We start from the raw sequence: 144,179 nt of genomic DNA, 5'->3' as shown, positions 1-144,179 counted from the left end.
CCGGGATCGGCTCTATGTTGATCAAATACCAACCCAAGATCTGGAGAACCTTTCAGATAACGAAGTATCCATTTAACGGCTTCCCAGTGTGCCTTGCCTGGATTATGCATGAACCTGCTAACAATGCTAACAGCATAAGCTAAATCAGGTCTAGTACATACCATAACATACATGAGACTTCCAATTGCATTTGAATACGGGACATGTGACATGCGTCTTTTGTCCTCGTCTGATTTTGGACACTGATCTGATGACAACTTGAAGTAGGCGGCAATTGGAGTATTAACAGCTTTGCAGTCTCGCATTCCAAATTTGTTAAGCATCTTAAGAACATACTTCTTTTGTGATAAAAAAAGTTTTCCAGCTTGACGATCTCTGTTGATCTCCATTCCCAAAATTTTCTTGGCAAGACCTAAGTCCTTCATATCAAATTCACTGCTAAGCTGAGCCTTTAACTTGTTAACTAAAAATTTATCTCTTGCAACAATCAACATTGTTGAGTCATCACTAGAGATAGCTTTAGAGTAATTCTTGGGTTCACCTTCTTCACCCATCTCTTGTGCAATAGTTAATGCATAAGCAATGTTGGCAGATTCTGCAATTAATCTTTGAGTCGGTTTTCTTGGTCTCTGTTGTGGAAGTTCTTGAGCCATAGACCACGGCTGTGGTAATCCTCGTCGTTTAGGTGGACCTTGCTCACGTGGACTCAAATGTTCATTTGTACCATCAATAGCAGTGACTTGATCATCTTGAGTACTGGAGGAATTAGGAACGTCTTCCTCATGAGCGGGTGTTTTAATCTCAAACACCACCTTCTCTCGAGCCTCTTCCTGGCCACTTGTATCAATTGAGGAAATGATAGTATCTTTTGCAGAAGAAAGCATAACATTTTCATTAAAGGTCACATTCCGACTGTGAATTATTTTGTGAAATTCTGGGTCATACAAACGATAACCTTTAACCCCTGAGCCATAACCCAAGAAAATGCACTTCTTAGCACGAGGTTCTAATTTTCCCTCGTTTACATGAGAATAAGCAGGGCAACCAAATATTTTAAGATTAGAATAATCAACAAGGTTACCTGACCAAACTTCTTCTGGAATGTTGCAATCAATTGATCTGTTAGGAGAGCGGTTTATCAGATAACATGTCGTTGAAGCCGCTTCAGCCCAAAAAGATTTGCTCAAACCAAAATGGGAGAACATGCAACGAACTCTCTCCAGGATAGTTCTATTCATTCTTTCTGCAACCCCGTTCTGTTGTGGAGTACTTGGGATGGTGAAGTGTCTGGAAATGCCTTCCTTCTTGCAGAAATTATTGAATTCATTCAAACAGAACTCAAGGCCATTGTCTGTCCTTAACCTCTTTATCTTCTTGCCAGTCTGATTCTCAATCAATAATTTGCACTCTTTAAAAGTGGAAAATGCTTCATTCTTATGTTTGAGAAAATACACCCATAGTTTTCGTGAGAAATCATCAATAATTGTCATTATATAACAACATTTACCTTTGGAGGGAACTTTTGACGGACCCCAAAGATCCGAGTGAATGTAATCCAAGGTACCTTTGGTTCTGTGTATGGCTTTAGAAAAACTAACCTTTTTCTGCTTACCAAAAATGCAATGTTCACAGAAATCAACCTTTCCGGTACAGTGGTTACCAAGGTGACCCTTCTTCTTGAGGATTAGAATTCCCTTCTCACTCATGTGGCCTAATCTCATATGCCACAACTTGGTGTTATCTTTGTTGGGTGAGACAACAGCTGCAGAACCTGTAACAGTTGAACCCTGCAGCACATACAAACTATCACATTGAATTGCCTTTAGTAACACAAGAGCTCCTTTAGAAACTTTTAAAACTCCACCTTCAGCTGAGTATCTACACCCAAGAGATTCAAGGGTGCCTAAGGAAATGAGATTTCGTTTCAACTCAGGGACATATCTGACACCTGTTAAAGTTCTAACAATTCCATCATGTGTCTTGATTTTGATTGTTCCTTCACCAACAACTTTGCATTGAGCATCGTTTCCCATCAAAACAAGACTATTATAAACTGGTTCATATGTGGTAAACCAATCTCTATTGTGAGACATGTGAAAAGTACAACCAGAATCAAGAATCCATTCATTTTTAGATCTTTGTTCAGTGTTGGAACCTACAAAACAATCCCCATCAGATTCAGTTTCAACAATACTAGCTTCGGCAAATTTTTCTGGTTGTTTACCATTTCCCTTATCTTCTCTATCTTGCTTATTTTTCAATTTATAACATTCAGAGATCTCGTGTCCCTTTTTCTTGCAATAACGACAATATTTGGAGTTCTTGCCTCTAGATTTTGACCTAGATTTATACTTATTGTTCTTACCTTTCTCTTGGTTTCTCCCTCTAACTATTAATCCTTCACCAGAACTTTCAGAATGAATTTGAGTATCAAATTTTTCTTTGGCTAGTAAATTAGTCTTGACATCATCAAAGCTTAAGGTAAGATAATTACCGTATAACATAATTTCTTTGAATTGTCGATGCGAGGGTGGTAGAGGAACAATAAGTAGAACGACTTTATCCTCATCATCAATTTTAACATCCAAATTTTCCAAATCAATTATGATGGAATTAAATTCATCAAGGTGAGATTGGATGGGATTACCTTCGGACATTCGGAGTGTAAAGAGTCGCTCCTTTAACCGGAGTTTGTTTGCAAGACTTTTGGTCATGTATAGAGACTCCAATTTACCCCATATGCCTGCTGTACTTTTCTCGTTGATGACCTCACGCAACACCTCACGGGACAAGCATAACTGGATTGCAGACAATGCCTTTTCATCCATCTCATCCCACTGCTCCTCCGTCATAGTGGTTGGTCTCATCATTTTACCTGCCAGAACTTTCTTTAAACCATTCTGGGTGAGAACAGCTAGCATCTGGACTCGCCAGATAGCAAAGATGATTTTACCATCAAATTTCTCAATATCCAATTTTGACATTATTGAACAATAGATCCTGGTTGAATTATCGAAAAGCTCTGATGCCAATTTGTAGGGATATCGTGTGCGGAAGCGTGATAATTTCAACCAAAGATTATGAGAAATTAAAGTAACAAGTAAAGTGAGAATGATACCAGAACTTTTAGGTGGAAAACCCCTTTAAATAGAGGTAAAAAACCACCGGCGAGAGAGCCAAAACTTTCACTATAATGATACTGGGAGTACAATGAATTCCTCTCAGACTAATAGATAAATAGCCCTAAAACAAATCCTCTCTATATGGGTTAAACACTTACACCCAATAACAGAAATAGAGTGTATATGAGAAGAGAGAGGAAGCAAGTGTGTGTTGCTTGTTTGTAGTGTGTTACATTGCTTGAAGGAAGCCACTATATATAGTGGTTATAGGAGACAACAATAATAAATACAATTAATGGTAATTAACCTCCCATTGATGACAATTGATTGTGGCAATTAACTTCCCATTGATTGCAATTGATTGCGGCAATTAATCTCCCATTGATTGCAATTGATTGCGACAATTAATCTCCCATTGATTGCAATTGATTGTGGCAATTAACTTCCCAATTATGACAAGAAAACGAAAAGGTGAGTCATAAACCCACAAGTTCATATCGATTTTCACATTTCTTATGAATAATATGTAGCAGAAATTTGATTAAATAATATATATAAATGTAAATGGGGTTGGGTATGTAAAAACTTTATAACAACATTAAAATCATGATCTCTAATTTAGTTATTATTGCAACTAATTATTTTGGTTTCTAAAAATTGATTTCTATTTCATGATTTTCTTGTAGTGTCTTCCGATTAAAATTGATATTTTGGTTATCAAAACAGCTTTTATTCTTAACTTGGTGACTAATATATATTTAGTCTTGTTTATTTTAAGAAATTTACTTGATCATAAATAGTAATATTAAAGAAGACTTTTGTATAGAGAAATTTTTATTTTCATGCTTTATTATTTTTATTTGTAATTTTTTAGGTTTCATTCTCACTATTTATTCATGATTTCTGGATATGATTTTTAACTTATTAGTTTATGTTGTCCCATATCATATATATCATGACATTAATAAGAGAATTTCCCAAGTGAAAAAGGCATTCCCGGCTAAAGTAAACGTGGGAAAGCAACTCTACTATGAAAGGACTTATTTGGTCTAATTTAGGGTGAAGAAAAAAAAAATCTTTTATGATATTGCTAAAAGATGATTTAATGTCTCCTCTTCCTTATCACATAAGGGATAGAGATTACTTATCAGAATTATGTCACGTCGCATAAGATTGATCTTAGAAGCAATTGTATAAATCAGTACCCTCTAAGCTGTAATTTGTGTCGAAGGTAGAGTCTTTACCTTCCAAAACTCTGCAAGAAAATTCTCATTACCACCTTGCTCAGCCCCCTTTAAATGATTATAAGTTGTCTTCACCATGTAAATTGTCGAATCTTTTTTTTTTCAGCAAAGAATTAATTAAATTAAATTAAATTGTAGAATCTATATCCCCCATCCTAGGATACAAACATTCACTAGGATACAGGTCACCCGCTATTGGGTCGTTATCGGACCACCCATAATATGTTATCCTACGCACGAGCTGTCATTCTCGGCGTGAGGGGGGTGTGTTGGAAATCCCACATCGACTAGGGGGGTGCAAACCTCACCTCATGAGCCGGTTTTATGAGGTTGAGTTAGGCTTAAAGTTCACTTCTTAATATTGTATCAGAGTCATTTCGAGCCTATCCTAGCGAATGTTTATTGGGCTTATCAGGACACCCGCTATCGGACCGTTATCGGACCACCCATAATATGTTATCCCATGCACGAGCGGTCACTCTCGGCGTGAGGGGGGTGTGTTGGAGATCCCGCATCGTCTAGAGATGAGGACAATTCATTGAATATAAGTGGGTGCAAACCTCACCTCATGAGCCGGTTTTATGGGGGTGTCAGCTTTACAAAAAAAGAGAATGTCATCGGCATACTGCAACATACTCACATTTGTCCGCCTTACTCCAACCTCAACGCCTCTCAAAACCATCTTCTCTTTTGTCTGTCTAACCAACCCTTTGTGATAAGAAAGAGAAAATGTGCTAAGGGATCCCCTTGTCTTAGTCCATTTTTTGGTTTAAATTCAACAGTTGGGCTACCATTTACTAGTACCGAAATTGAAGAAGATTTGAGGCAATTATTTATCCATACAACCTAGTTATCATAGAACCTCATTCTTCTTAACATATAAAATAAAAATTCCCAACTTATCGAATCATAGGTATTCTCATAATCTACCTTAAAAATCACATACTCTTTCTTTTTCTTCTTTACTTCCTCAAGGGTCTCATTGGCTACCAACACACTGTCCAACAACCCTCTTCCTTCAAGAAAGGCAAACTGTCTAAAATCAATAACTTTATCTAATACCCTTTTCAACCTTGCGAAAAGAATTTTAGACACAATTTTATACATACATCCCACAAGGGAAATCGATCTAAATTCATTTAGATGTAGTGGATTTGTAACCTTTGGAATTAATGTTATAAAAGAGGGGTTAGTTCCTTTACCACCCTCCACAAAGCTTTGTATCGCTCTCCAAATATCCTCCTTTATAATGTCCTAGCTAAATTTTACATACTCAAAGTTAAAGTCGTCTGGCCTAGGACTTTTAGAGCTATCACAATTCCACATTGCCGCCTTAACCTCAGCTTCAGATACAGTTCCTACCAACATTTCGTTATCCTCTCTTGTGACACCCTTAAAACTAACATTATCCAATCTAACTTGTAAGTCATCCCCCCTCAACCTTTCCTAAAAAAAATCCTTCACCCTTTCTTTTACTTCCACCAGGTCTTCACACCATAGATCTCCTACCTTTATTCCATTAAGCCCATTTTGCAACCTCCTCCACTTTATCTTATTATGATAAAATTTTGTATTCAAATCACCCTGTCTTAGCCAATTCATCCTCGTTTTATGTTGCATTATCACCTCCTGCTTAACTCTAACTTTTCCCAAATCTGCTAAGAGTCGTTTTCTTTCTTCTCTAACTTCCACATTTAGAACACCCTCATCGTCTCTTTCATCCAAACAGATAATTCTCTTTTCCAAATCACCAATTTTCCGATTAAAATCTCCATATACTATTTTGTTCCAACATTTCAATTCGAATTTTAGCCTCTTCAATTTCTCCTTCACAACGTACAAATCATTCCCCTTGATGTGATAGCTTTCCCACTTTGCCCTTATGAGATCCCTAAATCCAAGATCCTTTTGCCAAACATCTAGACATCTAAACAGTTTTGGGCCCCAGTCGGTATTTATATCTTTAAGTATCAAAGCACAATGATTTGAAACTAATCTACCAACCACATACTCTTTACATCCCGGCCACCTGTCTAACCATTCAGGTTTTTTTTTATCAGCAAAAAGAATTAAATAATTAAAGGAAACACTTCAGGGGTGTTTCAACCCTTGTACAATCCTAACCATCTTGCTACTAGAACCAGAAACATAATTAACAAAACCGAGCTTATGAAGCCTAATTTACTTCATAATTATGCAGCATAAAAGCACCCTACAATACCAAGCTTCATTTACATTGAATGTAGTCTCAACCCCTTCTTCGGAAAAAATCCCTTAGTAGGACTCCCATTTACGAGTATTGACATCGACGCTAATTCCAAACAAGCTTTAATCCAGTAAATCCACTTTTCGCAAAAGTCAAGCCTTCCTAGCATATACTATATAAAATCCCACTGATAAGTGTCTAATTTCAGTAATATTTCATATTAAAATATAGGCACTTATGAGGATTTATTGCTAATTTACATATAAAATAATCCCTAATTTATGAATTTATACCTTTTTACATTTTTTATGATCTTTATTTGAATAAGAGTATTTTATTCCCAAATTTGGTGTTAATTGCAGATTTCTAAGGAAGATTGGAGATTTGGATTAAAGATGAATGATTTGAGCTAAAAAGATAAAGATAGAAGGTCCCAGAATGGAAAAGATGCAAAGAAAGATTGGGCCTTTTTTTATGTTTTATCATTTAGCCCATTAGCGCGACACAATAAACAATCTAACCCTAGAAAACTAGGATAAATAGAGGGCTAGAGGCTCAACCTTAGGGTGCCAGATTGAGAGGAAAACACCATAGAGTGAATTGTAACCCAATTGGGAGAATGGAAGGTGATAGAAGTATGCGTGGCTAATTCTACCCTTTGGGATTGGGAGTAATCTGCTCAAACTCTTATGTATTGAGGTGATATTTTATATATTAATATTCAGTTCTTGATTGATTATTGGTATTGTTGTTTTACTTTTAATTCTCCGTGACAAATTGAGAATCTTAAATCTGACCGGGAGGTATTTTTAGGATTCGGACCTAAACAACAATACTTAACATATTTGAGTGCTAGGAATAGACTTGAAATGTTAATTGCTATTAAACGTCTGAGCTTCGTTCTAAGTTGTTCTTATAAGTATGCGAGGGATCGATAGTTAGGGAACATTCTTAAGGATTTTATATGCGAGGAATCGATATAAAGGATTTTTATACGGGCATCAATTTCAATTAAAGAACTTAATATTAACATGCTAATCAAAATACATGAGAGTGAGAGAGATGAAACTTAATCCCAATTTTTCCAATTGAAGCAACTAATTCTTTGTTTGTTTTCTTATTGATCAGTGCCAACATAATCACTTCACACTCTTTTTTATTGTTCTGTTGTTATATTTAGCGAATATTGTACTCAATGATTCACTGTTCTTTGTGGGATCGATATCCGTCCTTAGGGACAATTATTACTTCTGACAAACGCGGTGCACTTGCCGTAAAAAGTCATCAAGTTTTTGGCGCCGTTGCCGGGGACAGGTTTGATTTGTTGAGTATAATTTCCTAAATATTGTGAATATACTAACTATTTTATTTTTTTTCAGTGAATAATTTTTTTTTAGTTTTTATTTTTTTTTAATTTGAATATTTTTGTAAATATTTTGTTTTTCTTTTTAGATGTGAATAATTTTGTTTTTTTGTTTTCTAGATTTTTTTTATTATTTTGTAAAGATTTTGTTTTTTTCTCTAGTTTTGAATACGTACAAAGTTTTTTTTTAATGTGAATAGGTTTGTTTTTTTTTTTTTTAAAACTGTTATTTTTATGTTAATATTTTTTCTTTTAAGTTTTTTTTTTATTTTTTTACTTTATTTATTTTATTTGTATTTTGTTTTGTTATATTTTATTTTATTCTTCACTTTTTTGTTTTTATATTGTTTACGTAGTTTTTTTTTACTGTAATTATTTTATTTTGTTTTGATTTTTGTTTTTATTATATTTTTATTTTATTTTGATTTGGATTTTGTTTGATCATATTTTATTTTTACGTTTAGCTTAAGTTGTTTATTTAGAGTTTACGTTGTTTTTATTTATTTATTATTTATTACTATTAGTTTTTGTTTTATTTTTGTTTCATTTTTTTTAATAGTTATTTATTTTATTTTATTTTATTTTTATTTTTATTTTAGTTTTATTATTTTCTTTGATTTCATTCTTAGTTTTTATTTTACGCAAGTTGTTTTTCTATCTATATATTCTGTTTTAGTTTTCTTAGTTAGTTATTTAATTTTGTTTATTTTGTATATTTTTTGTTTTTATATATTATTCTTGTTTTTATTTATTTTATTTTTCTTTTCGTTAAAAATTATAGTTTTATTATTTTATTTATTTTTTATTTTTTATTTAAGTAAGTTTTTGTTTTTTTTGTTTTGTTTTTCATTTACTATTTATTTCTGTTTCTCTTGTTATTTTAAATTTTCTGTTTTCTTTATTTCATTTTTTTTAAAAAAGAAAAAAACTATTTACTTGTTATACTAATCTTTGCTTGAGTTGTCTTATGATATTAAGAAAACAAGTTTTTATACAATTGAGAAGACAACCCAGAAGAATAGAAGTTAAAAATAAAGAAAAAAGAAGCAAGGAGAGAAGTTAGAAAAGACTGAGAGATGATGATGACGGTACCTATCACCAGTTGAGGGAGAACATATGGTTTTAATAATGAAGTGGCTAGGAAATTCTGTCTAACCAATCACTTCTATCAAATAAGCCCAACTGGTAAACCATGGAGAATTTCAAGGGAAACCCAACATATGTTATGTATTTTGACCTGGGGACAGGTTTTATTATTTAGGGGACAGATCCAGCAAATGAAGCAAAGACTGTAGATAAAGATCTTAACAAAAAGCTGGATGATTTCTTAAGAGAGGATTGAGCAAAAATATGGTTTTATCTTTCTAATTCTCTTTTCTTTTCAGTTATTTGAATTTTGTCTTATTTTATCTATTTTATTTTTCGGTTATTTTGTTTTCTGTTTATTTTCTTATTTGTTTAGTTTGTTTATATTGCTTATTTTGAATAAATTTCTTATTAGTTTGGTAATTTTAAGTCTTGAATTATCTTTCTTGACTAAATTTCAGTTTTAATTTGTTTGTTTTCTAGTTTATTTTTTTTTTCAAATAAAAAAGAACTAGAATATTAATTTTGAATTGTGGAAAAAAGAATTTGTGTTTAAATATTAAATAGTGAGATGAATTAGACACAGGTTAGAAAAGAAAATATGATTGAATCCCTATTCAAATGTAGTTAAAATATGATACATGAAAAGTTAACAGGATGATTGATTATGACAGATAATGACAAGACAAAAAGGAATGAGACCATTTAAACCAAGTGAGTGTGTGAACCTGAAACAGTTTTTGAGAGTTTTACTGATGAATTGACAGTTGTGGTTGCTTAATTTTTATTTTTGTTGCATCATAAAAGAGCATGAAGATGATTGAGGCATTTGTTTGTGTTAATTAGGAGCCAGGGCCAAAAAGCCAACCTTTATATTAGAATTCCATTTTTTTTTATATCCCCTTTGGGCTAAGAAATTTTTTGTTAATATTGCACCTTAACCTTTATTGATATAATTTTCTACCCTTTAGCATGTCTAAGGAAGGAGAATATAAATGCAATACATATAGAAAAGGGAATGGTTGGTTCTGATTCAAAAAGTTGAAAATAGGAAGAATCTTTTCCTATTATTGAAAAAAAAAAAAGAGAAACAGAAGAAGAAAAAGAAATAAAAAAAAAAGAAAGATAGAATTTTTTTTTCATGAAAATCATGAAAAGAAAGAAAATGAGGAAAAATGTGACATCGAAAGAAAGTGGTAATTAGACAACATATATGTTCTCTATAATTGAATTGTAGATATGTTCTTCTTCTTTAAGATGTGCATTTTGTTATCTAAGAAAAACCAATATTTTTTGGAAGCCCAGCCTCATTACAACCCTGGAAAAGACCTCAAGATTCATGTTTCTAATATGTTTGTGATTGGAAGATGAAATGAAAAGCAACTGTGATTTGTTATGATTCAGTGAAAATATAGAGAAACACTTACCCGTGAGCATATGAGAAGATATTCCTTGATGAATTGTCATTTATTTGTCTTGATTTGATCCTGGAAATTGATTGTGTCTATAATTTTCTATATTTGAATTTGGAAGCATCATAAGTTTCTAATTTGATCTGTTGTTTAGTGAATTAAGCTGTTTGATATTTAAATTCAAATATATTCATTTACTTTGCTTGAGGACAAGCAAGATTCTAAGTTGGGGAGAGTGATAAGTGTCTAATTTCAGTAATATTTCATATTAAAATATAGGCACTTATGAGGATTTATTGCTAATTTACATATAAAATAATCCCTAATTTATGAATTTATACCTTTTTACATTTTTTATGATCTTTATTTGAATAAGAGTATTTTATTCCCAAATTTGGTGTTAATTGCAGATTTCTAAGGAAGATTGGAGATTTGGATTAAAGATGAATGATTTGAGCTAAAAAGATAAAGATAGAAGGTCCCAGAATGGAAAAGATGCAAAGAAAGTTTGGGCTTTTTTTTTATGTTTTATCATTTAGCCCATTAGCGCGACACAATAAACAATCTAACCCTAGAAAACTAGGATAAATAGAGGGCTAGAGGCTCAACCTTAGGGTGCCAGATTGAGAGGAAAACACCATAGAGTGAATTGTAACCCAATTGGGAGAATGGAAGGTGATAGAAGTATGCGTGGCTAATTCTACCCTTTGGGATTGGGAGTAATCTGCTCAAACTCTTATGTATTGAGGTGATATTTTATATATTAATATTCAGTTCTTGATTGATTATTGGTATTGTTGTTTTACTTTTAATTCTCCGTGACAAATTGAGAATCTTAAATCTGACCGGGAGGTATTTTTAGGATTCGGACCTAAACAACAATACTTAACATATTTGAGTGCTAGGAATAGACTTGAAATGTTAATTGCTATTAAACGTCTGAGCTTCGTTCTAAGTTGTTCTTATAAGTATGCGAGGGATCGATAGTTAGGGAACATTCTTAAGGATTTTATATGCGAGGAATCGATATAAAGGATTTTTATACGGGCATCAATTTCAATTAAAGAACTTAATATTAACATGCTAATCAAAATACATGAGAGTGAGAGAGATGAAACTTAATCCCAATTTTTCCAATTGAAGCAACTAATTCTTTGTTTGTTTTCTTATTGATCAGTGCCAACATAATCACTTCACACTCTTTTTTATTGTTCTGTTGTTATATTTAGCGAATATTGTACTCAATGATTCACTGTTCTTTGTGGGATCGATATCCGTCCTTAGGGACAATTATTACTTCTGACAAACGCGGTGCACTTGCCGTAAAAAGTCATCACCCACCTCACATAGTCGTAGGCCTTCTCATAATCCACTTTGAAAAGCACACAACTTTTCTTCTTCCTCTTCAACTCTTCTAAGGTTTCATTGGCTTACAAAATACTATCCAATAACCCCCTTCCTTCCAGAAAAACAGATTGCCTAACGTCGATAACTTTACTGATTACTCTTTTCAACCTAATAGACAAAATCTTCGAAACTGTTTTATACACACACCCAACCAACGAAATCGGTCTATAGTCAATACATTAATATTTAATACTTTTTATTTTAACTTTTTAATTTAAAATATTATTATATTATTATAAAGAGGAATAAACAAAGGATGTTATGATATATTAACCCTATATGTACCTTACATAGTAATATATTAATATTTAATACTTTTTATTTTAACTTTTTAATTTAAAATATTATTTTATTATTATAAAGAGGTGAGAAGTGTATGTTGTCAAGAAAAAGTTTTCCATATACAAATCGAGCATATAAATGATGCTTGTGTTTTATGTGTTGGCTTTCTGTGAAGTTAATTTGATATGGTTAGCTGATGGTAACAAAATATCAAAGGAAGCTAATTTTATATGGTTAGCTGATAGTAACAAAATATCAAAATAAATTTCTTCTTACTTTAATAAATTATATGAATTGTGATGGATTATATGGAATGTAGCAAATAGGACAAAATCTTAATAAATTATATGAATTGTGACGGATTATGGAATGGAATGTAGCAAATAGGACAAAACAAATGTGTGTACGAAGCAAGAGATCCTAACCATAACAAATGTGTTTAAGAACCAAGAGATCCTAACCATGTATAGGCTTAGGCCAAAACCAAACCTAAACCCCTAAACTTTGATGTATTACAAAATATTGTACAACTAGCTATAAAAAAGCTAGAAGTGCAAACCATAACGAAACAGAAGACTTTCACTTTCAAAAGGGTGCGTGCTAAGCTCGCAGTTTTGTGCAGATAGAAAACCATCACAACTCAATAGGTACTCACAAAACTACTTAAACTGCTGCATGGGCATCTTCGTGACTTGCATCGAACCATAACCGAACACTTACCGCATGCTACAACTTCACCTCACCCAAAAGACCAGCATTGACACAAACCTGCACTCTACGAATTTGAACAAGAAAACTGGTGGATTTCACAGCAAGACTGGGAGGCATCTGAATACGTCCCACCTCTGTGACCACACCAGCAGACTCGTGCCTTCCTTCAGACAACAATTGTATTAAAATAGGCTTTAAAACGAATAAAATTGATTTCCCGAGGCGTGAGTAATCACTGTCAGTAAGGACTTATCTGCAGTGTATTGTGCAAGTCCCTCAAGATACAACCAGATCTTTCCGGTAATTTTCGAGGATCAGAACTAGAAAGTTACTCTTAAAAAGAGTAATACAAAAATAGAACCCAGAATATTATAATAATAAAATAATGAGAGAGAAAGTGAAAAGTGGAGAGGAAAAAGATGGTCAACGGAGTGGGTTTGAAGAAGATGAAGAGGTGAGTGTTTTTTATGCGTTTTCTGAAGTGGGTGGAGCTCTCTTTATATAGGGAGAGGATCCAATAATCTATTGCCTCTTCACAACTATTATCGTGGCACGTTCCATTGACTGGTCGCCGGAAACGGAGCAACCGCAGAAAGATTGGGGAAGACCGCGGAGATGAAGGAACGCAGCGAGAGTGAAGGACGTGAACTTTCCCTAGACGTGCGACCACGATCCAGGATGTAGAGGGAAACGATTGATAAGTGCCTAATTTTAGTAATGTTTTATATTTAAATATAGGCACTTATGAGGATTTATTGCTAATTTACATATAAAATAATCCCTAATTTATGAATTTATACCTTTTTACATTTTTATGAGCTTTATTTGAATAAGAGCATTTTATTCCCAAATTTGGTGTTAATTGTAGATTTTTAGGGAAGATTGAAGATTTGAAATAAAGGAGAATAATTTGAGCTAAAAAGATAAAGCCGGGAGGTCCCAGAATGGAAAAAGATGCAACGAAAGATTGAGCCTTTTTTATGTTTTATCATTTAGCCCATTAGCACGACACAGGAAGCAACCTAACCCTAGAAAACTAGGATAAATAGAGGGCTAGAGGCTCAACCCTAGGGTGCCAGATTGAGAGGAAAACACCATAAAGTGAATTGTAACCCAATTGGGAGAATGGAAGGTGTTAGAAGTATGCGTAGCTAATTCTACCCTTTGGGATTGGGAGTAATATGCTCAAACTCTTATGTATTGAGGTGAAATCTTATATATTAATATTCAGTTCTTGATTGATTATTGGTATTGTTGTTTTACTTTTAACTTTCCGTGACAAATTGAGAATCTTAAATCTGACCGAGAGGTAATTTTAGGGTTTGGACCTAAACATCAATACTTAGCATATTTGAGTGATAGGGATAGACTTAAAATGTTAATTGTCATTATCGTTCTAAGTTGATTTTATAAATATGCGAGGGATCGATATTTAGGAAACATTCTTAAGGATTTTATATGCGAGAGATCGATATAAATGAATTTTCTACGGGCATCAATTTCAATCAAAGAACTCAATATTAACATGCTAATCAAAATACATGAGAGTGGGAGAGATGAAACCTAATCCCTATTTTTCTAATTGAAGCAACTAATTCTTTGTTTGTTTTCTTATTGATCAGTGCCAACACAATCACTTCTAAACTCTTTTTATTATTATGTTGTTATATTTAGCGAATATTGTACTTGATAATTTACTGTTCTTTGTGAGATCGATATTCCTACTTAGAGACAATTATTACTTCTGACAAACGCGGTGCACTTGCCTCTTCACAACTATTATCGTGGCACGTTCCATTAACTGGTCACCGGAAACGGAGCAACCACCGGAAGATTGGGGAAGACCGCAAAGATGAAGGAACACAGCGAGAGTGAAGGACGTGAACCTTCCCTAGACGTGCGACCACGATCTAGGATGTAGAGGGCAACGATGCGCATCAAACTTGGCATAGATCCAGTAACCGTTCTACTTCTGCGATCTACTCCAACGTCCCCGAAATTCGCTAGGGTTCTGCACACACACTTTGTTTTCTTTCGTTTTTGCACAGTCTCTGATTTGTTTAACATACTCTATTTTTTGTTTATTATTTTGCAATACTTGATTTTTTTTTACAACAATCCCCCACATATTTCAAAACATAAAACATAGAGATAAAGAAAAAAAGAAAATTTTTTGGGTTCATCTAAGATGTAATGCATCAGAGCTGGTATAGCAAACTATATGAACCAGTCTTAGATTGATGAATTTAACACATAGTGTAGTTGGTATAGCAAGCTATATGAACCAAGACACTTAGTATGTGTTAGAGGTTTATCAATCACAATACACCCCCACATTACATGTTGTTATCGCTGTGTTGCGCTACTAGGCCATGCGCGTGCCCGGTATTCATGAGTGTTGTAGAGATCTTGCCAAGACCTGATGCAAGCGGCCCCACTTGACACTCATATAGGTGATTTCATCAAGTGTATGCTGCAAATTATACACCACCCATAAGGGATATGAAAATCATTAAAAACTTTGTAAATTGTTAAAACTCTTTTACCTCAGAATTTTAACCACAAAGTTTATCCTCTCGATAACGCAGTATCTAGCACTTTCACACACACCATAGGAATGGACAAAATTGATTTTGAATCAATATTAGTGCTAGCATAACTAACAAGTGACTTGTTTTTACCCATATGAACCTTATTCATGGGATCTCAAATCACAAAGTTTGGGTTTCCATCACTTGTTTGTTTGCAAGTGGCTTAAGTCCCATTCCCCTCGATGTTTCTAAAATCATTTTTCTCCCTAGGGGTTTTGTCAGAGGATCTACCAGATTCCGTTCTAACTTGACATAGTCAATAGAAATCATTCCACTCTTTAATAACTGTTTCACCAAATTATGTCTCAATTGTATATGTCTATTCTTTCCATTGTAGCTTTTATTTTTAGCTATAGCTATTTCCGATTGGCAATCACAATGCATTGATACAGATGGGGTTGGTTTCATTCCTAAAGGAATGTTTGCTAAGAAGTTTTTCAACCACTCAGCTTCACTACCAGCCATTTCTAGAGCAACAAACTCAGATTCCATTGTTGATCTTGCAATAATAGTTTGCCTCGCTGACCTCCATGTAACTGCACCACCCCTAAGTGTAAATACATAACCACTAGTGAATTTTGTCTCACATGAATCAGAGATCCAGTTAGCATCACTGTATCCTTCTAACACAGCGGGAAATCCACTATATTCAATGGCATAATTCATTGAACCTCTCAAATATTTCATGAGTCTCGCAAGTGCATCCCAATGATCCTGACTAGGTTATTGAGTGTATCTACTCAATCTACTGATGACTTTGTACGGCAAGTGCACCGCATTTGTCAAAAGTAATAATTGTCCTTAAGGACGGATATCGAACCCACAAGGAACAGTGAATTATCGAGTACAATAATCGCTAAATATAAAAACAGAACAACAATTAAAAGAGTTTTGAATTAATTGCGGTGGCACAGATCAATAAGAAAAAATACAAATAATTAGTTGTTTCAATTGGAAAAATAAGGATTAGTTTCATCTCTCTCACTCTCAAGTATTTTGATTAGCATGTCAATATTAAGTTCTTTGATTGAAATTGATGCCCGTATAAAAATCATTTATATCGATTCCTCGCATATAAAATCCTTAAGAATGTCCCCTAACTATCGATCCCTCGCATAATTATAAGAACAACTTAGAACGAAGCTCAGATGTTTAATAGCAATTAACATTTCAAGTCTATTCCTAGCACTCAAATATGTTAAGTATTGTTGTTTAGGTCTGAACCCTAAAAATACCTCCCGGTCAGATTTAAGATTCTCAATTTGTCACGGAAAGTTAAAAGTAAAACAACAATACCAATAATCAACCAAGAATTGAATATTAATATATAAGATATCACCTCAATACATAAGAGTTTGAGCAGATTACTCCCAACCCCAAAGGGTAGAATTAGCCACGCATACTTCTAGCACCTTCCATTCTCCCAATTGGTTACAATTCACTCTATGGTGTTTTCTTCTCAATCTGGCACCCTAAGGTTGAGCCTCTAGCCCTCTATTTATCCTAGTTTTCTAAGGTTAGGTTGTTTATTGTGTCGCGCTAATGGGCTAAATGATAAAACATAAAAACACCCAATCTTTCTTTCTTTCTTTTTTTCTTTCATTCTGGGACCTTCTATCTTTATCTTTTTGGCTCAAATCATTCATCTTTAATCCAAATCTCCAATCTTCCTTAGAAATCTGCAATTAACACCAAATTTGGGAATAAAATACTCTTATTCAAATAAAGATCATAAAAAATGTAAAAAGGTATAAATTCATAAATTAGGGATTATTTTATATGTAAATTAGCAATAAATCCTCATAAGTGCCTATATTTTAATATGAAATATTACTGAAATTAGACACTTATCACTCTCCCCAACTTAGAATCTTGCTTGTCCTCAAGCAAAGTAAATGAATATATTTGAATTTAAATATCAAACAGCTTAATTCACTAAACAACAGATCAAATTAGAAACTTATGATGCTTCCAAATTCAAATATAGAAAATTATAGACACAATCAATTTCCATAATCAAATCAAAACAAATAAATGACAATTCATCAAGGAATATCTTCTCATATGCTCACGGGTAAGTGTTTGTTTCTCTCTATTTTCACTGAATCATAACAAATTACAGTTGCTTTTCATTTCATCTTCAAATCACAAACATATTAGAAACATGAATCTTGAGGTCTTTTCCAGGGTTGTAATGAGGTTGGGCTTCCAAAAAATATTGGTTTTTCTTAGATAACAAAATGCACATATTAAAGAAGAAGAACATATCTACAATTCAATTATAGAGAACATATATGTTATCTAATTACCATTTTCTTTCGATGTCACATTTTCCCTCATTTTCTTTCTGACTTTTCATGAAATTTTTCTATCTTTCTTTTCTATTTATTTTTCTTCTTCTGTTCCTTTTTTTTCTTTTCAATAATAGGAAAAGATTCTTCCTATTTTCAACTTTTTGACTTTCACAATCAGAACCAACCATTCCCTTTTCTATATGTATTGCATCTATGTTCTCCTTCCTTAAACATGCTAAACGGTAGGAAATTATATCAATAAAGGTTAAGGTGCAATATTAACAAAAAAATTCTTGGCCCAAAGGGGATAAAAAAAATGGAATTCTAATATAAAGGTTGGCTTTTTGGCCCTGGCTCCTAATTAACACAAACAAATGCCTCAATCATCTTTATGCTCTTTTATGATGCAACAAAAATAAAAATTAAGCAACCACAACTGTCAATTCATCAGTAAAACTCTCAAACTGTTTAAGGTTCAAACACTCACTTGGTTTAATTGGTCTAATTCCTGTTTGTCTTGTCATTATCTGTCCTAATCAATCATCCTGTTAAATTTATGTATCATACTTTTAACTACATTTGAATAAGGATTCAATCATATTTTCTTTTCTAACCTGTGTCTAATTCATCTCACTATTTAATATTTAAACACAAATTCTTTTTTTCCACGATTCAAAATTAATATTCTAGTTCTTTTTTATTTGAAAAAAATAAACTAGAAAACAAACAAATTAAAACTGAAGTTCATTCAAGAAAGATAATTCAAGACTTAAAACGAACAAACTAACAAAACATGAAATTTATTCAAAATAAGCAATATAAACAAACAAACTAAACAAATAAGCAAATAAACAGAAAACTAAATAACCGAAAAATAAAATAGATAAAATAAGACAAAATTCAAATAACTGAAAAGAAAAGAGAATTAGAAAGATAAAACCATATTTTTGCTCAATCCTCTCTTCTTAAGAAGTCATCCAGCTTTTTGTTAAAATCTTTATCGACAGTCTTTGCTTCATTTGTTGGATCTGCCCCTAAATAATAAAACCCGTCCCCAGGTCAAAATACATAACATAGGTTGGGTTTCCCTTGAAATTCTCCATGGTTTACCAGTTGGGCTTATTTGATAGGAGTGATTGGCTAGAAAGAATTTTCTAGCCACTTCATTATGAAAACCATATGTTCTCTCTCAACTGGTGATAGGTACCGTCATCATCATCTCTCAGTCTTTTCTAACTTCTCTCCTTGCTTTTTTTTTCTTTTTTTTTAACTTCTATTCTTCCGAGTTGTCTTCTCAATTGCTCAATCTATAAAAACTTGTTTTCTTAATATCATAAGACAACTCAAGCAAAGCTTATATAACAAGTAAATAGTTTTTTTTTTTTAAAAAAATGAAATAAAGAAAAAAAAAATGAAATAAAGAAAAAAAAATGAAATAAAGAAAAAAAAAGAAAATTTAAAATAATAAAAGAAAGAGAAATAAATAGTAAATGAAAAACAGAACAAAAAAATAAAAGAAAACAAACAAATACTTACTTAAATAAAAACTAAAAACTAAATAAAATAATAAAACTATAATTTTTAACAAAGAGAAAAATAAAATAAATAAAAACAAGAATAATATATAAAAACTAAAAATATACAAAATAAAATAAATAAAATAAAATAAAAATAACTAACTAACTAAGAAAACTAAACAGAATATATAGATAGAAAAAAAAACTTGCGTAAAATAAAAACTAAGAATGAAATCAAAGAAAATAATAAAACTAAAAATAAAAATAAAATAAAATAAAATAAAATAAATAACTATTAAAAAAATAAACAAAAATAAAACAGAAACTAATAGTAATAAATAATAAATAAATAAAAACTACGTAAACTCTAAATAAACAAATTAAGCTAAACGTAAAAATAAAATATGATAAAACAAAATCCAAATAAAAATATAATAAAATCAAAAATCAAAATAAAATAAAATAATTACAGTAAAAAAAACTACGTAAACAATATAAAAACAAAAAAGTAAAGAATAAAATAAAATATAACAAAACAAAATCAACACAAAATAAAATAATTACAGTAAAAAAACTACGTAAACAATATAAAAACAAAAAAAAAGTAAAAAATAAAATAAAATATAAAAAAACAAAATAAAAAAAAAGAAATAAAGTAAACAAATAAAAAAAAACTTAAAAGAAAAAATATTAACATAAAAATAACAGTTTTACAAAAAAAAAACAAACATATTCACATCTAAAAAAAAAACTTTTTACATATTCAAAATTAGAAAAAAAAAACAAAATCTTTACAAAATAATAAAAAAAATCTAGAAAACAAAAAAAAAAACAAAATTATTCACGTCTAAAAAGAAAAACAAAATCTTTACAAAAATATTCAAATTAAAAAAATAAAAACTAAAAAATTTATTCACATAAAAAAAATAGTTAGTGTATTCACAATATTTAGGAAATTATACTCAACAAATCAAACCCATTCCCCGACAACGGCGCCAAAAACTTGATGACTTTTTACAGCAAGTGCACCGCGTTTGTCAAAAGTAATAATTGTCCTTAAGGACGGATATCGATCCCACAAGGAACGGTGAATTATCGAGTACAATAATCGCTAAATATAAAAGCAGAACAACAATTAAAAGAGTTTTGAATTAATTGCGGTGGCACTGATCAATAAGAAAACAGACAAAGAATTAGTTGTTTCAATTGGAAAAATAAGGATTAGATTCATCTCTCTCACTCTCAAGTATTTTGATTAGCATGTCAATATTAAGTTCTTTGATTGAAATTGATGCCCGTATAAAAATCATTTATATCGATTCCTCGCATATAAAATCCTTAAGAATGTCCCCTAACTATCGATCCCTCGCATAATTATAAGAACAACTTAGAACGAAGCTCAGACATTTAATAACAATTAACATTTCAAGTCTATTCCTAGCACTCAAATATGTTAAGTATTGTTGTTTAGGTCTGAACCCTAAAAATACCTCCCGGTCAGATTTAAGATTCTCAATTTGTCACGGAAAGTTAAAAGTAAAACAACAATACCAATAATCAACCAAGAATTGAATATTAATATATAAGATATCACCTCAATACATAAGAGTTTGAGCAGATTACTCCCAACTCCAAAGGGTAGAATTAGCCACGCATACTTCTAGCACCTTCCATTCTCCCAATGTGTTTTCCTCTCAACCTGGCACCCTAAGGTTGATCCTCTAGCCCTCTATTTATCCTAGTTTTCTAGGGTTAGGTTGTTTATTGTGTCGCGCTAATGGGCTAAATGATAAAACATAAAAAGGCCCAATCTTTCTTTCTTTTTTTTTCTTTTTTTTTCATTTGGGACCTTTTATCTTTATCTTTTTGGCTCAAATCATTCATCTTTAATCCAAATCTCCAATCTTCCTTAGAAATCTGCAATTAACACCAAATTTGGGAATAAAATACTTTTATTCAAATAAAGATCATAAAAAATGTAAAAATGTATAAATTCATAAATTAGAGATTATTTTATCTGTAAATTAGCAATAAATCCTCATAAGTGCCTATATTTTAATATGAAATATTACTGAAATTAGACACTTATCATCTACCTACTGCATAAGCAATGTCTGGTCTAGAAAAGCTCATTAAATGCAATAAACTCCCAATTATCTGGGCATACTGAGTTTGAGAAATAGATTCTCCTATGTTCTTCTTTAATTTAGGGTTAACATCATAAGGGGTACTCACTGACTTAAAGTCATATTAACCAAACTTCTTAAGAAGTTTCTTAATGTATTTCTCTTGGGATAGTAATATACTATCTCCCTTCCTTATGAATTTAACTCCTAGAATCACACTTGTTTCCCCATGTCTTTCATCTCAAACTTAGATCCAAGAAACAATTTTGTTTTAAAAACTATATCATTGCATGTACCAAAAATTAGCATGTCATCCACATATAAACATATAATGACATATTCACCATTTTCAGATCTAGAATACACACATTTATCAGCATCATTGGTAGAAAAGCCTTCACAAAGTAAAACATTATCAAGTTTTTCATGCCATTTTTTTGGTGCTTATTTCAAATCATATAGAGATTTTAAGAGTTTGCATACCTTTTCCTTTTGTCCTGGAACTACACATCCTTCAGGTTGAGTCATATAAATTTCCTCTTCTAATTCACCATTTAGAAAAGCTGTTTTAACATCCATTTGGTGAATTACTAACTTATGGATAGATGCTAAGGCTAGCAACACACGGATAGAGGAAATCCTAGTAACATGTGCAAAAGTATCAAAGTAATCTATGTTATTTTTTTGAGTAAAACCATTAGCTACTAATCTTGCCTTATATTTCTCTATGGATCTATCAGGATGGTACTTCTTCTTAAAGATCCACTTACAACCAATGGGTTTTGCTCCTTTAGGCAGATCTACTAAGGTCCACGTATTATTTTTCTTAATTGAATCAAGTTCAGTTTTAATGACCTTATCCCAATTTTTAGCATCAGGAGCACTAGTAGCTTCTAAAAAACTTATTGGATCATTCTCAACTAGATAAGCATAAAAGTCATCTCCAAAAGATGTTTCCTTTCTCTGTCTTTTACTTCTCCTAACATCCTCACTCAAGGCATCACTAACACTATCTATAGGTTGTTCAGATGTACCACTACTCTTTAGAGGAAAGATGTGTTCAAAGAACTCAGCGTTTTTCGTCTCTACTATAGTGTTACGTTCAATTATATCACTATTAAGAACTATAAACCTATAGGCAACACTATGTTCTGCATATCCTAAGAACATACAATCAGATGTTTTAGAGCCTATTTTCCTTTTCTTAGGATCAGGTAACATCACTTTAGCTAAACACCCCCACACTCTTGGGTATTTCAGATTAGGTTGATAACCTTTCCATAACTCATAAGGTGTTTTACCAGTTTTCCTATGTGGTATCCTATTTTACAAAAAAACACGTAGTAAGCAGAGATTCACCCCATAAATTATCAGGAGCATTAGAACTAATAAGCATTGCATTCATCATTTCTTTAAGAGTCCTATTTTTCCTTTCAGCTACTCCATTAGACTCAGGTGAATATGATGGGGTTACTTCATGAATAATACCTTCTTTTACACAATAGTCATTGAATAAAACATATTCACCACCTCTATCTGATCTAATTCTTTTAATTTTCTTATTCAGTTGATTTTCTACTTCCACTTTATAAGTTAAAAACATGTCAAAAGCTTCATCCTTATGTTTAATTAAATACACTTTGGTGTATCTAGAAAAATCATCTATAAAAGTTACAAAATAACTTTTACCACCTCTAGACATGGTTTGTTTTAAATCAGCAAGGTCGGTATGAATTAAACCAAGAATTTCAGTTTGACGTTCTACAGAGTGACATGTTTTCTTCATTATTTTAGATTCTACGCATACATCACATTTACTATTTTGTTTGTCATGCATGTTGATTAATCCTAGTCGTTGCAATTTCATAACATACGAAGAATTCACATGTTCTAATCTAGCATGTCATATATCATACGAGTCAACAATATAAGCAGAAGATTCAGATTCATTCATAATTTCATAAATGTTTAATACAAAAAGGCCTTGATCACAATATCCATTCCCCACAAAAACATTGTTTTTTGTCATAACAATCTTGTCAAATTCAAATGACACTTTAACCCCAACTTTGCTTAGTAATGCCACAGAGATCAAATTAACTCTAATTGATGGCACATGTAGCACATCATTCAAAGCCAGAGTTTTACCAGATGTGGGCTTCAGAAGAACATTTCCTTTTCCTAGGATAGGAGTTGTTCTTCTCCATCCCCCACACTTGTGTAGGAGGTAAACACATTTTTGTTTGCCAAGATTTGTCTGGTAGCCCCAGAGTCTACCACCCATTTGCTCACATTTTTCACAACATTTACTTGTGAAACGACTGTCACAATAGTATCTTCCCCTTCGGCTAGATTTGCCTTAGGAGGATAGTCGTTTTTGGCCCTATGTCTACACTGAGGTGCATGATAACCTGGCTTTCCACAGACAAAGCAATTACCCTTTTTCTTGAAAGTGGGGTTAGTTCCGCGGGGACGAGAGAATTTATTATATTTCTTTTTATGATCAATTTTTTTCTCGTACCTTTTTGGAGCTGGTTTGTCTTCTACCACAAGATACAACGAGATCTTCCTAGTAATTTTCGAGGATCAGAACTAGCAAGTTACTCTTAAAAAGAGTAATACCAAAATAGAACCCAGAATATTATAATAATAAAATAATGAGGAGAGAGAGAATGAAAAGTTGAGAGGAAGAAGATGGTGAACGGAGTGGGTTTGAAGAAGATGAAGAAGTGAGTGTTTTTTATGCATTTTCTGAAGTGGATGGAGCTCTCTTTATATAGGGAGAGTATCCAAGAATCTGTTGCCTCTTCACAACTACTATCGTGGCACGTTCCATTGACTGGCCTCCGAAACGGAGCAACAGCCGGAAGATTGGGGAAGACCGCGGAGATGAAGGAACACAACGAGAGCGAAGGACATGAACCTTCCCTAGACGTGCAACCACGATCCAAGATGTAGAGGGCAACGGTGCGCATCAAACTTGGCATAGATCCAGTAACCGTTCTACTTCCACGATCTACTCCAACGTCCCTAAAATTTGCTAGGGTTCTGCACACACTCTATTTTCTTACGTTTTTGCACAATCTCTGATTTGTTTAACATACTCTGTTTTTTTTTTTTATTTTGCAATACTTGATTCTGTTTTACAACAACAACGGCTAACCAGAAAGGAGCTGCAAGACATTGCAATCTTCACGACCAAAGAATCCTTTAGAACAATCCATCTACCTCTGCATCATTAACATTGCACCCCCTCCTCTTAACTGCAAACAGACGCTATGCAGCAAGATATTATGCAGTAAAAACTGCATAAATACCAACAACTTTGCACTATCCTATCGTGTCATCCAAATCCATCTTCATCAAGCCTACTCCTCATACCATCTTGTACCCTTGCATCTCCTTTAGCCTGAGGTTTCCCACCATACCAGCATAAAAACCGAAGCTCCCACCTAATACTTTAGCTGGTAATTGGTGCATTCCGTGACATTGCATGATACCTTGGAGCTGTAATCCCCATACTAGGCTCACACATCTAAACAAAAAACTAAACAAATACTACTTTTGCACCCAAATCAGAAGCAGCATGATCCTCTGCACCTCCATCATCACATTTGAGAGTACCACCATCTTACTCCAAGTACCCAAAGACACAACAACACCCACAAGGATGGAAGGGGATCTGCTCCTCCCTGATGATATCCCTCTGCCTAGCTTTCCCATTATCTATAACTTTTCATGCACACGACAAGATTTAAATACCAATTCGAGAACGCGTATTCAAAGGAGCTTGACCTATGTTTCAACCACAACTAGATTTTGAGAATAAACATATAAAGAATTTTTTCCGCATCAGCTACTCCCTGATTAAAAACAACACAATTTCTTTGGTCCATATACATCTTACTACAGTCGCCCAATTCTTTTCCATATCAGATTTTGTTTGGCATTCACACGCATTAAGTGAAAACTTTCAAAGTGACAAATCAAGTCTTTATGTTGTACAAACAAAATGCTTATCCATCTGAAGCATAGGGACCACACTCTGTGAGCAACGATGCATTCAAGAAACAGATGTTGGACTGATGCACCCACACCTTGGCATAGTGCACATGTGGAGTTAGTAACCATCACCCCTCTCTTAATCAGGCTCAGTCTTGTTGGGGATTTTATCAAGCAAAACCCTCGATGCAGTAACCATCACATAGAGCATTGCCTTAATCTTCCAGAGTATCTTAAAACATCCAAGGACGTACTCAGTCATGTGGTTGGACAAGCACCCATAATCTGCTTTCACAGTAAAGACCCCTACTTCGTCACCTGATAAGTGCCTAATTTCAGTAATATTTCGTACTAAAATATAGGCACTTATGAGGATTTATTGTTAATTTACATATAAAATAATCCGTAATTTATGAATTTATACCTTTTTATATTTTTTTATGATCTTTATTTGAATAAGAGTATTTTATTCCCATATTTGGTGTTAATTGCATATTTCTAAGGAAGATTGGAGATTTGGATTAAAGATGAATGATTTGAGCTAAAAAGATATAAAGATAGAAGGTCGCAAAATGGAAAAAGATGCAAAGAAAGATTAAGACTTTTTAATGTTTTAGCATTTAGCCCATTAGAGCGACACAGGAAGCAACCTAATCCTAGAAAACTAGGATAAATAGAGTGTTAGAGGCTCAACTCTACGAGTGTTCCAGATTTAGAGGAAAACACCATAGAGTGGATTGTAACCCAATTGGAAGAATGGAAGATGCTAGAAGTGCGTGGCTAATTCTACCCTTTGGGATTGGGAGTAATATGCTCAAACTCTTATGTATTGAGGTGATATCTTATATATTAATATTCAGTTCTTGATTGATTATTGGTATTGTTGTTTTACTTTTAATTTTCCGTGACAAATTGAGAATCTTAAATCTGACCAGGAGGTATTTTTAGGGTTCGGACCTAAACAACAATACTTAACATATTTGAGTGCTAGGAATGGACTTGAAGTGTTAATTGTTATTAAACGTCTCAGCTTCGTTCTAAGTTGTTCTTATAATTATGCGAGGGATCGATAGTCAGGGGACATTCTTAAGGATTTTATATGTGAGGAATCGATATAAATGATTTTTATACGGGCAATAATTTCAATCAAAGAACTTAATATTGACATGCTAATCAAAATACATGAGAGTGAGAGAGATGAAACCTAATCCCTATTTTTCCAATTGAAACAACTAATTCTTTGTTTGTTTTCTTATTGATCATCGTCAACACAACCGCTTTCAATACACTTTTAAGTGTTTTGTTCTATATTTAGTGATTATTGTACTTGATAATTCATTGTTCCTTGTGGGATCGATATCCGTCCATAGGGACAATTATTACTTCTGACAAAGTGGTGCATTTGCCGTAAAAAGTCATCAACTTTTTTTGCGCCGTTGCCGGGGGAACAAGTTTGATTTGTTGAGTATAATTTCCTAAATATTGTGAATATTTTAATTGTTTTTATTTGTTTTAATTTTGTTTTAAATAGATTTTTTTTATTTTATCTTATTTTATTTAATTTGCTGATTTGCTATTATTATTTTAATTCTTATTTTGATTTTGAATAGGGGAGTCTTACATAAGGATATTCACGATCTTCTTGTTTTGGGAGGAGATCCCAAAGGTGTTTTCACTGTTAAATCGGCTTATGCTCTCTTAGATAGTCAATCCAATGGCACAATAGATGGTGATTTTAGCCTTTTATGGCAGGCAAAAGCTTTTCCTAAAGTTTTAATCCCTGCGTGGAGAATTTTACTTGCCAGATTACCTACCACTCATAACCTGATCAGGAGAGGAGTGGTGGTGAACTCTCTTTTATGTGTTCCGTGTAGCTAGTCAGAAGAATCTTCCCAACATCTGTTCCTTGATTGGGTATATGCACAACATGTTTGGTTTCTTTGTTTCAGGTGGATAGGCATCTTGATGGTACAAAACAAGGACTTGAGGAATCATTTTGAGAACTTTCATTTAGTTCACATGTCTGATAAGCAGAGTCAAGTTTTGAGAGGAATGTGGATAGCAATAGTTCGAAGTATTTGGGAGCAGAGGAATAAGGTTGTTTTCAAGCAAGGGGTCCATGATGTCTAAGAAATTTTCCAATTGACTCAACTCCTTTCTTGGCAATGGCTTAAAAACAGGGTGAGGTCTTTTTCGTATGTGTTTTCAGATTGGCATTTGAATCCTACTCAATGCCTTCTTGGTGTTTGATGAAAAGGAATTCTAGTAAGGGTGCAGGGGTTTAATTCTAGGTATGCCTTCCCACACATACAACAAATATTATTGGTCGTACAAATATCCCTTCTCACCAAATTCTCTTTAGACGCTATTTTGTCTTCCAAAACCCTCCATGTTATGAGATGAGATGATGATTATGCCTTTATCCTCCAGAAACCCTGAAACAAATCCCTCTCGTCTGCCTCAACATCTTCCTTAAGAATGTTGCATGCAGATTTGACCGTGTAAACGGTTGTCACGCCATCTTTCCAAACCCAATAATCTTCCTGATCCACCCTTGCCCTCTGCTCCCACAAAAGCTGCATCATCTGTTGTTCCCGATTCTTTTCCCAATCGAACAAATTTCTTCTCCATTCAATCTTCTAGGACCATTTTGAATTTATTGTAATCTCCCTTCCTTGCCAAATGGAAGATACCTTATTGACAGAAATGAAAAATAACCTACGAAAATTATCCTTAAGAGTCGATTTGATCTCTGTATTAAAGCTTTTTATTTTTGCTCTTCTTTTTCCCTTTTTTAACTCCATTTTTTCATTTCATTCCTGTTGAGTTTGTATTATGAGTTTTTATAACTCCATTTTTATATGTTATTGTTTGAAGATGTATTTTGGTTGCATTTGTTATTATGCTTTGTTTATCTCATCCTTGTTCACTTTTATTTTATTTTCACTCTTAAAGAGTTGCTTTGATCTATGTATTAAAGCTCTTTAACGCCATTCTTGCTTTTCTCTTTCTCATTTATAACGCCATTTTTTCTTATCTCATTTTTGTTGAGTTTGTATTCTAAGCTTTTAACTCCATTTTTGTATGTTATTGTTTGGAGATGTATTTTGGTTGCATCTCCTATTTTATTTTGGTTGCATATGTTATTGATCTTTGTTCATCTTATCATTGTTCATCTCATCGTTGTTCACTTTTTTTACACATTTTAATCGCCATTTTTGTGTACATTTTGTTCAGTTGATTTGTCCATTTTATTTTTTTTACAGTGTTTCAGTTTGAACTTTTGTTTTTGTTGAATTTATTATTGTTATTTGTTCATCTTATTTACCCTAATGCACATTAAGTTTGTGTGGAGGTAAATGGCTCATCATTTTCAATGTTGTAGTTAATTAACCAAATTTATATTTTATTCACAATCCTTCTATCATCCTTTCTTCTTTTCCTTTTTTTTGGTTTTAGTATTCTTTCTTCACTACTTAAGTAATTAACAAAATCATGTTAGATTTTTCTATTATATGACATATTTCGACTTGAAACCAAGGTGAGGTTCAACACTATTAACCTTTGCGATGATAATATTTCTAAACATTTTAAATTCTTAAATTATTCAAAATCCATATTATTTAATGTTTTACTTAAATAAAAATATGAAATAAATTAAATTCTTAAATTATTCAAAATCTTATATAAAATCAAATCCAAAATTATTTAGTGTTATACCTAAATAAAATTCTCAAATAAATAAAATTCCGAAATTATTTAAAATCATAAATAAATACAAATCTAAATTATTTAATGTTCTACTTAAATAAAAAGTTGAAAAAAATAAAATTATTTAAAATTATAAACAAATACAAATTCTAAATTATTGAATGTAATACTTAAATAAAAATTTGCAATAAATAAAATTTCTAAATTATTCAAAATCCTAAATAAACACAAATTTTAACTTATTTTATTTCCTACTTAAATAATAATCTAAAATAAATTCATACCCTAAATTATTTAATGTCACACGTAATAAAAATATAATATAAATAAAATTTTAAATTATTCAAAATTTTAAATTAATTCATATCTCAATCATTTAATGTCCTACTTAAATAAAAATTTATAATAAATAAAATTTTAAAATTTTCAAAATATTAAATAAATACAAGCTCTAAATTATTTAGTGTGCTAATTAAATAAAAAATTGGAATAAATAAAATTCCTAAAATTCAAAATAAAAAATAAATTCAAACCCTAAATTATGTAATCTCCTACTTAAATAAAAATCTGAAAAAAAAATTTCGTAGATTATTCAAAATTTTAAATAAATAAAAATCCTAAATTATTCAATATCATACAGAAATTAAAAGTTGAATTAAATAATTTTTTTAAATTATTCAAAATCCTAAATAAATATAAAGTTTAGTCACTATTTTTTCCCCAAATTATTTTTGAAAAAATGTAATTTCAATATGCAACAAACATTAAGGTAAATTTGTTATAATGATAATAATATAACTAAAGGGGAATTGCACTAAACTTTTTATATTTTTTAATTGTTTTATTGTATGGTGTGTTTTCTAATTATTATTATGATTATTATTACTACTCATTTATGAATTTGTGTTTAATTTTATTAAAAAAAAAACCGTATAGTGTTAAATAATGATTCGTTGAATTACCAAAAAGTTAAATATGTTTACTTTCTTTTAATATAGTTGAGATTCATTCTAACAAGGTTAAACAATGGTATAAATTTATGACATTATTTACTTTGTTTTATAGGTAAATGTTTTGTTCGATCTATTTCAAAGTCCAAATCAATAGTAGTCTTCATGTTAAGACTTGAAAATTTAAAATTCATTTTACGTTGTATGAGTCTTAAAAATCAAATTAAATATAATGATAGAAAAAACAAACATATTGATTAATGAAACCAAGCAACAAAATTATGATAATACATATTAATTTGTTTGAAAATTTTATTATTATAATTATTATTACTACTTATATTATATATTATTATTCTAAAATTATATAATAATAAATTTATATATATATATTATTTTATTTTTTATTATTTTAAATCCTTCTATATTTTATCAAACCTAATCTATATAATAATTAAATTAGTATATTTTTAAAATAAATCTCGTAAAATATCTTAGTATAATATATAAGTTTTTTTATTAGCAAGAAGCAATAAAATTAAATAGACTTACTTAAGGGGTGGACCAACCCTTATACAGAGTAAGAGAGTTCAAAGAGTACCTTTCCATATACATATCAAACCAAAAATATAACCTCTTATTGTCTACCCCAACACTTTTTTTGATCGCCAATAAACAATTAAATTAAATCGGATCACTTTTTCTTTTGATCAGCAATTAATTAATGAATAAAAAGGGACACTAAAGGGGTGTCTCAACCCTTATACAAATCTCAATTGCACAATTACAAACCAGAGGAATAAAAGCATAGAGAAGCTTTCTATTGCTCAACCAAAGACATAAGATTTGTTCCTAAGATAAAAAAAAACATGAAAAAGATAAAGTCCTACTCTTAATCTGCATGATTTTCCAGTGATGCTCTTCTCCAATTCCAAATCTTCATAGGTGATGCACCTCCCTATGAAGCAAATCCATAGCGTCCCAGCTGTTATAGAAACCTGCCTCACAATTTCCTCACGTCAACCAACACCTCACCATTATCAATTCCTAGGCTCATCAACGTCTTTGGATCCCTTAAAGAGACCTTTGCAGACCCCAGCAACCCCAATCAGCAAAACCAGAAAACAACATCTCCTCTTTCAAGTCCTACACCGCTAGCCTTTTGCTCCTTGTGGCCAAACCAACTTCAACATACAGCCCAAACTGACCTCTAAGGTTACCCAACCATTTCAACCCACAATCTGCTCTTGTTCCTCAAATGAATCAGTTCCCATGGACTTGAATTCATCTAGCTTAGAGCATATCACACAGCCCTTCCATCCCCACCTATATGAGCATTCTTCATCACAGTATAGCAAGTTCTCTTGACTGAAAAAAATGCCCCACAGAGGTAATTCAGGCCCGTACTACATAAGACAGATCAACTACATGGTTAGATGACCGAAACCCCTTCTCTAGTCCATCAACAACTCCTCAGATACTACAGCCACCCTACTCCAGCAACCCTTTGTTACCATGTACCTTAGGGGGCATAACTCTAATTCTACTTGCTCTCTACTCTGGCGAATCCACCATCAACACCACCATACCACCGTCCTTCCTACACCCTATTACACCTTAATCACAACATCCATCCGCTCCACCTCCTCCCTCCTTCACAGCTGGGATGATACCTACCAGCCCCAATTACTTAAGGCTTTTTATGTAGGGGATTGGATTCAAAATCCAATCTACTAAGGAGTAAGAAAAGGAAGTTGAGTGGCGCTTTAACCACAACCAGGATTTTAACTCTACCTTTTGGAAAATCTCCTCCACATCTACAACACTTTGCTTGAACACCACCGTATTCCTTTAGTCCCATATGTACCTAACAACTGTTGTCCACACCCCTTTCCAGACCAAATTTTGTTTATTACTAATCTGAAATAGGTGGAAATTCACAAAGTGGGTCTTTACATCATTGTGTTGAACAAACAAAATACCAACCCATCTTAAGCACATGAACCAAACACTCATCGCGTGTTTACACTCCAAGAACAGATGTTGACACGATTCAACAATATTCTGGCACAAAGCACATAAGGCATTATTCAACATCACCCATCTCCTACTCAGACATTCTCTTGTTGGTACACTGTTCGTCAGGATCCTCCACGTTGTAGTCACCACACTAGGGAAAGCTTTAGCCTTCCATAGATTTATGTATACCTCAGAGTGTGGACCTCTTCCTTGTTTTGTCAGGCAATCGTAAGCAGAATTCACAGAGAACTCCTTTCCTACATCATTCCCCCACACTTGGACGTCCTTTTGTTCTCTACTCAACATGATCGACGACAGGTGAATCTTCATTTCTTCTTCCAATTCAAATTCCCACACAAATTTGGGTCGCCTCCACCTTAAACACCACTGCCAAACCGAATCAGTCCACACACCCGCCTCTTCCACCTTTTGCCCCTGATTTAGAGACAAAGAGAAAAGCCTTGTATACATCGTTTTGAGATTAGAATTCCCGGTCCATATGTCTTCCCAAAACTTTACTTTGTCCCGACATCCTAATTTCCACCCAATCTCTTTACTGAACCAATCATCTCCTTTGTCCTCCCCACAGTCTTTGAACAAGTCTCTCCACCACCAGGATTGGAGTTTCACTGGTGAATGCAAACCATTAAAACTCGACCCATACTTCGAGGCCAACAGATCCTTCCACCTACCTTTCTCTTCCGCAAGAAGACGCCATCTCCATTTAGCCAGCAAAGCAAGATTAAAATTATGCACATCTCTCAGACCCAGACCACCCTCCTCTCTTGACTTACATAACATTTTCCAGCTTACCCATGATATCGTCTCCTTCTCCTTCCCCCACCCCCATAGAAACCTCATTTGAATTCTGGTGATACTTCTACAAACCATGACCGGTGCTCTGAATAGTGACAAATAATACAGCGGGACAGAAGTAAGAACGGATTTGATGAGGCATATTTTCCCTGCCATAGATAAGAATCTTCCTTTCCCACACGTTGACCCTTGCTTTAAGTTTGTTTAGCACAGGCTCCCAGAACTTCTTCTTTCTCGGATTACCTCCCACTTCAAGGCCCAAATATTTGAACGGAATACCCATCTGGATACAGTTCAAAGTCTTTGTGTAGCAATCAAGATTACTTCTATGAACATTGATACCTGTAAGTTTTGACTTGTGAAAATTGATCTTCAGCCCTGAAGCTAGCTCGTACCCCCTAAGGATGGATTTCAGCGTCACCACATTGGTGTAAGAGTCCTCACAAAAAAGCACAATGTCATCTGCAAACTATAGAATACTCATCACAACCTCCTTTCTCCCAATCTTTAGACCAGAAAGTAATCTAGCCTTTACCGTTTGCCTTACTAAACCAGCCAAACCTTCTGCTACCACTGTAAAGAGGAATGGAGCTAGAGGGTCGCCTTGCCTCAACCCTCTCGAGGGTTTGAATTCCTCCGTAGGGCTCCCATTAACAAGAACTGAGACTGTTGCACTTTCCATACAACCTCTAATCCAGCCAATCCACTTGCTGTGGAACCCTAACCTTTGGAGCATGTCATAAAGGAAGACCCAGCTAACCGAATCATACGCTTTTTCAAAATTCACCTTCAGACACAATCCACTCCTCTCACTCCTCTTAAGATCCTCCACTACTTCATTAGCCATAAGCACACTTTCAAGTATCCCTCTGTTCTTAATAAAAGCCGATTGGCTTTCATCAATAACAGAGGAAAGTACATTCTTCATTCTACCTGCTAGGACCTTGGAGATAATTTTGTATGTAGTCCCTACTAGAGAAATAGGACGATACTGCTCAAGCAGTACTAGGTCTCCAACTATAGGACGATGCTGCTAAGGTGGAGGGACTTCGAGCTAAGTTGGACGAGTCGGCTGCTAACTTGCAAACAAAACTGGCCGAGAATACTACGCTCTTGACTCAGAATGAAGTCCTAGAGGCCGAGGTGAAGAGATGGAAAGAGAAGTTCGAGTTGGCCGAGAGGACGCGGAAAGAGGTTGTCGAGAAGGCTGATGATGAGATAAAACGTTTGAAAGAAAGTCTTTCAGATATGGCCCTCACCAATCGTCGAGCTGAAGAGAGGGTAAAAAAGCTGTTAAAGAAGTTGGAGGTGGCCGAGGATAGCGTGATGGAGGAACATGAGGCCGACTACAAGAAGGCTCTCCAACAAGTGGCTTTCTTCTACAATATTCCCTTGGACGAAGGGAAGTTTGACGTTGACAAGGACTTCCATGAGGGCCAACTCTTGCCAATAAACCAAATTTCGAGTTTTACTCAAGTAATGGTCTCCACTCCCATGAAGGATTCTGAAGTCGAGCACATTGAGTCCGATAGCTAGGTCTGTTCTTATGTATGGGTCATATGTAATTGTTTTGTAAACATTTGACCCCCTTTTTTGTGTAGACCGAATCGGCTTGCCGGCTCTCTTGACTAATTGAATGACAAGTTATTTCTCCTTTCCATATTACTTGTGTCTTTTCTTTCTCTTGCTTTCTAGGTAGTGCATGTATTTTTACATTCATAAATCCCTATCAAAGGTGCTAGGTCCAAGAGGTTTTCTTTCGAACTTTCCCTTGGCCAAGAGGTTGTCTTCGAACTCTCTTGGCCGAGAGGTTTTTCTAACATACTATCGAAAGGGATTCACTTGGGTGAACTCTACCTTGGCCGAGAGGTTTTTCCGAACTCTCTTGGCCGAGAGGTTTTTCTAACGTGTTCTCGGCAGGAATTCACTTGGGTGAATTCTTCCTTGGCCGCGAGGTTTTTCTAACGTGTTCTCGGCAAGGATTCACTTGGGTGAATTCTAACTTGGTCGAGAGGTTTTTCTTTCGTACTCTCGACAGGGATTCACTTGGGTGAATTCTTCCTTGGCCGAGAGGTTTTTCTTTCGTACTCTCGACAGGGATTCACTTGGGTGAATTCTTCCTTGGGCGAGAGGTTTTCTTTCGAACTCTATTGGCCGAGAGGCCGAAAGGTTTTTCTTTCGTACTCTCGACAGGGATTCACTTGGGTGAATTCTTCATTGGTCGAGAGGTTTTTCTTTCGTACTCTCGGCAGGGATTCACTTGGGTGAATTCTTCATTGGTCGAGAGGTTTTTCTTTCGTACTCTCGGCAGGGATTCACTTGGGTGAATTCTTTCTTGGCCGAGAGGTTTTTCTTTCGTACTCTAGACAGGGATTCACTTGGGTGAATTCTTCCTTGGCCGAGAGGTTTTCTTTCGAAGGAATTTATACGTAGCTGGTATGTCTGATTTCATTAAATGTGGTGCCTCGTTAAAACCTTCTTCAATAAAAAAACCGTTGAGAAAAAAGATTGAAGGTAGGAAAGAGTACACCCTTAATACATATCAGCTATAATACATATCAGCTAAAATACATTTTCAAATGACTGGCGTTCCACGTCCTAGGAACTTCCCGGCCATTCAACTGTTCTAGGCAGTATGCGCCGTTTTGAAGATTTTATCTGACCTTAAAGGGTCCTTCCCAATTTGCATTGAACTTTCCTTGTGCTGGGACTTTGCGAGCTTCTCCTTTCATCCTCCAAACTAGGTCTCCATCTCGGCATTGAGGGCTTCTTCCATGAACTCGACCTTTCGATCGTCAGGGGGGTGTAACGGGTGAAACGCGGTCCTTTGGGGAAATCTCTAGGCTTCCCGAATTGTGTTGGTTTGCTCCTGTCACCCCTCCTCTCGAGTTCATCAGGTGCCTGAGCCTTGTTTCAGAATTCTTTCAATTCCTCCAGCTGCATGTATTTGGTGGCTCTTTGGCGCAACTCATCCAATGTCGTGGCCGGTTGCATGCATAAACTATCTGAAAACAGTCCTGGTTTTAGTGCGGTTACCATGTGGTGCATCGCCACTTCGGGACTTAGGTTCCGTATGTCCAAAGCCATCTTGCTAAATTTTTCCATAAAAGCTCTCAAGGACTCCGACTTTTCCTACCAGATATTCACCAAGGCGATCGAAGTGAGATGGTGTGCTCGACTGGTAGTGAACTGAGCTCCGAACTTAGTTGCAAGCGTGTCAAAACAATCTATGGACTGAGCCGGTAGCCGAGTGAACCAGCTTAAGGCTGCCCCCTTAAGATAGGTGGGAAATATTCGTCACCATAACGCGTCTTTTGTTGTATGCAAGCCAACCTGGGTCAGGTACGCGTTTACATGTTCATCTAGGTCTGTGGTTCCATCATACTTATCCAACGTGGGATTGTTCCAAGTTCCTGGCAAAGGAACTTCAAGGATGGTTTCGACAAAGGGGCTTCTTCGGGGAGTCGTGCCTAACGCGTTAGTTGAGGTCGGTCTGACATTTTCTTGATATGAACTTCCAACCTCATGTATATCCATGTTCGCGTTGTCATCCGAGGGGTATCATCCACGGCCTCCGGAATATCCGGCTTCTCAGCGAGCTTTTGTTTCATCCGGGCATTCTCCTTTCTCAAAGTTTTCATCTCCTCCTCACTCCTTCGCTTTATTCCTCTAATCTCTTCTTCGCTTTTCTTTTTCAACAACTCCATCTCCTTCTCCTTCTCCTTCTGTATCTTCAAGATTAATGCCATAGGATCTGGGTGACTGGTTTCCTCTTGCGCATTCCTATCGTTGCCCGTCATGTTCCTCGTAGTTACCATGTGGATATTTCGTGGGGTTTTCTTTCGGCCCCACGTTGGGTGCCAAAATGTTCCTACAAGACCTAAACCCTGCAGAACACTTCCTTTTGTTGCAATTTTCTCGTCTTTCCGGTCTTTCGGTTAGGCTTCTTTCGGTTGGATCTCCTTTTGGTCTGGACACGATGGGGGGAGTACTTGCGAAAACACTCCAACGATCAAGTCAGACCGAGAGCTAGGTACCAGAAGAGTAGGGAGTTAATGGTTACCTTGGGTGTTGTGCCTCTTCTGCTATTTATACTGCTCTAGATGGGCTATGGCTGTTGTGGGTCTGCTTTAGGGTCCAAACGAAGGCCCAATTGTGCTTTAACCGCGGTTATCACTTAAGTTGGCTTGTTTATACCTAATTACGTGTTTAGCTTTGCGTCTTGTCGTCTAGTCGGCTTTGTCGTTTGGTCGGCCTTTCGGCCACCCGGTAGTACAAATATGATAAGTTTGATATTTTGATTTGGATAGTTATAATTATAAGCAGTCATATTTTTTTATCTTTTATATTTTTATAACTTAAAATAATTTAATTATTATAATTAAATACTTTTTTCCATTTTTTTATTAAATTCCGTTGCTCTTAGAATGTTGTTAGTTAAAATTTTATAACTGTTATTAGTATATAAATTACTTCGATTAGTTTGACATAATTTTTTTTTGTTAACCTTAAGTCATTACATCTTACATACTAGTTTTAATCAACTCAGAAAAAGACCATGAGCGTTTAAAAACTCCTATCAAATATATCATTCGTAATACCATATAACAATTATTATGATATAAATATTAATATTTTATATACTTTTCCGTACTCATTTAGTTATTATATTATCAAGATTGTGAATTGTTTTTATATATACATAATTAAGTTTTAAATTTTTCGTATTGTTGAGTCTTGTTAATAAAATTATTAAATACTTTAAAATTTATATATTTATTGTACTGGTAGGCTAAAACCGAGAGGTTTAGGCCGAGAACATGTTGAGTAACCAAGGGGTGATAAGGCTAAAACCGAGAGGTTTAGACCGAGAGCGGAAAAGATATACGTTAAAGAATAAAATAAAATATAAATATTATTATAAAAATGAAACCCAATTAAGTTAAAAACCTGCATGGGGGGTGTGTAAATAATAAAAAGGTGTAAAAAGAAAGTCCAAAAGAAAAGGGGAAAAGCCCATTAAGGAAACCCTATAAATAGAAGTTCAGAGTAAGAAAAAGGTAAGAGTGAATATTGTCTGATGATACTTTGAAATCATATCTGACTTTGGCATCGGAGCGCCTTGCAGGTACCCCCGCCCCCCCAACCTGTGTGAAGGGAGAAACCGAGAGCACCTTGCTGAGGGAGAAGCCGAGAGCACCTTGCTGAGGGAGAAGCCGAGAGCACCTTGCCGAAGGGAGAAGCCGAGAGCACCTTGCCGAGAGAGAAGCCTAACACATTTGCCCAAGAGGGGTCCAGAACATGAACCCAAGAAGAAACTAAGAGAATCCGGCCCAAGAGTAGAGTATTTGTGTAAAATCTGGTCTTGTTAACCTAGTTTCAGTATTCTCGGTCTTTGTTGTAAGAACATTTTGGCGCCCACCGTGGGGCCGAGAGGTAACTGAAAAAAGGTTGAAGACAAGATGAGTTTAAGAGAAGAACAAGGTGGAGAGCATGCAGATAATGTTAATATGCCAATGGCAATGTTGGTACAACTACAAAAAGAATTTGAGACACTAAAAAAGAATAATGAAGAAGAGTTGAGTATGTTGAGAGCCGAAAACGCACACATGAGGAGAAAATTACAAGAGGAAACAGTTTTGAATTCATCTTTCGAAACTGTTCAGCCTGGGATACAAGTGAATGAAAGGCTATATCACAACGAAAGTTCCCAAACCAAAAGAAGATGGCTTGAAAACTCTGGGGTTTGTACAGGGACATCTTCTAGGAAACATCCGTTTTATGACGTTATAGTTGATACTCCGTTGCCCGACAATTGGAAGAACTTGACCATTGACAAATATGATGGAAGTACGGACCCTGATGAACATATTGCGATATATACTACTCAAATCAGCTTGTATACATGGAATGATGCTGTTATGTGCAGAGTATTTCCTACAACTCTGAAAGGGGCAGCAGTGAGCTGGTTCACACGCCTCCCACCTTTGAGTATAGATTGTTTTGATACGTTGGTGGAAAAGTTTGGCGCTCAGTTTGCAACTAGTCGCCCTCATCATTTAACGTCGATCGCCTTAGTAAACATAAGACAAGAGAAAGGATAGTCTTTAAGAATGTTCATGGAACGTTTTGAAAAGGTTGCCTTGGGAATTCGAAATCTTAGCCCAGAGGTTACCATGCATCACATGATAACGGCACTGAAACCGGGACCATTTGCCGATAGTCTTTGTAAAAAACCCGCGATCAATTTGGATGAACTAAGGCAACGAGCATCAAAATTTATGCAGATGGAAGAACTAAGGGAGTTTCGAAACCAAGTGAGGGTTGATGGAGGTGAGAAGAGGGTGATAGAAAGAGAAAACATACCTGTCGCAAGAAGAGCCCGAGAAGAGTTTAGAAGTCGAAAATTCCAGCAATACACACCTCTAAATACAAACAGAGCAAGAATTCTACAAGAAGCCATGGCAGCCGAAATAATACCATCACCAAGAAAAGCAAGAACACCGGAAAGAGCAGACCGCACCAAACATTGTGAATATCATAAAAATCATGGTCATCATACAGAAGAGTGCATTGGGTTGAAAGACAGAATATAGGAGTTGATTCATGCGGGACAATTAAAACGTTTTGTTCGAGGGGGAAATGCAAGAGTATGGTTGAGCCCTAAAAGAGATGTGAGAGGGAGAGAGCTGGGTGAAAGAAGGGTGGAAAGGTTTGAGAGGAGAGAAAATAAACGAGTGGAAAAAAGAGATGATAGAAGGATTGGAAGACCAGAAGAAAGAGGTGATAGAGTTTATCAAAACACCCAATCAGTAAGACGAAGCAGGGAGCGAAGTTTGGGAAGGCCGGTCAGGGGGTTTATAAATACGATCTCGGGAGGTTTCTCTGGGAAGGAATCCTTGTCAGCAAGAAAGCAATATTGGAGAAGTATCCAAGCTGTTAATCATGTTTTTAAAAGAAGAACTTTGCCACCAATGCTTTTCACAGACGAAGACTTTCAAGAAATTGATCCAGATCATGATGATCCTATGGTGATAACAGTGGAAATAGCCGAATATGTTGTCATGAAGACCTTTGTTGATCAAGGGAGTTCGGTTGATATCTTGTTTTGGGATACGTTTAAAAGGTTACATTTGAGAGAAGAAGACATAGTGCCTTTCCGAGAGCAAATCATTGGCTTTTCGGGCGAAAGAGTTAACACAAAAGGGTATGTTGATTTGATAACAACATTTGGAAGAGGTAGCAAAATTAAAAAAAATTAAAATCCGATATCTAGTGGTGGATGCATCCACTTCATACAATGTGTTGTTAGGACGGTCTTCCTTAAACAAGTTAGGAGCAATCGTATCAACACCGCATCTAGCCATGAAATTCCCAACAGAAAAAGGAGAGACAGCAACAATCTATATCAATCAAAAAGATGCTCGGGAGTGTTACGCGGCAGGTTTAAAGATGAATTTGAAGATGGATAGAGATACTGAAAAAATAGTAGCCATGGTGGATTTGGATCCCAGATTAAATGAGGAAAGGTTGGAGCCGAAAGAAGAAACAACAGCAGTGGTGTTAGGCCAAGACGACATACAATGCACTTACATAAGTGGAAGTATGCCTGATGAATTACTTAGCAAACTCATCACAGTGTTGCGTAACAATAAGGACTTATTTGCCTGGCAGCCGTCTGATATTCCTGGAATTGATCCAGAGGTAATGTGTCACAAGTTATCTGTTTGCCGAGAAGCAAGGCCGGTATCTCAAAAACGAAGAAAGTTAGGAGAAGAAAGACGAAAGGCAGCAATTGAAGAAACTGAAAAATTAATACAAGCTGGTTTTATCTGAGAAGCTAAGTATACTACGTGGCTGTCTAATGTGGTACTTGTCAAAAAACCGAATGGAAAATGGAGAATGTGTACAGATTACACCAATTTGAACAAAGCCTGCCCAAAAGACACATATCCATTGCCTAATATAGACCGATTAGTTGATGGGGCATCTGGCCAAGAGATGATGAGTTTTCTTGATGCTTATTCGGGGTATAATCAAATACAGATGTATGCACCTGATATCCCGAAAACAGCTTTCACCACTGATGTTGCAAACTATTGTTATAAAGTCATGCCTTTCGACTTGAAGAATGCTGGAGCAACATACCAAAGATTGATGGACAAAGTGTTTAAAGAACAGATTGGAAAAAACCTGGAAGTTTACGTTGATGACATGGTTGTTAAATCAAGTGAGATACAGAAACATCTGGAAGATCTTGAAGAAGTGTTTGCTCAAATAAGAAAGTACAATATTCGTCTTAATCCAGAAAAATGCGTTTTCGGCGTCAGAGGAGGAAAATTCTTGGGATTCATGTTGACAAACAGAGGAATCGAGGCCAATCCTGATAAATGTGAGGCAATAATGCAGATGGGAAGACCGAAAAACCTAAAAGAAGTACAAAGGCTAGTAGGAAAGCTGAATTCATTATCAAGATTTTTGCCAGTATTGGCCGAAAAAACCAAACCGATTATAAACTTGTTGAAAAAATCTGAAAACTTTGTGTGGAGTGAACAATGTGAGCAAGCTTTATCTCAAATCAAAAGCATGGTGGCTGAACCCCCAATCTTAGTAAAACCTGTGCCAACTCAACCCATCATAGTTTACTTAGCCACTTCAAATGAAGCAATAGGAGCTGCTTTGATCCAAGAAAACCCAGAGCAAAAACCAATATATTTTGTGAGTAGAACCCTACAAAATGCCGAAACCAGATATCCCAAGGTTGAGAGAATTGCCCTAACACTAGTGTATGCCGCGAGGCGTCTTCGACCATACTTTCAGAATCATCAGATAATTGTGAGGATAGATTTTCCAATATCTAAAATTTTAAAAAAACCAGAACTTGCAGGTCGAATGGTGACATGGTCAATGGAGCTTTCAGAGTATGGAATCAAGTACGAACCAAGAGGACCAATTAAAGCCCAATCTCTTGCAGATTTTATCATTCAGATGCCAACATCAGCACAACAGGACCAGTGGACTTTGTATGTAGATGGCGCGTCAAGCAAAAGAGGAAGTGGAGCAGGAATCGTACTTGAAGGACTAGATAATTTCCAAGTGGAGATGGCGTTAAGATTCGAGTTCAAAACATCCAACAACCAGGCCGAATATGAAGCTCTTGTTGCAGGGTTATTATTGGCCAGAGACATGGGAGTTGAAAATGTTGTTTGCAAAACTGATTCACAGCTGTCGGTAGGACAAGTGCAAGGGGAGTATCAGGTAAAAGACCCTTTATTAATGAAATATTATCATAAAGTCTTAAATATTATGCAATGTTTTAACAAAGCCGAGATGAAGTATATTCCAAGAGAATTAAATATGAAAGCAGATTCACTATCTAAGTTAGCAAGCCAACAACGGCAAGTGCAACACAATTCAGTCATACAACAAACCCTCAGTCATCCGACAGTTAGTCTGGACGAATGCTTCAATATTGTAACATCCAAAGACGACTGGATAAAAACATACATCGAAGTCATAAAGAACCAGGAGCAAGGTGCTGAGCCAGATGCAAAAACAGCGAAGAAAGTAACTACTTTCATTCTAATTGGTGACGAGTTATATAAAAGAGGATATTCTATGCCCCTGTTAAAATGTTTGACCAAAGAACAAGCAGAATATGTAGTCAAAGAACTTCATGAAGGAATTTGTGGACTACATTGCGGAGCTCGAACAATGACAACAAAGGTTTGCAGAGCTGGTTATTATTGGCCAACAATCCGAGAGGATTGTGAAATTTATGTTAAAACTTGTAAAAAATGTCAAGAGTTTGGGAGTTTAAATCATATACCAGCACAGGAGTTGCAAGAAATTATATCTCCATGGCCATTTGCAAAATGGGGAATTGATATACTTGGTCCATTCCCGCTTGGACGGGGCCAAACCAAATTCATGATAGTAGTTGTAGACTACTTTACAAAATGGATAGAAGCAGAAGCATTGACAAAGATAACGGCGCAGCAAGTCCAAACGTTTGTATGGAAAAATATAATATGTCGATTCGGAATCCCACACACTATTGTAAGTGAAAATGGCCGACAATTCATTGACAAAAAACTTATGGAATTTTATGCAGATTTGGGAATCAAGTCCACAACCACTTCAGTTGAACATCCGCAAACGAATGGACAGGCCGAAGCTGCAAACAAAGTTATTCTTGGACAATTAAAAAAGAGGTTGGGGACTGCTAAAGGATTATGGGCTGAGAAACTACCAGAGATCTTATGGGCATATCGTTGCACACCACAAACATCAACTGGAGAAACACCATTCAATCTCACTTACGGAACACATGCAATGTTACCAGTAGAAGTCAATGAACCAACATTAAGAAGACAAATGGAAGATTGGAATAACAACAATGAGTGTTTGAGGACCGATCTTGATCTTATTGAAGAACTTAGAGAAAAAGCAAAAATAAAGGAGACTGCAGTAAAACGAAGAGCAATGAAGAGATTTAATGCAAAAGTAAAATTTAGGACTTTTAAAGAAGGTGATCTAGTATGGAGAATGCGAACTGATGCTCGAAAGGATCCACGACATGGAAAGTTGGCATCCAATTGGGAAGGTCCTTTTAGGGTACTAGAAAACTTACAAAATGGAGCTTATAGATTAGAAACTTTGGAAGAGAAAGTGATACCGAGAACCTGGAATGCAAGTCATCTAAAATTCTATTTTAGTTAAAATAGATGTAAAAAGAAGACTTTTTGTGTAAATACTTATCATATAATGAAGAAGCAGTCCCAAGAAACAATTCATCTTGTTATCTTCTTTTGTGTACATATTCATTTTCTTTGTTTCTCGGCCTTGGATGCTTTCACTTCAGGTGAAATCCCTCCCGAAAACGTATTTACATAATTCTTTTGGGCTTAGATGCTTTCACTTCAAGTGAAATCCCTCCCGAAAAAACATTACACGATTCTTTCGGCCTTGGATGCTTTCACTTCAGGTGAAATCCCTCCCAAATAAACATAAATATACTTCTTTCGGTCCTGAAAGCTTTCAAACCAGATGAAATCCCTCCCGTCAGAATGTTCCTTTATAACTATCGATCTTAGACGTTTTCATCTCAAATGAAAACCGAAAGGTCAAAATCAACAGATGCACGATTTTTATACCTTAAAAACCGCCAGGTCCAAAGCAATAAGTTTACAATCCAAAAAACCGAAAGCTACTTATACATCAAAAACACTCTGTTAAATCGACAATTGCATATTCCAATCTGTCACGTATCAATTACAAGTCAACCTCAGTAAGTGAAAGGTTTCGGCTTAGTAACTTTATACTTAACAACTTAAATCAATATCATTTTTCCATAATAGTATTGATCTCATCATTATCAAAGAAGAAAAACATAACTTGAATTTATAATAGGTAGCAAAAAATAAATTCAAAGATAAAAACTGTTTTTGTGAGATAAAACCGAAAACAAATAACCCAATGCGCTAGTCACATGATGTCGTACTTTTTAAATCCCAATCGAAAGAACCCGGTACCAAGTTTATTAATAAAAGAATGTTTTAAATTCAAAATAAGTAACCAAAAGGTCAGCATTCGGTTAACACCGAGAGGTCTTTAATAATATTCGATTATAATAAAAAATATCACGCTTAAAAAACCGAAAGGTCCAGGTTACAACATAGTCAATATTTTCATGCTCTAGAAACCGAATGTTATGCTTAATCTAGTTTTTATGATCATTAAAACCGAGAGGTGAGTTCAAACATTTCTTATATGAAATAATAAGGAACTCTTTTAATCGAATATTAAAACCAAACGATGAATAAAAGGCCAACAATTATAATAACTATTAAAAAATCCATGATTGTAATAAAAAAATAATTATAATTGACAACTTTTGAAACCTAAAAAAATTCTTAAAGTTTTGAAGATAAAGAAAACTGAAAGCTAACAATTCTCACTATGATTATAACCGAAAGAAAATTTTGATCGGACAAGGTAATGTGAAGGATAAAATCATGATGTTAACCACAAAAGCTCAATATTTATATTAAGAAGTTCCAAAAAAGGAATTACATCACGAATGCAAACATTAAACAACCCAGCATTCCAAAACAATTGTTCTTCTCAGCAAGTAACCGAGAGTTAACCGAGAAGCTATAAACAGTTAAAACCCCATATCCACCTAATTCTCGATGTTAATATCTTCAGCATCATTATCCGGAATCTCATTAGCAGGAATTAGTTCACCATTATAAAAATCCTTCTTAACATCAAAGTTACCTTCATCAATAGGAATCTTATAAAAATATTTTGCTTGTTGAAGAGCCTTCTCAAAGCCAAGCTTGTGCTGTTCAAATATAAAACTTTCGGCTTCAAAAACATTAGTCCTCAGCTGATTAATCTCCTCATCCATAAGTTTGATGGTGTTTTTGTCAGATTCATTCGCAGAAGATAACGCCGATACCTTTTCGTTCAAAAGTTGATTTTCTTTAAACAGTTGAGCATTCTCTGTACTAGATTTCAGGTTTTCACTCTTCAAATCAGAAATTTCTTTTCCAAGACCTTCGTTTTCAACTTCTTGTTCCTTTTTCTGCTTTTTCATCTCTTCTAACTGTGAAGATAAAGAGCTCATTCTTTCCTTATACTCAGCAAGATCATTCTTCAATTTTTCAAACTCAGATAAAGACACACAGTTCCCATTCTTCTCTTTCATCATTTTTCCAATCAAAAGATTTCTACTTGACAATTTAATAACAGAATCCGCCAATGAAGCAGCATCCATATTTTTCAGCATGTTGTAAGATGATTCGCTAAAAGACGTTTGAATAAACTTTGCATATTTAGTTGTAGCACTAAATATCGTTTCAGAAAGAGGTTCAGATGAAACATTTTCACCACGGTGATGGCGCCGAGAAGACGAATGCGACCTCTTGCTACTCCTATCTCGTTTCTTTGATTTCTTCGAAGGACCGGCAACATCAACATTACTTGTCGGTTCCACCACGTCAACATTGGCAACAGGTTCCACGATTTCTACTTCCACCACAGGATTTACCACATTCTCACGTCGGGGAGTTACATCACCCACTTTGTTCAGCAATTTCGAAAAATAAGATCGAGCTTTCGGATTAGTGCTTGCCATCAGAGCTGAAAATCAGTAAAAAATTTAGCAAAGTTAAAAAAACTCATCCTAAAAAGCAAGAAAATGTGGAACAACCACCTACCAATAAGATCTTCTCGAGGATTTGATGAAGTATACAACTGTAGCAAGGCGCGAGTGGGAACTTGGTACGAGAGGCGACTAAAAACTTCGATAACATGACGATCGGCCACACCCATCGAATGAAAAGATTTCTACTTCCACCACAGGATTTACCACATTCTCACGTCGGGGAGTTACATCACCCACTTTGTTCAGCAATTTCGAAAAATAAGATCGAGCTTTCGGATTAGTGCTTGCCATCAGAGCTGAAAATCAGTAAAAAATTTAGCAAAGTTAAAAAAACTCATCCTAAAAAGCAAGAAAATGTGGAACAACCACCTACCAATAAGATCTTCTCGAGGATTTGATGAAGTATACAACTGTAGCAAGGCGCGAGTGGGAACTTTGTACGAGAGGCGACTAAAAACTTCGATAACATGACGATCGGCCACACCCATCGAATGAAAAGATATCGAGTTAAACTTCACGGGGTCTCTCGTCCAATACAGGGGAAATTTTGGAGAATCTCCATTAAAGAAGTACTCTCTTCCTACTGGCTCTATTAGAATTTTGAAAAAACTTCCCTTAAAATCCTTGTATGACGACGTAAAGGGCTTAAGAAAACACACGTTGGATTTGCTAATAAGGGATAGCCACCTCGGCCGTTTACCAGGCCGAGAACTATAATAGTATAGAAAAGTAGAGGGACTAGGAAAAAGTGACAATAATTTACACAAAATACTAAACGCTTGCATCGCAGCCCAACCATTAGGATGAAGCTGAGTAGGAGCAACATTAAGGAAATTAAGAACGCCCATTTGAAAATTATTCAAAGGCAATCGAATATGAAGATCTCTGAAAAAGCAAGCATAAAAATAAAAAAAATTCATAGCTATCACCTTCTCGGCCATGACACACATTATCAACATCTCCAACACGCCGAAATGAAATGATATCATTTTCAATATCAGAATAATAAATTTGAGAATGGGAAAGAAAACTCCGAAGTTCGTTAGCAGAACGATACTTCGAGAAAAATTCTCGGACTTTAGAATTAACCCACTGATAACCTGGACGAAAGTTTTTCTGGGGCTTAATAAATTCAAATTCTTGAGGAACATCAACAGTAGGAGCTCCATTTGAATCATTCATACCAGATGGAGTAGCAGATGAAGACTTCGAATCAGGATGAACTTCTTCTCGAACCACTCGGCCAGTTGATTCACCACCCGCGCTTGAACATTCATCAGTATAGAAGAACTTGAAAGAGACATTACCTTCGCAAGAACTGAATGCAGATCGACAATAAGCTTCCTTCTCAACAGCAACAAAGCTCACACGAAATCATAAAAGATTCAATGACAAACCTATTTATAGCCCAGAGTAAACCCTATAATTTCAAACGTTGCAAACAATATGAAACCATTCAAAAATATATCATCTAACGGTCAAAATAGCAAGTTCACGTCAAGTCATTTAAACTCAGCAAAATAAAGCACGGAAACCAAAGCGTTCCATATCAAATCAAATCAAATGTCAAAATTATTATATTATATTAAGACACAAATATCTGTTTAAACTTAAATAAAATATTTCTATCTCGGGGGCTAGTGTACTGGTAGGCTAAAACCGAGAGGTTTAGGCCGAGAACATCATGTTGAGTAACCAAGGGGTGATAAGGCTAAAACCGAGAGGTTTAGACCGAGAGCGGAAAAGATATACGTTAAAGAATAAAATAAAATATAAATATTATTATAAAAATGAAACCCAATTAAGTTAAAAACCTGCATGGGGGGTGTGTAAATAATAAAAAGGTGTAAAAAGAAAGTCCAAAAGAAAAGGGGAAAAGCCCATTAAGGAAACCCTATAAATAGAAGTTCAGAGTAAGAAAAAGGTAAGAGTGAATATTGTCTGATGATACTTTGAAATCATATCTGACTTTGGCATCGAAGCGCCTTGCAGGTACCCCCCCCCCCCAACCTGTGTGAAGGGAGAAGTCGAGAGCACCTTGCTGAGGGAGAAGCCGAGAGCACCTTGCTGAGGGAGAAGCCGAGAGCACCTTGCCGAAGGGAGAAGCCGAGAGCACCTTGCCGAGAGCACCTTGCCGAGAGAGAAGCCTAACACATTTGCCCAAGAGGGGTCCAGAACATGAACCCAAGAAGAAACTAAGAGAATCCGGCCCAAGAGTAGAGTATTTGTGTAAAATCTGGTCTTGTTAACCTAGTTTCAGTATTCTCGGTCTTTGTTGTAAGAACATTTATATTTATATTTATATATAAAGAGGATTCTTCTCGCTTTTTAGTGTACACATCTACTTTCTTATCTTATTCTTCTAGTAATATTTTATTTATTATTTTTAAAATATATAATAAAATATTTTTTGTCATTTTATTGTTATTTTGTACATTTTTATCATTTCCTTTTTTGATATTAATTCACTCTTATTTTTTTTTTAATTCTATAATATGAAGACTAAACGTAACTCTCTTAACCACTTTACACTTCCCTCCCTATAAAAAACTTCGCACTTTCCTCTCTCTTAATTGTCCTTAAACTGATTAGTTACAATATTAATGTATCTAAAGTCTCACTTCCTCCTCTGACATCACACTTCCGTTCTTACTTTTTTTTTTCCCTTTTCTCTTCTATGTAGTGATGTACTCTCATCCTCATTTTCTTTTTTATATTTTTTTTTGTTTTGTTCCAATTGTTCCATCTTCTTATACGAACATAATTCATCTAATTTCGATCCATTATATACTATGGAATGGTTAAGAGATTTTTCAATCAGTGTTCTATCTCACGCGTTTGCCAAGGGTCGAACACCCCCAGACTCAATACCAGAACGTATTATTGTCGAAGATAACATATAAAGTAACAACTAACTACTAAATAATATAAATTACATAATACATAAAAAGAACAAATTCAAAATATAATAAGTACTAATACTAAATAATATAAATTTTAAAAATACAAATTATAATACATAAAAAAACATACAAATTCAAAATATAATAAATACTAAATAATATAAAATTTAAAATATACAAATTATAATACATAAAAAAAATTCAAAAAATTTAAAAAAAAAATCAAAAAATATAAAGCAGCACACCAACCTTGTGTGTGAACCAACTTTGGTGGTGAAGAGTGACAGGGGAGCGCGAGCAACAACGACGGCAGCGGAAACGAAAACAATTTATAAAACGGACATTTGTGAAGATGGAGAGGAAGAGAGCGATTCAAAAACTTACAAACTTATAATGAAGAAAGAGATAAACTTCTTACGTCAGCACAAACGAAAGACAAACGTAAAAATGATGAACAATGCAAACGAGAGACAAGTGTTGATTATTAATTCTGATTTTATTATTATTAATTCTGATTTTATTACCCTTAAACTATTTTACCGTTATATTGCATTAATGGTCAATATACAGGCATGTATAGCTTAGATAAGTTTTGCAATTTTGTACAATTACATTCAATCAGTTGCTACAATCTTTTGTTTTCTCTTATTTCCTTCAATTAGTTCCTACAACAAGAACAAAAAGAAACTACAAAAATGAAAAATACTATAAAATTTAACTTAATCATTAACATTTCTATAAGCGGATACCGTGGAAACCTCGTCTCCACTGCTTCTTAGTTTTCCCTTTTTATCTTTTATGAGCCTTTCTTACTTTACTTAGATTCTAAATTTTATGAGAATTTTCCACTCCTTTTTAGTTTTCCTTCTTTTATCTTTTCTGAGTGTTTCTTTTCTGTGCCTTTCTTATATTATTTAAATTCTAAAATTTTAAATATCAATTTAAAAATTATTTAAAAATTAAAAAAAAATTAATTTTTAAAATTATCTATAATCAATATAATAATTAATTATTTTTTATCTTTAAAATAAATTTCTATTTAACAAAATTAGCTTCACAAAAGCCAAGACATAAAACACAAAAGTATCATTTATGCTCGATTTGTTTATGGAAAACTTTTTCTTGACAACACTTTTTCTTTGACAAAATAGACTTCTCACCTCTTTATAATAATACAATAATATTTTAAATTAAAAATATAAAATAAAAAGTATTAAATATTAATTTATTAGTATGTAAGGTGTATATGATGTTAATATACAGGTGAAACATTACAACCCCAATATTATTATTTTAATATTTTTATATTATTTAATTTTAAATTTATTTTTTATTATATATTTATATTTAAATTGATCCCATCATCAATTATATAGAACTTGGTTGTTATAGAACTTAATTGTAAAAGCGTCATTATCATCAATTATATAGAACTTAGTTGTTATAGAACATAATTGTAAAAACGTCATTTCCCTTAATATACCATAACATCCTTTGTTTATTCATAGAAGAAGGGAGCTGGAGGTCCGTTATTATACTGTTACATGGTCCGATACATATTTCCATGCTCTCCATGAGCTCTTACACCATACATGCATTTTAGTTCATACTTATTCAGTACACAAATGCACCCTTTCTTCCCTTTTGCTGGCAGGTGAAGAAGGTATAGTGAGGACTCATGTAGGTGGCATTGGATAGGTGCCACTATAAGGGAGGGAGGAAGCATGCGAAAAATTGTTGTGCCAGAAGCTAAGACCTTTTTATGCATAATTATTCATTTCTTTTTGTGTTGCATAGCTCTTTTGGGAGCAAGTGATGCAATTAGTGAGAAGGGACTACAAGTGGTCAAGCGAACGAATGGAGGATGCCTGCCAATCAAGAATTGCGCGGACTACCCTCCTGCCTTTGGGAATTTTCTACTGCCACAACCATAAGCTAAGCTCTGATTTCGCCGCACAAACTCTGGCGGTGGATGCTGTCGCCGCACGCGACGCTGCCCCACGCAAAGCTGGTCCACGCGACGTTGCCGCATGCGATGTTACGTCATCTTCGACTTGTCCCTTTGTCCCGCTGCTTATGTTCACCGGAGACAACGGAATTGCCGTGCATGAGGCCTCTTCACGGTCCGATTTTAACGTTGATGCAAGACCGGACGCGTTTGCCACCGCACGCGACGAAGCACTCCCCTCGGTCTGTCACCTTGTTGTGCCTGCTTCGCCTGTTTCACCGGTCGGAGTTGGAGGCTTGGTGGTGGCGAAAACTCCTCCAGAATGCGAAAGTGATACAACTTACCTCTTTGGTGGTCCGTAGGCCTTTGAGCGTCGTTGCAGGTCACCAGAAGAGCCTTACCGCGAGCCCTGTTGCGCTTGTCCGCTCTCAACACCATGCAACACCGCTTTCCGGTGTTGGACAAAGGGTGTTGGAGGTTGAGGAATGTAGCAGTAGCAACTCACAAGAGGTGGGGTACGCATGTCTCGACGAAACCACGAAAGTGTCTCGTAAGTCGGATGTAAGGTTAGTTTCTAATGTTATTGATATTACTGATTTTGATGCTAAAAATTACAATCATCTGGTTTGGTTAAAGAACAAGAAATTAGAAGCAGATAGAACTTGGATTGCAGGAAAGGAATTAGGGTTTTCTCGTTTTGGAAATGAGGAAGAAGTCTTGGTCAGTTTAAGAGGTTTGGAAAGAAAGGATAACGAGGAGGTTCTAAGTAGGGGTGGGATAATTGAGTTAGAAGATGAAATTGATTAGTATGAATATTAGGGGTTTGGGGGGAAGATAAAAAGGAAGTATATCAGCAATCTCATTAGAAAAGAACAAGTTGGATTTATCTGTCTTCTAGAAACAAAGTGTGAAAAAATTAGTAAGGAGAGGTGTTATCAAATTTGGGGGTCAAATGAAGTGGAGTGGATTGAGATCGGAGCAGTTAATAACGAGGGGAGGGATAATCACTATGTGGAAGAAAGATTGCTTTGAAATGAAAAGGTATAGAAACGAGAACTTTTTCTCAATCATTGAAGGAGTATGGAAGATAGGAACGCCAATAGAAATAACGGTAGTCAATGTTTACTGTGGTGGTATCTTAAGAGAAAAATAAGTCTGTGGGATGAGATAAGTGAGGTAAGAAAGGGTCACCCTATAAAACTGTGGTGCGCAGCTAGGGACTTTAATTCCATTAGGTCTGTGGGGGAGAGAAGAGGTCAAAGCTCTAATGTCAATTATAGTAGTGAAATACGAAGTTTTAATAATTTTATTGAAGACTCTAGGCTGATTGATATTCCATTGGTGGGAAGAAGTTTACTTGGTATAAACCTAATAGGACAGTTAAAAGCATAATAGATAGAATCCTAGTTTCCCTTGAATGGTTAAAGAAGTGGTCGGGAAGTAAACAATACACGGAAGGGAGATCGGTTTCAGATCATTGTGCTCTATTTTTGAAGGACATAAATATTGACTGGGGTCCAAAACCGTTTAGGTGTCTTGATGTATGGCAAAAAGACACTCGTTTTAAGGAGTTGGTAAGGACTAAATGGGAAAAATATATCATTAATGGAAATGGTTTATATGTTTTGAAGGAGAAATTGAAAAGATTAAAGTTTGACATAAGGTGTTGGAAAAAATCTGTATATGGAGATGTTAATAAACAAAAAGAGGAGTTGGAAAATAGAATCCAAGTTCTGCATGGAAAAGATGACGAGGGGGAGTTGAGTGTGGAAGAAAGAAAACAACTCTTAGCCGACTTAGGGCAAGTCAGAGTTAAACAAGAAGCTATCTTACAACAAAAAGCAAGGATGAGCTGGTTAAGTCAGGGTGATTTGAATACAAAGTTCTTTCACTCAAGTATTAAGTGGAGGAGGATGCAAAACGGGATTAGCGGTCTTAAGGTCGGTGACCTGTGGTGTGATGACCCGGTTGAGGTAAAAGCTAGAGTGCAGGAATTCTTTGTAGAAAGATTCAGCGGGGGGAAAGCACAACAGGTTAGATTGGACAATGTTCGGTTTAACGGTATCATTAGAGAGGATAACGAAGTGTTGGTTGGAACTATCTCTGAAGCTGAAGTTAAGAAGGCGGTTTGGAACTGTGATAGCTCTAAAAGTCCTGTCCCGGACGGGTTTAATTTTGGATTCATAAAATTTTGTTGGGATATTATAAAAGGAGACTTCTTGTGTGCGGTACAGAGTTTTGCAGAGGGAGTAAGTTGGTCAAAAGGTACTAATGCCTCATTTATTACTCTTGTCCCAAAGGTTGTAAATCCACAACTCTTGAATGACTTTAGACCGATTTCCTTGGTGGGATGTGTGTATAAAATTGTATCTAAAATTCTCTCCTCAAGGTTGAAAAGAGTGTTAGACAAAGTCATTGACCCTAGGCAGTCTGCTTTTCTGGAAGGATGGGGTTTGTTGGATAATGTATTAGTAGCTAATGAGACCCTTGAGGAGGTAAAGAGGAAAAAGAAAGAATGTGTGGTGTTTAAGGTGGACTACGAAAAGGCTTATGACTCAGTAAGTTGGGAGTTTATTTATTATATGCTAGGAAGATTGGGATTTTGTGGAAAGTGGATCGAATGGATAAAAAACTGCTTAGAATCTTCTACGATATCGGTGTTGGTAAACGGAAGTCCAACAACTGAGTTTAAACCAATGAAGGGCTTAAGACAAGGGGACCCATTAGCACCATTCCTGTTTCTTATTGTGGCTGAAGGACTAGCGGGGGTAATTAGGCAGGCGGAAGAAAGAAGGTTAGTAGAGGGTATTGAGGTCGGGGAAGGGCGAGTAAAGGTGAGTATGCTGCAATATGCAAACGATACTTTATTTTTCTGTAAAGCCTCAATTCAAAGTGTTTGGACTTTAAAAGTAATTCTGAAGTGTTTTGAACTTGCCTCTGGTCTTAAGGTTAATTATTCCAAGAGTAAGGTTGGGGGAGTGGATGTGAACTCTAATCAGACATTGGTTTTTGCCTATATTCTTAAATGTGATATTATGAAGGCCCCATTTAGTTATTTGGGGGTAACGGTTGGCGGGAATCATAAAAGGGGTGCTTTTTGGGAAGGGGTGCTCATTAAGCTACGAAGTAGGTTGAACTCTTGGAAAGGGAAATCCCTCTCTATGGCTGGCAGACTATGTCTTATTAAATCAGTGCTTACTTCTTTACCATTATTTTATGTATCCTTATTTCGTATGCCGGATAATGTGGTGAAGGAAGTGAAAATGATACAAAAGAGGTTTTTGTGGGATTGGGGCTCAGAGAATAGGAAAATTGCTTGGGTAGCGTGGGATAAGGTGTGCAAGTCGAAAGACAAAGGAGGGTTAGGGGTTATTGATATTAGAAAATTTAACTTGGCCCTATTGGGGAAATGGATCTGGAGACTTAAATCTGAAAAGGGAGGTGTTTGGAAGGATATTCTAGATTCTAAGTATGGTGGGTGGAGGGGGCTAAGATCCCAAATTCAGATAAGTAGGGAATTGCTATGGTGGAGGGACATTAGAAAAAAATGGAATTTAGAGGAGTGGGATAATGAATTTGAAGACAGAGGTTGGTGGGAAATAGGGGATGGAAAAGAAATTAGGTTCTGGGAGGATAAATGGGTGGACAATGTTTCTTTAAAACATAAATTCCCTAGACTTTTCTCGTTATCTTTGGATACTGGTCATCACAAGTTGGGACTTGGAATAATAATAATTGGTTGTGGAAGTTGAGCTGAAGAAGAAATCTTTTGTTGTGGGAATCTAGTCTGGCTGATATTTTATTGCAGGAATTGGAGAACAAAAGGTTAACAAGAGAAGGTGAAAGTACGACTGATAAATGGCTTTGGAGGGATACAGGTTGTACAAATTTTTGTGTGAAGGTTGCCTATAATATTCTCTTGGGGGAGGAATCTATAGTGGTTGGGGACCCATTTGTGGAGTTCTGGAAGTTAAAGATTTTACCATCGTCACAAGTTACGGCTTGGAGGATGTTATGTAATGTGATAGCTACTAAGGACAATCTCTTGAGATGTGGCATACCTATGGTGTGTTCTCGATGTCCCTTATGTGGTGTGGAGGAAGAGATGGTAAGGCATCTATTTTTGGAGTGTATGGTCTCTTGGAGAATTTGGGGAATGTGCCTCAAGTGGTTGGGGTATTCTTCGGTCCTACATGGTGATGCTCAATTGCACTTTAAGATGTTTAAACCTATAGGTGTGAAACATGCTATTGGTAGGTGTTGGGGGGGTATTTGGGTAGGCAGAGTAAGTGAAATTTGGAACCATAGGAATTAGGAACGGACGCGTAGACCTAGTGGAGGTTTTCTCCTTGACACAAAGGAAAACTTAGTCTTGGATCACGACAAAGGAAAGTGTGGTCAATTTTTCCTACTCAGACTGGTGTTTGAAACCTCAATGTTAGATGAGGTATTTGAAAGATTAATATTTGGTGTTTCTTGTGTAGTCTTATCCAGGTTTGGAAGGTATTGTGTGTTTGTGTAGATTGTCTTGGTCACCTCTATTTGGCAGGGTCGGACTGAAGTTGCTGTTCTGGACTGCGGTAAAGGAAGTGTACGTATGCTTATCGATTTGGTGTTGGACTCTTTATGGTGTTTGAGCTGTAGCAAACGGATATGTGGCGTTTTTGGTTACTGTTGTGTCCAGATTGGGAAGTTGTTATGTGCTTTTGGAAGGTCTTCTCTGGGTTATGTACCCTCCTCGTAGGATCTGTTTGTTGATGTTAGCACTTGGTTATTTGGTACAATTCAGCCTGCTACAAAGATATGGCTTAGTTGTTGGATGTTGAGTCTTGTATTGGTTTTTCGAGTTTGACATTTGGTTATGGTACTCCAGCCTGATGGCAAAGACCTCATTAGGTGATTGGATGTATGTCCTTGTTTGAAAGTGTGACCTCTTTGGTGGGTTGATGTAACTATGCTTGCTGAGTTTCTATATCTTGTATTGGGATTTTATCTTGATCTGTAGTGCAATGTTTGTTGGATCCTTAGTTGGTAGGGTGACAGAAAACTTGTTTTTGGGGTTTTGTATAAGGGTTGAGACACCCCTGAAGTGTCTCATTTTATTTTATTTATTCTTTGCTGATAAAAAAATAAAATAAAAGAAGCTAAGCACACGGTCAACCATTGCTCTACTGCTAAAAGGGTTATGTGTAGTGTTTTACTTCATAAATTATGCAGCAACCAAGACAACTCAAATTAAAAATTTTCCTTTGCTTGTTTTTTTGTTGTCTCTGACTTGACTTTCTTGTGGAAGTTGGTTCTTGTATAAGGATTGAGACACGCTTGTCCTTCTTAATTTAATTTTATTCTTTGCTGATAAAAAACAGAAAAAATTTCATATAGTGTTAAATAATAATTTGTTAAATTACCAAAAAGTCAAATATGTTCACTCTCTTTTAAATAATTGAGATTCGTTCCAGCAAGGCTAAACGATGGTATAGATTTATGACAATATTTACTTTTTTATAGATAAATGTTTTGTTCGATCTGTTTCAAACACAAGTCCAAATAGTAGACTTCATGTTAAGACTTGAAAATTTAAAATTCATTTTATGTTGTATGGGTCCTAAAACTCAACTTAAATATAATGATAGAAAAAACAAAGATATTGATTAATGAAACCAAACAACAAAATTATGATAATACATGTTACTTTGTTTGAAAACATTATTATAATTATTATTATTACTACTTATATTATATTTTATTATTTTAAATTATATAATAATAAATTTATATACATATATTATATGTTATTTATTACTATTTTAAATCCTTTTATATTTTATCAAACCAACTCTATATTTTTAAAATAAATCTAGTAAAAGATCTTAGTATAATATATACAAAAAATTTATCTGCAAGAAGCAATAAAATTAAATAGACCAACTTTAAGGATGGTTCAACCCTTATACAGAGTAAGAGAGTTCAAATAGTACCTTTTCATATACATATCAACTAAAGTATTAGAAAGATCATCGATCAAACCTTATAAAGACATTAAATAAGTGGGTAAGTATAATATATAAATGGGTAGTATAATATATAAATGGATGCAAACTTCTCTCTTTATAATTGTTATGTCTCCTTAACATCCTAGTATAATACATAGGTGGGTAATATATAATATATAAGTGGAGACAATCTTCTTCCTTTTGTAATACATCAAAGTTTAGGCGTTTAGGTTTATAGATGGTTAGGATTTCTTGATTCTTGTAAACATTTGTTTTGTACTATTTACTACATTCGATTTTTTTTATAAAAAACTTTTTCTTGACAACATATAAACCCTAAAACATAAAAAACAAGCATCATTTATATGCTCGTTCGTTTTCTGTATGGAAAACTTTTTCTTGACAACATACACTTCTCACCTCTTTATAATAATATAATAATATTTTAAATTAAAAAGTTAAAATATTTTTTGAAAAGTTAAAATAAAAAGTATTAAATATTAATGTATTACTATGTAAGATGCATATATCTTGACATCCTTTGTTTATTCCTCTTTATAATAATATTTTAAATTAAAAAGTTAAAATAAAAAGTATTAAATATTAATGTATTACTATGTAAGGTGCATATAGTGTTAATATATCATAACATCCTTTGTTTATTCATAGAAGAAGTGAGATGGAGCTCAGTTATTATAGTGTTACATGGTCCGATACATATTTCCATGCTCTCCATGAGCTCTTACACCATACATGCATTTTAGTTCATACTTATTCAGTACACAAATGCACCCTTTCTTCCCTTTTGCTGTTCCTGTTGGTGACTTCCCTTTTGCTGTTCCTGTTGGTGATGGTGTCCATCCACAAAGTACGATCCACTCTGCTTGTTGATCAGCTTCATAACTTCTTCACCAGACCCAGAGAACGTAAGCCCCAACACGTCTTTACCGTCCAGAGCTCTACCGATGCTGCTTATGACATTGTCCGTCTTACCTTCATATTTTCAATCACAATCACGCATTACCAATTATAAATAAAAAATCCCATCAACAACCCTATATTCAAATTCATGGTCATATATAATAAATATATATACCTGCAAGGAGGTTCCTATTGTTGTTATTAGCATTGATACCGAAACCAGTGAAATTCACGTTGGAGGTAGCCTTGATGGCAACTGGATATGCTGCTGGGATTACAAATACATCGTCTTTAGAAAGCTCAGCTCTGTAGCTCTCAAATTCCAAGGTTTCCTTATTTCCTTTTGGGCCAACAAGTTCAACATGTGCTTCTCCTTCATTAACCACTAGTATAACAATGGCCTTAGAATAGTAGTGTGGCACAAAAAGAGCTCCCTAAATTTGTTAACAAAAAAAACCATTATTTAATTATATTCTCAATACTAAGATTTTCTAACCAAGACGACAGTGAATAATAGAACTCAATTGCTAAGTTTGTCTATATGTTTTTTCTTTGTATTTACCTCTTTCATCTCTATAGAACTGATTAACACATTCAAGGAGTTATCGGTCCTCTCAGTCAGGTTTCCAAATTCGTTTCCAATTGTGTTATCTTGTTTGGAATGGGATTTCCTTGAACTAGATTTTGCATGTTTGCTCAGTTCCTCAATCTGTTCAGAATCAATGTTCACAATCACTCCCTCTTGCTGTCCCTCCTCTTGCTGTCCCTCCTCTTCAAACAGAACCCTGTTGATCTCCTCGAATTTGCTCTATAAAAATCATGCAAACATATATAATGATATCATTCAACAAATTCAACAAGTGTGACATTTAGACAAAGTACTAGCTAAATGGCAACGAAAATATGTAGTTAGATGACGCAAATATGTAGTTAGATGCTGTTTTCTTTCTTACATTGAAGGAGGCCTCTAGAATATGCTTGCTGAACTCTTGCAAGTAGGATTGTTGGGCTTCTGTGCTAGATAGGAAAAATTCCTACAGGACAAACATTTATCATCACATTTGGAGAGAAATTGCAAGTTAAAATAACAAAAAAATTAGTTTGGTATTACAAAAGGCAGTACATGAATCTGAGGGTTGTTAACGGGCATGGCGAGTTGGATTATTCTGAGATCCTCTTTGGGGTCAGGGTTAACCAAATAGAAAATGGTTCCTGCAGGGATTTTCTGGTTATCAGAGAATATCGGGTTATCGCCTTGCGTAAGGAAGAAGTACTCTCTGCGATCATCAGGTTTCACCAAGACGAGTATGGCGCTCCCTGAAATTATAAAAAAACTCATTACCATTATTTCTGCAAGAAGAAACAAGTGATACCAGTAGCAATTACTTACCACTACGGACAACTAGGAGTAACTCAGCATCAGCCTGCTGAGGAAGAAGGAGGGTTTCGGGTTTGGACCTGAACTCCACAAGACGGTAGTCTTCAAGATTCTGAAGTCGTTTGGATTGTTGGTCGAACCTCTGGAGGACACGAATGTGACCATATTGGTTTTTGAATAGAGTGTTCCAGGAGTTGTCAGAGTTGAAGTAGAAGGGGTTATCTTGGCTCTCTTCCTCCTCCCGGAGTGAAGTGGCAAATGAGGCAGAAAGTGATGCCAGGAAAAGAATTCCCAGCAACAGGAGTGGAACCCTTGCTCTCATCATAGTAGAGTAGTATTGAATATGAGTTGGGTTGGGGTATTATAGTAGTAGAGTAGTAGTACTCTGGATGGATGGATGATGAAAGAAGTGAGTGATATTAGAGGTATTTATAGGTATTATATAAGAGAGAAGGTGGTTGGAACATGCATGGAGATTTGGGCATGGGATGACACGCATATGCAGGTTGACGTGTGTTGAAGTGAAGAAATTGAGGTGGCGGAAGAGAATGAATATATACAGGTGGTTGTGGTGATGATGAAGAAAAAGGCAATGTGTTTGTGTGTGGGTTGAGATGGGTGAGCCATTTAAAGTGCATGTTAAGCACGTGTTGCTTTGCATGGCATTTAGACATACATGGACGCGGCGATCTTGATCAGCCAGTGACTAATTTGAGTTGGTTGTGTGATTGCGTTTTCTCTCTCTGTTTTGTCTTTTTTCTTTGTTCTATGTCTTTTTCTTGCGCAAGCATCCATGCACGAACCAAAAGACTACAGAGTGCCATGGCAACCCACAGTAATTCTGGTTACGGACTTACATACCAAGAAAGGTAAACCAACAACAAATATATTAAAATTAGTCCACCCTAAATCTTATAGTTTATGGTTTAGGGTAACACTATACATTACTTATATTTACTTTAAACTATTTATAAAACAATTTCAACAGTTAAACTTAAAGTTAAAAAAATAATTAAACTATTTATAAAACAATTTTAACAATTACAAGACACCAATCAGAAAAAGAGAAACATAACCTACGAACTTTGGACTTTACCCAAAATCAAATATTTGGTTTTGCCAAAGTAAAAATCTCATTATGATCTATCATGTCACCTCTAAAAATCCACTTATTCCTTGGTTTCCATAATTCTTCTACAACTGATATCCACACAACTCCAAATCTGATTAACACTATTATTGACTCCACTCACCTTGAAGCTAACAAAATGTTTTTTAGGCTGCCAATGACCTGTCGATGCCAACTCCGTCCAGTCATAGCACTTAAACTGCACAAGGCAAGCAAATCTACACGTACAAAAAAGATGAGACATATTTTTCTCTTCCTCCCCACACATACAACAAATATTATTGGTCGTACAAATACCCCTTCTCACCAAATTTGCTTTAGACGCTATTTTGTCTTCCAAAACCTTCCATGCTGTGAGATGAGATGTTGATTATGCCTTTATCCTCCAGAAACCCTGAAACAAATCCCTCTCGTCTGCCTCAACATCTTCCTTAAGAATGTTGCATGCAGATTTGACCGTGTAAACGGTCACAAAAGCTGCATCATCTGTTGTTCCCGATTCTTTTCCCAGTCGAACGAATTTCTTCTCCATTCAATATTCTAGGACCATTTTGAATTTTTTGTAATCTCCCCTCCTTGCCAAATGGAAGATACCTTATTGACAAAAATGAAGAACAACCTAAGAAAATTATCCTTAATAGTCGATTTGATCTCTGTATTAAAGCTTTTTATTGTTGCTCTTGATCTTTCCCTTTTTTAACTCCATTTTTTCATCTCATTCCTGTTGAGTTTGTATTATGAGTTTTTATAACTCCATTTTTATATGTTATTGTTTGAAGATGTATTTTGGTTGCATTTGTTATTATGCTTTGTTTATCTCATCCTTGTGAACTTTTTTTTTTTCACTCTTATAGAGTTGTTTTGACCTATGTATTAAAGCTCTTTAACACCATTCTTGCTTTTCTCTTTCTCATTTATAACGCCATTTTTTCTTATCTCATTTTTGTTGAGTTTGTATTATAAGCTTTTAACTCCATTTTTGTATGTTATTGTTTGGAGATGTATTTTGGTTGCATCTCTTATTGTATTTTGGTTGCATATGTTATTGTTCTTTGTTCATCTCATTGTTCACTTTTTTTACACATTTTAATCACCATTTTTGTGTACATTTTGTTCAGTTGATTTGTTCATTTCATATTTTTTTACACTATTTCAGTTTGAACTTTTGTTTTTGTTGGATTTATTATTCTTATTTGTTCGTCTTATTTACCCTAATGAACATTAGATTTGTGTGGAGGCAAATGGCTCATCATTTTCAATGTTGTCGTTAATTAACCAAATTTATATTTTATTCACAATCTTTCTATCATCCTTTCTTCTTTTCCTTTTTTTTCTTTTTTAGTATTCTTTCTTCACTACTTAAGTAATCAACAAAATAATTTATGATTTTCTATTATATGACATATTCGGATTGAAACCAAGCGGAGGTTCAGCACTATATATTAACCTTTGTGATGATAATATTTCTAAACATTTCAAATTCTTAAATTATTCAAAAATCCAAATTATTTAATGTTCTATTTAAATAAAAATATGAAATAAATTAAATTCTTAAATTATTCAAAATCTTATATAAAATCAAATCCAAAATTATTTAGTGTTATACCTAAATAAAATTCTCAAATAAATAAAATTCCGAAATTATTTAAAATATTAAATAAATACAAATCTAAATTATTTAATGTTCTACTTAAATAAAAATTTGAAAAAATAAATTTTTTAAAGTTATAAACATATACAAATTCTAAATTATTGAATATCATACTTAAATAAAAATTTGCAATAAATAAAATTTCTAAATTATTCAAAATCCTAAACAATTCTTAACTTATTTTATTTCCTACTTAAATAATAATCTAAAATAAATTCATATCCTAAATTATTTAATATCATACATAATAAAAATATAATATAAATAAAATTTTAAATTATATACTAATTTTAAATTAATTCAGATCTCAATTATTTAATGTCCTACTTAAATAAAAATTTACAATAAATAAAATTTTTAAATTATTCAAAATATTAAATAAATACATACCCTAAATTATTTAGTGTGCTACTTAAATAAAAATTTGGAATAAATAAAATTCTTAAAATTCAAATTCAAAAAAAAAATTCAAACCCTAAATTATGTAATGTCCTACTTAAATAAAAACATGAAAATAAAATAAAATTCATAAATTATTTTAAATTTTAAATAAATAGAAATCCTAAATTATAAAATATCATACTTAAATAAAAATTTGAATTAAATAAAATTTTTAAATTATTCAACATCCCAAATAAATACAAGGTTTAGTCACTATTTTTGGCCCAAATTATTTTTGAAAAAATGTAATTTCATTCCCACTTTTTTTAGAACAATAATTTGATCCCAAATTTTTTTAAAATGATTTATTTTTGTTACAACACATGTAATGCAATATGCAGTGACAACAAACATTATGGTGAATTTGTTATAATGATAATAATATAACAGAAGGAGAATTGCACTAAACTTTTTATATTTTTTAATTGTTTTATTGCATGGTGTGTTTTCTAATTATTATTATGATTATTATTACTAGTCATTTATGAATTTGTGCTTGATTTTGTTGAAAACAGAACAAATTTCGTATAGTGTTAAATAATGATTTGTTGAATTACACTCTTTTTTAATAGTTGAGATTCCTTCTAACAATGTTAAAGGATGGATTTATGACATTATTTACTTTTTTTTATAAGTAAATGTTTTGTTTGATATATTTCAAACATAAGTGCAAGTCAATTGTAGTCTTCATGTTAATACTTGAAAATTTAAAATTCCTTTTACGTTGTATGAGTCTTAAAAATAAAATTTAATATAATGATAGAAAAAACAAAGATATTGATTAATGAAACCAAACAACAAAATTATGATAATACATGTTAAGTGTATGCAAACCTCTCTCTTTATAATTCTCCTTAACAACCTAGTATAATACATAAGTGGCTAGTATATAATATATAAGTAGAGACAAACCACTTCCTTTATAATTTTTATGTCTTCTTAACATTTATGTATGTTAAGTTAGGTTTATTTAGAAAGTCATGGTTTCCTATAGTACACCTTTGTTTTGTACTATTTGCTACATTCCATAAGCCGTCACGATTCAGATAATTTATTAGAGTGATCAGATAATTTATTAGAGTAACAGGAAATTTACACTACAAGAAAATCATTAAATAGAAACTAATTTTAGAGACAAAAAATAATTAGATGCTATATTGACTAAATTACAGACTATTTTAGAGACTAAAAAATAATTTGGTTTCTAAATTAATTTTTATTATTGTTAAATAGTTTCTAAATTGGTATCTAATTAGCTATCAAGGTTTTAACTACGAATTATTTAGATTCTAAATTTGGTAGCAAACACCTTGGTAGCTAATTAGATACAAACCCTAAATCCTAAACTCGTTTCAAGTTTGAAAGTCAACTTCCATAAATCTAAGTTGGCAGGTATTTATGTTGACAGGTATCCCCTTAATACCTATGCAAAAACTTTAAATTGTAACACCATGCAAATGCCTTTCAAATACCTGGGGATCGAAGTTGGAGGTAATCCTAGGAAGAAACGGTTTTGGGAGCCTGTTGTCAACAAAATAAAAGCTAGACTTAGCTCTTGGAAGGGGAGATTTTTATCTAGGGCAGGAAGAATATGCCTACTTAAATTGGTCTTTACTTTCATACCTCTTTTCTATTTGTCTTTCTTTAAAGCTCCAACTTCTGTGTGCAATAGTATAATTAGTATGCAAAGGAAATTCTTTTGGGCTTGGGGCAAAGATAACGTGGCTATTCCTTGGGTAAGTTGGGAGAAATTTTGTAAGCCCCTTGAAGAAGGTGGGTTGGGGATAAAAGATATAAGAAAATTCAATTGCGCTCTTCTGGAAAAATGGAAATGGCAGTTGATGAGTGATGAAAAAGGGAAATGGAAAGACATCCTTATATTTAAATATGGCGCGGAAAGAGGTAGAAGTCTAGCTCGATTGAAATATTATCATGAGTCTTGGGTATGTTCTAGTTTGTGTTTGAGTTGTTTTGGCACTTTTAATTCAAGAACTTTACATTTTTGTTGTTACCTTTCTGTTTTAGGTTTATTTTTTAGTATTTCTTGTTGTTTTCTTGTTCTTATTACATTGTGTTTGTGTCATTTTGATTTTTGAATCCTTATAAGTTTTGTCAAAGTCATGTTTCTCCAAAAATGTTATCAATTCTATGTAGTCCTTTTGTTGATAATTTTTGTTTCTTGATTTTTTGTAGTACAGTTTTATCTGTTTGTTTTCTTGATCCTTTGGTGCTTTTTCTTTTTAGATTTGAGGTCTTACTTGTATTTTAGATCTATACAAGTTCTTGAAACATCAATTCTATTGTGTCTCTTGAAGTTTCTCAATTTTGTTTTTTCATTCCAGATTAGGCTTCCTCTGTTTTTCCTGAAACTGTGCTGACTGTTTTCGTTTATGCGAATTACAATTGTTGAAGAAAATTCTGAAACTCTGGATTTATGTAGTTTGAAGTGTTACAAAAGAGTAAAAAAAAAGTGTATCAAAATTCCAAATACCAAAAAAATGATAAATGAAATACGAACAGAGTGTAAAATTCTGACTCTTGAAAAACGGTGATGCGGTAGTGATTTTCGGAAATTTATCACAATTAATTGGTATACTGTTTTTGTGTGATTCCAGTGCCCAAAGTGAGATAACATCTTGAAGTTTCAGTGGTTTAAATTTCATATTCCAGTTTGAATTATAACGTTCCAGATAAATTTTTGAAGTTACGCACAGATTCCAGTTTTTACAATTCCAGTAGTTTTGTTTTTGTTTTCTTCATCTATTCTAGTGCTTTTCTTTAGGTTTCTTTTGTGTGTCATCCTTTAATTGAGTACCTTATTTTTCTTGATTGTCTTTTCTTCATTATTCTTTGAGTTTGTCATATATCTTGTATTCCTTTTGCTATAGCCTTTTCTTGTTTACACCTTTTCTTGATTGTCTTTTCTTGTTCTTTAAATTTTGTGGTGTTTTGGCTTTGAGAAAGAGTGCCTTTGCTTTGACATATTTCATTCGAGAGTTACAAGACCTCAAGAGCAGATTGGTTGAGGGAAGTATTCTTTCTTGGAGTGACTTTTAATTTTCAGTACATTTTTATAATTGTTTCATTTGCTAACCTTGTTTTTCTTAATATTGTTTGCTATTGTGTTTGCTGTTTTCTTTGTCCAATGAATACATATTCAAGTGTTGAATCTTCCAAACCACATTCTACTCATAAAGCTTATGTTCTTAATGAGTTAAAAGAGGCAAAACAAGCCCTTGCTCTCAAAGATGAAGCTATTCAAAAGTTGGAAGAAAGAGTAGCAATCAAAGATGATGTTATGCAAAAGTTGGAAGAAAGATTAGCAAAAGTTGAATTGAAGCAAGAAAGGTCCTCACATTCCATCCATGGAAGACATCATTCTCCTAGACATTCTTCCAAAGGTTCTTCCAATGCTCACAGCCAACATCATCATGGGCATGTTTTAAGGAGTTCCAACACCTATGGGAGCTTTGAAAAAAAGGAAGAATGGAAAATACATAAACTTGAAGATAGGCGCTAACATGTGGCATTGCCTTATTTTCAAAGTGTAAAAGTACCTAGCTTTAGTGGTGATAGTGATCCTAATGTGTATTTAGATTGGGAGGCTAAATGTGAACAAATTTTTAAAGCCTATGGGGTCTATGAAGACCAAAAGGTGAAAATAACCTCTTTAGAATTTTTATATTTTGCTAAGAAATGGTGATACATTACAAGAAAAACGCGAATTATATACGGATTATTACATACGAATCAAAATTCGTATGTAAAATCAACATTACATACGGATTAAATTCCGTATGTAACTTTTGGTGCCATGGAGCGGGAATTAAAATTCGTATGTAAACAGGTTTACATACGGATTTTTTCCGTATGTAATTACATACGGATATAATTACATACGGAAAAAATCTGTATGTAAATTTTGGCACCATAAAATAAAATTTTCAGTGAATGGGATTCAAAACCAGATTTCTTCAGTAACCAAAGAAATTTAACCACTACACCAAACAAATTCTTTAGTATTATTATGATTTTTATTATACTTATTATTATTATTATTAATATTAAAAATATTAACAATATTAACAATATTAAAAATATTAGCAATATTAAAAATATTAACAATATGAATATAATATTAATAATATAAATATAATATTAATAATATGAATATAATATTAATAATATAAATATAATATTAATAATATGAATATAATATTAATAATATTAATAAATATGAATAATATGAATATAATTTATTATTATTATTATTAATAGTATTAGTAATAATATTAATAATATGAATAAGATTAATAAATATTAATAATATGAATAATATTAATAAATATTAATAATGTGAATAATATTAATAAATATTAATAATGTGAATAATATTAATAAATATTAATAATGTGAATAATATTAATAAATATTAATAATATGAATAATATTAATAAAATGAATAATATTAATAATATGAATATAATTTGTTTTATTATTATTATTAATAATAATTATATTAATATGTATAAATTATATTAATAATAATAAGTATAATAAAAATGATAATATTACCAAAGAACTTGTTTGGTATAGTGGTTAATGCTTCCTTGGTCACTGAAAGGACTTGGGTTTGTGTCTTGGGACCTCCAAGGTGTTTTCCTTCCTTTTCTTTTTCATTACCAAAGGTTCTTACTTCACCACCATCTTGGTTAAAGAATGTTAGGAATGATTTTTTCATACCTCCTAATGGTTTTCACCATTTAAGAGAACTTTTTTCAAAAAATATAATCATTCCCAAACAATTTTTTTCAACTTGGTCTATCTATAGGACCTCCTTTTATGAAATCCCACTTCTTACAAATTCTAAGTCATGTTTGCCTTTCTCTTATTCAACTGTTAAATTTGATAGTAAACTGACTTTGTTATATGCAGAGATTCAGAATTCGTGGACGAATTCTGTCCAACTCGGGGAGCATGATGGAGATCAAGTAAGAGAGGATTTCACTAATGGAGGAAGAGGCCATCCACCCAAGCATTTAAAGTTCTTCCTTCTAGTCTTCTTAAAAATTAAAGAAGAATTAAATAAAGAGAGGACCAAGCCTAAAGCCAACAAGAAGACTTCAAGCATTCAAGAATGGGCTCCAATTAATATCTCTCTTTGTAGATTCTTTTGTATAAATTTGTAAATAATATAGAATAGCTTTAGGATGTGCTAAAGAGGGAAACTTTAAAGACACCTCCATTGTATAACACTTTAGGCGCTAGTTTTAGGAAAAATCTAGAAAGTTGTCTCTTCACACTCCTTTAGGTGCTAGAATAAAAGGAGTTAGAAGATGACCTTTCAAAAGCTTCTCTTGTACTTTGTGACCAGCCCTCTCTATTATAAAAGGGGTGCTTAGGTCTTTGAAATAATAAGATTGATTTTTGAGAGTAAAGAACCTCTACCAAATTGGTGAGTGAGTGAGAGAGACTTGTGTCTTCTTCTCTTCTAGTGTTATCTTGAGTGAATTCTTGGGCTTTCAAGTGGCGGCAACAACACTCATCTTGAAGCCAACCATCCTTCAAGTGGCGTGCACATTCCAAGAGCTTCATCCACATAACTCCATTTTCCCTTCATTCCAAATTACCCATTTTTGTTCTACTTGTTTGTTTTCATTTTCAATCGGTGCAATCTCTTCATAATGTCCTCTTTCATTTTCTGCACTTATATTCAATTTTAATCGGTGAAAATTGGTTGTTCTTGCTGTTTTGGTCACGTCCTCCATGGGTATAATTGCTATATGTTGTGTTCTTGAATTTCTATCCATGAGTTTGTTGTTCAAAATGGGTTTTTATGTAAGTTTGGCTTGGTTACTTGTGTTTTGGTGAGTTCTTGAATGTTAAGAACATTGATCCAATTCTTAAAAAGTGCCTAATCATATTCTAACTCTTGTTGAATCCATAACATGTTCATATCATATCTCCATCATGTTATTGGAATCATATCAGTGGTGGAGGGATTTAGCTCTAGTCTGTGAGGAGGGGGAGGAAGAAGGATGGTTTAAAAAGGTTGTTGCTTGGAAAGTAGGTAATGGGGATAAAGTCACATTCTGAGAGGACGTGTGGGCTCATAACATTAACCCTAAATCTTTGTTCCCTAGACTTTATTCTCTGTCTCTGGATCAAGGTATGAAGGTGGGTGAGGTAGGTTCTTGAGAGGGTTCTGGCGCCAATGGCGGTTAAACTGGAGGAGGACAAGGTTTTAGTAGGAATCGATTATGGAGGAAGACATGCTTTTGATTTTGAATAGGGGCGTCTTACATAAGGATATTCACGATCTTCTTGTTTGGGGAAGGGATCCCAAAGGTACTTTCTCTATTAAATAGGCTTATGCTCTCTTAGATTGTCAATCCAATGGCACAATGGATGGTGTTTTTAGTCTTTTATGGCAGGCAAAAGCTCTTCCTAAAGTTTTAATCCCTGTGTGGAGAATTTTACTTGACAGATTACCTACCACTCATAATCTGATCAAGAGAGGAGTGGTGGTGAACTCTCCTTTATGTGTTCTGTGTAACCAGTCAGAAGAATTTTCCCAACATTTGTTCCTTGATTGTGTATATGCACGACATGTTTGGTTTCTTTGTTTCACGTGGATAGACATCTTGATGGTACAAAACAAGGACTTGAGGAATCATTTTGAGAACTTTCATTTAGTTCACATGTCTGATAAGCATAATCAAGTTTGGAGAGGAATGTGGGTAGCAATAGTTCGAAGTATTTGGGAGCAGAGGAATAAGGTTGTTTTCAAGCAAGGGGTCCCTGATGTCAAAGAAATTTTCCAATTGACTGAACTTCTTTCTTGGCAATGGCTAAAACACAGGGTGAGGTCTTTTTCGTATGCGTTTTCAGATTGGCATCTGAATCCTACTCAATGCCTTCTTAGTGTTCGATGAAAAGGAATGCTAGTAAGGGTGTAGGGGGTTTAATTCTGGCTATGCAGGAGGGACTAGGAATGTCTCAGTTTTTCAAGAACCTTCTGGTGGACTTGTTAGTTTAGTGTTGATGTTGTAAAATAAACCATGGTGAAGCTTGACGTTGTCAAATGAATGCTAGAGGTGGCGATGTATGGTATGGTAGCCTACAATGAGTGGAGATTAGGATTAACAAGCACATGAGTTGTTCCTAAGGTTTTTTGATGCAGGGTGAGGTGAAATAGCATTGGGTGGTGTGCAGGAAAAAGGAAGCAGTTAGAAGGAACTTCGGTACTGGCTTAGACTATGGCTTCCATGGCTGTGGAGCTTGGAGTATTGTGATCCTTTACAGCCAAGCACCACTGGTTTATGTGTAAAGTGCATGAAGTTTTATGCAAATTTATGCTTTATAGTGCAACTTAAACTTGATGGTGGTCCTTCCGCTAGGATTTTCCTGGTTTAGTTGAAGCTGACACAAAAACTGGGTTCATAGGAACAACTAAGTCAACTAGTTAGAAGATATAAGGAAGTGAAGGGAGAAGAGTTTCAAGGAAGTGTAGAGTCACAGATGTTAGAGTGGCAGCAACAACAGTTTTCCCCTTGGCTTCAGATAAGTTGTAGACTCTGTAGTTGGTCTAGATATGCTGAAATGGGAAGGTATAATTTGACAGCAGTGCTTGAAGCTGAAATCATGGTGTTTTTTTGGCTTATCTCCATGGGCATAAGGGCTTTCGGTAGTAGTTGTTGCTACCGTTTTCAAGTTGTTACAGCATTGCTGCTACTATTTTTCTTGTTCTGTGTTGGTGTTGATTAGGGAAAACATTCTGCTCAATATGTCTAGTTGTTTTCTACAGGTTATGCACCTTAGTAGTAGGTGCTTCATCTGGTTTCTGTATGTTGTTGGGGCTCTGGTTTGGCCAACCTTTTGGCTTTCTCAATGATGTTTTTAGTAGGAATTCTATAGTTTTAGTGTTGGTTGCTTTATGCGTTACTTATACTTGTTTATTGGGATTGTAAATAAGTTGTTTTGGTTGCAAGAAGCTTTGTTAGTTTTGGTTCTCTGCTTGCAGTTGTAAGGGGTGTAGCTTTAAGGGAGTGTAGCCTTGTAAGTTTTTGTATACAATATCCTAAAATATTTCTTTCTTATTTAATTTATTCATTGTTAAAAAAAAATTTATTTAACAATAGTAAAAACAAAATTTAAAAATAAATAAAAAAATTTAGTCTATAAAGTAATCTCTATAATTAGTAAATAAAACAAATAATTATTTATTTTTTGTTTTGAAACCACCAGTTAACCATATCAAATATCAAATTAGCTTTGCAGAAAACTAAAACATAAAACACAAGCATCATTTATATGCTCTTCGTTTTCTGTATGGAAAACTTTTTCTTGACAACATACACTTCTCACCTCTTTATAATAATATAATAATATTTTAAATTAAAAAGTTAAAATATTTTTTGAAAAGTTAAAATAAAAAGTATTAAATATTAATGTATTACTATGTAAGATGCATATATCTTGACATCCTTTGTTTATTCCTCTTTATAATAATATTTTAAATTAAAAAGTTAAAATAAAAAGTATTAAATATTAATGTATTACTATGTAAGGTGCATATAGTGTTAATATATCATAACATCCTTTGTTTATTCATAGAAGAAGTGAGATGGAGCTCAGTTATTATAGTGTTACATGGTCCGATACATATTTCCATGCTCTCCATGAGCTCTTACACCATACATGCATTTTAGTTCATACTTATTCAGTACACAAATGCACCCTTTCTTCCCTTTTGCTGTTCCTGTTGGTGACTTCCCTTTTGCTGTTCCTGTTGGTGATGGTGTCCATCCACAAAGTACGATCCACTCTGCTTGTTGATCAGCTTCATAACTTCTTCACCAGACCCAGAGAACGTAAGCCCCAACACGTCTTTACCGTCCAGAGCTCTACCGATGCTGCTTATGACATTGTCCGTCTTACCTTCATATTTTCAATCACAATCACGCATTACCAATTATAAATAAAAAATCCCATCAACAACCCTATATTCAAATTCATGGTCATATATAATAAATATATATACCTGCAAGGAGGTTCCTATTGTTGTTATTAGCATTGATACCGAAACCAGTGAAATTCACGTTGGAGGTAGCCTTGATGGCAACTGGATATGCTGCTGGGATTACAAATACATCGTCTTTAGAAAGCTCAGCTCTGTAGCTCTCAAATTCCAAGGTTTCCTTATTTCCTTTTGGGCCAACAAGTTCAACATGTGCTTCTCCTTCATTAACCACTAGTATAACAATGGCCTTAGAATAGTAGTGTGGCACAAAAAGAGCTCCCTAAATTTGTTAACAAAAAAAACCATTATTTAATTATATTCTCAATACTAAGATTTTCTAACCAAGACGACAGTGAATAATAGAACTCAATTGCTAAGTTTGTCTATATGTTTTTTCTTTGTATTTACCTCTTTCATCTCTATAGAACTGATTAACACATTCAAGGAGTTATCGGTCCTCTCAGTCAGGTTTCCAAATTCGTTTCCAATTGTGTTATCTTGTTTGGAATGGGATTTCCTTGAACTAGATTTTGCATGTTTGCTCAGTTCCTCAATCTGTTCAGAATCAATGTTCACAATCACTCCCTCTTGCTGTCCCTCCTCTTGCTGTCCCTCCTCTTCAAACAGAACCCTGTTGATCTCCTCGAATTTGCTCTATAAAAATCATGCAAACATATATAATGATATCATTCAAAAAATTCAACAAGTGTGACATTTAGACAAAGTACTAGCTAAATGGCAACGCAAATATGTAGTTAGATGCTGTTTTCTTTCTTACATTGAAGGAGGCCTCTAGAATATGCTTGCTGAACTCTTGCAAGTAGGATTGTTGGGCTTCTGTGCTAGATAGGAAAAAGTCCTGCAGGACAAACATTTATCATCACATTTGGAGAGAAATTGCAAGTTAAAATAACAAAAAATTAGTTCAGTATTACAAAAGGCAGTACATGAATCTGAGGGTTGTTAACGGGCATGGCGAGTTGGATTATTCTGAGATCCTCTTTGGGATCAGGGTTAACCAAATAGAAAATGGTTCCTGCAGGGATTTTCTGGTGATCAGAGAATATCGGGTTATCGCTAGTAAGGAAGAAGTACTCTCTGCGATCATCAGGTTTCACCAAGACGAGTATGGCGCTCCCTGAAATTATAAAAAACTCATTACCATTATTTCTTCTGCAAGAAGAAACAAGTGATACCAGTAGCAATTACTTACCACTACGGACAACTAGGAGTAACTCAGCATCAGCCTGCTGAGGAAGAAGGAGGGTTTCGGGTTTGGACCTGAACTCCACAAGACGGTAGTCTTCAAGATTCTGAAGTCGTTTGGATTGTTGGTCGAACCTCTGGAGGACACGAATGTGACCATATTGGTTTTTGAATAGAGTGTTCCAGGAGTTGTCAGAGTTGAAGTAGAAGGGGTTATCTTGGCTCTCTTCCTCCTCCCGGAGTGAAGTGGCAAATGAGGCAGAAAGTGATGCCAGGAAAAGAATTCCCAGCAACAGGAGTGGAACCCTTGCTCTCATCATAGTAGAGTAGTATTGAATATGAGTTGGGTTGGGGTATTATAGTAGTAGAGTAGTAGTACTCTGGATGGATGGATGATGAAAGAAGTGAGTGATATTAGGGGTATTTATAGGTATTATATAAGAGAGAAGGTGGTTGGAACATGCATGGAGATTTGGGCATGGGATGACACGCATATGCAGGTTGACGTGTGTTGAAGTGAAGAAATTGAGGTGGCGGAAGAGAATGAATATATACAGGTGGTTGTGGTGATGATGAAGAAAAAGGCAATGTGTTTGTGTGTGGGTTGAGATGGTGAGCCATTTAAAGTGCATGTTAAGCACGTGTTGCTGTGCATGGCATTTAGACATACATGGACGCGGCGATCTCTCTGTTTTGTCTTTTTTCTTTGTCTTTTTCTTGCGTAAGCATCCATGCATGAACCAAACGACTACAGAGTGCCATGACAACCTGAACCAAATTTGTGTGATTGAAGAAGGGTGCGGTTGCATTTGTCTCTATTTTACGAAAAATCAACTTAATAGTATATGTTTTACCATTTTTTTTGTCAAATAAATTTTGAAAAATTTACTCTTAACATTATTCTTAAGAATTACATATATTCCATAAAATTTTAATAGAACAAAATATCCTATTATAATAAAACAATATAATAATTTTTTTAAGATGTTAAATGATTTTTTTTTAAGATGTTAAATGAATGTAATTGTATGTAAGAATTATGTCCCATGTGGGTTTTGAATGGCATTCGTTTGCAATTTTCCAAGTTTTGATGACAGTAATTTGTTCTTATCACTTGTGTATAGCGGATCTCTCCTCCGTTATCACCTTCACTTCCTTTTCTTTATCAACCAGCTGTTCAAGATCACAGAATCCATGTATATCCAAAAGACGTACTTACCAAAGTGTCCAACACCTCGTTAAAAGACTAGTCGACTCAGCTTACCACTCTTATATTCTTTCTTCTTTAGGACGGTGATGGTTTTCACACCACAATCAATAAAAAAAAAATCTATTTCACAAATCAATAAAATAATATTTTAATCATATTTAATTTATTTTTTAATTAAAAATATTATTATATTATTATAATATAGTGCTAAGTATATATGAATTTTTTCCTATTCTTTAATATGAATATAATGCTATTGTAATGAGATCTTCATCATTATTTATACAAAAATGATGGTTTAACAATCGGTCCTGCACTTGTTCACCATATAATCGCCTATGTGACAATCAAAATTATTTTATTGCAGTTGTGAGTTACGTGTTGAATAGATTTAACATTTTATTTTAGGGTCAGAATGTGAAGAAATTAGAGCTAAGAAATTGGGGCACCTCTTCACTTTTCTTCTTCACGTCCCTATTTCTTTTTTCCTGTGTTCTTACCATTCATTTTTTGTTCGTTCCGTTTTTGTTCCCTTTAATTCTCCATGGGTTATTGCAAGTGTGTGCGCATTCTTCTTTATTCTTCTTCATTTTTCTTCATGTTCTTGTTTGTGTCGTTCTCTTCCATCTTCTTCTCAAGGTTTCTCCTCCACCTTCTCTCTCACTGTGGGGTTAGGGATTGGTGACCAAAGGTAATACATTTTCTATTCATTTCTTTATTAAGTGAAACATTCATATTGTGCTTTGTATTGGGTGATCTGTGTTATTTGTCATGTGTTGACCCTTGTATGAGTTAAAGTCTGTGTTTAAATGTGATTTGGTTATAGTTATCTGAGTTTACTATTTAGTTTTTTATGGAGCATGACTTGTTTTTTTTTTTGGAATATATTGTTAAAAATATATATTTGCATTTACTTAGTTTGTGTAACTATGTATGCTTTTTTAGTATTTTTTTTTTCTCCAAAAAAAATACATTTTCTGAAGCTATTTTGGTTGGGTGGGGCATGATGTAGAGAGAAAGTGAGTTACATAAGGTTTTTATAGGCCAAGAGTGTAGGGCACTGTTAAGGAAGCAAAAAATTCATTGAACTTAAAGGGTGACAGTATATGGTGACCATAGTAGGAATATATGGTGACCCACATTAGACTTCCTGCACATACCCAGGGAAATTTTTTCTGAAATGTCAAGTGAGTGTCCGTGTTGGTTTTGGAGGGCATGAGGTGGGGAGAAAGTGGGTTAAATGAGGTCTTTATAGGGCCATGATAGTAGGCTAGTGTGAACTAACCATAAAATTCACTCAAGTTATAGAGTGGCGGTAAGTGGTGATCCTAGTAGGAATATGTGGTGATCAACATTACACTTCCTGCACAGACCAAGGGAATCTTTTCATGGAAATGTCAAGTGAGTGTTCATCTTGGTTGGGGAGGGGCATGAGGTGGGGAGAAAGTGGGGAGAAAGTGGGTTAAATGAGTTCTTTAGAGACCATGAGAGTAGGACAATGTGAAGTGAACACAAAAATTCACTTAACTTAGAGAGTGACAGTATGTAGTGACCCTAGTATGAATATATGGTGACCCACATTACACTTCCTACAGAGATCCAGGAAAAATTTTATGAAAATGGGAAGTGAGTGTTCGTGTTGGTTGGGATAGGCATGAGGTGGGGAGAAAGTGGGTTAAATGAGTTCTTTAGAGGCCATGAGAGTAGGACAGTGTGAAGTGAGCACAAAAATTCACTCAATTTAGAGGGAGACAGTATGTGGTGACCCTAGTAAGAATATGTTGTGACCCACATTACACCTCATCCTCCACTACAAACCTCTCTCACGCTTTCATATTCTATGAATACAAATATTACAATGTAAAAAGTTTATCAAAGAAGAGAAATAATTCTCATGTGTAAAAAGTTTATTCGGTTGGACGTCTTGTGTGGGTTGAGTGTTGGTTGTTTGTGAAGTTGGGTTAGGTGTTATGTATACACTATAAGAAAATCATGAAATAGAAACCATTTTTTAGAGACCAAAATAATTAGTTGCAATAATAACTAAATTAGAGACCATTTTAGAAACTAAAAACAATTTTGGTTTCTAAATTAGTTTCTATTATTGTTAAATATTTTCTAAATTGGTATATAATTAGCAACCAACATTTTAACTACTAATTATTTAGTTTCTAAATTTGGTAGCAAAAACATTGATTGCTAATTAGATACCAATTTAGAAACTATTTAACAATAATAGAAACTAATTTAGAAACCAAATTTTTTTTTAGTTTCTAAAATTGTCTCTAATTTAGTTACTATTGTAACTAATTATTTTGGTCTCTAAAAATTGGTTTCTATTTCATGATTTTCTTGTAGTGATAGGTGTTCTTTGTTTTGTTTGTTTGGGTTGTCAGCTATGATGATTTAAGTTGAGGCATTGTATCTAAGTGCTTTGGTTTCTTTTTTTAGGTAGTGATTTTTCTTTCTCTATTGGAGGTGGATTGCTAGGAGAGGTGTGCTTTATTTTCATGATTTGTATAAGAATTTGGTCATCCCTGAAGTGGTTCTATTTATTCATTCTTTCTTGCTGATAAAAAAAACTCTTAATTACTCAGTTTAGCTACTTTTCCTATATGATATATTTGATATAAAGAGTTTGACAACAAGTAGTGCTATGTCCATTCTTTAACACCCATCTAGAGTCGTTGATAGAGGTTCAGGGATATGTAACTACATCCACATAATGGTCCTCCTACCTCTCCTATTAGATTGTTACTTTCCAACTCTAGTGACTTTGCTATATTTCTCTTTTTCTGTACTTCCTAGGCTTTTAATCCCAAAATCTCAAAAAGAGACTTTTTAGTGACTTTTACCACATATAATAAGGGTTGGCAATGCAGATCACCATAAATCGTGTAGGCCGACCCATGGACTGTTATAAAAATTGAAGACAGACTCACTATTTTAACTTGTTGATCCGCTTAGGTCTATTTCACATAATTTGTAATGTGTGAGTTAAGGACACAAGCCTGCATAATAATAAAAAGGGTGTTTCTTCTCGAATTCTTAAATTTTTTTCCTACACCTCATCAATCTCAGAAATCAAATTTCGAAAGCCAAAATAGTTTTTCTAGATTCTAGAACGTAAAATAGTTGTTCTGGAAAGGTTATTTAAAAAAAAATCTCTTATAAATTTTCATTTCTAGAATTGACTTTTATGTTAAGGAAATTAAATTTTGAAATTGATGAGGTGCAGAGGTAAATTGTTATTAAGATTAAGGAAAAATCCAAGTTTTTTAAGTACAAGAGGAGATGCGCAACTTTTGTTGCTTTATAAAGTTTGTTGTGTTCCTTGGCATATTATTTCTTACAGATAAACCCTAAAATTATTTCTATCCAATGCTATTAGGCTAGACAATAATTTATATATTCTCTTACTAATTGAGTTAGACTCTTAATCAAATAATTGTTTCAAGATTTGGTATCAAGTCAAAGAAATTTTGCTTTGAAAATCATGTCAAATGTTTGAATTTATGATTTTAGAAATACTTTCTTCTACTAGCATCCTGTGAAATTCAAAGGTAATTGTACAACCAATGTTTTTTATGGGAGGACACAAACTAATGACAAAGTGGTCACTACAAACATGAAATCATACACATTGCATTTTTTATACAATAAATAGACAAATAGATTAGAACTTCCAATATCTTACGCTAAATTTAGAGCATTGAAGAAAGGCACAACTTATGCCATTGTTTGTTGCTAAAAAGAAGAAATGGTTCTAGTTTTTTTTTTCTTTGACCAAATTAGGTTTACAAAATAGATATTTTCTCAGTTCGACACGTGACAAATTGATTAATCATACTACAAACTGAAGTTGGACGACGAAAGGTGGAAGAAAGCAAGCTTTTTAAATTAATAACTAGTTCATTTCCATATTCTTCTCTTAAAGATATGATACTCTAACTAACAAGAATCCCAAATTTTAGGAATAGACATTGACTCTTTTTGTGGTTCATAAACCATTTACACAATTATATATATTCATCTATTTTCCAAAACTAAGGTAAGGGAAGGAGGAAAATAAAACCATCAACAACAGGAAAAAATAACTAAAATGGCAAACAAGTACGCTGCATTGTTGTTGGTGGTGTGCCTCATAGCTGCTACAATAGTTGATGCTCAAGAATCCCTAACTCCATGCTTGGACCATTGTGTCTCAGATTTCTGCGGAGAACACCCCTCAAACTTTTGCACGATCCTTTGTAATTTTGGTTGTACACTCAGGAATGGCAAAGAGTAAGTTAATTTATTTACATATCTATATATGTGCGATTATTGTTTTGTATGTTATGTGGAATATTGGAATAACAAAGTTTAATAAAGTCTCAATTGTTTTAATCAATCAACAATATTGAATATAAAGAAATTCATTTCTTCTTCATTTTTGGGTTTAGATTTCACTATCAACAAAAATTTTAAGGAAAATAAGACATTATATTATCCGTGACACTTTTTTTTTCCACTTCATTGGAATTATTTAAAAAGTTGCGATTATATCTTAAACGAAGATAGCAATACTACCTAGCGGGTTGATAATGTGATTCCTTTTATTTCTTTATTTATTATCAGTTTATTTTAGTGTATATTATATACAAGATAACAGTTTATTTTACATAATTAAAAAAAAAACTATTATCATTTAAAATAGTTATTGTAGTATATAGACGTGAAGAAGATTGATTATGTTTATGTGTATGTGAATTTTATAAATATTTATTATCCTTGAGTTTGTGATTTTAAACTGTACCATGCAACAAATATGATAGTAGCACATGCAGAAGCACCAGAATCATCTTGGGCAGAAGCACCACAATTCTCAAGGAAGGTTCAAGCACAGTTGGAGAAAGATTATAAAGCAGAAATGCAAAGTTTTCATTAAGGTATCAAAGCTTTGAAGCATAGGTTGGAAAAAATATCAATGAGGCTTTCTCATTAACAAGAGAACATGATATTGTTATTCATGTCCTTATCCTCCTTTCCTCCAATTATTAACTATCATTAAATTAAATATTATCCATCTTCATCTCACTTTCTTTTTTTCTTTTTCGACCAATTTCACTTATGTTAACTAACCATAAGTGTCAAAACCACCAATTTACTTAAAAAAGCATGATCAATGTTAGTAAAATATTTGAGTTACATGTTATAATAACATAAACAACTAGTTATACGGTTAGTTAGTTATAGAAGAAAATATAAAATGTTACAAAGCATAACTAACTATGACCAAATTATATGTCTATTATATATTATATTAAATGCTACAAAGCATAAACAATTAGCAACAAAGCATAACTTAAATGATATATATTAAACAAGCATCCAAAAATTTTAAAGTTCATGTCTTTCCATTTACTAAATAACATGAGGTTTGAGATATGGATGACAGTGCGGGTCAACCCACCTCATACTTGATCTGTCCTACATAAAATATGCCTATTAATTTTATTGGTCCGCCCAGCATGCGAGTTAGTCCACGGTCCTACGGGCCAATCCACATAAGATTTTTTTAAAAAAAAGATTAATACAAAATAATTTTTTAATAATTTTTGTTTATTAAGTTAATTTTTTTCTTATTTAGATGCATTAGGTAAATGGTCTCATAGTGTTATTTTCACGACAAGTGTAATAAGATATGGGTAAAAAAATTATAATAATATTTTGATTTTCAGTAAAATTTGAATTTCTATCGTACTAATAAATTAACTAATAAAATACTTCATTAAATATATATAAAAAAAAATTAAGGTAATACATGTAGATACATGATTACTATTATAATGAAAAATCATATAAATATATATATAATACTATATTTAAATTTTATTATAAAAAAAGACTAAGGTCTCATTACTACCTTTAGTATTTAATGAATATTGAAACCTAAACCATCTATGCATTTTAGAAAGACAAAAAAAATATTAAATATTTAAAAAAATATTACCAGAATATGGGTTACATAAAAAATTATGAAGATGCATAAAAAAAATTTAATTTTTAAAATAAGCAGATTATGCGGGTCAGCCTGCCCTGCACTTGGTTCGTACAGGCTACAAGTTATGTCGACGAATCAACAGGTTGAAATAAGTAGATTGTGGATCGGATTACCCCAATTTGTCATTCCTAATTTGACATCAATCTCAAGACAAATCATAAGATTTTCATTTTTAAATTTACTCCTTTTTTTTCAATAATAAAAAATATATAAATAAATAAATAAAATATTTAAAATACTCCAATTTATTATGAGTAATAAAAAAATATAAATAAATAAATAGAACATTTGAGTAGTCCAATTTATATATAAAAATATAATTTTTATACGAAGAAAACCTGCTCTGTTCCTTAACTAAGCATCTATCCAACCAATTTGTCATGAAAAATTCTCCAGTATAATTTATTTGACTATTCTCCTTTAAAGCTATTTCGAGGGGTGTTCAACCCCACATCATCCATCTACTGGAAAATCACCATAAGTCAGGACAGTAACCACGGACAAAAGAGATGGAATATAACACGTGTTACAATTCAAATGGAGTCACTGTTCGTCCAAAAAGAACTTTCCTTCACACTTCAAACAGATTCTCCACAATGTTGGAAGATTTCATAGCCTGTAAGCCTCAATCCTCAGATACTGATATATGGTGATCATTGTACTCTGTTTCCTACAATCTCTGCTGCAGCACAGAGACGGTACCTCCTCTATTTTTTTAGCCATTGATTCCATTTATAAACCTTACACGATCATCGTCTAAACTTAGTAAAACTTATTCACATGCTTTTTAAGGTTGCATATGAGATATTCAAAATATAATTTAAATATTTAAATCAAGTTTATACACAGATAAGTTTCCATTTAAAAGATAAAACTTAATCATTCGACTTTTTTTTATAGTATCATTTGGAACAACTCTCTCAACTCAATATACGTATTTTATGGTTACTAATACCTTTCATCCTAAAAAGAAAGACTTATAAAGTTTATATATAACACCTTCATTGTTAAAAGTATCATCTGAACTTATATTTATTTTTCTATATTAATTTATGTTATTATTGTTATTTTTTTATTTACTTGTGTGTAAAAAATTTTATAATAACGCATATTAAAAGATGAATATGAGAAAATATTATTGAGAAATAAACTATAAGTCTAACTCACTTCATAAAATTAGCTTATAAACTAAGGTACGTACCACTTATATATTATCAAATGTCATAATCTTTAATTGATGTGGGAACACACCTCCTTAGGTTGATAGTGAGAGCTCGTACGTGGAATAATATATTTATGGGTGGTCCGATAGCGTGTGACCTAATAAGTCTAACAAACTTTTGTTAAGATAAGATTTAAATGACTCCGATACCATATTGAGAAGTGAACTTTTAAGTTTAACTCAACTTCAAGATTTACACTTAGTTATAAACTATGAAATGTCCTAATCTTTAATTAATGCCTAATAAATATAAATATTTGCATTGCAAAAATGAATCCTACACATTACAAAAATGAAGCTCTGAACATAAATGCTAACACATTCGAAAAGGCTGTTGAAATAAATATAACTTTTTATTGAATTTTTTATAAAAAAAAATTATAATATTTATAATATTATTTATTCACTAAAATGTCCAAGGAGTCAAATTAAAACAATATAATTTTAAAAAAATAAAAGAATTTATAACATCACAGTCACATGGCCATGTTCACTAAAAAAAATAGTTAAAAATGGAAAAAAAAACACTAATGGAGAAACATGATTGTACTCTTAAAAAAATGTGAAATTCAAATTATACTATTGAAAATACTAAATTATATAATTAAGGTTACAAAAAATGAAATTAATTATAGCATGTCCATCCGTATTTTTCTCTTCTACTCAATTTTCACAATGATAGAAATTTAACATACATACACACATAAATAATTTTGGATGAGTCGAAATTGAAAAAAAAAATTTAATTAATCTCTTTTTTCTTATAAAAACTGTTTGTTAACATTAATTCAAAATAAAGCAGATTAAAAATATTGATTCATTAAATAACGACCCGATAGCAGGTGATCTCATAAGCCTAATAAACATTCGCTAGAATAGACTCAAAAATGGCTCTCATACCATATTACAAAGTGAAATTTAAGCCTAACTCAACCTCATAAAATTGGCTCATGGGGTGAGGTTTGCACCAAATTATATACAACGAATTATCCTCATCTCTAGTCGATGTGGGATCTCCATCATATTTACTTACTTTTTTAAGATTATGAACCTTAAAGAAATAAACGACTGAATGTTAAAATGTTCATATTCTCGTATAACAAAATGAATTCAAAAGTGTTTATTTTTATTTTTTAATTAGATCAGGAACGTTCAAGAAATAAATTAAATAAAAATAAAAAATGATAGTATTTTCTGGGGCTTGCACCTCCTAAAAGTAACGAAGTTTGAAAATCGTTGAAAATAACATAGGTTTGAAAACTGCTGAGAATAACGAGGGTTTCAAAATCACCGAAAAATAGTTATTTTTCAGTCGTAGAAACTGTCGGTAATCCGTTAGCAATGTTGGATCTTCCAAGGGAAAATCAAACCTCGGGTAATGTACTTAACGAGGGTTAAAACTGACGGAAACGCCAAATATAATCCCGTTAAAAATAATTTTTTTTGTAGTGAAATACTACTATAAAATAAGTATATACTTGCAACAAAATTAAGTAATTAAGATTTATGACTACCAACTGGAGATATTTGGAAGAGGGACAAATGAGAAATTTATTATGTGAAGTGAGCATATAATAGCATAAGGGTGGAGATAATCAATTTTTCAATTTAATAAGTGTGCTTCTTATCGAACAGGTGAAAGTATATTTAAAGCACAATTATATCAATTATAATAAATGGCAATTAAAACAGTTATGGAGACTCTCTGATAATCAGGGTCACATCCTATCAAATATGGGTAATGTCCCAAGAAATCAGCTAGCTAATACATATTAGATTCAGCCCATCGTTTAGATGGTCAATGACTCAATACTATAAATAAACACTATGTAATAAGAGACGTTTTTAATCAATTCTCACTATATACTTTCTCTATACAAAATACTTACTTGATCGTCAAAATACATTTTTCATGTCAACACCGATCAAGTGCTAAGGAATTGAGGAGAATGAGTTTTAACGTCTAAAAGAGAAGTATTAAAGAGCAAAGAAGCAATCGACACCGCGATTATAGATCAATCACATATAGTCTAAACTCACTTTATTTATACAAATACAATAAAAATTGTCTCTAGATGTATTTTTATATCAGACAGCAACGATATTTGCTGGTTTTACCTTTTTTTTTTTTCATAATCACAATTTGAATTAGTGACAGATAATGATGCAGGATAATGGCTATATGCATATGTAATACAACATATTAATTTTTTTATTTAAACGAATTAAAATACCGTTAATGTTTCCATTTTATTAATTTTTTTACTCATTAAAATAATAACCAACAAGAGTTATTTGTTAACAAATAATATTTTTCTCAACTAACACAAGTGGCCATAGTAGTCACATAGATGACACATTGTTCTTATGCTAGGTGTCTCTACATACTCGAATTCTCGCGTTTTATGTGTGTTAGTGTTACCAAAAACAGCTAGAGTTTGATTTTTCAGGATCTGAATTTCCTTTTGCTATTGTGATTTTTTTTAAGAAAAAAAAATGTATTTTTATTAAAATTATTTATTTATTTTAAAAACTAAAAATATAAGAAAAAAATTAAGAATTCAGTTTTTATAGTTTTATGTTTAATTAAAATCTTTATAACAAGAATAATAATTTATATATATATAGAATTTAGTAAAACATAAATTTAAGAAAAATAGAAAAATAAAATAATACTTTTTTGCTAAACATCAAACTTGTTTTAGTTTAAATCGATTTCAGTTTTTAATTTTTTTTAAATAAGGACATTTAATATCAATATTATTAAGATTAAGTATGACATAGCTGTTAGATTTCTAACAATTACATAAGGTTTCATGAATTACATGTAAGATAAAATATTAAGAGAGAAACCAAATAATTGAATTACAATGTATAACCCTAATTAACAAACCTAAAATTTAAAAAAAAACAACTCTAAAGTGAAAGTTGAGAATATAGTTTATTAGCATGAAAAATTTTGCTAAATATAAAATTAAAATGTTAGATTAGCTAAGTTTTTAAAAGCATAATGAAGAGAAGACGCTAGAAAATGCTAAAAGAATCTATTTTGAAAAGGGAAGCTTATGAGGAAGACATTGAAAACGAAGTTAAAAAGCTTGGGATTATATTTACATCTCAATCTTGGGACTTGGTGGAGGATGTGCAGCCTCATAAGCCTTGAAATTTTCTTCTGTTGGTATAGGGTACTTTTTTGATACATCACCGTCCACGCTGTCTTCTATATTTTTTATAGCGTTTTCTTCTGTATTTTTTTTTTCAGCAAACAACAAAATTAAATTAATTATGAGTCAATTGGGTTATATCACTATTAAAAAAAAAAGAAATAGGTGTTGTAATATTTTGCCTTTAGAAAATGTAAGAATATTCACTTACCCCATAATATTGGGTTTTGGCAGCGGGCACCGCACCACCATTTGCAGAATTTGGAGGGGAACATGCAAGCACGGTTACAATAATTGTTGCAGTCATCTCGTCTTTCTTCTAAGGTCATTGCCTCAACACATACACCCACCACAACCCACACCAACACCAATGCAACGTGTTTCTTCATTTTTTTCCTTTCTTTTTCAAATCTCTTACTGTGCTTTTTTCTTCCCTTCTTCCCTTTCCTGGTTTTGGAGGTATATATAGCTAGATACATTACTCCTCAACCACAGACAATTCATGGTTTCTTGCTATAATTTGGGATTCTTGCAACCATGTGTCCTAATTTTAATGCAAAAAAATTCCAAATTAACTATTTATTCATATATGAAAAAAATTACAATAAAAGAGTACAGACCCATGTAAAAACAAGAAACCAAATATCTTGTAAAGTGCAATATAGAATATTAGCTTCATATCTTCCAAGTTTCAAATTAACATATTGAACACAAAATAAACGGATAAAAAATGTTATTGAGACTATGCATTCCCTTTCTTAAAAATAGATAATAAAAAGAAAAGAAAAATAAATAATAAAATGAAAAAAAAATGCGGTGAGCGTGGATCGAACACGCGACCTTCAGATCTTCAGTCTGACGCTCTCCCAACTGAGCTATCCCCGCTGATATTTCTCTTTATTTGCACAGTTACTGTAGTCACCAAAGATGTTCACACAATATGTAAATTAAGTTTAGTAAATATGACTTAGTAAAAGTATAACTATTTATAAAGTTATATATATATATATTTATTTTTATTTATTTATTTATTTTTTTTTAAAAAAAAAACTCAAATAAAATGTAATCATTTATTCTATTAATCTTAACATTTTATAATATGCACACGTTAAGTAGAGGGACACAATTGAATAACACTAATTTCATAGCAAATTTATTTTAATAACTTTTTTTATTTTTTTATAATAAAAAATAATAGATGTGAACCACTTTAAGGATGATCTAACCCGTATACATAAAAATAACTCTAAGTCTCACTCATCAAAAAGACGCTCCCACAGGCAACTATAGAGAAAAAAAAACACACCTGACTGGATCCAGAAAAACCACCTAAAAACATACACTTAAAAACGAATATCAAAAGACCATCATCATACAAACCAGGTATTCAAGACATCAATAAAAAAAGAAAAAAATAGCAGAATATGTTTATTCTAGAATAGAAATATGGTAATATACAAGAGAGCATAATCCTATAAATTTAGAGATAATAATTAATCTATATAAATTTAAATATAGTTTTAATTTTGATTAAACTTAAAATTAGAGTAAGCATTATTTGTTGCATTACATGTAAAGTACTAATAATGTTTGTATATATGTTATTGAGGCAGTGATTTGGAGTAGCATATGGTTTAAAAAATGATTTTTTAAGTGATTTTAAAGTTAATTATTCAACCTATAAGCAGTAATAAAAAAAATTTAGGTATTTTACATATTATTTAATTTCACTATTTTAATTAATTTGTATGTTCTAAAATAGGTTTCTATCACGAGTCAATTAATGAAGGTTATATGATATATTATTTTTCACAAAACTATCACTATAGTAGATTTCATCACTCGTAATATGATTAATTTAATATATATTTTATATTATAATTTTAATGTTATTAATTATGATTATTTTTCTATATATTAGGTGATGAAGAAAGTGTTTATAAAAAAATATAAAATAATCAAGAATATAATTAAATAATGTTATTTAATGTTTCATTATCTAATTTGATGACTTAATACAAATGTATAATGTTAAAATAATTTAGGGTTTAGAGTTTTAAAATAGTTTAGTTGTAGTATTTGTTGTTTAAATTATTTTAAAATTGTATCCATTTCTGAATGTCATAAATGTCAAAATTTAAAAAATATTTGTCTTTTGTTTTATTTATTTATTTCATATTTTATGTGCATTAGAAAAAAAAATACTAAAAAAAGGGAATTAACGAGGGTTTGAAATCCCAATAAAATATATTGAAAAATTAATTATTAACATTAATTCCAGAAAAGTAACAATGGTACAAAAGTGACGAAGTTGAATCATTTTAACATTTATATATATATATATATATATATATATATATATATTAACTTACAACACTATTATTATTCTTCATAATTTCAAATTTTATTCTCAACAATAAATTTACGTACTCGTAGAAATAACTTGAATTAAACTTATATCATGTTCTTTAAAATATATTTCTACCACAAGTCATTTAAACGGAGGTTTTATGATGCCATTTTTTTTACAAAATTATTACAGTGAATTGTCTCGTGATTTATTGTGTTTGATGCACTATTCATAATATTTAAATTATGGTTAAATTAATATATATTTTATATTATAATTTCACTATTATTAATTATAATTATTTTTTATATATTAGATATATTACTAAACAAATATTTTTTTAAAACAAATAACTATAATAAGAATCATAATTGAATAATGTTATTTAATTTTTTATTAGGTTTAATTTTATAATTCAATACGAGTGATATTATAATATTACAATAGTTTTAAGTTGTAGAATTTTTTTTTACATTATTTTACTTTTGAGATTGTAGACTGTGTTGCTTTTATGAATCAATTGTAAATATTAAAATTTAAAAAAAAATTATCTTTTACCTTTTCATTTATTTCAAAATTTGTACGTATTAAAAGCAAAACAGTGTAGGCAATTTTAGTAGTAGAATGTAAAGTATAAGAAAGAGATGGTGGAAAAGGAAAGATGAGAATAATATGTAAAAGAATATGATAGTATTTTATGATGATTATGGGAAGAAGGGAGGGAAGGAGGAAAAGTGAAGTAAAATAGAATGGAGAAATTGATGAGAAAGCTTTGTGAGTAAATATGGCAATGTTCTTCATGGAAAAACCTTCATTTAGATATTGCTGGGGCTCTTAGGCGAGAGGGCGGTGACTCGTAAGTAATCTTCCTTAGTTGCGACGGGATACTTTACTTCATCTTCTAGGCTATATATGACAAAGGCATAAGCACTTTTTAGTATATAATTATATACAATGGACAAAAATTAGTTAATTAATAAGAGAAAAGAGAATGAAGTTACCCATATTGATTGGGTATTTGCAGGCTGCAGAACACCACCCATTACAGAATGATGTGGGGAAAAAGCAACCATGCCAGCAGTTACTGAAGCAATCCTTTTGCAAATCGGTGTATTCCTCCGCCTCAACAGCAACACCTACAGCCACAACAAGGCACACCAACAACAACACAATGTATTTGTTTCCCATTGTGTTGTTATTGGTTTTTTTTTTTCTCATTCCCTGTCTTTCTCTTCCACCTTCACAGCTATATATACCTCCTTAAGTGCCTCCTTCACCACAAATAATCCCACACTTTGACTCCTACAATTTTAGATTCTCCTACCAATTCCCCCTCCTAACCAAACAAATTATCATTTAATTAATTATATTCTTATATTCAGATAAATTAAAATATAGGATTTGCTATTCTTTCGTCTTTTTTTTTTATCCATTACTATATCTGATTGTTTTGTCACAAATGTCACACTCCTCCTCGGCATATAGTGTTTGTTTCCAAAGACCCGAAACACCTATTATACTAAACATTTTACATAACTAAGACACGGATCCATTGTGTTACAAACTATGTAGCACAGACACTAATACGATACGAACACGGATATATAAATACGTAAAATCTTTAAAATGTAGGATATGGGAACACGGATCTATTTATTATACAATTATGAATTATATAAATTGACAATAAAGATTTATGTGCACAAGTATGTTCCAGATTATTTTTTGAGCAGAAATATGTTTTTCATGACTAATTCACAAGAATTTGTTTTTTATTTTTATAATCATAATAACAATTTATACAATAAAGTTTGAATTTTTAGAAAATTAATGTATTTTTTCTTTTTAAAGTTGTGTTAGAACCGTACTAAAATTGTCATAAATCTAACAAATACTTTTTGAATTAGACACTTCACGGATACGTGTCCTACAAGTGTTATACGAGTGTCGGTGTCCGATACAAGTATAGGATACCGACACGCCATTTAAGAGTAGTGTCCAAGCTTCATAGCTTGTCAGATCCCCGAGACTAAAATCTTCATTCATATTATTACCTTAACAAAATTCTACCATCTCTACTGCATATGCTTCTTTGTTGTAAATTACCCAAATAGTTGCAAGCCACATCACTTTCCACTTCAAAACTTTTGTCCTTTCACAAATATTCTCACATCTTTGATTGCATGGCAGCCTAATTCCTCACTCTAAGCATGAAGTAATGTAAAAAAGTATGTGAAGTATACATATGTAAAAAAAGTTATCTAAAAAAAAAAAATTTGATTTGCAAGATTCCATTCATAATTATTTATTATTGACTAGTAACCACTCACTAAAAAAAAAAGTTTATTATCGTGGATAAAAAACGGACTCTAACTATGAAAAAACCTACGCAAAAGGGTCATTATCGTGGGCATAACGTTAATAGGAATTTCGAAGTTAATGTACTCGACGTACAAATATTGACAGGTATTTTTTGCGTAGGTCAAGCGTGGGCTTAGCCTACAAGGTGTTTAAAAATTTATAAAAAACTGTGGATTTTACCTGCGACTTGCCCACACAAAATTATATTAGCGGGGGCATAGCTTTCAAGTTGTCCACACATTTTTAAAGTAGTTTCTGTTGGCCACAAATAAGCGTAGGCTAAGCCTTCATGTTGCCCACAAATTAACGTGGGTTTAACCTTCAAAATATATTTTATATTATTTATTTGAAGAAGTGTAAGCTTAGCCTACAACACACAAAGAAAGTACTTTTGACTGTTACCAACTTTCAATGTGTTAAAGTTTTTTTTTTCATAACCTATTAAATTGAAAAAATTAAAATATCACAAAATAACTTATTAAAATATCATGTTATCAAATTTGTCATTAAATTAGTGTCATTTGATTATGTTCTTTTATATAGAGTGACCCATAAAAAGTTCGAGTTACCCATAAAAAAGTCTGAGTGTTATATATGTATAATTTTGTAAATAATTTCATTTTACCAAGTCATATTTACAAAACTTAATTGACATATTGTATAACCTTCTTTTGTAAAATCTTAGGTAACTACAGTAAAAATATATATATGCGGGGATAGCTCAGTTGGGAGAGCGTCAGACTGAAGATCTGAAGGTCGCGTGTTCGATCCACGCTCACCGCATTTTCTTTTACTAAATTTTCTAATTATTTTAAAAACGTAGTTTTTTCATGTTTTTAATTTTAATAAATATATTTATATTTTTTATTATGTTTTTACAATTTTTATTATTACGTGTTTATTGTTTTTAATTTTTATAAATATATTTATATTTTTTTGTTATTATGTGTTTATTGTTTTAATTTCTTCTTATGTATTTATTGTTTAGTTTTTTACTTTATGTGTTTACTGTTTTTAATTTTTATAAATATATATATATATAATATTTTTTTTTTCATTTTACATATTTTATTATTATGTGTTTACTGTTATTTTTTTTATTTTATGTGGTTATTGTTTTTAATTTTTATAAATATATTTATATTTTTTTATATTTTTTATTATTATGTGTTTATTATTTAGTTTTATTTTATGTGTTTATTATTATTTTTACTTTTTAAATATATTTATATTTTTTTTATTATCTCTTTACTGTTTTTAATTTTTTTATTATGTGTTTATTGTTTTTATTTTATTTTATGTGTTTAATGTTTTTAATTTTTATAAATATATTTATATATTTCTTTTACTATGTGTTTACTGTTTTTTCATTTATTATTATTATTATTATATGTTTATTTTTATTTTTTTCATTTTATGTGTTTTTGTTTTTTTAATTTTTATATAAATATATTTTTAATTTTTATTATTTTTAATTTCATGCCACGAACTTCAATGCTTACCTGTACCGCATGTTCAATCAACTGACCGTCCACGGGTAATACTCCATTTGCGTCCTCTCAGCCATCTGGTGACACATCGTCATCTAGGAAATCAAAGAGGAAAGACCCCATGATGGATGTAATTTAGATTTAGTTCACTATGTTGAATACGAACCTACAACATTGTGTCACCTCCATCAATTGTGGTAAAGATGTCACTTATGATGTCGTATTTATTGCTCGTGTACAAGTCACGTCATCACAAGAAATTGTTGCAAAAATCAAATGACAAAATGACTATTATGGTGAACACATACAAAATTACTATCATAAGAGTTCGTATCAATACTTATTGTCGAATATTTGATCCATGGTACTTGATCTAAATATTCAGGATGAAGTAGTCATGGACCAATGTTACGACTTTCTCTGTGAAAATCAAACTATAGCAATGCGAGTATTCGGTATGCCAAAAGAGTGAAAGATAGCAAAATTGTTTAACATCATGACTACACACCCGATAACTCTCTTCCAATCGCATACCTCCCTTTCCTTCCAGCCGCAAAACTGCTCTGATTGTAGTGTTTTAGAGAGCAATTCCATCATTTGAGCGTGCGTGAGAGAGTTAGCAAGAAGATTCATTATATTCGACATTCCCCGTGTGTAGATAATTGTTTTTTGAGTTTTGTACTCTATTTTTTGCATCACATTGATTTTTTTATTTAGGTTTCGTGGCTTCAAAAAAATAAATAAACAAACAAAAATATAGTCACCATGAGTCACCATAAACAATCACCACTACTTGAAAATGAAGAATAATGCATACACTCTCCATCATACACAAAAAGGGTATTGTTAAAATTAAAAATAAATGGAGATGCAGAGAGAATGTATGGAGATGGTGAAAAAATTTGCCTTAAAATAATTACAAAATGCATTTTATTTGTGTTGGTATACGTATTGTCGTTTTAATTGTTTTTTTTTTTATGTAATATACTTTTAGAATGGACTTGACCATACTCTATGCTTTTAAAATAATTAGAAAATTTAACTAATGCAATGATTTTTTTGTTTATTATTTATTAACCGTGTTTTTAGAATGGGTTGACCCACACTATTTTTTAAAATATTTAAAAATTTATTTTATAATTTCAACACCTTTTTTGTCAAACTTTTATTCAAATGAAATGTAAGTATTTATCTTTAAATCTAATTTAATTATGTTAAAAAATATGTAAAATACTTAGAGATTGATGTACCTTAATTTAAATAAAGGTTTTCTTTTTCCACCGTTAACATTTTGTACAAGAGATATAATGTTGACAAATATAAATATTTATATGTTAGTAGAATTTGATATAAACATGTAGCCCTATAAAATTTGTGAATAGATTTATGTAAAGTGCACTATAGAATATTAGGTTGATATTTTCGAAGTTTCAACTTAATATATGGGTCACAAATTAAAGGGATAAAAATTGTTATTGAGATGCATTGCCTTTATTATAAAAAAGGAAGGAGAGAATAATGACATTTTAGTAAGACACCAAAAATAAGTAAAAAAAAAGTTTATAATCAGATGTTAGGGAAAAAAAAATGCGGTGAGCGTGGATCGAACACGCGACCTTCAGATCTTCAGTCTGACGCTCTCCCAACTGAGCTATCCCCGCACATATACTTTTTTCTGTAGTTGCCGACATTTTCACTAGAGAACGTTACACAATATGTGAATTAAGTTTTGTAAATATGACTTGGTAAAATATAATTATTTAAAAAATTATACATATATAAATTTTATTTTAAAAATAAAATAATGAAATCATTTATTTTATTAATCGTAAATGTTTACAATATCAAAAAATTTTATGGGTAATTCTATATAAAGAACATAATCAAATGACACTAATTTAATGACAAATTTGATAACATGATATTTTAATAAGTTCTTTTGTGATATTTAAATTTTATCAATTCAATAGGTTATGAAAAAGAAATTGAAAGTTGGTAACAGTCAAAAGTGGTGGTTACTGGTCAGTAATAAATAATTATGAATGGAATCCTGCAAATCAATTTTTTGTAAGATTTAACTACTTATTTAATCTTTTTATTTCACATAACTTTTTTACATATATATACTTCACATACTTTTTTACATTACTCCATGCTTAGAGTGAGGAATTAGGCTGCCATGCAAGCAAAGATATGAGAATATTTGTGAAAGGACAAAAGTTTTGAAATGGAAAGTGATATGGCTTGCAACTATTTGGGTAATTTACAACAAAGAAGCATGATGCAGTAGAGATGATAGAATTTTGTTAAGGCAATAATATGAATGAAGATTTTAGTCTCTGAGAATGGACTCTTATAAGACACCGGAACCGTATCGTAGTTATGTAAATTGTTTACTATAATAGGTATTTGGGGTCTTTGGAAACAAACACTACAGGCCGAGGAGGAGTGTGACATTTGTGAATGGATAAAAAAAGACGAAAGAATAGAAAATCCTATATTTTAATTTATCTGAATATAACAATATAATTAGTTAAATGATAATTTGTTTGGTTAGGAGGGGGAATTGGTAGGAGAATCTAAAATTGTAGGAGTCAAAGTGTGAGATTATTTGTGGTGAAGGAGGCACTTAAGGAGGTATATATAGCAATGAAGGTGGAAGAGAAAGACAGGGAAGGAGGAAAAGGAAACCAATAACAACAAAATGGGAAAGAAATACATTGTGTTGTTGTTGGTGTGCCTTATTGTGGTTGCAGGTGTTGGTGTTGAGGCGGAGGAATACACCGATTTGCAAAAAGATTGCTTCACTCATTGTTGGCATGGTTGCTTTTTCCCCACATCATTCTGCAATGTGTGGTGTTCTGCAGCCTGCAAATACCCAATCAATATGGGTAACTTCATTTCTTTTTGGTCTTATTAATTACCTAATATTTATCCATGTGTACATAATTATATATTAAAAAGTGCTTATGCCTTTGTCACAGATAGCCTAAAAGATGAAGTAAAGTATCCCGTCCCAACTAAAGAAGACTACTTACGAGTCACCGCCCTATCAACCTAAGAGCCCCCAACAATATCTAAATGAAGGCTTTTCAATGAAGAACATTACCATATTTACTCACAAAGCTTTCTCATCAATTTCTCCATTCTGTTTTACTTCACTTTTCCTCCTTCCCTCCCTTCTTCTCATAATCATTATAAAATACTATCATATTCTTTTACACATTATTCTCATCTTTCCTTCTTCATCATCTCTTTCATATGCTTTACATTCTACTACTAAAATTGTCTACTGTGCTTTGCTTTCAATACGTTATCCAAGACAGGGACCTGAGATCATGGATCACTATCAACGATTTATTTAAAATACATGAAAGTAACTTTTCAGAATTCAAATATATAAACTTTGTTTCAGTATACCATTGAATATAATCTTACTAACTTCTTACAATTCAAATATCCTAAGAACTGAGATGAAAAAACACGATGTAACTTCAATAAAGTTTTATTGATCACAATGAAGTTTCAAATTATGAACAATGATAATAGTATTTTTTTTTAAATTAAACAAATTTATATATAAAAGTTAACATTATTTCATTCATTTCTTTAAAATTATTATTTTTTAAAATTTATAATTTTTTAACCATTTTTAACACCTAACTTAATTTGAATAAAATTTTGATTGGGTTAAGTTTTTTATTCTCTTTTATTTTCATGTTCTCCTTTCTCTTTTAATTACATGTGGTCCAAGGAGTTGTAAATTGTAGTTCGATTATTTGGTTTTTGACTTAATTTTTCATCCTACATGTAATTCATGACATGTTACGTGAATGTTAGAAATCTAAAAGCTATATATGTCATACTTAATCTTAATAACAATATTGGTATTAAATGTCCTTTTCAAAAAGAACTGAAAACTTAAATCAATTTAAACTAAAACAATTTTGGTGCTTAATAAGAAAATGATGACGGTATGTTTTAAATTAAAGGATTTATTTATGTTATGGCGCATTTTAAACTTGTATACGTTTTCTTGATATATGCACATATTTTTAAGGTAATCATTTGATGCTAGGATGCTCGGGTGTAAGAAACCTTTGGTGTAGCCGAAAATGACATAATTTTGGTGTTGGAAAATAATATGTTTTTTGGAGTTGTGTGGATTGCATACCGTTTATAATATATGTAGCTTTTATGGTATTTATATGTAGGGCAATTATAATGTTATGTGGAAACAATTGATATGATTCTTAGCCTAGGAAGGGGAAGGTTTTGCGTTTGGTGCAGGTATTGAAAGAAGAAAGTGCTTTCCTGTTTTTAGGAAGCTGGTAGCATTTGTAGAAGGGATGTGATGCATCAGTACTATTGGATGTTACATCAAGTTTCACATGATGGTAAGACTACTATTCTTGGAAAGTGGATAAAGCTAGGGTGGAGGAGGCACGTAAAGATTAATTGTTGCCACTTAAGTGGTTTTGTATGCATTTTGTTAAGGCATATATGTCTTGTTGTATTTGCATTAGTGCATACACACTAGTGTTGATGCTTCCTAAAATAACGCAGGTTTGTTGCAGTTGTTGTGTTGTAAGGAAGGTAGGTGCTGCACAAATTATATTGAATCCCTGAGTTTGCACTTCACCATAATAGATTAAGTTTTTATGTTCTATTTAAAACTAGGAGAAAATATTTTGTATAAGGGTCGGAATGTATCTCGTTATTTTATTTTATTTATTTTTTGAAAAAAAAATCATGACGCTGCTCATTAGAATGAAGGACACTGATTTTTGAAACCTTATGCTACCCTATATCACTGCCTCAATAATAAATATACAAACATTAGTACTTTACATGTAATGCAACAAATAATATTTAGTCTAATTTTTAAGTTTAACCAAAGTTAAAATCTACTATATTTAAATTTATATAGATTAATTATTATCTCTAAATTTATAGGATTATGCTCTCTTATAGATTACCATTTTTCTATCATAGAATAAACACATTATTTTTAGTGAGCTGAAAATAAATGTTTTCATTCTTTAGACATTAATATTGATAAACATAAGAAATAGATGTAGAACTACATAAAATAGTATGAACACCACACTAGTGCTTCAGTATACGTATATTATCAAATCTCAATATGTCAATAATATTTTTTATAACTTGTTAAATTGATAAAATTTTGAAATTCATAAAAGAAAGTTATTAAAATAGCATCCTATCAAATTTGCCATGGAATTAGTGTGATTCGATTGTGTCCCTCTACTTAACATTTGCATATTATAAAAAGTTAAGATTAATAAAATAAATGATTACATTTTATTTGAGTTTTTAAAATAAAAGATATATATAACTTTGTAAATATAGTTATATTTTTACTAAGTCATATTTACTTAATTCACGTAAAACATATTTATTGAATAAATAACATATGAAGACAAAAAAAAATATGTGCGGGGATAGCTCAGTTGGGAGAGCGTCAGACTGAAGATCTGAAGGTCACGTGTTCGATCCACGTTCACCGCATTTTACTTTACTTTTATTATCTACTTTTTAAGAAAGGGAAATGCATAATCTCAATAACATTTTTTCCTATTTCTTATTTTTTTTTTTTGCTGAAAAAAAATATAGAAGACAGCGTGGACGATATCGATGAATAAAAAAAGTACTAACAGAAGAAGATTTCAAGGCTTATGATGCTGCACATCCTCCATCAAGTCCCAAGACTGAGATGTAGATACCAAAACACGAGCATATCATCATTCATACAGTGCAATCCACCACACCATTATCCCAAGCTTTTTAACTTCGTTTTCAATGTCTACCACATAAGCTTCCCTTTTCAAAATAGATTCTTTTAGCATTTTCTAGCGTCTTCTCTTCATTAATCTTTAAGAAACTTAGCTAATCTAACATTTTAATTTTATACTTAGCAAATATTTTCATGCTAATCAACTATATTGTCAACTTTCACCTTTGAGTTGTTGTTTTTAACTTTTAAATTTTAAGTGTGTTAACTAGAGTTATAAATTGTAATTCAATTATTTGGTTTTTCACTTAATATTTATCTTACATGTAATTCATGAAATCTTATGTGACTGTTAGAAATCGAAAACCTATGTCATATTTAATCTTAGTAATATTGATATTAAATGTCTTTATTTAACAAAAAATTGAAAAAACGATTTAAACTAAAACAAGTTTGATGTTTAGCAAAAAATAATCAAAATATGTTTTAAATTAAAGGATTTATTTGTGTTTTGGAGCATTTAAACTCGTACACGTTTAGTTGATACATGCATATATAATTTAAGGAATCAATCATTTTATCACTCAAGCAAACAATTCGTTCGGAATTTGTTCAAGCATTCACATATTATAATGATATTATAATTTTTTAATAATCTTGGTTGACACAATGAAAATGTTATTTGTTGTTTGAATTATAATATTTATATATTACATTATATATCTTATATTATTTACATTAACTTATCCTTTATATGTTTTGCTTAATATACGATATAGATAAACACATTGTAGTAAGAAATAAATAATATGTTTAGATGAACCAACTTAGACATAATGTAATTAATATATATACACACTCACTTTATTTTATATGTTTTGAAATATTTCGTCATATATTTTGATTTTTTAAATTAAAAAAATAATTTTAACTAATATCAATGTTGGAGATCCCACCTCAACTAGAGATGAGGACAATTCATTGTATATAAGTGGGTGCAAACCTCACCTCATGAGTCAATTTTATGAGGTTGAATTAGGTTTAAAGTTCACTTTGTAATTGGTATAAGAGTCAGGTTGAGTCTATTCTAGCGAGTATTTGTTAGACTTATTCCAAACAATTCAACAATTCTGGTAGGTAGTCATAGATTTTAATTACTTAATTTTCTTGCAAGTATAAACTTTTTCTTATATTAATATTTTAAGATATTATAAAGTCGGTACTATAAGGTTGAGTTAAACTTAAAGTTCATTATTTTTAATATGATAATTAATAAAATTATTTAAAATTTATCTTAATGAGAATTTATTTCACATCTCATACATTTTCTAAACAATTTTTTCAAAACATTCACCAACCAAGTTGGGATAGGAAAACTCAACTTAACTTTTTTTAGTTATATTTGTAATCTAAGCCCAATCTTCCATTGTGCTAGACCAAAATTTTTATCCCCCTCCAATATTTCATTCCTAAAGCTACCTTTATTTCTATAGTTCCATATTTCTTTCACCACACCCACATTCCGTAATAGATTTTGTTTTGTGTTCAATCCTGAAAATTTAAATTGATGGAAGTGCCTAAACACAGAATTATGTCAAAGCTGTTGTAATTTTTATCACTTGAAGCATAAGCTTCATTGGCTCTGTAAATCACAAAGCCATGTACCAAGTTTAGAATGTAAATTAATTAGTAATTAAAATATTAATAATTAGTTAATTATAAATTTAGAGAATAATTTATAAATTTTATTAATAATAAAAATAACTTTAAATATTAATAATTTTTTAATTTCTAAAATAATATTTAATTTAATTATATTTTTATTTTTAAAATTAGTTTTTTTTTTTTTTTTTTTTTTTTGTATTGTCACCTTTATTAAAGATTGTTTATGGTAGTATTTTAAGATAAGATTAATGTGTTAAGATTATTATATTTTTTAAACCTTTATTTATAAAAACAATTTAATCCATTTTACATGCACAAATAATTAATATTTCTTTAATATAACTTTATGAAGTACGTTTTTATTTTTAATAAGGGTTTTTTAACGTGGTTATTTATTGAAAACCCTGGAAGTTTATGTAAGTAACAATGCTTTTTTAAATCCCAGTTACTTACCGACACTTATATTAAAGCCCCAGAAAATACAATTAGTTTTTTATTTATTTAATTTATTTCTTGAAGGTTCCTAATCTAATAAAAGAAGTATAAATAAACACTTTTGAAATTATTTTGTTATACGAGAATATGAACATTTTAACATTCAGTGGTTAATTTCTTCAAGATTCCTAATCTTAAAAAAGTACGTATGCAAAAAAAATAAAATTAATTGATTTTGTTATATGGGAGAATATGAAAATTTTAATATTGTATATGTTTTGATGTGTGTTTTTTACTATATGGATTGATTTTATGCATGTCTTGTATAATCTTATTCTATAAAGAAAGTATTTAATTTATATCAAATCATGTCATATTTTAATTTATAAATTAAAAATAATAATTTACCAATAAGTGAGAATTTTTGTTATTATAAAAAAATATGAATTATTAGATTATATTTAAGTTGTTAAAACTGAAAGAGTTAAAAATATTTTATTAATTCATAGTTCCTGAAGTTAATTATGGTCTTAAATAAACTGTGTTAATACTTTTTCATCTGCGGGGATAGCTCAGTTGGGAGAGCGTCAGACTGAAGATCTGAAGGTCGCGTGTTCGATCCACGTTCACCGCATTATCTTTTAAAAGCTTTATACTTATATATAAACTGATAAATATAATTTCAATTTTTAGATTTTTTTTTCTGAGTACAATCATGTTTTTCCTATTTGTAACTATTTATTTGTAGTGAACATGGCCATGTGACTGTGATGTTATAAATTATTTTATTTTTATAGAAATGTATTGTTTTAATTTGACTCCTTGGACTTTTAAGTAAATAATATTATAAGTATTATAATTTCTTTTTTATTAAAAAATTTCAATAAAAAGTTATATTTCTCTACAACAGCCTTTTTCCAATGTGTTACCATTTATGTTCATAGATTCATTTTTGTAATGCAAATTTTTATATTTTCTCATATTCATCTTTTAATATGCGTCGTTATAGGATTTTTTACACTCAAGTAAAGAAAATAACAATAATAACATAAATTAGGGTAGAAAAATAAATACAAGTTCAGATGATACTTTTAACAATGAAGGTGTATAATACAAACTTTATAAGTCTTTATTTTTAGGATAAAAGGTATTAGTAACCATAAAATAAGTAATTGAGAGAGTTGTTCCATATGATACTATAAAAAAAAATAGTTGAATGATTAAGTTTTATCGTTTAGATGGTAACTTATCTGTGTATAAATGAGATCAATGGCTCAAAAAATAGAGGAAGTCCTGTCTCTCTGCTGCTGCAGAGATTATAGGAAACAGGGTACAATGATCACCATATATCAATATATGAGGATTAAGGCTTAGACACTATGAAATCTTCGAACTTTGTGGAGAAGTGGAATGTAAAAAAATTTATGTGAATTAATTTTATAATATAATCTATATGAAATAAATATTGAACTTTCAACTTGAATGTAATTTAATAAAATAAAAGATATATTGGTTAAGTATGAAGTTATATATATATATATATATATATATATATTATATTACTTAATAAAAAATTAATCTGATGGAGATTGGAAAAGAATAGAAATAAGGTTTTGTGTCGGCAAAAAATGTCTTACTATTGGTCATCAATAAAGGATGTGATAACAAAATTTTAAGAGATAGATTGAGAAAAAAAAGATTAAAGAAACTGCTTACATAAGAATTCTAATGGATCATGGTAAATATCTATCTCTGTTATTATTGAATATGATTTGTGAGAATTATAGTTTGTAAAATCCTTAAGTTGATAATGATGTTCATTACTTTAGGGTTTGATTTTACACACATGAATTTGAACGTTACGAATTTACATGTGGTATCAGAGCATGGTTGTTCAAATTTATGATTCTCCATGAATGACATGAATGATGTTTTTCCAAATTTATAAACCCTAATTTTAAAATTATGAATATTGTAAAGAAAATAACATCTTTTGAAGATAAATTGTAATGTTACGAATTGATTTCAAATTAAAATAATGAAATCTCAAGTCTTGGATGCATCATAAAAGATCAATTGTAAATTTATCCCTTCATTTCTTTTGCATATGAATTGATTTCAAATTAAAATAATGAAATCTCAAGTCTTTCGCCGCATCATAAAAGATAAATTGCAAGGTTTAATTTATCCCTTTATTTTTGTTATGAATTGATTTCAAATTAAAATAGTGAAAAATTCAAAGTCTTCGACTGCATCATAAATCATGAATTCTTGTTTTATTTTAAATACAAGATGAAAAGATTATGATAAATAAGAGTAAGAGCATAAATATATATATATATATATATATATATATTTGTATATATTTTGGATGAATAATATTATTTCTGGAATTATCTGTATGATAGATTTGTAATCACCAAAGTGATCAAATTTTTATATTTTATTTAATTTCAAATTATTGATAAATTTTATTTCAATTAATTATATTATCTATGGAATTAGTTGCATGCTAGATTTTTAATCACAAGATCAAATTTTTATGTTTTATTTAATGTCAAATTACTGATGAATTTTATTTCAATTAATGATATTATTTTTTTGAATTAGTTGTATGATAGATTTGTAATCACCAAAGTCATAAAATCTTTATGTTTAATTTAATTCCAAATGACTGATGAATTTTATTTCAATTAATGATATTATTTATGTAATAATTTGTATGATAGATTTGTAATTATCAAATTGATCAAATCATTATGTTTTATTTAATTCCAAATTACTGGTGAACCCATGATGGACTTCTCATTATCAAGTTATATAAGGGAGAAATGATGATATAGTACTACATGGAAGGAAACATGTTGATGAAGTTGGTCTGCTGAAGTTACACAAGGTCAACATGATCGCCGGTCGATGAAACGGTGATCTCCATGTGTGTAGTCGGTGGTCGCCGTAGGTATGCAAAGGTCAACATGATCGCCGGTTGTGTGTAGTCGAAGGTTGCTGAAGTTATACAAGGTCAACATGATCGCCGGTCGATGAAACGACGATCTCCATGTGTGTAGTCGGTGGTCGCCGTAGGTATGCAAAGGTCAACATGATCGCCGGTTGATGAAGCGGCGTTCTGTCAACATGATCGCCGATCGATGAAACGACGTTCTCCATATGTGTAGTCGGTGGTCCCCGATGTTGGTTATTTTGTTGGGTATGGTTTTCTCACTTTAAGGTTGGTCTGCTCCAACCATAAAGGAGAGTTTCGTTTGTGGATGATATAGGAAGTCCACTTCTGGTTACTGTATATGGGTTGGGATACCCCTGAAGTATCCCCTTTAATTTTATTTATTCATTGCTGATAAAAAAAAAAGGAAACATGTTGATTAATTTTAACTCATATGAAAGTATTATGATTTATGTAATTATTAAATCATGAAAGTATTATAACTCATATGAGTCAAGTGGGAGAATGTTAGAAAATTATGTAAATTAATTTTATAATGTGACTCATATGAAATAGATGTTGGAGTTTTGGTCTGAATACAATTTAATAGAATAAAAGGCATATTGGTTAATGTGAGAAGTCACATGAAGGTTGTTTCACTGTTGGTCATCAATAAAGGGTGTGACAAGAACACAATTCCAAGAGATAGATTGAGAAAAGGAGATTAAAGAATGTATATGCAAAGAAGGTTGTTTCACGGTTGACCATCAATAAAGGGTGTGACAAGAACAAAATTCCAAGAGATAGATTGAAAAAAAAGAGATTAAAGAAACTGCTCACATAGGAACTATCATGGATCAAAGTAAGTGTTTATCTCTATTATAATTGAATATGATGTCTGAGAATAATAGTTTGTAAGATCCTTAAGTTGGTGATGTTCATTAACATAGGCTTTGTTTTTACATGAATTTGAACGTTATGAATTTACATTGAACTCCCCTCGAAATAGCTTTACCCAAATAAATTATACAAATGGAGATTTTTTCATGTCAAATTGGTAGGATAGATGCTTAAGGAATGTTGGAGATCCCACATCAATTAGAGACGAAGACATTTCATAGTATATAAGTGGGTGCAAACCTCACCTCATAAGTCGATTTTATGAGGTTGAGTTGAGCTAGACTTAAAGTCAACTTCTTAATATGGTATTAGAGTCATTTCAAGTCTATTCTATAGCGAGTGTTTGTTAGCCTTATCAGACCACCCGTTATTAAACCATTATCGAACCACTCATAATATATGTAACTCAAATTTTCTATTGACATTGATAATGTCTTTTTAAGTAAAGTGGTGGTTGTGACACATTTAGTTAAAATTGACAAGTGAAATTGGGAAAAAGAGAAAAGAAAAGAGTGAGAAGAAGAGGGATAATATTTAATTTAATGATAATTAATAATTGGAGGAAAGGAGGATAAGAACATGAATAACAATATTTATGTCCTTTTGTTAGTGAGAAAACCCCATATTAAGCCTCGGTATTTTGTCCAACCTATGTCACAAAACTCTGATGCCAAAGCCTTGCGTTTCTGCTTTATAGTTTCTCGAACTGCGCTTGAACCTTCCTTGATAATTGGGGTGCTTCTGCCCATGATGATTCTGGTGCTTCTGCCCATATTCCATGTACTTCTGCATGATATTTTAAAATCACAAACTCAAAAAATAATAAATATTTATAAAACTAATGTACACATAAACATATAATCAACCATCTTCTACAAACTAGAATAACTATTTTAAATGAGAATAGTTTTATTTATCTCTTTTCTTTTTAATTATGTAAAATAAACAATTATCTTATATATTATTATTTACACTAAAATACACATTGATAATAAATAAAGAAATAAATTGAATCACAATATCCAACACTATAATATTGTTATGGTAACTTTTTAAACAATTTCATTTGAAGTGGAAAAAAAACTGTCATCGATAATATAATGCTTTTTTATTTCTTAACGTTTTTGCTATAGGACATTGAAAGCCCTAAGATGAAGAAGAAATGATTTTTTTTTATATTCAATATTGTTATTGTTAAAATAGTCGAGACTTTATGAAATTTTGTTATTCCAATATTTCACGAAACATACAAAACAAAAATCACACGTATACGTAAATAAATTAACTTACCATTTTCCATCTCTGTGGATGCACAACGGAAATTACAAATGAACTTGCACCACAGTGAGGGGTTTTCGCCACAATCTTCTGCGACACAACTGTTAAAGCATTGAGTTCTGAGATCTAGTTGAGCATCAACACTTGCAGCGGCTACGAGGCACACCACCAACAACAACGCAAAGAATTTGTTTGCCATTTTAGTTACTTCTGCTGTTGCTGGTGGTTTTCTTTTCCTCCTTCCCTACCTTAGTTTTGGAAGATAGATGAGTATATATAGTTGGGTAAATTGTTTACGAACCACAAACAGAGTCAAGTCTGTTGCTAAAATTTGGGGTTCATGTTAGTTACAGTATCCTATCTTCAGCAAAAGAAATTAAAAATGAACTAATTAACCATTTAAAAAAGCTTGTTTTCTTCGTGGTCCACAAGTTTGCAGTGTGATTTATCTGTCACGTGCCAAAGTGAGAACATATTTATATAAAAAATAAGGTTCTCACCACCAAAAAACAATGATAAAAGTATATGTTTTCCGGCTTGTAGAACCACTTTGTCATTACGTTGTATCCTTCCCATATGCAAATACGTAACAATCACTGTACAATTACCACTGAACTTGACTTGATGTGAGTATCAGAAAATAATGGAAAAAACATGATTTTCGAAGCAAAATTTTGTTCTCTTGGATGCATACCATATCAACCTCCTCTTTTAAGATAGACTCAAATATGCTTGAGAACCATTCACAATTTTCTTCTATGGTCATCCCAGTGTTGTCATCTCCTTCACTTATCTTAAACATGACATTATCCCCATGTATCTTACACATGTGAAGTTTACACTATAAGAAAATTTGTTTACCTACAAATATTTAATTATGGATTTAGATATGTATGTGAATAATAATTTAACTAAGGATAAATACTTCATTTCTTTTAAAAATCAATACCTACTTGTCCTCATTTTCAGAAGGTAAACACCAGAAAACTGTATTATGAGTTCTAAAATAATTTTAGTGTTACCTTGTTTATGAAATTATTTCAAAGTTGTTTAATTGATCAAATGTAGTAAAATCTGCAACGAACTGTTAATAAACTCATCATTTTTATATTACTGTTTGGAACAAATTTTAAACTCGTATAATCCTTGTATTATGTTATAATCCATACAGTTAGTTAGACTACTTTGTAATTGAAGGCAATAAGTGAAGAATCATGTGTCATAAATCCACGAAATGTTATTGCCTGTGTCTCTGTTTATTATTCCTATGATATACCTAACTGTTATCCTTCACAACACCATAGTGAGGAAAACCAGCCATTGGGCAATGTCCTTCTCAGTTGTATCAAACTCAGTAAGAGCACAGAGAATGCACATTTTTTTGTTCAACTTAGTTCTGTGGTGGTATCCTCTGACCAGTGAATGGCAACAGTGAATGAAACTCTCGCAAGGGGGCCAGGCACCAATACAAGCCACCTTCCTCAAACCCGAGTCTAACGGGGGAAGACGTGTAACATAACACCCCAAAAGAGGATACTTCAAAATGTCTGCATCCTTTTACAAAGAACCAAAACTCACTACCTAATAGCAAACCCAAAACCACAAACAGAATTGAAAAGATGAGTCAATCATCTCATCTTTCTGGAACATAGCATCAATACCATTGACCTGAATTTCCATGATATGGACTTTCTTTCTGCTTCAACCCTTTTCATTTTCGTGATCTAGGTGTGAGCAAAAACACGAACAACGATGGCACACTTCTTCTTTGGTGAGTCTCAATGTTTTTCTTTCCGTCACTTTCATACTCATTTGAGTGCTTATGAATAATTGGGAGTACCATTTACACTTTTATTTTTTTTTTATTTTTTTTTATATTTTTTTATTTAACATCTTTTTGTTTTTATTTCTCAATCTAACACTCTTTTATTTTTATTTTCCTATTTAACACCATTTTAAAAATAAATAAATAAATAATAAATTAAAAAAAATGATAATTTTAATTTTAAATGCATTAAAAAATAATATTTTTAATGTTTAAAATAATTAGAAATATAATTAATGAATAAAGAAATGAGTTTTTACAAAATAAAAAAGTAATTAATTTAAAATGTTTAGTTTAATTTTTTTTTAAGAATGAAGAAAATAAAAAATTAAACTCTACAATTACAAGTTGAATATGTAAACATAGATTAATATTTATTTTTATTATTATTGATAATGTAATCATATTAATTTCAAGTAAAAAATACAGCACATAATAATAAAAAAATCAAGTTGAATAAGGACTAATATGGACATAAGAAAACAACATGATTGAACAAAAAAATGTTCATATTGTCAAACACCAGGACACACACATAAAGAACATGTCCCAACATTTCTGGATTGTACACTTCTCGTCATTAATTATGTTTCATTTCGCACAAACTATTTAATGTACCATTGAAGAAAATATTAAATGAATGATCATCTTTCATTTATTTTTCTTTTTATGAATAACATATACTTATTTAGTATCGTCTTATATCTCTTATATTTATCTTATTTGGATTTTTTTATATCTTTTATCTTTATCTTATTTTGTTTTGTCTTTATTTTATATCTTTTATGTTTAGTTATTAATTTTTTTCTGTCATTCTTTATTTATTTATGTTTTATTTTCTTGTTGTTGTTGTTTTTATTTTCTAGACTTATTTATTTTTGCATTTTTTTCTTCTCAATTTTAGGAATTAAGTGAAACATTTGCATTAGTTTTTTTTTAAAGATTTTGCATTTAAGGTAGACACTTCAATATTATTTGTGTGTCCACAATTAATTAATACTAATTGACTTTGGTTTTTTTATAATTATGTCCGGTATTTTTTACTTGAAATTAACATGATTACATCATCAATAATAATAATAAAAAATACTAATTTATATTTATAGATTCAACTTTTATGTTGTTGTAGGATTTAATTTTTTATTTTTTTCATTCTTAAAAAAAATAATTTTAAGCTAAACATTTTAAATTTATTACTTTTTTATTTTTATTTTGTAAAAAATAATTTCTTTATTTATTAATTATATTTCTAACTACTTTAAACATTAAAAAATATTCTTTTTAATACATTCAAAATTAAAATTATAAAAATAATAATTTATTATTTATTTATTTATTTTTGAAATGGTGTTAAATAGTGAAATTAAAAATGAAAAGATGCTATATAAAAAAATAAAAACAAAAGGATGTTAGATAGAAAAATAAAAACACAAAGATAAATGTTAGATAGAGAAATAAAAATATAATGGTGCTAAATAGAAATTTAGGCACATGCACCATTTCTTATGTACCTTTCACTTAGACCCTCAAAATACAATCTAGAAGTATTTCAACGGTTATATATATATAACATATGAATGTGTATGGGTATAATTATAAATACGTCTGTAAGTAGACGTGTATGTCAATGTGTATAATAATAATAATAATAGTGTTTTATTCAATTTAAATGAAATATAGATTGATAATGCAAATAGTTCACTGAAAAAATCAGTTATACGTAATAAAAAATTCTTAGATAATATATATCAATATTATTATTATTATTATTTTTTATTATTATTATTTATCATTATTAATTTTATAAATGTAATTAAGAATATGTTGCAAAAGTAAATCGTAGTCCACCTATAACTACTACATACTACATCAGACAAAAAAATAATTCATTAGATTACTATTATTAATAATACGATTATTATTATTATTATTATTATAATTATTATTATTATTGATAATATCAATATTGTTATTATAAAAAATTTAATTATTAATAATAATAATATTAATATTTTTATATTAATAATAATATTATTATTAGTAGTAATAATATTAACAATCATAATAATTTCAATAATAATAATAGTAATAAAATTAATAATAATATTATTAATAAAAATAATATTATCATTATTATTATTTTTATTAACAATAATAAATAATAATATTAATATTGATAATAATATTAACAATAATAATATTAATATAAATAATAATAATAATAATAATAAAATAATGTGACACTTATGTTTAGTTAATATTGATAAGTGGAATTGATAAAAGAAAAGAAAAGAAATGGATAATATTTAATTTAATGATAATTAATAATTGGAGGAAAGGAAGATAAGGACATGCATAACAATATTATGTCCTTTTGTTAATGAGAAAGCCTCAGTAACTCTGTTTTGCCCAACTTATGTTACAAAGTTCTGATGTGAAAGTTTTGCATTTCTTCTTTATAGTCTTTCCCCAACTAGGCTTGAATCTTCCTTGAAAATTGGGGTGCTTCTGCCCATGATGATGTTGGTGCTTCTGCCCTCACTCCATGTGCTTGTATCTTATTTTCTGCATGGTACATTTTAAAATCACAAACTCAAAAACAATAAATATTTATAAAATTCACATACACAAACAAAATCAATCTCTTCATGTCTACAAACTACAATAACTATTCTAAATGAAAATAGCTTTATTTATTTATTTTATTTTTAATCATGTAAAATAAATAATTCTCTTACATATTACTACATACACTAAAATACACTAATAATAAATAAAGAAATAAAATGAATCACAATATTAATACTCTATGTAATATTTATATCTTCATTCAAAATTTAATGACAACTTTTTAAATAATTCTACCTTAAGGAAAAAAAAATGTCATCCATAATATAATGCCTTTTTTCCCATAAATTTTTTGTTGTTGATACTGAAATCTAAACCATAAGATGAAGAAAAAATAAATTTCTTTATATTCAATATTGTTGATTGATTAAAACAACTTGAACTTTATTAAATTTTTTTATTCCAATATTCCACATAACATACAAAACAAAAATCACACATATACGTAAATAAATTAACTTACCGTTTGACAATCCTGCGGCTGAACAACCAAAATTACAAAGGATCACACAAAAGTATGAAGGGTGTACGCCGCAGTTATCTGCGATACAATGGTCCAAGCATGGAGTTAGAGATTCTTGAGCATCAACCGTTACAGTAGCTATGAGGCACACCACCAACAACAATGCAACGTATTTGTTTGCCATTTTAGTTATTTTTTTCTGTTGTTGTTGGTGGTTTTGTTTTCCTCCTTCCCTTACCTTAGTTTTGGAAGATAGATGAGTATATATAGTTGTGTAAATGGTTTATGAACCGCAAAGAGAGTCAACATCTGTTGCTAAAATTTGGGGTTGTTATTAGTTAGAATATTTGTAACTTTAAGAGAAGAATATGGAAAAGAACTGGTTATTAATTTAAAATACTTGTTTTCTTCCACCTTTCGTGGTCCAACTCCAGTTTGAAGTGTGATTAATCAATATGTCATGTGTCCAACTGAGAAGATATCTATTTTGTAAACCTAACTTTCTCAAAGAAAAAAACTAAAACATTTTCTCCTTTTTAGAAACAAACAATGACATAGGTTCTTCAGTGCTCTAAATTTAACAGAAGATATTGAAAGTTCTAATCTATTTTCTATTTCATATATAAAAAATGCAATGTGTATGTTTTCTTGCTTAGTGACCATTTTGTCATTACTTTGTGTCCTTCCCATACAGAACATTGGTTATACAATTACCTCTGAATTTGATAGGATGCTAGTAGAAGAAAGCATTGTTAAAATCATAGATTCAAACAACTAACATGAATTTCGAAGCAAATTTTTTTTGACTTATACCAAAGCTTGAAACAATTATGTAATTAAGGAGTCTAAGTCAATTAGTAAGAGAATAAATTAATTAATTTCAAGCTTAATAACATTGGATATAGATAATTTTATCTATAAGAAATAATATGCTGAAGAACATAACAAACTTTATAAAGCAACAAAAGTTGTGCACCTCCTTTTCTACTTGCAAGCCTTGGACATTTTCCTTTTTTTTCAGTAAATATTAAATTAATTAAAGGAAACACTTTAGGGGTGTCCCAACCTTTATACAATTATTAAAAAAACACAAGAAAACATCCAAAATCATCTCAACAACATGAAAACTTATAAGAACCAATGTTTTTCAGAGAGGCAACTCGGCATTTTCCAGCACTATAGAAAAAACAATATAAAATATATTATGCAACAAATATGCATAGTTCCAACACATTATACTTTAAACCGTTTTCCTCACAAATACACTCCCAAAAACAATCTCATAAAGACCTCTAGTGATGGTCAAATATCCCTTCAAAGTTGATAAGACAATCTGCATTACTTTCCCTTACATCGGCATCAACTATTTTGCTTCAAAAGGTATCTCATTCTACACTTGTTAGAAAAAGCTTTACTCTACTTTTGTCTTCTTGCTTCCATCATAAGTTGCAGATCCCATAGTCTTTCTATTCTCTCATACACCATCTTTGGCATCTTTTCGTTGCATCCTTTTTTAACCAAATGATATTTGTTTTCCACAACCGTGCCGCCATCACAGGAAGCTCTAACACACCCAATGATGCTACACCACAACCTGCACATAGAACAAAAACCTTCCACGCCTCTCAGCCATCACAAGAAAATGGAAAATAAACCCTTGGAATGCATAAAAACCTAGTAACGTATTTACGCCCGAGTTAATGCATTGAGACAACGAGCATACATTATAGCCATTCAGACACGCAAATACAAATGAGTAAATTTTATGCGAGCATATTTATTTAGTTGCCATGTTAATGCAAATTAAGGGAGACACCAACCAGTCAGAAAAAGAGAAAATGACCTTCCTTACTTTATGTTTCATCCAAGCCCGAGACTGGACTTGAGCCATGGAAAGAATTTCCTATGCTTCAACCTTTGCTTGATTAAAAATAGACCTATTTCTATGCTTCCAAATACTCCACATCACCGAGACCCAAAGACTTTTTCATAAACTATTACCCTAATTATTGAAAAATGAATAGTAGAATTGTTCAAAATGATTAATCAGGACATTGTGGTTCACTGAACTAATAATACCAAGTCAACTGTTGCACAAATTCCAAACTGCATTTGACACAATACATGTAATAAGACTGTGTGAAGTTGTCTCCTCCTCCCTCCCACATAAGGTACACAATGTGTCCCTCAAGATAATTCCCCTTTTTCAACAAATTCTTTTTGGTTGCTACCTTATTTGAAAAAGCCCTCCAAACAAAGAATTGTGCCGAGGGAGTAACCTTTAAGCTCCACAACACAAAAAATGATTTAGATGTACCCCTGCATCACGATTAGCTAACTTTGTATATGCAGACTTTACTGAAAAGCTATAAGATGGGGGGTCACTCCATAACCATTTATCTTCCTTATCTAAATGTAAAAATGATTGTGATATACAAACCATAAAATCTTCTAGCATAGGTCTTTCTCATTCAAATCAATCCTTTCTCCAACTGAAAGCCCAATTCCAACCTTCCCTAGACCAACTTCTGAATCTATCAATTGGTTTGCCTTTGATCAGAGAATTATTATAGATTCTAGGATACTCCTTTTTTAGCTGAGAATTGTGCAACCACTCGTCTTCCCAGAATTTAAATTTTGACCCATACCCCACTTGCCAAACCACATTTGAGTCAAACAAATTAGTTCCTTGATCGGTGTTACATACCTTACATAAATCAGTCCACCATCTATATTTGTACTTATTCTGATCTGGTGTTATTAGATTTACCCTCCTCCATGATCCATACTTTGATTCTAGAACATCCTTCCAAAGGCCAACCTTAGGGGACATCATTCTCCATTTTCATTTTGTCAGGAGTGCCTTATTAAACAAATTTATACTTCTAATGGCAAGGCCACCCTCCGCTTTCGATTTACATATGTTTTCCCAACTAATCCAAGCAATTTTCTTTCCTTCTTCCCCCACCCCCACAGAAAAATTCTTTGTAACTTTGTGATTTCCTTGCAAACACCAACCGGTGCCTTAAAAAATGATAGGTAGAACAAAGGTATGACATTAACTACAGATTTTATAAGGCACACTCGTCCCGTGAATGATAGATTTCTTCCTTCCCACACATATAACTTCTTTTTAATCTTTGATAATACGAGCTCCCAAAAGGAGCATCTACATGGATTACCTCCTATCGGCAGACCTAAGTAAGTGAAGGATAATTCCATTAAGTTGTAGTAGAAAATATTTGAATACATTCTTATCAAATTACCATCAACACCGACTGCACCAATTTTACTTTTGTGAAAGTTTACTCAAAGGCCATGACTTAATTCAAAATATTTTAGCATAGCCTTAATAGTAATTATATTTTGCATACTGGATTCATAGACAAAAAAAATGTCATCAACGAACTGGAGTAAATCCACATTTACATTATTGTTCTCGACTTTTATACCTGAAACCTAGTTCTTACTCTTTGTCTGATTTACTAACCCATACAGAGCTTGAGCCACAATTAAAAACAAGAAAGATGCAATCAAGTCCCCCTGCCTAAGGCCTTTAGAAAGTTTAAATTCTTTTGTTGGGCTACCATTAACTAGAACATGGATAATAGTAGATTCAAGGCGTGTTTTAATCCATTTTTCACAAAACCCTAATCTCTACAACATGTAGAACAAGAACTCCCAACTCACTGAATGATGTGCCTTTTCAAAGTCCAACTTAACAATCACCCCACTCTTTCTTTTTCTTTTCAATTCGTCCACTACCTCGATAACAACAAGGACACTGTCTAATAATCATCTATTTTCTAAAAAAGTCGATTGTGACCCATCAATCACCTTCTTCATAACTTTCTTAATCCTTATGGAGAGCACTTCAGCCAATGTTTTGTATAAACAACCTACAAGTGAGATGGGTTTATACTCTTCTAAGGATTGAGGATTCTTATATTTTGGGATCAATGTGATGGATGAAGCATTACACCCCTTTGGAATCATCCCTTCATTGTGGAAAGTTTTTATAGCTTCGAACACATCAATCTTTAAAATTTCTCAATGTTTCTTAATAAAGCTGAAAGAAACTCCATCAGGGCCCGGGCTCTTGCTGCTTTCGCATTCCCAAATAGCTTCCTTAATTTCAATATCCTCAAAAGGTGCAATCAACAACATATTATCTTGGGACAAAATTGTTTTAAAAAGTGACATTACCCAACCTAACACCAACACTCTCAACAACTAACATCTTATTTTTTAAGAATTCTTTGATAATTTCCTTCATGAGGTTAGGTTCTTCCACCCAAGTATCTAGATTGTGACTATACACTCCTTCAATCTCATTTTTCATCCTCCTCCATATAATAGACGCATGGAAGTATTCGGAGTTGGAGTCTCCCTGTTTAAACCACAATGCCCTTGATTTTTATTGTAAGAGAGATTCGTTTCTCATATTTATAACTTGTAATTGGCTCAAGAGCTCCCTTCGATCCCAGATCTTGTTCTTTTCAAGGTTATCAACATCATCCAACTGGTCTAACACCTGTATTTCATTTAACAATTCTAGCTTGAGCCTATCCGTGTATCCAAAAACCTCTTTGTTCCAAACTTTCAAATCCCCTGTAGCATTTTTAATTTATCCTTTAGCTTTTGTATGTTGTTTCCCAACGCTAGGAAGTTTTCCCATTTACTTTTAATAAGGTTACCAAAATCCTTATCTTCATGCCATATTTCAAGAAAATCTGAATGGTTTTGGCCTTGGACATTTCCATAATATTAATAACAACTTATTAATTTTGTATTTTCTGTAAGCAAAACAAATATATTAATTTGAAGGATAAATAGTCATTTTGTTCCCTCAAATTGTAAACATCTGACAATTGAGTCTTAAAAAGACAAAGAAATCTCACTAAATTCTTCACAATACGCATGAATAATAACTTTTAGACAATAATATTTTTATATAAAAATTAAAAATATTTTATGCCAAAATATATTAATTAGGTAAAGAATTTGAAAATAAATTATAATTCTAAAAATATAGAAGTATTTGATTGTATAAATTTATGGAATTTTATTTTATATTAAAAAGTGAGACTCGGAAATAGAATGGAGACATAATCTTGCGTAAAATGGATGAGGGAGTATACTAAGTATATGAGGCAAAATCTGTGTTTACGTGTGAAGATGTAATTATGACTAAGGATGTGTTTGCTTAAATGTGTGTATTGTATAAGAAGAAAGAAGAGAGTGGGTGAAAGTTGTTTAGATTAGAGTGATTGAGGGAAAGTGAGGGTGTGGAAGAGGGATGATCTTTTAAAATGGCTTTCTCTCTCATATGATGAAAACCATATAGATAACTGGATTTTATCTGACTGTCTTTGCTTTTTTGCAACTACCATTTGTAAACTGTTTTGTATGGGTGAGTATATATATTACTTTAACACTATAAATTTGTTTTTGTTAGCCTAAAATTTATTTACAAATAATAATATTAAAATAATTTTTAAAATTTATGATTATAAGTTTATATATATAATATTATTTTCTTTTGAATAAAAATTATATTGCTAAGTTTTTTTTAGCAAAGATTTAATTAAATTAAATTGAGGATACTTCAGGGGTGTCCCAACCCTTATACATTTTAACTCCCAAACTTAACAATACAAGTCTAGGCTTCCAAAAGAGAACAAACTCTTGAAGAATCAATGCTAACTCCCCTCAAACATATGCCCTCAAATCTCCCTTCAAGATGAATACAGTTGCCCAACATTTGCTTAAAATGCACTCCTTCTTCCTATGCCATCCAGCTTTAAATTCTCGTGAAAAAGGGATATTTTATACCCCAACTATGAAGCTTTTCTGCAAATTTCAAGGCTCACTACTCAAAGCCAAAAAGCTGCTTAAGAAGTTTGTCACTGAGCTACATCACCAAACTCAAAACTGCACACCAAAAAATCAGCATCCTATTATAAGCATCTTAAATTGGCTGCTACAATGCACACAGAAAGTCTAACGCTTCAAGTAGTCCAAACCCTCCTAAAGAATCAACATTTTGCCAGTACTAAAATGCCACAAAACCTTCAAAGCTTGCATATACGAATAACCTTTGTGATTCTACATCAGTAACATAATTATTATTCTTTTGAACTTCTACTTAAATCTGCATCCAGTTTTATCTGCAAAAACAATTCCACAAACATCCCACTAATTGAAGGCACTCTTTTACGCTGGATGCATAAAATCTTCCAGCCTCCTTCCACGATCTTTGTTCACTTCGTGCTTCTTTTACAGGATAGATTCCCTGCTCCCCACCATCTTAACCTGCACCAAGAAAACAACCTTCCCCACCAATCAAACTAATTCAAAGAGACAAAACAACCTATACCCTTGACCTTGAGTAATTGATGCCAATTTATTGCAATATCCAACCTTACTTACAGTATGTATAGAAGATTGTAATGACTCTTTTAAATTACTTTCATTAGATTATGAAAAAAACTTACAAACTTATGCACTTACCTTGTTACCATACTAACACAGGTTATAGGTGACAAAATCCAATCAGAAAAGGAGAATATAATGCCAATATATTGCTAAGTTTATCATGTTTCAGATAGATTAATATAATAAATACTTATATATTTTTTTATAAAAGTTTTCATATTAGACATCATTATGCAACTTGACATATCAGTTAGGTTGACACCTCAAGCAACAACAATCATATGTCATCACATGAAAAAAATAGTATTAAAAAAATACAAAAATATGAGGGGAATACACCAAAACTCATATGCTAACAAAAATTATACATAGGTAGACTATACCTATTTATAAAGTTCTAAGAACACACTAGATGAAAGTCTACTATACCAATGAAATGGTTATCTATGAATAAATCCTAAATTACTCAACTTATTAGCACATGCATTTCCTTCACGAAAAATGAGTAACCCTAAACCTGATTTTCCCACAGTAATTAAGACAAGTATTTCATCGATTACGAGCATCCACAGAACATTAGTCCTAACAATAAACACAACACAAACAAAGGCATAAGCACATTCAAGTTAGACATTAGTATGCCCCATCTTTTGAGTTTCTCATAACATGTATAACTCCATAAAACTCAGCAATCATAGTAGTCTGAACTTCAAGAAATGCAGAGAAAGATACAATAAACTCCCCCACACTCCCACGAAAAATACCCCCACAAGTAGCAAGACCAGGATACCCCTAATAGCCCCATCAATGTTAATTTTAACACATCCTGGTGAAAGAAACTTCCATCTGACAGGAAAAGGACAAATAACTTTACCACTACGAGTATTAATACCAAAATATTTAATCACGTTGAAATCCAACATATCATTCTTCATTGAAGCTTTAGACGAATTTTCCACTAGATAAGTTAAATCTTTAATTACCAAAATAGCCCTAGAAACCTCAATCTTATCCTGAAATCTAGCATAATTTCTCATACGTCATATCATCCAAATAGAAAAAGTTACGATAGCAAGTTTAATCCATTTAACCAAAGGACTATCATCACTCTTAATAAAAGAAAGAAGATCATCCTTATTAGAGAAATGAGAAGTAAGAAAAATCTGTCGAACACAACTTTAAATATGCAAAGCATTAGAACATTAAAAAATAAATATTAATCAAATTCTTCGTGCTTTTTAGAAAGCGTGCTCATAATATATAAGATCAATACTTTACGCTGTTAGTATAATTAATATATATATTATTAGTGTGGTAAAACTTATTTTCTTGATATTATTTTTAATAAAATATGTTAGATGAACTTCAATATAATTTAATCATTTTTTAAATAAAATATTTTATTAAAAAAACTGTAATTTATGATTATTTTTAATAATTTTTATACTATCAACATGATGTATGGTGTTTTTTTTAATGTAAAAATTATTTTTTACATCTAAATAACATTAATTATATTAAAATTATTTTCAATAAATTTTTCATAAGAACATTTGACTCCACTTATAATAAATTACAAGTATATATATATATATATAATCAATTATCCATATAGTTAATTATTTAAATATTATAATTTTTTTACTTGTTTCTAAAACACTGTTATACTAATAGCTTACTTTTTAAACACTATATTAATAAATATATTTTAAAATGACACAAGAGACAAAATAAGGAATTGTTACGGTATGAAATTTATTTTGTAAGTTTATAAAAATATATAATTAACTAAAATTTATACAAAAAAAATGTAACTTATTTTATTTTTTAATTATTTTTAAAAATTGTAAATGTTCATTTTTAACATTTTAAAAAATTAAAAACTCTCATCCATCACATCATTCACAGACTACAATAATTTTTCTCCACAAATTCACTCCATCATATCTCAATCCAAACAACATCATTTTCTTCACATTTTCCTCCCAAATACTCACACATTCACTCCCTCAAATTCTCACGCATCCCTTTCCTAATCCAAACACAACCTTAATGATATATAGTCATTACAGGAGGTGGGAGGAGGAAGGTGTACTCATAATAATAGTTAATGTTTACTCTCCAAGCAATTATAATGGCAAAAAGAAAGTATGAGATGAAATAATGAACATAAAAGGTTTATAAACAACAAATTCTAATGGATAGCATTCTAATGCGATAAGGAAACTAGATGAGAGAAAATGTTCCAAAAATGATAATACCAGTAGGAAGGAGATAGAATGTTTTACCAATTTTATTAAGATCATAGAAATGTTAGACACGCTACTAATAAGAAGGAAATATACCTCATATAGACTAAATGGCCCAACAAAAAGTATAATTGAAAAAAAAAATATTAGTATCAAGCAATATGCACTGAATATGATAGTTTTGTATTGTAGCCTAGTTAGATGGATTGGGGATCCAAACCATTTTGAAATTTGGATATTTGGAAATCAAATTCTAGACTTAAAGGCGTGTTCATAGGTCTTTGGAAGAGTTACAATGAAACATGTATATCTAATCTGAAAGACAAAATAAAATATTTGTGAAGGTATAGAATAAATAAGTGTTTGGAAATATTCATCAAACAAATCATAATATTATCATGGGAATCAATGAGCTAGATAAACTAGATGGGAGAATAGGCTAGATGAGAAAAATAAGATGAAAAGGAAAACAACTTTTCACTTGTCTAAAACAGAACAACTTCAAATAAGAATCCTTACGTTGGCAATAATCTAAAGCTAATTGAATAGCTATAGGAAATTTAAACACTTAGTATTTCCATTCAATTATAAGCTGGAAGAGAGCTGGAAATGGGATAAGTGGAGTCTACATACAAGGAATATGGTAAGAGGATGTGTCAATAGTAAAAAAAAAAAAAGGTTAATATAGATTTCCAATCACTAACACTAGAGGACAATATTAGTTGATAGAAAAAATTATAGATGCAAAGATTAAGGATGATATGTGGAGTTGTGATAGTAGTAAAACCCCAAGTCCAATGGTTCCAACTTTAGGTTCATAAAAAAGTTATAAAATATTTCAAGGGTTTAGTGAGGATAATTAACTCTTTTTAGCAATAATGGAAAAGTGGCCAAAAGGATGTATTGCATCATTGATTACACGTATACCTAAGACTATACCTAAGACGGATAACCCTTAAGGCCTAAATGAACGTTGTTAGGAAGTATGTACAAGATCATATCAAAAGTCCTAGCACATAAGCTAAAAGACTGGTACAAAAGGTCATTAGTAGTACATAGTCAAAGTTTATATAAGGTAGAGGGCTATATATGGTATGTTGGTAGCTAATAAAATTATGGAGGGGCCAGCCGCAAAAGGAAGAGTTATGTTATAATCAAAGCTGACTTCTGAAAAGCATATGATTTAGTTAGGTGGGAGTTTCTCTATTTTATGATGGAAAGACTAGGCTTCTATACAAGATGGATCAGCTGGCTTATGGAGTGCTTAGAGTCCTCCATGATTTCAATGATAAACAATGAGAACCCTACGAAGAAATTTAAACATTTTAAAGGCCTAAGATAAGGTGACTCCTTGTCACCTTTTATGTTCTTAATATGTTTGAATTCTTAGTAGGTGTAGTCAACCAAGCAATTAAGAAAAAAAATTTAGAAGGGTGAAAGTGGGTGTTAAAGAGATATAAGTATTTTGCAATTTGAAAATGATAATTTTCTTGTGTGAGGCAAAAACTAAAAATGTTCTTGATGTAAGAGGCATGCTCAATTGTCTTGAGATTACGTCGAGACTGAAAAGGTAAAGTTTGCCAAAAGAAAAATAGAGGGTGTGAGAGACAAATTCTAGATAGTTTTTGAGTTATGCTAAATTCTAATATGATGAATATACCATTTACATACTTGGGAATAAAAATTGAGGACAATCCTCAAAGTTATAAGTTATGGGAAGCAATAGTGGGAAAAATTAAGAAAAGGACTAGTAATATGGAAAGGAAGCAACTTAACCTTTGTAGGGAGAATATGTCTATAAAGTTTTTCCCTTTAATGTCTTCTTATTGTATTATTTTTCATTTTTCAAAATGCATGTGGAAATGAGAAAGGAACTGAGGAAAATATAAACAAAAGTAGGGAGAAGATGGTCTGAAAATTGCTTGGATAAATGAGAGAATATTTGTAAGCCAAAATAAAATAGTAGCCTAGGTGGGAAGGATTTGAATATGTTCAACTACGTCTTTTTAGCAAAATGGAAATAGAGGATTTAAATAGAAAGTCAAGGCATGTGGATAGATATTTTATAATGAAGTATGGATCAAATAAGGGCTTAAAGGCAACTACTATGTCAAAAATGACTCATGATGGTAGAAAAGGAAGAAGACAAGCTAGTATGAAGAAAATACCACATTGAAGCTCGGAAATGACATTATAAGATAATAATTTGGGACGATAGAAAGTTGGATGGAAAGGATTAATACATAGATAAATGAGATTATACAATAACTCTAAGTTAAAAATGCAAAGGTCGGAGAATTAGGAAGATGGAAAGTTAATTTATAAGAATGGTGCTTGGAGTGGAGAATAGTATGCTTCGAATGGGAACAACCATAGGGTTGAGATGTTGATGCAGGAGCTAACGAAGAACATGCCTATTAGAACTAGGAATGATATATGGCTATGGAAGGATGGGGAAACTCAGGTGTACATTGTTAAGTTGGCATATAATAAACTAAAAGAAGGATAATGGATAGGATGGCTTGTTTTATAGCCATTTTCGAAATATAAATAATATTTTATGCTCAAATTTTGGTATGGAGAGTGTTTTTGGATAGAGTGGACAGTAAGGATAATTTATGTCATAAGGGAGTTAGTATTGGCAATAAAAGGTGTGTTATGTGCGGTCTAACTGATTATACATTATCTCATTTGTTATTTTCTTGTAAGGTAGCAAATAGAATATAAAATAGGTGTAATAAAGGACACGTGTTAAAACAACACATCATGACTAACTAGTTCAGCATTTTCACCAATTCAATATTCCAAACCTGAAAAGGAAAGGTAATCATGTCTAGAAGTGCATGTGGGTAACCATTATCTAGAATATTTGGAAGCATATAAATGGAATAATATTTAGGAATGAAAGGACAAATGAAGAAGACGTTATTGGTAAAATAAAGGTAATTATTTGGGCTTGGATAACCAATGAATATCCTACAGTGTCCTTCTCATATTAAGATTGGTGTTTAGAGCCTTTGACATGTTTAGAATATATGAAGAACTAGGTCAATGTTGGAAAATCACAAATGAAGGGGGAAATAGGTAATGAGGTACATAGCCCTTTTATAAAACAAAAAATACTTGACAATACATAGTATCAATAGACAAATGAAAGGGTGGGAGGACTATAGGTATCTAACAACAATAGACCAGGGAAAAGGTCATCAAAAAGAGAAACAAATGGGTGATGAAACATCAAAATCAAGGTGAACAAGAGTAAGGTTGAATTTAGTGGATGTACTAAATAATACATGGTCCTAGAGTGTATATATAAACCTATATGAAACTAAAAGAGAAGGAGAACTATAGGTCCAACAAGCAGCAGGCAAGACAATACACCATTAAGAGAATATAATCATAGTGTATAGGATATGAAGGATAATTATAAAAGACAAGTGAAGCAATGAAAACAAACTAGAATGGCTTATGAATGAAGTGGACTCAATGGATGTGAAAGGATACATAGAAGATGTAACCGTGTCAAAATAGGAATATTAAGTCTGACATAGACATATTGAGATTTATGCAACTTTCAGTCAAACATGTTGGAAGGTTTATGGTTTGAGAAATTAAGGTGAAGATCTAAGATGAACATCAATCTACAAGTACATTCTCATTATCAAAGGTGAACATGCATACAAAGCAGAAAAAAGAAAACCAAAATGAATGTAAAAACGACAAAAAAATGAAATACGGAAGGAATGGCATGCAGAAGTAGCTAAAGTTGAACTATTTTTTTAAAAATAATAGTGCACAATCTCCTCTAGTTTGAGTTTCCTCCATGCAACCAGACACAAAGCATGAACAAAATTTAAGTTATGAAAGGGTATAGGTGCCACAATTAGCAATAACGAAGTAATGAGAAATATGCATGATGTCTAAGTCTAAGTAGTACTACACTTATTGGAAAGGCAACAAAGCAAAGCGGCAGGAGATATTCTTAACAATGAAATATTAAATGCAAGGAAGTTACATAAAAGAAGTTAGTCAATGGCCTAAGTATATGTGGTAGTTGTGTAGCTAATAATAATTGTCTTTATGAAGTCTGAAAGGGAATATACCATTATTGTGTAGGTTAGGCAAGAATTTGAGTGTGATAAGCTTATTTTTTTTAACATATTATCTTACACAATTTTTATATATGGGTCCAAGCACCTCAAGTATTGTTATTTATAAATAGATAACATTTTTGCTGGAAAAAAGGTAAGAGTTTCAAATGTTTATACTTTCTTGCCTTTCACGTGTACAATTTTTACTTCATACCTTTTCATGCACTTTGGTTAAATTGCTATTGTCTTGATTTGATTAGGTGTCACTAAATGATGTTGAAATGTCGGTAGCTTTGTCGAAATCGAGACATTGTTGTACCAGTCAAAGTAAGAGCTTTCACTCAACATTATTTTTTAATTAAGTGTTAACAAAAGGTTCTTTCAAGTCAAAATCAATTGTAATAACCATCGTTAGACTTTTTTTTTTTTTACTTATGAAAGCTATTGTTAATTTTCAACAAACATTAATTAACATCGATGGAATTTTTGTATTGATATCAAATAGATTATTTCGATTATAGTCAACTATAATTATTTCTACTTAATATTAATTAGAATCATTTTTCCTATTATAACATTAATTAGAATATTTTTCCTATAACATGTAATTCAACTCGTAATTGATTTATTTTCAATGTAACTATTTCTTAGTAACACTGATCATGTTTTTTTTTACGTAAATTGGTGCATAGTTGTGACATTTATACTTAGTTAATTTTGATAAATGGAATTGGTTGGAAAAGAAAAAAAGAGAGTGAGAAAAAGATTGATAATATTTAATTTAATGATAATTGAGGAAAGGAGGATAGGACATAAATAACAATATTATGTCCTTTTGTTAGTGAGAAAAAACCATGTTAAGCCCCATTAACTCTATTTTGCCAAACCTATGCTACAAAACTCCGATATCTTAATGAATGCTTTGCATTTCTTTTTTATAGTCTTTCTCTGATTGTGCTTGAACCTTTCTTGATAATTGAGGTGCTTCTGGTTGTGATGATTGTGTTGTTTTTGTCTTCTCTCCATTTGTTTTTATCTTATTTGCTGCATGGTACATTTTAAAATAAAAAACTCAAGAATAATAAATATTTATGAAATTCACATACACATAAACATAATCAATCTTCTTTCATGTCTATAAACTACAATAACTATTTTAAATGAGAATATTTTTATTTATTTCTTTAATTTTTAATTAAGTAAAAGAAACAATTATCTTGGATATTAATACACACTCAAATACACTAATAGTAAATAAAGAAATAAAATAAATTATAATATCAATACACTATGTCATATTTTTATCTTCATTCAAAATTTAATGAGAACATTTTAAACAATTCCAATTGAAGTGGAAATAAGAAGTTTCATCCATAATATAATGCCTATTTTCCTTAACAATTTTGTCTTATGATTTTGAAATCTAAACCCGAAGATGAAGAAGCATTGAATTTATTTATATTCAATATTGTTGATTTATTAAAACAATTAAGGTTTTATTAAAAAAAATTATTCCAATATTTCACAGAATATACAAAAATAATATTTATGTGTAAAAATATTAACTTACCATTTACCATTCCAGCACTTGAACAACCGAAACCACAAAGGAACTTGCAAAAGCTTGAGGGGTGTTCGCCGCATTTAATTGAGAGACAATCGTGAACGCATGGAGTTTGGTATTTTTCAGCTTCAACAGTTGCAACAACTGTGAGGCACACCACCAACAACAATGCAACGTATTTGTTTGCCATTTTAGTTATTTTTTTTTCTGTTGTTGTTGGTGGTTTTATTTTCCTCCTTCCCTTACCTTAGTTTTGGAAGATAGATGAGTATATATAGTTGTGTAAATGGTTTATGAACCACAAAAAGAGTCAACATCTATTGCTAAAATTTGGGGTTGTTATTAGTTAGAATATTTTTAACTTTAAGAGAAGATATGGAAAAGAACCGGTTATTAATTTAAAAGGCTTGTTTTCTTCCACCTTTCGTGGTCTAACTCCAGTTTGAAGTGTGATTAATCAATATGTCCTGTATCCAACTGAGAAGATATCTATTTTGTAAACCTAATTTTCTCAAAGAAAAAACTAAAACATTTTTTCCTTTTTAGAAACAAACAATGGCATAGGTTCTTCAATGCTCTAAATTTAACAAAAGATATTGAAAGTTCTAATCTATTTTCTATTTCATATATAAAAAATGCAATGTGTATGTTTTCTCGCTTAGTGACCATTTTGTCAGTCATTACTTTGTGTTCTTCCCATGCAGAACATTGGTTATACAATTACCTCTGAATTTGATAGGATGCTAGTAGAAGAAAGCATTGTTAAAATCATAGATTCAAACAACTAACATGAATTTCGAAGCAAATTTTTTTTTACTTATACCAAAGCTTGAAACAATTATGTAATTAAGGAGTCTAAGTCAATTAGTAAGAGAATAAATTAATTAATTTCAAGCTTAATAACATTGGATATAGATAATTTTATCTATAAGAAATAATATGCTGAAGAACATAACACACTTTATAAAGCAACAAAAGTTGTGCACCTCCTTTTCTACTTGCAAGACTTGGACATTTCCCCTTTTTTTCCAATAAAGATTAAATTAATTAAAGGGAACATTTCACGGGTGTCCCAACCTTTATACAATTATTAAAAAAAACACAAGAAAACATCCAAAATCATCTCAACCACCTGAAAACTTATAAGAACCAATGTTTTTCAGTGCAGCAACTCTGCATTTTCCAGCACTATAGAAAAAACAAAATAAAATATATTATGCAACAAATATGCATATTTCCAGCACAATATACTTTAAACCGCTCACAGATACACTCCCAAAAACTTTCTCATAAAAACCTCTAGTGATGGTCAAATATCCCTTCAAAGTTGATAAGACAATCTGCATTGCTTTCCCTTACACTAGCATCAACTATTTTGCTGCAAAAGGTATCTCATTCTACACTTGTCAGAAAAATCTTTACTCTAATTTTGTCTTCTTCCTTCCATCCTAAGTTACAGATCCCATAGTCCTTCTATTGTCTCATACACCATCTTTGGTCTCTTTTCGATGCATCCTTTTTCAACCAAATGATATTTGTTTTCCACAACCGTGTCGCCATCACAGGAAGCTCTAACACACCCAATAATGCTACAACACAACCTGCACATAGAACAAAAACCTTCCACGCCTCTCAGCCAGCGCAAGAAAATGGAAAATAAACCCTTGGAATGCATAAAAACCTAGTAACGTATTTACGCCTGAGTTAATGCATTGAGACAACGAGCGTACATTATAGCCATTCAGACACGCAAATACAAATGAGTAAATTTTATGCGAGCAAATTTATTTAGTCGCCATGTTAATGCAAATAAGGGAGACACCAACCAGTCAGAAAAAGAGAAAATGACCTTCCTTACTTTATGTTTCATCCAAGCCCAAGACTGGACTTGAGCCATGGAAAGAATTTCCTCTGCTTCAACCTTTGCTTGATTAAAAATAGACATATTTCTATGCTTCCAAATACTCCACATCACCGAGACGCAAAGACTTTTCCATAAACTATTACCCTAATTATTGAAACAGGAATAGTAGAATTGTTCAAAATGATTAATCAGGACATTGTGGTTCACTGAACTAATACCAAGTCAACTGTTGCACAAATTCCAAACTGCATTTGACACAATACATGTAATAAGACTGTGTGAAGTTGTCTCCTCCTCCCTCCCATATAGGGTACACAATGTGTCCCTCAAGATAATTCCCCTTTTTCAACAGATTCTTTTTGGTTGCTACCTTATTTGAAAAAGCCCTCTAAACAAATAATTGTGCAGAGGGAGTAACCTTTAAGCTCCACAACACAAAAAATGATTTAGAAGTACCCCTGCATCATGATTAGCTAACTTTGTATATGCAAACTTTACTGAAAAGCTATAAGATGGGGGTCACTCCATAACCATTTATCTTCCTTATCTGAATGTAAAAATGATTGTGATATACAAACCATAAAATCTTCTAGCATAGGTCTTTCTCATTCAAATCAATCCCTTCTCCAACTAAAAGCCCAATTCCAACCTTCCCTAGACCAACTTCTGAATCTATCAATTGGTTTGCCTTTGATCAGAGAATTATTATAGATTTTAGGGTACTCCTTTTTTAGCTGAGAATTGTGTAACCACTTGTCTTCCCCGAATTTTAATTATGACCCATACCCCACTTCCCAAACCACATTTGAGTCAAACAAATTAGTTCCTTGATCGGTGTTACATACCTTACATAAATCAGTCCACCATCTATATTTGTACTTATTCTGATCCGGTGTTATTAGATTTACCCTCCTCCATGATCCATACTTTGATTCTAGAACATCCTTCCAAAGGCCAACCTCATGGGACATCATTCTCCATTTTCATTTTGTCAGGAGTGCATTATTAAACAAATTTATACTTCTAATGGCAAGGCCACCCTCCGCTTTCGATTTACATATGTTTTCCCAACTAATCCAAGCAATTTTCTTTCCTTCTTCCCCCACCCCCACAAAAAAATTATCTGTAACTTTGTGATTTCCTTGCAAACACCAACCGGTGCTTTAAAAAATGATAGGTAGAACAAAGGTATGACATTAACTACAGATTTTATAAGGCACACTCGTCCCGTGAATGATAGATTTCTTCTTTTCCACACATATAACTTCTTTTTAATCTTTGATAATTCAGGCTCCCAAAAGGAGCATCTACATGGATTACCTCCTATCGGCAGACCTAAGTAAGTGAAGGATAATCCCATTAAGGAAGTATTTGGAGTTGGAGTCTCCCTGTTTGAACCACAATGCCCTTGATTTTTGTTGTAAGAGAGATTCGTTTCTCATATTTATAACTTGAAACTGGCTCAAGAGCTCCCTTCAATCCCAGATCTTGTTCTTTTCAAGGTTATCAACATCATCCAACTGCTCTAACACTTGTATTTCATTTAACAAATCTAGCTTGAGCCTATCCATGTATCCAAAAACCTCTTTGTTCCAAACTTTCAAATCCCCTCTAGCATTTTTAATTTATCCTTTAGCTTTTGTATGTTGTTTCCCAACACTAGGAAGTTTTCCCATTTACTTTTGATAAGGTTACCAAAATCATTATTGATAGTTGTCGTTTTTCTGTCAAATTAATATGATTCTAGCGTAGACTTGTCTAATACTAGAGAGATGATAATATAATTGTGGCCAGATGACCCCAAGTCGTCTCCCAACGAATTCAATAGTAAAATCAATTGATCAGGGTTTAAAATATATCTGCAAGCAATAAAAGTTAGCAATAACAATAAAGATAAAAAGGGGGTTTGAGATAGTTGTGCAGAAAATATAAAAGAGATTAAAATAGCAAATAAAAAGCGGTTGATCCCAAGTTCTTCCACCATTGAATTCTTCACAGGTTCTCTAAAGATTAATCTTTTCTCAATCCTCCAATAGAGTTAAACCAGATTGAACATGCACCAATCTAATTCAACTGAAACTCTCCAGTAAAACATGCGTCTACTGGTTTAATCAATACCCACTTTGTTTCGTGCATATACTCCATGGGAATGCTTACCTCCTCTCTCTCTTTAATCATGCGCCCAAGAAATTAATTAGAACGATGCAAACTAATTAAGAAACCAAAGTTTAAGACAAGGAAGACTCTCAATCATACGTTCAAGTACAACCTCTCACAAAAACTAGGTTTCCAGGAGATTAGACAATAAAAACAACTACTATAGAGACTTAAAAATCAAAACTTTTATTGAACAAAACCTCAGAATTCAATGGAAAATTACAAAAGGAATCAACCAAAAAGGTTTAGCCTTCCATGCGGAGGCAAAATAAAAGAATTACTAAGAAGAAAATAAACTAAGAAAACCCTATGAAGCTCTCCCTTTTCTCCTTGATGCTTGTGTCCTTTTATAGACTTTTCTGCTCTAAGGATCTTGAGAGAATATTGTAGTTTATATTTTGTTAACCGTTTCCAAGTTTCCATCTTTCTAGAATTCTTGTATTTTGCTGAAGATTTGCTTCCAATTCTATTTCTGAGATATTGTAGATTTTATTTTCTCTTTCTTCTCCTCAGAATTTGTTTCCTGTTTTGGTTCAAGAAGCAACTTGGACTTTTGCATATTTGGCCAATTCACAAAGGTAGATGCTTCCTCCGGATAATTTACTCTAAAAACACAAAATTAACAATAATAATAGTTAAGGCCCAAATAAACTCAATTATAAGAATAGTAATTAAAACAATGAATTTATTTATTATTATAGTCCAATAATCTATGAATAAGACTAGTGAGTGTGAATAAATATATGCTCATAATCCTTATCTTCATGCCATATTTCAAGAAAATCTAAATGGTTTTGGCCTTGGACATTTCCTTAATATTAATAACAACTTATTAATTTTGTATTTTCTGTAAGCAAAACAAATATATTAATTTGAAGGATAAATAGTCATTTTGTTCCCTCAAATTGTAAACATCTGACAATTGAGTCTTAAAAAGGACAAAGAAATCTCACTAAATTCCTCATAATACGCATGAATAATAACTTTTAGACAATAATATTTTTATATAAAGATTAAAATATTTTATGCCAAAATATATTAATTAGGTAAAAAATTTGAAAATAAATTATAATTCTAAAAATTTAGAAGTATTTGATTGTATAAATTTATGGAATTTTATTTTATATTAAAAAGTGAGACTCGGAAATAGAACGGAGACATAATCTTGCGTAAAATGGATGAGGGAGTATACTAAGTATATGAGGCAAAATCTGTGTTTACGTGTGAAGATGTAATTATGACTAAGGATGTGTGTATTGTGTAAGAACAAAGAAGAGAGTGGGTGAAAGTTGTTTAGATTAGAGTGATTGAGGGAGAGTGAGGGTGTGGAAGAGGGATGATCTTTCAAAATGGCTTTCTCTCTCATATGATGAAAACCATATAGACAACTGGATTTTATCTTACTGTCTTTGCTTTTTTGCAACTACCATTTGTTAACTGTTTTGTATGGGTGAGTATATATTACTTTAACACTATAAATTTGTTTTTGTTAGCTTAAAATTTATTTACAAATAATAATATTAAAATAATTTTTAAAATATAGGATTATGAGTTTATATATATATATATAATATTATATTCTTTTGAATAAAAATTATATTGCTAAGTTTTTTCTTTCAGCAAAAATTTAATTAAATTAAATTGGAGACACTTCAGGGATATCCCAACCCTTATACAAAAACTAAAAAATTGTACAGCTATTTTAACTCCCAGACTTAACAATACAAGCCTGGGCTTCCAAAAGAGAAATAACTCTTCAAGAATCAATGTTAACTCCCCCCAAACATATGCCCTCAAATCTCCCAACATTTGCTTAAAATGCACTCCTTCTTCCTATGCCATCCAGCTTTAAATTCTCGTGAAAAAATGATATTTTATACCCCAACTATGAAGCTTTTCTGCAGTTTTCAAGGCTCACTACTCAAAGCCAAAAAGCTGCTTAAGAAGTTTGTCATTGAGTTACATCACCAAACTCAAAACTGCACACCAAAAAATCAGCATCCTATTATAAGCATCTTAAATTGGCTGCTACAATGCACACAGAAAGTCTAACGCTTCTAGTAGTCCAAACCCTCCTAAAGAATCAACATTTTGCCATTACTGAAATGCCACAAAACCTTAAAAGCTTGCATATACGAATAACCTTTGTGATTCTACATCAGTAACAGAATTATTATTCTTTGAACTTCTACTTAAATTTGCATCCAGTATTATCTGCATAAACAATTCCACAAACATCCCACTAATTGAAGGCACTCTTTTACGCTGGATGCATAAAATCTTCAAGCCTCCTTCCACGATCTTTGTTCACTTCGTGCTTCTTTTACAGGATAGATTCCCTGCTCCCCACCATCTTAACCTGCACCAAGAAAACAACACTCCCCACCAATCAAACTAATTCAAAGAGACAAAACAACCTATACCCTTGACCTTGAGTAATTGATGCCAATTTATTGCAATATCCAACCTTACTTACAGTATGTATAGAAGATTGTAATGACTCTTTTAAATTACTTTCATTAGATTATGAAAAAAACTTACAAACTTATGCACTTACCTTGTTACCATACTAACACAGGTTATAGGTGACAAAATCCAATCAGAAAAGGAGAATATAATGCCAATATATTGCTAAGTTTATCATGTTTCAGATAGATTAATATGATAAATACTTATATATTTTTTTATAAAATTTTCATATTAGACATCATTAAACATTAGTCCTAGCAATAAACACAACACAGATAAAGGCAAAAGCACATTCAAGTTAGACATTAGTATGCCCAATCTTTTGAGTTTCTCATAACATGTATAACTCCATAAAACTCAGCAACCATAGCAGTCTGAACTTCAAGAAATGCAGAGAAAGCTCCAATAAACTCCCTCATACTCCCCAAAAAATACATCCACAAGTAGCAAGACCAGGATACCCCTAATAGCCCCATCAGTGTTAATTTTAACACATCCTGGTGAAAGAAACTTCCATCTGACAGGAAAAGGACAAATAACTTTACCACTACGAGTATTAATACCAAAAAATGTAATCACGTTGAAATCCAACATATCATTCTTCATTGAAGCTTTAGACGAATTTATTTAAGATGAACATCAATCTACAAGTACATTCTCATTATCAAAGGTGAACATGCATACAAAGCAGAAAAAAGAAAACCAAAATGAATGTAAAAACGACAAAAAAATGAAATACGGAAGGAATGGAATGCAGAAGTAGCTAAAGTTGAACTAGTTTTTTAAATATAATAGTGCACAACCTCCTCTAGTTTGAGTTTCCTCCATGCAACCAGACACAAAGCATGAACAAAATTTAAGTTATGAAAGGGTATAGGTGCCACAATTAGCAACAACGAAGTAATGAGAAATATGCATGATGTCTAAGTCTAAGTAGTACTGCACTTATTGGAAAGGCAACAAAGCAAAGCGGCAGGAGATATTCTTAACAATGAAATATTAAATGCAAGGGAGTTACATAAAAGAAGTTAGTCAATGGCCTAAGTATATGTGGTAGTTGTGTAGCTAATAATAATTGTCTTTATGAAGTCTGAAAGGGAATGTACCATTATTGTGTAGGTTAGGCAAGAATTTGAGTGTGATAAGCTTATTTTTTTTTAACATATTATCTTACACAATTTTTATATATGGGTCCAAGCACCTCAAGTATTGTTATTTATAAATAGATAACATTTTTGCTGGAAAAAATGTAAGAGTTTCAAATGTTTATACTTTCTTGCCTTTCACGTGTACAATTTTTACTTCATACCTTTTCATGCACTTTGGTTAAATTGCTATTGTCTTGATTTGGTTAGGTGTCACTAAATGATGTTGGAATGTCGATAACTTTGTCGAAGTCGAGACATTGTTGTACTAGTCAAAGTAAGAGCTTTCACTCAACATTATTTTTTAGATTAAGTGTTAACAAAAGATTCTTTTTAGGTCAAAATCAATTATAATAACCATCATTAGACTTTTTTTTTTTACTTATGAAAGCTAGTGTTAATTTTCAACAAACATTAATTAACATCAATGGAATTTCTGGATTGATATCAAATAGATTATTTCGATTATAGTCAACTATAATTATTTGTACTTAATGTTAATTAGAATTATTTTTCTATTATAACATGTAATTCAACTCATAATTGATTTTTTTTTCAATGTAACTATTTCTTAGTAACACTGATCATATTTTTTTTTTACGTAAATTGGTGCATAGTTATAGTTGTGGCATTTATACTTAGTTAATATTGATAAATGGAATTGGTCGGAAAAGAAAAAAAAGAGAGTGAGAAAAAGATGGATAATATTTAATTTAATGATAATTGAGGAAAGGAGGATAGGACAAAAATAACAATATTATGTCCTTTTGTTAATGAGAAAAAACCATGTTAAGCCCCATTAACTCTATTTTGCCAAACCTATGCTACAAAACTCTGATATCTTAATGAAGGCTTTGCATTTCTTTTTTATAGTCTTTCTCTGATTGTGCTTGAACCTTTCTTGATAACTGTGGTGCTTCTGGCTGTGATGATTGTGCTGTTTTTGTCTTCACTCCATTTGTTTTTATCTTATTTGCTGCATGGTACATTTTAAAATAAAAAACTCAAGAATAATAAATATTTATGAAATTCACATACACATAAACATAATCAATCTTCTTCATGTCTATAAACTACAATAACTATTTTAAATGAGAATAATTTTATTTCTTTCTTTTATTTTTAATTAAGTAAAAGAAACAATTATCTTGTATATTATTACACACTCAAATACACTGATAATAAATAAAGAAATAAAATAAATTATAATATCAATACACTATGTCATATTTTTATCTTCATTCAAAATTTAATGACAATATTTTAAACAATTCCAATTGAAGTGGAAATAAGAAGTTTCATCCATAAGATAATGCCTATTTTCCTTAACAATTTTGTCTTATGATTTTGAAATCTAAACCCGAAGATGAAAAAGCATTGAATTTATTTATATTAAATATTGTTGATTTATTAAAACAATTAAGGTTTTATTAAAAAAATTATTCCAATATTTCACAGAATATAAAAAAAAAATATTTATGTGTAAACAAATTAACTTACCATTTACCATTCCAGCACTTGAACAACCGAAACCACAAAGGAACTTGCAAAAGCTTGAGGGGTGTTCGCCGCATTTAACTGAGAGACAATCGTGAACGCATGGAGTTTGGTATTTTTCAGCTTCAACAGTTGCAACAACTGTGAGGCATACCAACAACAACAATGCAACATATTTGTTTGCCATTTTAGTTATTTTTTGTCCTGTTGTTGTTGTTGGTGATTTACTTTCCTCCTTCCCTTACCTTGGTTTGGGAAGGTACATGAATATATATAGTTGTGTAAATGGTTTATGAACCACAAACAAAGTCAACGTTTGCTAAAATTTGGGGCGTTTGTTAGTTAGAATATCCTAACTTAAAGAAAAGAATTCGGAAACAAATTGATTAATAATGGAAAAAGGCTTGCTTTCTTCCACCTTTCATGGTCCAATGCCAATTTTCTTTGTGATTGATCAATTTGTCATGTGTTGAATTGAGAAGATATCTATACTGTGAACCTAATTTGTTCAAAGAAAAAAAACACTACAACCTTTTCTCCTTTTCAGCAAGGAAAAATGACATAACGTTCTTTTTTTTATTGTTACTCGGATAACGTTCTTTTTTTTATTGTTACTCGGATACCTTATAATTGATCAAACTAGGTTGAAAAAATAATTATTTTGAGAAAATCAAACTTTCTTATCTATTTTTTGTCTCGATAAATATGTATTTCTAAAATCGCATTTACTAGTTCCAAGTTTTATATTAGACTCGTTTGTCATCTTTGTCTCCAATTATTTTATTTAATTGTTGAAATTTACCGTAACATATCATTCATATATAATACTAGGATGATAAAACATTCTCATCAAACTTATTATAATAGATACAAGTCTAAACTAAATATGTTGTAACCAAGACTAAGAATAAAGCAATCAAATATCTAGTGCTTGAGATTTGGTTAACCTACAAACCAAGTTATAAAGTTTTTTAGTTTATGCTCATTTTGCAGTTTATTTTCTACAAAAATTAAATCCCTTCTAACAACAACCTTGTGAGTTCACTAGTGTAGAAAGCTCATTTACATTACAATTTTGACGTTGAATGGCCTAAAAATAACGACAAAAAATATGTACAGTGACATTTTGGTAACTAAGTGAAGACGTAAAAAAAAATATCATTCATTTTTGCACTTAATGTAGAAATGAATTTTTACATTAGTTATGGTGAATCAATGTAAAAAGTTTGACTTCTTTTAAAACACCTTATTCATGACACTTTTCTTTTGTGCCATTACCCATTTGTCTTCTTCTTTGTTCATGATTCGTGTTGTCACTTTTGTGTTTATCCCTGAGCTTAATGTCACATCCCCCAATCTCTGTCATCCATGTGTCACCCACTCCCCCTACCTAGTCGACACACCAAATCGTTATTGCTCCCACCTTGTGTCTCTTCTTGTGTCTCATCTTGTGTTATGTTGTGTGACTGTTATTGTCCTAAACTGCCCCCCCAAAGTTGCATTAAGTCGTCCTGCATGTTGTTTTCTAGTTGTTGCACATTAAAAATATCTTTTTTATCATTTTAGTGTTACACATCGAGAAATTCTTCCCACCGCTCAAACATGTTTTATACATCATTTATTTTTTTTTTAGAGCCGACATAATGCTATAAGAAAATTCGTTATTACCTACTAAAAAAATCCGTAGATAATAAAAAAAATTTGATAAGTAAACAAAATTATCTACGAATTGTAAAAAAAAAAATTCATAAATAAATTAGACATAAATATCTACCAGGAGATTTAAAAATTTATAAGTAAATTCATATGTTGATATTCGTAAGTAATATCAGTATCTAATTATATAGATATTATTTATTGGATTTATCCGTATATAATTATTTATAAATTTATTTTTAAATTGTGCATTAGTTTACTTACAAATTAATTAAAAAATCAGTTATTGAAATATATTAAATTATATGTAAACATCAGAAGAGATCACGCATGGAATGCGTGTTTTGATTCCAAATCAAACTTTAAACATTATATAATAAAATATTGTTATTATTATTAAAATCCTTAATATTAATGTTAATAATCTTAATATGATTAATAATAATAATAATAATAATAATAATAAAAGTATTACTAAAAAATAATATTAATAATATTATATTTCAAGAAAAATATTAATTAATTTTAGAAATTAAAATAATTAGTTATTATATTTTAAATTATATATTATTTTATAAATTAAAAAAATTGATATTAAATTACTTTATATTATTAATAAAAAATTATAAAATAGTTTCTAAAATTGATATATACATTACTTACCAAAAATTTTAGCTACTAACATTGTTAGATACAAATTTATAAATTATTTTATAATTTTTATTAATAATATAAATAATTTATATAAAAATAATTTTTAATTTTTCAAATATTATCTAACTTAGTTAATATAGTGACTAATTATTTTTTGTCTCTAAATTTGATTGTTATTTAATAGTTTTTTTAATATTAATATTAATATAACACTACAAGTAAATCATTAAATAGAAACCAATTTTAGAAACAAAAAATAATTAGTTGCTATAGTGACTAAATTGGAGACCATTTTAAAGACTAAAAAAATTAGTGGTTTCTAAATTAGTTTCTATTATTGGCAAATAGTTTCTAAATTGGTATCTAATTAGTTATCAATGTTTTAACTACCAATTATTTAGATTTCAAAATTTGCGGGGAAGATGTTGATTTGTGAGGATTAGAGAAGATGTGTGAAGTTATTTGGATCGAATGATGATAGAGTAATTATGTGAGTATGGTTGATTGAATTTGTGATGATGTGATAGTTGGGAGGGAATTTAAAAAATATTTTAAAGGTGTAAAATGTAAGTTTACAAATTTATCATTATTATTAAAAGTATATATAAATAATGAATTATTTTTGTGTGTAGGTTTGAGTTAATTAAATTTTTCTAATATATAATATCTATAATTAATTTTATTTTTAATAAAAAATTAAAAAACATAATAAAAAATAATTTTGTGTTAAACTGAAATGAATTTATTAAATATATTAAAATTTATGAAAATAATATTTGTTATTATATATTTGTTATTTTATATAACTATATATGTTTTTTATATTATAATTTTATTTTATTATTTTCATCATTTATAAGTATATTCAGTACAAGAAAAAATAATTTTAACAAGGTTTAATTTTACATTACCAAGGATTAAAACTTCCGCTAAGTCATTTATCCAGGTTGTAATTTCCCCGGTTAAACCATCCCTAAGGAACATGTTCTCTAGGATTTTGGATTTTTTAAACTTCAGAAAACGTCTTTTAAAACCTCTTATACATATCATAAGTTTAAGAACCTTCGTAAAATACCGTGTATTTGAAAACCTCCGTAAAATATCATGGGTTCCAAAATCTTCGTAATTACCATGGGTTTCCAAACTCCCGAAAAATATCATGGATTTCAAAATCCTCGTAAAAGACCATGAGGTTTAGTACCTGTATAGAATACCATGAGTTTCAAAACCTATGTAAAATACCATAGGTTTCAAAAACCTCTATAAAATGCCATAGGTTTCGAGACCTCTGTAAAATACCATAGGTTTCGAGACCTCTGTAAAATACCATAGGTTTCAAAACTTTCATAAAATACCATAGGTTTCAAAACCTCCGTACAAATATCATAGGTTTCAAAACCTTCATAAAATATCATAGATTTCAAAATCCATATAAAATACCATAGGTTTGGAACTAAAAACATTTAATTTTACTCAAAAATTAAATAATTAACTAAAACATTTAAATTTTCATACAAAGAAATTTTTCATGATTAAATAATATATTCAATAAACATTGTCCAAAAAAGATAAATATAACGTTTAGTTGTATATTTAAATAAACTAACGAATTTACAACTTATAAAAAAAATTAAAAAAATGAAGTTTGGTGCATCTTGATGTCCTCTATATCTTTATTCTTCAATAAAGATAAATAGTTGAATAACTCAAAAAAATTGACTTAATTAATAAGAAACAAAGTTAGAATGTAAAACAGTTTCTTAATTATCTTTTTAGAGTATAATTTGTTAATCAGTATTGATAGATTACACCAACATCACCTATCTCAATAACTTTCTTCATGTCAAGTTCAGCCAAATCAAAGTCAATCAGCTACATATATGTTTGGACTCTTTTATAGAGGGTTTTCACGTTTGTACTCTCAAGGTCTAACACTTACCAATTCATGCCAAAAGTCATTAATTTTACATAAAAGGCTATGTTAATGGTTCCCAAGGTAGAAAGATAGAATGTACCTTGATAGACAATTTCTCTGCTTCTTTATAGTTTAAGTTCATATAAAATTATTAGTTAGTTCTAACATAATATTATATAAATACTTAAAAGAATTAACAAATTGGTGGGACAATTGGACATCGGAACATTAAATATTATCATAATAGTGATATTTCTTGTAGTACACACAAGCAATATACCAAATTATATTTTAAAAAAATATATATTTAAGCATAGAAACTATTGAATACAAATTAATATTACAGAAAGAGAAGGAACTTCAAGAAAAATTGTCTTAACAGCTTGGATATCCAATAGCATCTGCAGGACTCAGTTCAACAGTTTGTTAACATCTTAAATTGGGTTGAGGAGCTCCTTGGAAACATAGATTAATATAATTAGAAAAATTTAATGAAATATCAATAATACAGTTTAAAAACAACGGCAAGTCAGACTCACAGCCAAAAGAAGCAAGAGCAGCACGAAGAGCATTAATGAAAGTATCATTAACCATTGTATTATAAATGCTTTTAGTGGATATTCATATTTTAGAATTTAATAGCGTTAAAAAAAAGAAAAAAAAATGTAAATTCTATTAAATATGGTGAATGTAAGCAAATAAAATCCAATAGTTTGGAAGAATGTTAGAAAGGCACGTTCAAGCTACACCAGTAAGTCTTGAATCTCTTGTAACATGTTTCACTGGCTTCCTGAATATACCAACTCATCATTAAGTCACCTTTTTTTGACATATATTTGATGGTAGAATTAAACAAATAAAGAAAAAATCAAAATCAAAATATGATAAATTACTCTAAAAATCCCTTGAAACAATAGAGTAGTAACCATACTGTGGTGTAATATCATAAAAGTAGAGGATCGGAGCTGATGAGACCAGAGCACCAATGGCCATGTAAGGATATTTGAGCCTAAACCATGAAGTAAGCACTGCATATAATATAATAAACAATATCAGCTAACCACCAAAATTTGCTTTCTAAATTGAATTTAAACCATTATCCTAGCTTTTTCCATTTCAATTCATCAAAGGCACCATTCAACTATTCGCCAATGCAACAATTATCACTAGCTGCACTTCCAATTTTTTACGCCAGCGCTGAATCAGTTTTAGAACTTCTTAATTCAACCAACAAAGTACTTACAATGCTAATTTGACATGTCTCAAGTTGACTTCTGTAAACTGTTTTCACCTTTATCACTCACCAGCAGCGTTTGGGAAAATCTGCACCAAGACAAACCACTTGGACCTTCTAGAGTGCATCAACTCTTCTACTGGACCAGCAACACATCACCAATGAAGAAATGTTTAGGCTGCTAACGAACTCAACTTCCACCAATTCCAGCGCACCAATTTCATCGTGAATTTTCCAAATTACCAAATTATTACTTCGCCAATCTGCTTCCTTACAACAAAATTGAATCAACGAAGTTTAATTCCCAAAAACACTGAACCGCCAATTTCTCAATTTTTCAAATACAAACTTTTAATCACACTACTGCCCTTGTCAATTGAAATTTTAAAATTCTGCACCAACAATACAATTAAGCTAGAACCAATTGAATACAACTTCCACTTTGTAATTTTATCAAACACGTTTTCTGCAGTTTTTTCAAAGCTCAAAACAGATTCACAATTACATTTAATTTTTCACCAAATAACAAATTTAGAACAAGAAAAACAGTAGCTCTGCTTCACCAGAAACTCAGTCAAGGAATCAATTCACAACTTCTCCCCAACACTTCCACTGAATCACCAATGATTCACTCAAAAAATTTCAAGTATCGTTAATCAATTTTACCTGAGAAAAACAAGGAGATTATCTTGAGAAATCCACTTATCTGTTTTTCAAACTTCAAATTGCAGTTTCGAATCCAACTCCTACGTCGTTCGTAGTTGAAGACGAGATCGCATGCCCGAAACCTGAGTGTGCTCCACGAGAATCGCTTCAGCTCCGATTTTAGCTCCTACGAGAACTGCCGGAGTCCTCGTCCAATTACTGAATTTAATCAATTTTAAGTTTCCGGTCGTCTTCTCCGTTCAACTTTCTGATTACAGTCGCCGGAAGCTGCCACTCCTTTGTCACACCGTTTCAATGTTCTCCAATCAAACTCACTTACCTATTTAAGATGAAGAAAAACGCAAACCGTTCACCCACTTCGTTCACCGAAAATTCCGCTTCCGTTCACCGATTTAGGTTGTCGGAAATGCAAAAACATTCGTTCTTGACTATTCCAACACCACACCGCTTCAATTGGATATCGCACCGAACTGGCATTCATCACCGTTGTTTGCATCATTTGAAGGCGAACCACTGGCCACCTATTATCCGCCTCGTGCACCGATTTCATTCACATCGGAGTTGTTCCGATTCAAATTTCATGAACACTCAGAAGATGAAGAACAACGACGCAAAAAGTAGAGAAAAATTTTAGGAAAATCTGAAAACCTAAACCAAATCTGATATTCGCACCACTGGATATACTGTTCACACCACAGATCCAATGAGATTTCCAAACCGGAAAATTTTCAAGAATTTTCAAAAATGAATTTTGGAGAAAATAATAATGAAACCTAACTTTTAAAGAAAATTGCTAATGATCAAATAGCAAAATTTAAGAACTCAAAAGTGAAAAAAAAACATTCAAAAGCTCTAATCTATGAACAATTTTGAAATTTTGATAAAACATATATAAATTAAATAAATAGATAAAGCATATATTAATTATGTGTCACCATAAAATCATTACTCACATACTATTTTGATGAGGTTTTAGAATAAACCTTTAGAATTTAATGAAGGTTAAAAAAAATTGTTATTTTGTTGAGGTTGTAGAATAAACCTTTGAAATTTAGTGAAGGTTAAAAAAAAATCATTATTTTATTGAGGTTTTAGATTAAACCTTTGTAACTTGACGAAGGTTGAGACAACCTCAGTTATTTTGCTGAGGTTTTAGAATAAACTTTTATGAAGGTTAAAATAACCTCCGCTATTTTGTCGAGATTTTAGAATAAACTTTTAGAATTTAACTAACCTTAAAAAAAATCTTTGTTAATTAAATTAAGTCATAGGAATATATTAACCTATACTAAATAACTTTAGTTAAAACTTTTTTTTTCTTGTAGTGTATGTTGTTATTAATAATATAATTAATTATTTTTGAAATTTTTAAATAAAATTATGTATATTGTGTGTGTATATATATATTAGTAATTATAATAGTGATAAAATAATTAATATTATTAATATTTTGAATAATTTATATTATTAATAGTTTAAAAATGCTTGAAAAAGGGATTTGGATAAAATGCAAGAATTTTAGGTGGAATTTCTGCAAATCTCTTCATTTATGTGAATACAAAAAATGTTGTCATCCTCCCCCCCATCCGCTCTCCCACCCTCAAAACTACTTAAACAAATACAAGAAGCATTCGCCCATCCATCCCTCCTCATTGCACATATTTAGAAGTAAACATAATATAAAGGGTGTATTTGCTTCAAGGTGTGCATTGTAGAGGAGGAAAGAAAATAATGGGTGGAAATCGTTTCGATTAGGTTGTATTTGAATTGAGGAGGGGAAGTGTGTGGACTTAAGGAGTGGATGTGTGATGATTTGTAAGGAAAGTGTGAAGAAAGTGAGTGTGTTTAGATTAAGAAATGTTTTAATGAATTTGTAAGGAAAGTTTGTGAGTGATATGATGGTTATGAGGTATTTTAATTTTTTTAAAGATATAAAATATAATATTACAAATTTATCATTCTCTTTAAAAAACAAAATAATCAAATATTAGGTATTTTTGTGTATATTTTGGTAAATTAAAATTATGTAAGTTATTTTCTTTAAAAAACAAAATATAAGGTTATTTTGTGTATAAAATATAATATTACAAATTTATCATTCTCTTTAAAAAACAAAATAATCAAATATTAGGTATTTTTGTGTATATTTTGGTAAATTAAAATTATGTAAGTTATTTTCTATATCATTAAATAATTAATTTCAAAAAAAATATATGAGTTATTATGTAAAAATTATAAATTATTATACAGAAATAAATAATTTAAATATTTATAAATTTAAAAATTATAATTAAAAAAATAAATTTATATTAAATGTAAATAGTATTATTATATTTATAATAATTATTATTATATAATTTGTTTATTATAAATAACTAAATATTTTTTGTATTAAATTTTTTATTTTATTATTAATTATTATTATTACATTTAATTAAAATATTTGTGTTAGTTCAATTTATGTAATCATTAATATATGTAAAAATGATAAAATTGAAAAAACTACACTAGTGAGTTGATTTTTCATGACCTTCCCTTCATTACATAGGGAGAAGATATTTATTGTTCAGGAGTTTACACAAATCCCTAGATCCAAATGAAAGATAACCTCCTATTCTCTGCTGGTGAAGAGTAAGTTACTAGAAAGAAGCATGCCTCATGATGAGAAAGAGGATGAAAGCCACATAAATAAGTATGTATTAGTTTAACATTATAAATTTGTTTTTGTTTGCATAAAATTTATTTGTAAATAATAATATTAAAATAAATTTTAAAATTTATGATTATAAGTTAATATATATATATATAAATATTATTTCTTTTGAATAAAATTATATTGCTAAATTTATTATGTTTATGATAAATTAATCAGATAAATACTTACATTAATATATAACATCAATATTACGTTATTAATATATATATATATATATATATACTTTATTAGTGTTTAGTAAAAAAAAAATCTTGACATTATTTTTAATAAAATATGTTAGATGAACTGCAATATAATTTGATATTTTTTGAATAGATCATTTTATAAAAAAAATTGTAATTTATGATTGTTTTTAATAATTTTTATAATATTAACATCATGCATAATCATGCATGTTGTTTTTCTCATGTAAAAACTATTTTTTACATCCAAATAACATTAATTACATTAAAATTATTTTTAAAAAAATCATACCAACATTTGACACCACTTATAATAAATTAGAATATATATATATATATATATATATATACTCAATTATTCATATTGTTATTTATTTAAATATTATAAGTTTTCGTACTTGTTTCTAATACATTGTTATATTAATAGCTTATTTTTTAAACATTATATTAAAAAATATATTTTAAAATAAAACGAGAGACAAAAGCAAATAATTTGTAGGATATGAAATTTATTTTGTAAGTTTATAAAAATATATAATTAAATAAAATTTACACAAAAGATGTCTCTTATTTTATTTTTTAATTATTTTTAAAAATAAGGATAAATTTGTAAAGTTTCATTTTTAAAATTTAAAAAAAAAAGTTCTCTCACACCCTTCACATCATTCACAAACTACAATACATTTTTCTCACAAATTCACTCTATCATACTAAAATCCAAACAACATCGCTTTTTTCACATTTTCCTCAAATCCTCACACATTTCCTTTCCAATCCAAACACAACCTTAATGGACCCATAACAATAGTTAATGTTTACTCTCCATGCAATTATAACGAGTAAAAGAATATGATCATTGTGTATAGGATTTGGAGGAGAATTCCAAAGGAGAAGTCAAGTAATGAAAACAGACTGAAATGGCCTATGAAATAAGTGGACTCACAATGAAGGTGAAAGGAGATATAGAAGATGTAGTCGTGTCAAAATAGGAATATCAAGTCTGAGATAGGAAAATTGAGACTAATCCAACTCTCAGTGAAACATGGTGGAAGGTTGATGGTTTGAGGAATTAAGGTGAAGATCTGAGATGAAGAACAATCTACAAGTGCATTCTCATTATCAAAGGTTAAAATATATACACACAAAAAAATGAATATAGAAACAACAAAAAATGAAATATGAAAAAATGGCATGCAGAAGTAGCTAAAGTTTCACTATTTTTTAAAAAATATTAGTGCACGACCTCCTCTAGTTTGAGTTTCCTCAATGCAGCCAAACACAAAGTATGAAAAAAATTTAAGTTATGAAGAGGTAAAGGTGCTACAATTAACAATAACTAGCAACAACGAAGTAATGAGAAATAGGCATGATGTTTTAGTCTAAGTAGCAATACACTTGATGGAAAGGCAACAAAGCGAAGTGGCAGGAGATATTCTAAACAATAAAATATTAAAGGCCAGGAAGTAAAATAAAAGAAGTTAATAATGGCCTAAGTACATGAGGTAGTTGTGTAGCTAATAATAATTGTCTTTGTGAAGTTTGAAAGGGAATGTACCATTATTGTGTGATAAGCTAATTTTCTTAACATATAATCATACACAATTTTGTTTATATGGATTGGAGCATTTCAAAGGTTGTTATTTACAATAGATAACACTTTTGTTAGAAAAAAGAAAAAGAGAGTGAGAAGAAGATGGATAATATTTAATTTAGTGATAGTTAATAATTGGAGGAAAGGAGGATAAAGAGAATAATAATAATATTATGTTCTCATGTTAATGAGACAGCCACATATTAAGCCCCATTAATTGCATTTTGTTCAACCTATGCTACAAAGCTTAGTGAAAGCCTTGCTTATCTGCATTATAGTCTTTTTCCAACTATGCTTGAACCTTCCTTGAGAATTGTGGTGCTTCTGCCCATGATGATTTTGGTGCTTCTGCCTTCACTCCATTTGTATCTACCATATTTGCTGCATGGTACATTTTAAGATTGCAAACTTAAGAATAATAAATATTTATGAAATTCACATACACATAAACATAAACAATCATCTTCATGTCTATAAACTACAATAACTATTTTAAATGAACATAGTTTTATTTTTTTATTTTATTTTTAATGTATAATTACCTTATTATCCCTTACATTTAGGGTCAATATTCAATATAAACAGTTATCTTGTATATTATTACATACACTAAAATACACTGATAATAAATAAAGAAAATAGAATGAATCACAATATCAATTCAGTATGTAATATTTCTATCTTCATTCAAAATTTAGTGGCAACTTATTAAACAATTCTAATTGAAGGGGAAATAAAAAGTTTCGTCGAATATTTTCCTTAACTATTTTTCCTTATGGCATTGAAATCTAAACCCTAAGATGAAGAAGAATTGAATCTCTTTATATTCAATAATTTATTAAAACAAATGAGGCTTTATTAAAAATTTCATTCTAATATTTCACAAAACAAAGATCATGCATATATGTAAATGAATTAACTTACAGTTTGTCAATCCAGTGCCTGAACAACCGAAACCACAAAGGAACTTGCAAAAGGTTGAAGGTTGTTCACCACAATCAATTGAGACACAATCGTGAAAGCATGAAATTTGGGATTCTTGAGCTTCAACAGTTGTAGCAGCTATGAGGCACACCACCAACAACAATGCAACATATTTGTTTTCCATTTTAGTTATTTTTTCTTGTTGTTGGTGGTGGTTTATTTTCCTCCTTCCCTTACCTTAGTTTTGGAAGGTAAATTAGTATATATAGTTGTGTAAATGGTTTATGAACCACAAACAAAGTCAACGTCTATTGCTAAAATTTGGGGCGCTCGTTAGTTAAAATATCATAACTTTAAGAAAAAAATATTGAAACAAATTGATTAATAATTTAAAAAATTTGCTTTCTTCCACCTTTCATTGTCCAACGCCAATTTGCTTTGTGATTAATCAATTTGTCATGTGTCAAATTGAGAAGATATCAATATTGTGAACCTAATTTGCTCTAAGAAAAAAAAACACTACAAACCTTTTCTCCTTTTCAGCAAGGAAAAATGGCATAACGTTCTTATTTTCTTCATTGTTACTTGGATACCTTATAATTGATCAAACTAGGTAGAAAAAGTAATTATTTCGAGAAAATCAAACTTTCTTATATTTTTTTGTCTCGATAAATATGTATTCCTAAAATTTCATTTACTAGTTCCAAGTTTTTATATTAGACTCGTTTGTCATCTTTGTCTCCAATTCTTTTATTTAATTATTGGAATTTACCAGTAACATATCATTCATATATAATACTAAGATGATAAAA

At 31.5% G+C, this 144,179-nt stretch overlaps 4 protein-coding genes, 7 long non-coding RNA genes and 5 other non-coding genes across 16 annotated transcripts; 6 read left to right on the top strand and 10 right to left on the bottom strand.

The window, feature by feature from the left end:
• Positions 1-45,043: 45,043 nt before the first annotated feature.
• On the bottom strand, positions 45,044-47,853 carry LOC137828001 (nuclear matrix constituent protein 1a-like). Its single transcript, XM_068634391.1, has 3 exons — positions 47,848-47,853; positions 46,963-47,377; positions 45,044-46,008 (listed from the first exon to the last, which is right to left on the bottom strand). Exons 1-3 carry the CDS (start codon positions 47,851-47,853, stop codon positions 45,044-45,046), a joined length of 1,386 nt encoding a protein of 461 aa, XP_068490492.1.
• Positions 47,854-57,518: 9,665 nt separating this feature from the next.
• On the bottom strand, positions 57,519-59,586 carry LOC137827793 (phaseolin, alpha-type). The gene is made up of 6 exons (XM_068634114.1): positions 59,189-59,586; positions 58,922-59,115; positions 58,752-58,832; positions 58,361-58,606; positions 57,974-58,232; positions 57,519-57,870 (listed from the first exon to the last, which is right to left on the bottom strand). The coding sequence occupies exons 1-6, from the start codon at positions 59,499-59,501 to the stop codon at positions 57,653-57,655; spliced, it is 1,311 nt and encodes a 436-aa protein (XP_068490215.1). The 5' UTR covers positions 59,502-59,586; the 3' UTR covers positions 57,519-57,652.
• Positions 59,587-68,801: 9,215 nt separating this feature from the next.
• On the top strand, positions 68,802-69,332 carry LOC137828000 (uncharacterized). Its single transcript, XM_068634390.1, has one exon. The coding sequence runs from the start codon at positions 68,802-68,804 to the stop codon at positions 69,330-69,332; it is 531 nt and encodes a 176-aa protein (XP_068490491.1).
• Positions 69,333-70,985: 1,653 nt separating this feature from the next.
• LOC137827810 (phaseolin, alpha-type-like) lies at positions 70,986-73,220 on the bottom strand. The gene is made up of 6 exons (XM_068634145.1): positions 72,633-73,220; positions 72,367-72,557; positions 72,198-72,278; positions 71,828-72,073; positions 71,441-71,699; positions 70,986-71,337 (listed from the first exon to the last, which is right to left on the bottom strand). The coding sequence occupies exons 1-6, from the start codon at positions 72,943-72,945 to the stop codon at positions 71,120-71,122; spliced, it is 1,308 nt and encodes a 435-aa protein (XP_068490246.1). The 5' UTR covers positions 72,946-73,220; the 3' UTR covers positions 70,986-71,119.
• Positions 73,221-74,127: 907 nt separating this feature from the next.
• LOC137828216 (uncharacterized) lies at positions 74,128-78,911 on the top strand. The gene is made up of 3 exons (XR_011083838.1): positions 74,128-74,526; positions 78,044-78,119; positions 78,650-78,911. It is a non-coding gene; the product is annotated as an uncharacterized lncRNA (long non-coding RNA).
• A 6,165-nt stretch (positions 78,912-85,076) lies between these two features.
• TRNAF-GAA (transfer RNA phenylalanine (anticodon GAA)) lies at positions 85,077-85,149 on the bottom strand. Its single transcript has one exon. It is a non-coding gene; the product is annotated as a tRNA-Phe (tRNA).
• Positions 85,150-89,685: 4,536 nt separating this feature from the next.
• On the top strand, positions 89,686-89,758 carry TRNAF-GAA (transfer RNA phenylalanine (anticodon GAA)). Its single transcript has one exon. It is a non-coding gene; the product is annotated as a tRNA-Phe (tRNA).
• Positions 89,759-92,053: 2,295 nt separating this feature from the next.
• On the bottom strand, positions 92,054-92,126 carry TRNAF-GAA (transfer RNA phenylalanine (anticodon GAA)). The gene has a single exon. It is a non-coding gene; the product is annotated as a tRNA-Phe (tRNA).
• A 1,024-nt stretch (positions 92,127-93,150) lies between these two features.
• Positions 93,151-93,693, top strand: LOC137829610 (uncharacterized). The gene is made up of 2 exons (XR_011084043.1): positions 93,151-93,356; positions 93,450-93,693. It is a non-coding gene; the product is annotated as an uncharacterized lncRNA (long non-coding RNA).
• A 2,231-nt stretch (positions 93,694-95,924) lies between these two features.
• TRNAF-GAA (transfer RNA phenylalanine (anticodon GAA)) lies at positions 95,925-95,997 on the top strand. Its single transcript has one exon. It is a non-coding gene; the product is annotated as a tRNA-Phe (tRNA).
• A 2,884-nt stretch (positions 95,998-98,881) lies between these two features.
• Positions 98,882-98,954, top strand: TRNAF-GAA (transfer RNA phenylalanine (anticodon GAA)). Its single transcript has one exon. It is a non-coding gene; the product is annotated as a tRNA-Phe (tRNA).
• Positions 98,955-102,674: 3,720 nt separating this feature from the next.
• LOC137828699 (uncharacterized) lies at positions 102,675-103,685 on the bottom strand. Its single transcript, XR_011083950.1, has 2 exons — positions 103,452-103,685; positions 102,675-102,947 (listed from the first exon to the last, which is right to left on the bottom strand). It is a non-coding gene; the product is annotated as an uncharacterized lncRNA (long non-coding RNA).
• A 3,852-nt stretch (positions 103,686-107,537) lies between these two features.
• Positions 107,538-108,591, bottom strand: LOC137828668 (uncharacterized). The gene is made up of 2 exons (XR_011083941.1): positions 108,356-108,591; positions 107,538-107,829 (listed from the first exon to the last, which is right to left on the bottom strand). It is a non-coding gene; the product is annotated as an uncharacterized lncRNA (long non-coding RNA).
• A 22,428-nt stretch (positions 108,592-131,019) lies between these two features.
• On the bottom strand, positions 131,020-132,064 carry LOC137828694 (uncharacterized). Its single transcript, XR_011083949.1, has 2 exons — positions 131,833-132,064; positions 131,020-131,308 (listed from the first exon to the last, which is right to left on the bottom strand). It is a non-coding gene; the product is annotated as an uncharacterized lncRNA (long non-coding RNA).
• Positions 132,065-136,924: 4,860 nt separating this feature from the next.
• On the bottom strand, positions 136,925-137,525 carry LOC137828227 (uncharacterized). The gene is made up of 2 exons (XR_011083842.1): positions 137,298-137,525; positions 136,925-137,082 (listed from the first exon to the last, which is right to left on the bottom strand). It is a non-coding gene; the product is annotated as an uncharacterized lncRNA (long non-coding RNA).
• A 5,010-nt stretch (positions 137,526-142,535) lies between these two features.
• Positions 142,536-143,602, bottom strand: LOC137828767 (uncharacterized). The gene is made up of 2 exons (XR_011083964.1): positions 143,368-143,602; positions 142,536-142,824 (listed from the first exon to the last, which is right to left on the bottom strand). It is a non-coding gene; the product is annotated as an uncharacterized lncRNA (long non-coding RNA).
• Between the last annotated feature and the right edge of the window lie 577 nt (positions 143,603-144,179).

This window comes from Phaseolus vulgaris, chromosome 7 (genome assembly GCF_000499845.2).
Source record: "Phaseolus vulgaris cultivar G19833 chromosome 7, P. vulgaris v2.0, whole genome shotgun sequence".
In the NCBI taxonomy this organism is placed as follows: domain Eukaryota; kingdom Viridiplantae; phylum Streptophyta; class Magnoliopsida; order Fabales; family Fabaceae; genus Phaseolus; species Phaseolus vulgaris.
Note: the sequence above shows the minus strand (reverse complement) of the source record. Positions and strands in the feature narration are given on the sequence as shown.

Bases quoted from the DNA above. Each gene is read 5' to 3' on its own strand.
- LOC137828000 (XM_068634390.1), top strand. From the start codon at position 68,802: ATGGATGGTGTTTTTAGTCTTTTATGGCAGGCAAAAGCTCTTCCTAAA.
- LOC137827793 (XM_068634114.1), bottom strand. From the start codon at position 59,501: ATGATGAGAGCAAGGGTTCCACTCCTGTTGCTGGGAATTCTTTTCCTG. The intron at 58,833-58,921 runs GTACTGCCTTTT...TTTGTCCTGTAG, and splicing joins TTAACAACCCTCAGATTCAT to GAATTTTTCCTATCTAGCAC. The intron at 58,233-58,360 runs GTAAATACAAAG...TAACAAATTTAG, and splicing joins GTTCTATAGAGATGAAAGAG to GGAGCTCTTTTTGTGCCACA.
- LOC137827810 (XM_068634145.1), bottom strand. From the start codon at position 72,945: ATGATGAGAGCAAGGGTTCCACTCCTGTTGCTGGGAATTCTTTTCCTG. The intron at 72,279-72,366 runs GTACTGCCTTTT...TTTGTCCTGCAG, and splicing joins TTAACAACCCTCAGATTCAT to GACTTTTTCCTATCTAGCAC. The intron at 71,338-71,440 runs GTATATATATTT...GAAAATATGAAG, and splicing joins CAATAGGAACCTCCTTGCAG to GTAAGACGGACAATGTCATA.
- LOC137828001 (XM_068634391.1), bottom strand. The intron at 46,009-46,962 runs GTGATAGCTATG...ACTGATTTTCAG, and splicing joins TGTGTGTCATGGCCGAGAAG to CTCTGATGGCAAGCACTAAT.